General features: G+C 38.7%; 2 protein-coding genes across 4 annotated transcripts in view; both read left to right on the top strand.

Moving 5' to 3' along the window:
- Window positions 1-32,201: 32,201 nt before the first annotated feature.
- On the top strand, window positions 32,202-114,400 carry oprl1 (opiate receptor-like 1). Its single transcript, XM_026368403.1, is given in 7 exon segments — window positions 32,202-32,338; window positions 39,950-40,195; window positions 94,344-94,431; window positions 94,968-95,150; window positions 95,854-95,944; window positions 113,849-114,357; window positions 114,359-114,400. Coding segments are annotated over 6 exon segments (1,122 nt in total). The 5' UTR covers window positions 32,202-32,338; window positions 39,950-39,986.
- A 27,791-nt stretch (window positions 114,401-142,191) lies between these two features.
- The window catches only part of LOC113166838 (Ig-like V-type domain-containing protein FAM187A), a 6,812-nt gene continuing 4,824 nt past the window's right edge, over window positions 142,192-144,179 (top strand). For all 3 annotated transcript variants that reach the window (XM_026367015.1, XM_026367014.1, XM_026367013.1), the window contains exons 1-2: window positions 142,192-142,955; window positions 143,773-144,050. In XM_026367015.1, coding sequence (XP_026222800.1) covers window positions 142,563-142,955; window positions 143,773-144,050 — 671 coding nt within the window. In that variant the 5' untranslated portion in view covers window positions 142,192-142,562. The remainder of the gene's footprint in view (window positions 142,956-143,772; window positions 144,051-144,179) is intronic.

The raw sequence follows: 144,179 nt of genomic DNA, 5'->3' as shown, positions 1-144,179 counted from the left end.
CAGAACTAGGTTGCTAAAACTCTTGAAGGCAAGCGACTCCACCCACTTCTTAGACTAATTTCAAGAAGAACACCAAAACAAAACTAGGTTTTATTTTTTATTAGTTTCTCTCCATTGCCTGGAGTATCTGTAAAATCCAAATATTTAAAATACTACTAAAAAACTCAATTTAAATGTAAAGCACTTAATAATCTATCATATCTTAAAAACCACACAGTTCCTTATTTTCCCAGTAGAACACTTTGCTCTTAGAGTGCAGGTCTACATGTGGTTCCTAGAGTTTCCAAATGTAGAATTGGAGGCAGAGCATTTAGTTATCAAGATGTTGGTAAATTCAGGTGAATTTAACTGGAAGTTGATTCATGGCAACTGGACTTCCTTCTTGTCAGGTTGAAACATTTAGCTAATCATCCAAGTAGCTTCTTCAGTCTGAAGAGGGGGGTTCCAACAAACTATCTTCAGACATGGACTAATGTCCCACTACTTCCATCTAATCCATAGCCTGCATAAACTGTAAAATGACATCTCAAGAAGGAATTCTTATTTCTTATATCTTACACGTACAGCATTCACCATTGCTTCTTTCTTGACTTCAGGATCATCTGTTTCAATTGCGGCATCTACAATATTTGCTGACCACTTTTCTGTCTTCCACAGAAATTTTGGACCCTGAGGTCATCTACAGGCATGAATGGTAAATGGTCCGCACTTATATAGCGCTTTTCTACCTAGCAGGCACTCAAAGCGCTTTACACTGCTTCTCATTCACCCATTCACACGCACAAGCACACACACATTCACACACCGATGGCAGAACTGCTATGCAGCTGACCTGACTCACCGGGGGCAACTAGGGGACAAGGACAAGGACACTTTGGCATGTGACGTGGCAGCCGGGAATCGAACCACCAATCCTATGATTGGCAGTCAACTGCTCTACCTATTGAGCCACAGCCACCCCTACTACCCTATGAAGGAAGTGCCCAATACCCAGTCCTTTGGATGCATCATCGACTAGATTATTCTTTGATTGCTGAGACTGACTGTTTGCCACAAAGGTATAAAAGCATTTGTCCTCATTCTTTATATACTTTAACACAGAAGTGCTGTCCATCAAAAATACTGAGCCTTACAGCTGAAGCTGCACGAACAGCAAGAACAGTGGCAGTTAGTTCTAAGAGAGGGGTGGTGACAGGTTTCAGAGGTGTAACTCTGGCTTTGCCCAGCAGGAATAGGATGGATGTCCCTCTGGCTGTTTTGCATCCCGAGTTGACAGTTCCATATGCTGCTTCATTAGCATCTGAAAAATGATTAAGCTTAGCATGCTTAGGATGTCCAAAGTGCTTCGGTTTAATGCTCTGTCAACCTTGAATGCAGTCAGCATATCCAGGTACCTCAACCACTTTGTCCACTAAAGCATAATGTCCTGAGTTTTGGTCATATCCCATCCGTAGTCTTTCCTGCTTAGTTCTTTCAGCATTATCTTAGCAGGCAGCACAACTGGTGCAACAAAACCAAGAGGATCATACACAGGACTGGATACTTACAACAATCAACGTCTGGTGTAAGACTACTGCTCGAGGTCCATCTTGAACTTGAATCTGGTCTCAACACATCACTGCAATCCAACGGCTCTCTCCACCGAAAGTTTCTCTGTCAAGGTCACACTTGTTTTTCAGGGATTGTTTGCAGCACACTGCAACTGCTGCTTATCCATTTTGTCAGAGTAAAGCCCCCTTTCTGAGAGCCCATGCCATTTAAACAATCCTCCAGGTAAAAGTTCTGCTTGCCATTGTCATGTTTCCCAAATGAAGGAAGGAAATCTCTGTCTTCTCCTTCCACCTTGACTTGATGAAACATTGCTTGTATATCTCTCATGACTGCCACAGGTTCCAGCTTGAATATACAGAGGGATCCAAGCAAAGTGCTAATGAGGTTGGGGTCTTGCAAAAGATGTTGGTTCAAAAACGTTCCCTTGAATGTTGGACAGTCAAACACCACACACAGTTTTCTTCCTTGGGTGATAAACACTATGTTACAAACGAACAGACATGGAACCAAACGGATACGAACAAAAGGATATTTATTAGCAAAAGGGCAGGGGACACAGGGAACTAACGCAAACTACCAAAGTATCAAAAGAAAAAGACCCCAACACTCGGTGGTACAAAGTACAAACAACATACAAAGTGACAACAGAAAACGCTGTGGGAACACAGGCAAAGACATGAACTAGAAACTAACAGACAAAGTAACAACAGAACATACACTGCAAAGGCAGGCAACTCACAAACTCACAAACAGAAACTCACTAATGAAACCAATGTCCACCAAACTGAACTGCAGTCCAGAGTGAAAAGTAATCCAAAAACAACTGAGTGACGAAGACCAACGAACAGACGAGAGTTGAGGAGATCCAAGTAAAGTGTGCAGCATTAAGACATGAGCATGAATGAAGTCAAACCAGCAACAAACTGAGGACTGAGGAGTGCTTATAAACCAGAGGGATGACCAGATGAAATGAGTCAGTAATTAGTCCGGGGAGTTCAGTGGAAAGTGGAGGATGTTCATATATGAGTGAGACAGGAGGGTGAGACAGAACAAAACAAAACCAAACCCGCAGACGGGGCAGAGGGAGGAACTGTAACACACTATGGTGAGGAATATACCATGTCCTGCCAGCATCACTATTGTTGTTGAATGGGTACCTGCTCTGCATAGCCCTGATTGATTACCTCATTTAGACATTCACTGTACTCCTGACGATATTGTTTACTGCTCAGGGACCTCCTCTTTAAGCTAAGTTTGCTTTGTTTATAGATATGACTGCTCTCATGTTTGTTGGCATATCTGGATTATAAATAGTAACTTGTAACTCGCCTTAGGTTTAGGTTTTACAATTAGATTTATCTCTATTAACCAAGCCTACATTCTAATCTAGCCATAGGGGTTGCAAGCCAGTGACTTCTGTGCCGGTCCCAAGCCCGGATAAATAGAGAGGGTTGCGTCAGGAAGGGCATCCGGCGTAAAAATTGCCAAAATAACCATGCGAATCATTCACAAGACTTTCATACCGGATCGGTCGAGGCCCGGGTTAACAACGACCGCCACCGATGCTGTTAACCTACAGGGTGCCGGTGGAAATTTGACTCCTGTTGGTCGAAGAAAGAGGGGAGGCAGAAGGGTTCGTGGTCAGAGAGAGAAGGGAAAAGGCAGGAGCATAGGTTTGAGAATAGGGACTCTTAACGTTGGTACGATGACAGGGAAAGGCAGAGAGCTGGCAGACATGATGGAGAGAAGAAAGGTAGATGTTCTGTGTGTGCAGGAGACAAGGTGGAAGGGCAGCAAGGCACGTAGTATCGGAGGAGGATACAAACTGTTCTACCATGGTGTTGATACGGAGAAACGGGGTAGGAGTGATCTTGAAGGGGGAGTTTGTGAACAATGTTCTAGAGGTGAAAAGAGTCTCAGACAGAGTGATGAGCCTAAAGATAGAAATTGAAGGGGTGATGGTGAATGTAGTCAGTGGGTATGCGCCACAGGTTGGCTGTGAGTTAGAAGAGAAGGAGAGATTCTGGAGTGAGTTTGATGAGGTCATAGAGAGTATCCCCAGAGGAGAGAGAGTTGTTGTTGGAGCAGACTTCAATGGGCATGTTGGTGAGGGCAACAGAGGTGATGAGGAGGTGATGGGCAGGTTTGGTGTGAAGGAAAGGAATCTGGAAGGACAGATGGTGGTGGACTTTGCTAAGAGGATGGAAATGGCTGTAGTCAACACTTACTTCCAGAAGCGAGAGGAACATAGAGTGACATACAGAAGTGGAGGTAGGAGTACGCAGGTGGACTACATCCTATGTAGACGAGGTCATTTGAGAGAGGTTAGTGACTGCAAAGTGGTGGTAGGAGAGAGTGTAGCCAGACAGCACCGCATGGTGGTGTGTAAGATGACTCTAGAGGTCAGGAAGAAGAAAAGAGGGAATTCAGAGAAGAAGACCAAGTGGTGGAAGCTAAAGAATGAAGAAACTTGTGAGGAATTCAGGCAGAAGTTGAGACAGGTTCTGGGTGGTCAGGATGAGCTTCCAGATGACTGGGAAACCACAGCAGAAGTTATCAGGGAAACAGGTAGGAAGGTGCTAGGTGTGTCATCTGGAAAGAGGAAAGAAGGTAAAGACACTTGGTGGTGGAATGAGGAAGTACAGGAATGCGTCCAGAGGAAGAAGTTAGCTAGAACGAAGTGGGATGTAGAAAGGACTGAGGAAAGTAGACAGGAGTACAAGGAAGTGCAGCGTAGAGTGAAGAGGGAGGTGGCAAAGGCCAAACAGAAAGGTTACGATGAGCTGTATGACAGGTTAGACACAAAGGAAGGAGAGAAGGACTTGTACAGGCTAGCCAGACAGAGAGATAGAGATGGGAAGGATGTGCAACAGATAAGGGTGATTAAGGACAGAGATGGAAAGGTGCTAACAACCCAGGAGAGTGCGCAGAAAAGATGGAAGAGTATTTTGAGGAGCTGATGAATGAGGAAAATGACAGGGAAAGAAGGGAGGAAGATGTGGTTGTTGTGGAGCAGGAAATAGAAGAGATTGGAAAGGATGAGGTTAGGAAGGCTCTGAAAAGGATGAAGAGTGGAAAGGCTGTTGGTCCTGATGACATACCTGTGGAGGTGTGGAAGTGCTTAGGAGAGACAGCAGTGGAGTTTTTAACCAGTTTGTTCAATAGGATTCTAGAGAGTGAGAAGATGCCTGAGGAATGGAGGAGAAGTGTTCTGGTTCCGATCTTTAAGAACAAGGGTGGCACGCAGAACTGCAGCAACTATAGAGGAATAAAGTTGATGAGTCACACAATGAAGCTGTGGGAAAGAGTAGTGGAAGCCAGGCTTAGGAAGAAGGTGGAGATTTTTGAGCAGCAGTATGGTTTCATGCCCCGTAAGAGCACCACTGATGCCATTTTTGCTTTGAGAATGTTGATGGAAAAGTACAGAGATGGTCAGAAGGAGCTGCATTGTGTCTTTGTGGATTTAGAGAAGGCGTATGACAGGGTGCCGAGGGAGGAGCTGTGGTACTGTATGAGGTCGTCGGGAGTGGCAGAGAAGTACGTCAGAGTAGTTCAGGACATGTATGAGAGAAGTATGACGGTGGTGAGATGTGCTGTAGGTCAGACAGAGGAGTTCAAGGTGGAGGTGGGACTACACCAAGGATCAGCTTTGAGTCCCTTCTTGTTTGCTATGTTGATTGACAGGTTGACAGATGAGGTCAGACAGGAATCTCCCTGGACAATGATGTTTGCGGATGATATTGTGATTTGCAGTGAGAGTAGAGAGCAGGTGGAGGAACAGCTGGAAAGGTGGAGGTTTGCCCTGGAAAGAAGAGGCATGAAGGTCAGTCGTAGTAAGACAGAATACATGTGTCTGAACGAGAGGGATCAAGGTAGAAGCGTTAGGTTACAGGGGGCTGAGGTGAAGAAGGTGCAGGAGTTTAAGTACTTGGGGTCAACAGTTCAGTGTGATGGAGAGTGTGGAAAAGAGGTGAAGAGGCGAGTGCAGGCAGGTTGGAGCGGGTGGAGGAAAGTGTCAGGAGTGTTGTGTGACAGAAGAGTGTCAGCAAGACTCAAAGGAAAGGTGTACAAGACAGTGGTAAGACCAGCTCTGCTCTATGGGTTAGAGACGGTAGCAGTGAGAAAGAGACAAGAGGCTGAGATGGAGGTAGCAGAGATGAAGATGTTGAGGTTCTCCTTAGGAGTGACCAGGTTAGACAGAATAAGGAACGAGTACATCAGAGGGACGGCTCACGTTGCCTGTGTTAGCGACAAAGTCAGAGAGGCCAGACTGAGATGGTTTGGACATGTTCAGAGGAGGGATAGTGAGTATATTGGTAGAAGGATGTTGGAGATGGAGCTGCCAGGCAGGAGGACAAGAGGACGGCCAAAGAGGAGATATATGGATGTCTTAACAGAGGACATGAGGTTGGCTAGTGTTAGGGTAGAAGATGCCCATGATAGAGTTAGGTGGAGAAGGATGATTCGCTGTGGCGACCCCTGATGGGAAAAGCCAAAAGAGAAGAAGAAGAAGAAGAACCAAGCCTACATTCTCTCCTTCATCTTAACTTAGTGCTGTGAATGCTTAAGCCCAACCATAGAAAATGTTAGTAAAGGTGTTGAAGTCACATATCTGGACATTAAACTACAAGATCAGATCTTTTTGCAGAAAACAGAACAGGATGATGAATGTTGCCTGTGTACATGTTACATTTCCCTCTTCCGGAAGTCTCTGTATTTTTGTTTTTCCTGTTTGTGTTTTCCATCACTTCCAGGGACATGTCTCGGCTGGTTTGAGTGGCAGCAGGTGTGTGTTTTTTAGCAGACGTCTTGTGTTTGTCATTACTGTGTCTTGTATTTAAGTTGGTGTCTGTCCGTCGGTCGTTTGCTAGTCTTTCAACTGTCGTCCTTGTTCGTATCCTGATCCCTCCATTCACCTTTTCCCCGACCTCTGGGTTTTCATCCACATTTTGTGAGTTTGCATACTATTTGTTTGTCAGTGTAGCTTCGCTTAGTCTGTTTGTTCCAGCATTTCGCCATGTTTTCTTTTCTCGTTATCTCCAGCTTCAGCTGTCTTGTTTTGTTTATTAGTCCCAGCATTTGCTGTGGTTTTGTTTATTAGCTCCAGCTTTGGCTGTGATTTAGATTTCCAGTTTGTATTAAGATTACTGTGTTTTTCTTTGGTAGTGAGTATCTAGTTTGCCTTTTGCAGAGTTCATTAGTTGTTGTCCTCCTTTTGAGGTTTTTGTTTGTTTCTTTTGTTTACATTGCATTACGTCTGTTCCATATTTTCTTACGGATTTTGTTAATAAAACTTATTGGGAAATCCCACTCTGTTTGTTGTCTTTCTGCTACTGGGTCCGCTTGTTAGCCTGTTCGTAACAGTACATTATGTTGAAATGTTAAGTATCAGCATATTTGCAACTTGTCATTTACATCATCTATGAGCATATGGTCATCGTGTTTACAAAAAAAATACCTAAGTGCTTCTGCCTTCATGCAGTCAGCATTCAAGGTTGACAGAGGAATGTCCAGGAATGTCCTCCTGCATTCCTGCCTGAAGACCAAACCTGCCCATCACAATCTCATTACCTCTGTTCCCTTCACCATTGAGATCTGCACTAAACACCACTCTCTCACCTCTGGGGATGCTCTGCATCACATCATCTAACTCACTCCAGAATTTCTCCTTTTCTTCTAACTCATATCCTACCTGTTGGGCATAATTACTAACAACATTGAACATCATACCTTTAATTTCCAGCTTCAGAGTGATCACCCTATCGATACCCTTTTCACCTACAGAATATTCCTGACAAACTCCTCTTTCAGAATAACTCCTCAACTTCTTTTCCCATCCACACAATAGTAAAACAACTTGAACCCTCATCCCGAGTTTCTAGCTTTGCTACCTTTACACGTGGTTTACTGGAAACACAGTAAAAAAGTTGTGTTGATGCTTTGCATATTTGGTTTGGCAAATGTTTTGTCAAATGCCCTACCTGACACAACCTTCTGCATTTATCCAGAATTGGAACTGCTACAAGATAACACTGGATTGTGCCCTCTTGTGGTTGCATTCTGTTGCTAACCATAGTTATTTAAAGAATTTTAATAATATATTCAGATATTATTTGTTGCAGACTATTGTCCTAAAGCTGATGTTTGCAATTACTTTTGTAGCCTTGAAGCTTTAATGAATTTGACAGATGGCAACATGCATATTCACACAACATCTTAGCGTTGCAGCAATTGTCATGATTACAACTTTGGAAATAGTTTTGAACCATCTCAGAAGCTTCATTATGTCCATACATTTTAACATAGTCTTCCAAAGTCTTTCAACATTAGTACAAATTCCACATCAATATCAAAATATTTGGTGATACTTACTTTGCTTTTAGTGCTCTGCCAGTAAATGAAAACTTGCTTTCCGGTTATTGCATTTCACCCCATCTGTCAGTAGCTAGGCTTCCACATTTTTCATCACACCAGTGCACATGAAATGACTCATCCAAACGCCCAAACAAATAGATCAGTGTACGTTGTAACCATTTGATTTCACCACTACGTTGAAAGTCATGGAAATGAAAAAATGATTTGTTATTCTTGTTTTTCGTTTCACATACAAAGCAAATACACAAGAAAACAGTTTGAAATCTACTATTGTATAAAAACTATTATATAAGTTCAATATGTGTTTTGTATGTGTGGCAACTAACAACAAGAGAAGACATTTTAGCTTTTTAACTGAAAGCACGAATTAACAGAAAGACAACTTGATTTCAGTTAATTTAGTTGATAAAGTAAAATATGAACTGAATTTATTTAATTTTCCCCAGTTGACCATCCGCTGATGCTGTACTGTACAAATATTCCACCTATACATTGGTTCTTTAAGAAACAACTAGAATAAGAGATTTTAAACTGTTTTCCTGTTATTTGTTTTGTAAGTAAAACAAAAAATGAGAAAATTAGTTTTTCCTTTCGATGTGCAGTTAAAATGTCCATGGTCCCAAATGTGATACTGCACATATTCGTATATGAAAGTTGTCAGACTCATGCTGTGAGTAAATGTTGTGTTAGGACCAGTATGTAACCATACTATGAGGTTTTTATGGTTGTTGCACCAACACATGAAAGATCAGAATTGTTTTGTATTATTTTAGGCCCATTAAATTTAAGATAAGATAGAAAAAAAAAAAAAGATAAATCTTTATTGATCCCACAGTGGGGAAATTCAAAAGTTATGACAACTAACAATAGTTAGGTGCAAAAGAATGAAAATCGAAAGTGTGTAAGAAATGTGCAAAAATTAAACATATTACAAATTTACAATTATTTACAAAAAACAAAAGATATACATTATATGAAGAAAATAAAACAAAACTAAAGATGAGACAGATTAATAATGAACATGTATGTGTACGTGAGTTTGTTAGACTGTTAAGTTGTACAGTTTAACAGCGACGGTTATGAAGGATCTGCAGTACAGTTCCTTGAGGTGTTGTCCATGATGGATGTCAGCTTGGCCAGCATCCTCCTCTCACTCACCTCCTCTACAGAGTCCAGTGGACAGCCCAGAACAGAGCTTGTTCATCCTTTACTGATTCTTGTCTGTGCTGCTTGCACCCCAGCAGACCACAGTGTAGTGGATAGCAGACGCTACCAGAGTCATAAAAAGTCCTTAGCGGGGCCCTGCACACTCCAAAGAACCGTAGTATCTTCAGAAGGTGGAGGCAACTTTGGCCCTGTTACAATTCCCCCCTTTGCCCGTCACGTTGGTTTTGTTTTTGTCACTTGGTCTCACCTCAATCCTCTGTCACTTCCTGTTTGCCCCTATATGGACTTCCTCTCCCTCCTCTCTCCTGGACTTGGATTATGAATTTGTGTGTGTGTCCCCTTTGTTTTATAAGCTTCCCTTAGTCTTTAGTTTGTTGCTGGTTCGTCTCACTACACCCTGCACCTCTCTGGTTTGTTTGTTCGTTTGTCAAAGTTTTTCTCGGACTGTTTCATCAACTCTGTCACACATTTTGTTTGTTCGATCGTTCTTTGGTTGGACTGCATCGTTTGTGTCACCCTGGACTGCACCTGTGTTTGTTGGAACTTGTTTTCGTTTGTATTTCTGCCCGCCATTGCAGTGCCTTTTTGTTGTTACTTTGTATGTTAGTTTTTGTCCGTTTTAGTGCATTGCTTTTCATTGTTATTTAGTATTCATAGTTAGTGTATTAGTTTGTTCTTTGTCGGTGCTTTGACATTTCTTCGTTACTTTGTATGTTTGGCTTATATGTTATGCGTCAGTACAGTGCCTTTTTGTTGTCACTTTGTTCACACCTTGTTTGTTACTTTGTTCTCTCCCGTGTGGGTTTCTTTGTCGTTGCTTTGTTTTTCAGCTTGTTAGAGTTTGTGTTTGTGTTTGTTAGAGCCCCGTCTGGTTGGTTGCTGTCTGCTGTATGTTTTTGGACCAGGTTGTCTTACAAACTAGACTGACAGGGACCAAACAGTTGAGAACAAATAGATATTTTATTAACAAAAAGTTAAGTAACCTGCCTGGGAACTGAGGAGACGGTGACGACGGAACTGGAGCGACAAGAACCAAGACCAACTAACAGAAGCTGCATCGGCTGCTGGGCTAACAGAAGCTGCATCGGCTGCTGGGCTAACAGGAGCTGCATCCGCTGCTCTGCTAACAAGAGCTGCATCCGCTGCTGGGCTAACAGGAGCTGCATCCGCTGCTCTGCTAACAAGAGCTGCATCCGCTGCTCTGCTAACAAGAGCTGCATCCGCTGCTCTGCTAACAAGAGCTGCATCGGCTGCTCTGCTAACAAGAGCTGCATCGGCTGCTCTGCTAACAAGAGCTGCATCGGCTGCTCTGCTAACAAGAGCTGCATCGGCTGCTGGGCTAACAAGAGCTGCATCGGCTGCTGGGCTAACAAGAGCCGGGGACCGGGGAGTACTGGAGGAGAGGAGCAAATGGTGCTGGCTAGGCAGGGCAGTCAAACAAAACCTTTGCTTGAAGAAATTCAGAACAACCATCATACTGAAACTCCGAATACATCATCAAGTATCCCTTCTTCACAAAGGTCTTGATTGCTGCCCTGTACAGCGTCTCAAAACACTGGGGGTCAACTCCTGAGTGCAGCCAACCAACCAAATGCTCCACACTGCAGCACAAGTCCAAATACTCTTCCTACAGAATATCCTCCAGGCCCCCATAGCACACAAAACTAAGACTGTGAGGAAGAGTGAAGCGACCAGTGGCGGAACGTGGTGATTCCATGGTCCCAATTCTGGCTGGTTTGTTCTGTTACAAACTAACAAAAAGACGAGGGGGAACCAGTACAAAAGGACAAACTCACAAATAGGGAAAACAGTCCAAACAAACAAAAAAGAGTCCGAGGGGAACCAACCAACAAACTTGAAGACAATTGCCGGATGAACAAACTAGAGTCATTGAGGGACAACAAACCAGCAATCAACTGAGGACTGAGAGGTGCTTATAAAACAGAGGGATGCAGAGGTGAAATTAATAAGTAATTAGTCCAGTGAGTGGAGAGTGGGGGAAGAGGAAGTCCATATATGGTGTGGCACAAAACAAAACAAAACAAAACCCTCGGACAGGGGCAAAGGGAGAAATGTAACAGGTTGTAATTAAATCATTTTTGTTTGTTAAACTCGTTCGTTTGTTAATTTGTCAAACCGTAACAGGCCCTTCTTGTACAGGGCATTAGTGTTAATTGTTTAGGTGAACACCCAGGTACTTAAAAGTGTCCACTATATCAATGTCTGAGCCCTAGATGCTCACTGGTGTGTGTTGTGATGTCCACATCCAAGTAAATTATCATCTTTGTCTTACTGGTTTTTAAGCATAGGTGGTTGTACTCACACCAGTCTACAAAGTTCATGATGACTGACCTGTACTCCAGCTTGTTCCCCTCAGACACACAGCCAACAATGGCTGAGTTATTGGAGAACTGCTGGAGATGACAACTGCTGGAGTTGTATGTGAAATCCGAGGTGTACAGGGTGAAGAGGAATGGTGAGAGCTCCATCCCCTGAGGGACCCCAGTGCTGCAAACTACCACCTCAGAAATACAGTTGCATAGCCATACATACTGTGGTCTGTTAGTTAGCTTTCCAGCGTCTCTCCCAGGAGTACCAGTCGTATGATGTTGAAGGCGCTGGAGAAGTCAAAAAATATGACCCTCATAGCAGTTCCAGCAGCCTCCAGGTGAGTCAGCACCCAGTGCGGCAGGTAGATGACAGCGTAATTCACCCTAATGTTGGGCCTTTAGGCAAACTGCAGCAGGTCTATCGCAGTGCTCACCACAGAGCGAACGTAGCTGAGGATGAGCCGCTCCGTGGTCCTCATTAGGTGGGAGGTTAAGGCTACTGGTCTGTAGTGGTTTGGCTCCTTAGCGTGCGTTGTCTTTGGAACCAGAACCACACAGGAGGTCCTCCACAGCTCACACGCCGCTGCTGCATCGGCCGATGGAACGATGTACACATTAAACAGGATAACCGGAAAACTTCCTCGGGATGTAATAAGGTTGAATGTCGACGGCGAGAAATTTGATGTTCCTGGTAAAAAGCTGTTCCCTAACAGAGATGTGCGCTGGGTTGCACCATCTCTCATTGATGAACACTGCCAGTCTTCCTCCCTTTATCTTACCACTCTCCCAAGCCCTGTCCAACCAAACGAGTTTAAATACATCCAGGCAACCACAGGGTCCAGTGACGTTTTGTTCAGCCACGTCTCACATGAGGCTACACTCCCTGTACTCCTGCCGAAACCAGGTCAGCACCATAAGCTCGTCCATCTTATTGGAAAGGGAATGGATGTTTCCCATAATGATGGAGGTGGAGATGGTCTGTACCACAGTCTCTTCTCCTGGAGCTTTCATCCTGCTCTGCAGCCTCTCCTTGTCCTTCGTATTTCAGGTGGAACCTCGGGCCGTTCCGCCTAGAGAGGTGCAGGGCCATGCAGAGCTAACAGCTGGTCTCTGGTACAACCTTTGGAGCCAAATGTGAAGCTGAGGGGATCCCCTGTTGCATTGCCAAAAAGATTAAAAAACAAAAAAAAAAAGCAAACCTGTAAGACAGGTCAACAAACAATAGAAAAGAAAAGAAATAGAAGAAGAGAGGGGAGAGCTGCTGTAATTTGCTGCTGCTCTTGCAGCGCCATCTTTTCCAGATATTTGTTAATATTCTTGACTTAGAGGACGATCACATTTCACATTTTATGACAGATTAATGCAGAAAACAATTCAATTTCAAAAGGTTCACATAGCTTTTCTTGCCACTGTAGGCTTACTCTTATTGCTTACATTAATTATATTGTTTCCATCTGCATGCTGACATTTTCTCCATCTGTGCTAGATGAGTAACTCTGAATGGAAGGGTTCCCATTCCATTCTGGTAGTGTTTAACACATATGATGATAATTTTACAAACCCAACTGGTGTAACCTATAAAAAAAGAATGCTACATATGGATTCAGGCCAGCCCTTAATACAAATATAAAATCACTCAGATGTGTCAGCTGGGGAATATTCATTTCCCCATTGAACAATTCAGTCAAAGAATGTCTTATCTTAACTAGAAACAAGAGAAACTTTTTAGAGTTCAGGCCAATGAAATTCAAAAACTAGAGAGAGAGAAGATACTGTAGAGACTAGAAAGAGAAGCTTCCCTACTCAAGCAACCTCCTCTGTAATTACCCATCTGTAGTTCCCCCAAGGTTTGTAATATATTAAACATGGACAGGGACTTGTCCTTTGAGACCAAGTGCACATTTTTGAAGAGATTACTGTTTTAGAAAGTGGATTTAGAAAATGGCCTGAAGCAATATGTGCCTTTCAAAATGGGCAAAACAATATCATCACATTTCTTCCCAAATTCCTTTTCAGACTTCTTCAAGTCAAGTCCTTGACATTTTGTCACTAAGCTGATTCCACTTATCAGATTATATTGATTCCAAATGGTGGTGGTAAATTCTGGTCTTTCGTGAATAGATTTTAGTTTGATCTGTGCACTGCCCCAAAGGTTGACAATGTAATATACTTGGAGAGAGTTTCCAGTCTTCAGTGTCTTCAGTGTTCCACACAGAATGAAGTCACATGAGTGTACTAGAGGGATCATTTTAGTATTCTTCAAGGCAGGCTTCAGAACTCAAGACCACTTACAGGAAGATTAAAATGGGCTATTCAATTATTTCTCCTGATACACTCAGACTCTGCAGCTGTCAGTCTCAATAAAACAGTGGTGAGATAAGGAAAAATAAGGAGATTTAATAATCATTTTGACCTTTCCACAGACTGTCTATTTGGTGCAGTGTTTAAACTTCTTTCTGGGTCGTTGTTAGGTCAAACAAACAAGATTAAATTGGCATGGTTGCAGTCTGGAGGTTATAGAAACAAGCTTTTTGCCTGGGAGCCTGTCACTTCTAATCAGTGGCTGCAACAGACACTCTCATGAATGCTGAATGCAGACACCCCATCCTAGCAAAACTCATATCAGAGTGCCATCCACAAATGCCACCATCACCCCATGTGAAGTACCTGTAGGTATTTATACACACTGTGCAACTGCAATTATTTGTTATTGCCAAGTAGGGGTACACTTTGCTGTCCTGGAATGTTTTGTACTAACTATCGCTAACTGTTATTTAGACAATGGGTCTTACTCCTTATCTTTTTAGCAAAAATAAAAATTAGAATTTTAACCCCTTTAACACATTTTAATTATGTCTGCAAATCGCTGCCAGAGTGCCATTTCAAACCAGAAATATCACTGCCTTTAGACCATATGCATGTAACATTACCAAGTTGCAAGTTGTGAACCTTGCAGGTCATTCCAAGTGCATTTTCAAGTGCATTTTGTTTTGTCCATTCAAGTTGAACTCAATTTCCCCTTGGTGTGGTTGTTGTGTGCAGGTCTGAACTTGACTTAACTTGACTTGACTTGACTTGAACACAAGCTCAGGTTTGGACCAAAAATTGCACTCCAACTTAAGTAAATGTTGCACAAGTTTGCCCTGTAAGTTTAGTTTGACCCCTTACTGTCAGAATAAATAAATAAGACAGATTAATCACATGAACAAACAATTAATTTCCAGTATAATATATAATAATAACCTGGCTACTTGAGGTTGGATAATCATGGAGGTGTAGAGAGTTTGTAGAGTGCTTGCAAATGAAAGGTGAGAATGCTTTACATAATTAAATCTGATTCCATTTAATTCTTTGTTAAATGAAACCAGTGTGGGTAGGTTTGAACTTTTTACAGAGCTTGAATGTGACAATGTGTTTTACGGTAACCTATTGTGAAACTGGATTTCCACCTCTCAATGAAAATGCTTCACTGTATGAAAAGCTGTTAAGTAAATGAAGAATCTGGTATGGTATGAGAATTTGTTTACATACCAATATTACACTTGGTATTTGTTTGTATATATACATTTAATTTAGTTCAATTCAATTCAGTTTTATGTGTATAGCGCTAAATCACAACAGATGTCATCTCAAGGCACTTTACAGCGTTTATGGGTTAAGACCTTAGAAAATATTACTACTATTATTTTTAAGATAAGACCTCATGTGCCTGTGTGGATTCCTTAGAACATCTGAGCATGCTCCTGATGTGTCAGCAGATGGTGTCCTGGGGAATCTCCACCCCGACATGGATCAGGATAACCGATATATAATGTCCAAGAATATGCTCAATTGTATTTAGGTCAGACAAATCTGAAGGCCAATGACCTTAATACCTTTATCATCTAGGAACTGCCTACACATTCTGGCCAACTGATACTGGGCTTTGTCTTGCACCAAGAGGAACCCAGGACCCACTGAGCCAGTGTAAGATCTGACAGTCACTCTGAGGTACCTCACAGCAGTCACAGTACTGCTGGACATGACATGGAGGTCTGTACTGTGCAAGTCAAATGCAGTGATGCAGTGAATGATTTATTTTAGTGTTACAGTGAAAAAACATTTATATCTGTAAACCAGGGAGGGCTCAGTGGCGGCTTTGTGCATGCACTTTCCATTTGCAGTGTAGATGCAGAGTAGTGTGGGTCTCCAATCTGCTCTGACTCTCGCTGCGCAAGACTACTGTGAAAATGACAGCCTGTGAATGCTTTGGGACAGTGGAGTGGCTCACAGCTCACAGGCTAACTGCTTGTTGAGGACAGTGACTGCATTAGTGCTTTCACATCAGAGTCTCTTAAACACCAGAAAAGTCTCAAATAACACCTGAAAAAGTTGCTAGATTTGTTGCTTTGTCACTTAACCACCTAAATAAGCATAGTTAAAGTTAGGGGAAAAGTTATTATTTTCTTAAATATGTGTCATGTGTATCACCTGAGTGGTTACAATAACAGCACCAGACAGTTTTCTTAAATGGGACTGAAAGTTCTGTCTACATGGGATAATATCAAGACCATGGTTGGAATAAAAGAGAAGGATAGTAAGGACGTGGGTCTTAAAGGGTTTTCAGCTGACTTAGAACTGATTGAAGATCTCAATAAATTTTATTCCAGATTTGATGTGCATGTTGTAATGAAAAGGAAGCTGTAAGGAGGTGCAAGTGTTTTGTATATCTGAATGTCATCATTCAAGTCCTGTAAGCTGTCTACAACACAGACAGATTTTTAAAATGGGTGAAAGTAGTACAACCTGGTGATTTTAATACTGTGCTTGGCTAGGATCATGAGTAAATTGTAATGCTGGACTCACAGAGCAAAGACTTACTAGTTACTTGACAGAGCTGATTACACCAGTGTTGATTCACCTCCTTGGAGATGTAATGAGGCTGTGCCCACTCATTTATGTTCCTCGGTTGGATGTGTCAGCACAATTATATTAATGTCATGTAGTTTAAATAATAAGTGAGATTCAAACTTTTTAGAATATGTAATTAATGCTGTGATTTCAACATTATGAACAACTGCAAATGGAGAATATACTTTACAAAACTAAGCAGGAGTGATTGCAAGTGATTGTGAATCAGTTTCGCCTGCTGTGGAGTATTTGAAAAGGGACAACAGGTGCACTGAAGTGGCAAAACTAAGATGCTAACCAAAAACGGAATAGTTTTGCATGTGGTGTCCACATACAAATTATCTCTTATTTACTGCAATTCACCTGAGAATATCAGAATTGGCAGCTTTTCCATTCAGTGCATTTACATGAACTCAGGGTTGCAAGCTTTCTCACGAAACCTGATAAGTGTCATGTAAATGGGAAACCTGGTTACTGTAATTGTGGTTGGGAATTAAAGAAACCTGATTTCCAGAAGTAGATTTCTCCCAGAGAACTAGGATTACTCCTCGATCTAAATGCGTAACCCGGTTTCTAGTTAATGGGCATGTGTATAACAAAGGCTGCAGACACTCACCACTCTACTACTATTAGCTAATAGTAGTAGATCTTTCTCAGCCGAGAGCTACTCGGCCTTGTTTTTAAATTAAGTTTGCCCAAAATTAAAATAAAACTGAAACCTGTCACAATTAAGGAGGGGGACGAGGCAGGAATGAACTGAAACAGGATTTATTATTGATAAGTACAAAAACAAGGGAAACTAAGGGGGGTGTCAACAGACGCTACAAAAACGGGCAGAAACATGAGGACAAGGTAACAACGTAAAACTACCTAGATGGCGGAGAACAAAGTAACAAATCAAAGTACAAACAAAAACCACCGCACGATGGCGGGAAAACACTCACTGCAAAACAGGTAACAAAGTCCAAAAGTTCAGAGGGGGGAGAACGAAATCCAGAGTCCAGGTGGGGAAGCAGACAGGGCTGAGCAGGATGAGCAGGCAGGGAACACAGGCTGGAAACTGGTTGGGGAGCGACGATCTGACAGGGGAAAAAGGACTGAGGAGAGTTTTTGTAGCCAGAGGGGAACACAGGTGAGTCCAATGTTCAGCTGAGTGCTGTGAGCAGAGGGAGAGAAGTGGCTGGTGGGCGGAGTCCAGAGGGAGAGTGAGGGAGGAAAACCAAGGCCGGCCGGGGCCAGGCCGAAGCCATGACAAAACCAATACAAAGTTTCTCTTAGACATCTAAATAACTCACTTTTCATTGTGCATTTCTTAAATTCAGACAGTGTGCCCTGTAAATGGGAGCAGTCTGTGTCTCTCTATCGCAGCGCTGTCAGTCACCTCCCTGACACATTATGGCCTTGTTAAATGTAGAGCTAGAATTACTGCTGTTGGTTGATTCGTCATATTGTAATAGCCTTTTTAAAAGATTTCACAGTTGTTTTTCCTCTGTAACAGAATCTTATTCTGCTTAAGCAACACAAAACCATTTTCTCAAGTGTATATTTTTCTATTTTCTATACATCACCTCTCATTTCTTTAACACATTGATTCTTTGGAGCAACACAACACTCCAGCTTCTCTCTCTCTTCTTTCAAAGTAATCCCATTTAAGGTGCAATAGCTATAAAACACTCTCCTATTGTCCTCTCTTCCTACCTTCCTCTTTCAGTAAAATACTTTTGCTCTCTGATTCTTTCTTCATTACTTCCCATATGAATAGCAGCAGCAATAAAATACTCTCCTTTACTCGCTTGCACTGTCTATGACACATATCTCTCAACCTGTCTTCCACTGCAGCATTGGGTTTTTCTGCTGTAGAATGAGAAACATAATTTGTTTCCTGCATCCTGAACTACAAAACAGAAAAATCCTTTGTTTTCCTTTATCTTTAAAAATCTATTTTCCTGTCAACAGCACTACTGAATGGAATGAGTAGCTATTATTTTTGGTCAGTTCAGAGGATAATAAGAAAGCAAGCCCAGCTCCTTTCTCATTTTCTGCTGACCTTTTGTGTTCTCATCAACTGAGTTACATATAAGTTATAACAGCTCTCCTTTTTTATTCTCCAGTCTAATAGCAAAAACCTTCATACTAAGCTGTTCCATCCATCCTGTTTGTTTCAGGTCTGAACCAAATATATGGGAAGCACTTGGTTGAGGTCATTGCTGCCAAGGGGAGGGTCAACCAGTAACTGGGTCACTATGAGGTTTTTACGGTTGTTCTCAATAAAGACATGAAAGATCAGATTTTGTGTTATTATTTTAGACACATTGCATTTGTTAATCACAAGATCACATTTTATTAATGCTTAAAACAATAAAATTCCACATACTTTTTCTTGCCACTGTACTTGGTGTAGATATGTGGACTCCAGGGATCCGTTTCTAAATGAGGTCACAGCTATGATCTAGATTGTCCTGATCTCTGCCAGTCTGTTCACTATGCATCACAGCCACAACATCTCCTCATTAACATCACTGCAAAATGTAGCAAATCACTTCAGAGGTAGCCACAAATCCACCTGCTACCGTTTTGCCATATGTGTTTGTATGCTCTAATATGGAAATCAGTTAGAATGTTGAGACATCCCAGACAAATTTAGCACAGACGCAGAAGAAACAAGCTGTGTCTCCAGGCTGCAGGCCTTCTGACAATTAGTGTCTTCAATCCACTCTCTGCTTCCTGTCTCCACCTCCATCTTTCACTCCTGTTTCATCTATTTCAGTGCCTTTTCCTGGAGCGTGTACAACCTGCAGACATTATAATCATTTGTCTCTTACACTGTTTCTCTATCTTAATCTCAAATGTTATGACAGTCACCGTTAGCAAGCAAGATCATTGTTCAAAAGAATTGCAGGACTTATCAAGCTCTACACACCCCACTGCATGAGGCTGAAAAATATACCAGATTGCAATAAGGTATTTTACACAAGTTTGTTGCTATGACAGAAGGTGGAGGAATTGACAGGCTCAGGGTGAATAGCCCACTCCAACTATTTTTTTCTCTTCAGAAAACTAGAAATTGTTTCTTGACATATGATAATTTACTGTGAAGTCAAACAGCAAAGCCTCATGTAAAATGTGTCAGAGCAGTCTATAATTACACCATGATCCTATCACAGCAATTTGGGTCATGAAGCTAATATGCAGTATGTTCTAAAGGTAAAATGAGAAAATGTGAGTAGAGTAGGATGTTACCATAAAAGAAGGCAAGGTCACAAAACACTGTGATTTGGAAATGTTTTGGATGAACATCAGTGTGATGTCGGATATAGAGAAAGCTAATTGATTTAAAGCCAGAGGGACGTAATTTGTCTCCTTTAGTATAAAGTCAGAGGAAATCATTAGGAAAACCCCTATCTATAATTTAAATCGTGCAACATACATTTGACCTTGTTGACCATGTCCAAATAGAGACTAAGGACAGATTCTCCCAACCATTCCCAATAATGGTTGGATGAGATTTAAGCACAAAACTAGGCTTGATTTAGTAAATGATTATGATTTACAAATAAGCAACCCTGACTAGCTCCAATGGCTTCTTGTCTTCCTTTAACCAACTTGCAATAAACTTGCACTGAACAGCCAGGTTTTAAACCAGCATAATGTTTGCCTTCTGGTTGTGAAACCATTCACAACCCCGCACCTCCCCCCAACCCGCCAACGCCCACCCCACCCCTTTGTGTTTAATGTTGATTTTCTTTCTCTCTGATGAATAATTTATGCATTGAAGCAGCCATATGTCACTGCTGAGCAATAAGTTAAAAATGGAATCTGGGCTACACCGGGTCCTTAGCCGCAGTGCACTGGCAGCTGAGTGGGCTCATCAAATATGACCCTGCTATCGAAGTCGGTTGTCATTGAGGTGATAGATGGATGTTAGTACAATCAATACACTGCAGCCTGTGGAACTATTTACCATTAGTTTGTAAATACAGTATTACACACTCACTTTCATTTTAGTCTTTGAAAATACTAACTATTAGGCTACAGTCTGTTTTTAAATTATGCCAGGATAACAAATGCTTACTATGAAGTATGACATTCATAAAGTCAGTTCTCCTGACATTTTGCATCTTGTCAACCTGTGGCAGAAAATGTATTCTTGCCTTCTTTTTTCCCATTGTCCTGTCCCTGTCCTGACACTTATCACTCATGTTGATGAGCTGTCAACCAGCCTCCAACTGAAGTTGTTTTAAAACCTCCATGGGTGTAAAGATAGCAGCCAATCTGCCAAAATGTTTTGCTTGAGTCTAAGCTGGCATTGTCATAGTTATCAGCTTCTGTGAGTCAATTAGGATCAGTCATCCTCTGAAGACCATGAATGAAGAAGTACATTTTTTTAAAATCGTATATGATGAGCAGGAGTCGGGATGCAGCGTCAGTAGAACCTCTTAAATCCAGGAACATGTTTTTCAATTGGCTTAGTCTTTTTGACCATGATGTGCTTATAAAAACTTTTTTTTACCTTTTTAACACTGGACTTTTCTTACAGGAATTCTGACCTTAGATACATCAGGTGCAGCTTGGTTTTTCACAAGAACCAGCACTAGTTGAAGGCGGAGGAATGCTTCTTTAATTTTTTTTTGTGCTTTCCTGTAAAAGTAATTTGTTTATACCTCATACCCTGCCAGTAGTTATTCTTGGCCATAGCTACCTTGAGGAGAAATTTGGGGAGCTGCTTTTATGTCAGGAGGAGGTAGGTGTGTATGGATGCAATTAAAACAGGATTTTCCCATTATCAAGAAAGTACTTATTTTGAGCCAAACTATAATTTTTTACTAAACCTAACCCTAACCAAGTTGTTTTTATCTCTCATCAGTTTACACTATGACTATAATATACTAACAATAATGGATATAGCCATGACAATAAAAGCTCAGTATGCCAACTTCCAGAGAGGGCGCTATTTTAACAGATGCTCCTTTAGATCATAAAATATGTGATTATTTAGACTAAAGGACTTTCACAAGTTAGTTGTCAGAAGGAGATTAGGGGGCCTATATATGACAGAAATGGTGTTTGTCTTACATTAAATTAAAAGAACCCAGACTTCTGGAGGAAAACTTTTATTCCTATTAATCATTTCCATTTCAAAACTCCAAGCTTTTTCAACTCAAGCATTATCTTGGTTCAAATTTTTGGCTGCTGTTGTTACATGAAATTAGCTTCCTGGTTGGCTAATACTATATGAAGCGCTTAAATCAACTGGAAATGTGTCTGGCTGAGGGAAATCGGTATACATACTCCACCCAGAAGAGTTTTATTTCTGTCTGCGAAGTGCGCTACCTTCAATCACCTAATAATGTACTCACAGTTTTCCTGTGCATTAGTAAGCCTAGACATGAAATAATTCCTCCTCTTTAGCAAACAAGACAGTCAGTCAGATCTGTCAAGCACGCAGAAAATTCTGAGCAGCAGGTCTGGGTCTGAAAGGTTTCATCTCTCTTTCTCTCAATTTCTTATTCACCTCAATTTAAATTCCACATCTCGAGTCAATTCCTGCAGGCATCACTTCACATCACCTTAACTCAGAGGTATTAAGAAGCAGGAACTCATTCATCCCTGCTGCAATTAGTTCACTTAATTTACCCATGAAATAATGCACGATCCACCTCCAACAGAGGCACTGTTTTTAGCAATGAAGAGTGACCTATAATAGCAGTGGGAATATGAATGAGAGCCTAATTATGCTTTATTTATGGTCTGTATGAATGATAAGGGGTTTGCATTACTCAGAGTAGACATGCGTTGTGTAGATACTGAGCACCATGTACTGTGTTGTACTGTACTATATATACAGGACCTTGTGCATACTACTGGAAATCAGTATGGTAGGTGTGATAAGAAATTAAAATGTACGCATGTACCAAACAAAAATTAAGCACACCTTTTCTTTCACCTTTTCATTTTTACTCTTCTTATATCTTATCTTTGTTTTTGTTTTTTGTTTTTTATTATGAGGAATATGTTGCACTTTATGTCACTGTACATGTGAGAGGCAAAAGGGAAGAAGACTCAAATGTAGACACACACAGGCAGGCAAGACTTTATTTAAATATGGTGGTGAAAACAAAGGCTTACAGGCAAGCAGCCAGACAGTCACGTTCTGGTAACGGGCACAAACAAAATGCAAAACAGATAACAGGCAGGTTGTTGAGTCCACAACACAGGCAGAGTAGAGGACAACAGTAAGAGGAGCAGGTGAGTGTCTATGAGGGAGTAAAATGTTCTGAAGAAATACTAATAATAAGGAATGTGTGCCTGAAAGCAGAGACGTCATGTCAGTAAAAAAAAAAAGTGTTTTTTTATGCATGTGTTTTATTCTCTTTTTAATCTTTATTTGTTCCTTGATTGAGTCTTTTATGATTTTTTGATTTGTAAAGCAAAACACTAGTCCTGGCCACAAATCTGCATCTCTACAAATGTCTTTTCTATTATGGTCTAATGAAGAATTATTTTTGGATCATATTGTGCTGAAAATAATGTCTTTACATTTGTGTTTTCATCTCTAGAGCAAGAGTCTGTAATTATCTCATATGACTGACAAAGACATAAAAACAGAAGCAGCAGGTTCTCACTGCATCTCTGACTTTGCAGTCTGATTTTCACGTCATGCTGTTAAACCATCTGTCTGCACGCTGCCTGCGACAGTCAACTCAGGTTAAACAAATTATCTCACCATGTCTTTCTCTCTCACTACTTTAGCCTTTCTCTGTGGCTATGTTCACATCCCATACTGAGTCAAACTCAGTCAAACATTCCTCTGCCTCTGCACACAGAGCTGGTTTTCTACAAAAGCTGCAAGACCAACTGAACATGGTGAGTATGTTCTTAAATTCAGGAAGAGATCATAAAGACATCAGGATGGTGACCAAGCATGTAAAGCCTTGGATTACAGCTTTTTTGTAATAATGGCACAATATATATTTGTATGTATATGGTAACAAGTTGAAATAAGGGGGTAACAAGCTGGAACAAAAAAATACATGTAGCTACACTTAAATTATTTTCATTTATGGGTTATCTATTCTGTAATGAGGCTAACAGGCACCACTTTAGATTACAGACCACACTTGTTGAACTTAACTCTGTAATTACATGGAACACTGGACGATAATTAAGCAGTAATTAGAAAAACAAATGTAATGTTTTTTTAAACATATTTCTTAGTTTCAATCATGGGAAACCAAAATAAAGTAGCAAGACTTATTGTGTTACATGTTACATTTGTCCTGGATAGAGCTAAAAAGGTGAGGCTGTTTTCCACAGCAGTGTGCTTTCATGGTGAGCAGTACCATTCAGGCAGAATAGGCAGAATACTAAAATGGAGATAACCATGCAGAGTGTGTATGTGTGTGTGTGTGTGTGTGTGTGTGTATGCTTTAAATAGTATTTATAAAATCAAGTTCATCTGTCTATTTAAAGTGATATAATTCCTGGCCTTCCTTATGCATGTTTTAACTGTGGAATAGTAGCAAAGCTGTCTGTTATAGCCACGGGTGCAATAAACTGAAACGCATGGTTGTGCGGTTTGGTTTAGTTGTATTATAGGAGTGGGAAATTTCTTATTAGTTAAGACAGTGTGAGGTCTCTGGTCCCTTATTGCTGTGATGCAGCATCATGGACATCTCTGGATAGCCCTTTTCAACCCACACCCTCAGGCGTAAGGATGTTCCGTGTCTATGTTGATAAGTAACCTGTGGTCATTTGGAAATGAAGTCATCACTCTGTACAGCAACTCTGTAAGCCGTCTTACATTAGTCACCCTGTAGCTAAGAACACCTACAGTTTAAGTTCTGGTAAAAAAAAAAAAAAAAAAATACAAAAAAATACCCTATAAATTCAGTTTAAATACAGCAATCAGCCAACTGTAATGTGAAGTGTCAGAAACTAGAATCTGAACCACAGCTGATGAGTTGGTCAGGCCAGAGGCCATCACCAGCTACTTACAGACTCACCTCACTCTTTGATCTTCACCAGATTGGAAGCGTTAACATAGGGTTAGCACAACTTTCTGCCTCTGGTGGTAGTTCGCATCATCGAGGTGTGGATTCTTGCATTATATTAAGTGTACCAGAAAGATGCATAGGAACCACATTTTTCTTTGTGTATTACTGGCAGACCAAAATGGCATATGACAAAAGGGATTTTTATTAATAATAATAATTACATACAACTATGGTCAGACAGTACATATTGGTGCTACTTTGGTTTCAGTGTCTTGTCTAAGGACACCTTGACAAGTAGCCAGAAGAAACCAGGAACTGAACCACTAACCCTGGGGTTTAATTAAAGTTACTTTCCCCAGACTTTTGCTGGATAAATCCTTCATTAGACAATATACAGGTAAAGTTCCTGTTAAAGCGTGGTTAAGCAAGGTGCTCAGTCATGTAAAAATATAGAACAACATACTAACTAAAGCCTCATAAGCTACGTACGTAGAAAGAGTTCCGTAAAACAAACCCAAAGCAGTGAACCTGGCAAAAACCATCATATCAGCAAAAACACGCTGAACGAGTGTCAACTGAACATAATCACAGTGTGAGTCACGTTACCAATGTGTCTAAAACAAAAATGGAAAATGTTTTATTCAAGGTTTATAAAATGAAATGTGACACATAACATCTTGATTCCTCGAGGGAACAGAAACAATAGACCTGTTACATCATCAGCTTTAATTGAGCTACATGAGTAATCAGCTGGCACACCCAGTGTTTATTGGCTATGCTTCTTTGCATCTGTGCCTCTTTCTAAAGATGGTTTTTAAGTAAAGCCAAAAGCTGGACACAGACACAGTACCATTGTTCTTTTTGGAGCATCTTTACTATATATCCTTATATTCAAGTTTAATTTTAATACATTTAGATTCAGAACATTAAAAAACTCCTGTAATGCTTATATGCATATATTTTTACAGGTGAGCTGACAAATTCAGCTACCAGGAATACACTTCCTGTCTTAAATACAACAATTCCACCTGGACTTTTTGTTTATGTTATACTTTTGTTTTGTTTTTTTTTTTGGTTTTCCATCAAGCAAAAGTATTTGATGGTACCTGGTAGTTTTTCACTTTCCATCTCCATCTGCATTTCATGCAAGAGCAGACAACACCAAAGGTTGACATGAAAACATTTCAGGCTGTCAACACTACTGATTTGTAGTGATGTACTCATGTGTCACTACATTAACCATGTTCGTCTTAATGTCTGACTTATTTCACAAACCCTCATTTTTCTGCAGCCTTTTATCAAGCGGCTTCAGTCTCTTCTGAACTAAACTTGTCTTCTTGCTGCAAAAAAAATCACATACAGAAAAACAAGAACAACATTTCATTACATTCCATTATTTCTGTATATGTCAGGACTTTCATGGCAGTTTCATGAGACATTGCTGTTTATTGCCTGAATACAAAAGGTGAAAGTAGGCTGGTATGGTCTGTGTACCACTAAATGATGCAATGGTTGTATGCATTACTGGAAAAAAGGGGAGAACAGTTCTTTCCCAAAACCCAGATTCACAAACATTCACAGTGGCACATGTACTGATGTTACATCATCAGTGTCATTACTGCTAGTTAACATCAGTGTGGGTTTCCACCAACAGTACTACTTGTAACAGCTGTTACAAGTAGTACTGGCTGGAGGTTTCAGGACGGTGGAGTTGCACAGTTCAGCTAGTCCAGGCCCGCCCACATCCATGTCAAGACCTTTGGGAAATTTCAAATACTTGTCAATACCCGATGTATTGAATCCCAGCAGCATGCATTTTCTAGGTCTAAATTTCCATTATAACACATTACTAGTCAGTGAAAAGGTCAAATAGAGGACAACTATAACCATACAAATTTTAAGACTCAAGTTTGATCAACAAAATGAATGAGATGATTATACACCTACTTTTTATTTGTGTTAAAGCAGAAAGTAAAGCATACTTTTGAACTGACTCTGTTCTTTTTCACTTTATTAGTTTCACTGTGTACAAATCAAGACTTCCTTAACAGGGCTAAAGAAAAGCTCAAACATTTCAATCATGTGAAAAACTGTAATACTGTTAATTGTTTATGTTTGTCTAGGACCTAAGAGCCTGCAGCTCTCCTCTTTGCAATGGTTAGGCAACTGCTGACAGGATTTTCATAATAAAATTATGCTTAACACTAACAAACTAATTTCCTTAGCAAGCACTATTAATTTACCTTATAATGTAACTAACTGACTAATATAACCCTGCTCTAATAAGTTGATACACTAATGGAAGGAAGGTGGGAGGGCATTAAATAGTGATTATTTGTCCCACTAATTTTAAGAGTACTTTTTGGACCTGCAGTGATAAAGTTGTGCAATAAAATGAGCAACACAAAGACAAGACAAATAATAAATGTTTTGAAAAAAACAAGGTTACTGTTACCTGTTGTGTGTGTTGAGCCAGTTCCATGCGGTCTTTATACTTACTATAGTTGCTATAATTAAAATAAAATTAGAACAATTAACAATGTGCTAATAAGCTACTAGTAAATATTTACTCACAGTCAGCTGCAGTTAATTAGCATTCATTCTTTGGTTCATGTGAGTTTTCTCTGCCTGTACAAAAAATGGTTTTGTGGAGCTGGATTTATTGATAAATGCTGTGTCTTGGACACTCAAGGGAAGTGACCCAGGGTCACTTGCATATAAGCTGATGTCATGCTTATACTCTCCACTGCAAAGTATTATAAATCCATTATTCATATTTAGGATGACAATATAAGAGATTCTCATGGGAAAAGTTGGAATAGGATTTGAGCTGAGGTCAGCAAAGGTCTGACTGTGACAGAAATGTGTTTAATGAGTCCTTTGTGGTCTCCATGATCCTACAGCACCATAAATAAACAACTGGAGAACAATAAGGAGAGCAAAAGGTTTTATTTTTTTCTTCCTTGTGACATTATCATGGGGGTTTATGGAGTATATCTCTTCTTTTCCAGCTAATTATTTCATAATTGCAGTATTCAGTTCTGCAGCTATTTGGAGTGACCACATATGTTCAGTGTGTGCTGTATGTGCTAAATAAGTAGAGCGCTGCTCATTTAATTTCCTGGCTTTCATGTAATTTTCTGATCAGAAGAGTTCAATAAGTGTGGTACTGTAGATAAAATGCCTGGTGCGCCATACTTACATTTACAGTAATTAGCTCCCAGTCTGCTTCCACTTCAGTACAGCCTAGAGCTAACATTAGCTGCTGTTCAGTGATTTTAAACCCAAATGGAACATGTGTGTGGACAGTTTTTCACCTGCACATCAGAAATTATCTGCAATTAATACCGTTTCCCCATTACCTCACTGGTGTATGTTTTTTTTTCTGGTTGTCCCTACTTTTTAAAAAATAACATCAGTATTACCCGACTTCTGGGTAAAAGTTGAGGAAATTCAAATGATGTAGCCATTCAGCAAACATGTTAAAGCCAGTATACAGTATGTACAGTTTGTACAGTATACATTATTAACTTAATAACAGAAATTAATCATCATGCCTGTCACACTTTTCACAAAAAAGCCCTCATAAAAGCCCTGCACCCCATGTGCGAACTGGTAGCCTAAAGGTTAGTGTGCATGTCATACAACATCTTTGGTGCAAGTGTTGCCAAGAACACCGACAGTTTAAAGGCACACAAATTTTTGTTTTATATTTCACTCCAGACACCCTAGATGATCTTTATTTTTGCTTTTGTGTTTTTTTTATGCATTTGTGTCACTGTATGTTTGACCCATTATGATCCATTAGTTTATAAATCACTACACATTAGCCATTGTCCAGGTGGAGTAAATGTCTTAAGAATCTTACCTAAATCAATCTTCTCCTTTAGCCCCACATATCAGATAAAATCCTTGCCCTCATGCCCTGACAGCATACATGTTGCCATGGTTACCAAATCATTTTTCTATGACCATATACGAGATTGCTTCCTTGACATTTGCCACTTTTCAAAGATGAATCACAGAAAGAAATTTGTTCATCTTAAAAGCAGAGTTGTGTGGTTTGTCTAAATTGCATGTTCGAAAGATAACATGATGTTTACAGTAGTTAATTAAAACATGCATAATGTTGTAATAAAGTTATGATCTATACTCACAAACAGCATGTTTTTCCCCTGCCTGAATGAATTAATATCATATATATATATATATATATATATATATATATATATATATATATGAATTTCCCAGGGTTTGTGAACTGCATCAAACTTTCTTTCCCAATATCAATCAGTGAAAGAATTCTCTAAGATTTTTTCTAGGAACACTTAACGGCATGCACATACACCCTTTCTAATAACTGGTTAAAGCTGTTAAGAGCTTTGTCAGCCATCTACAGCGCTGCACACACTTGTGTTTCTAACCTGTGCTATTCATTAATGCTCCATCAAGAACAAAGCATTTCTGTGGTAAAGGGCACCGTGTTTTATATTTTTAGACTGAATTGTTCTGAAAAAAACATAAAGCTTCATGTGGTGGAGAAGCTCTTTCCACTTTCTGTGTATTATAATTTATAGTAACCAGGGGAAGTTTACAAAAGTAAACTTTGATTAATTTAACAGTGAAATTCAAACTAGCTTTAAAAGCTGATTTAACCTAAAATGAAGTAATGTTGGTTATCTATATGTTTACTGGACAGTTACATCACCTGTTGTGAATGTCAGATCTCTAAACTCTCCTCTCATTTTGTTTGTCTCAGTCAGAACTTGGTTGTTTTTGTGACCCGGAGGATTCAAATTAATGCATCTGTTGTAAAAAGTGAACCCAGCAGAGAGGCCCCAGGAGTCCTAAGCTTACTGCTTGACCAGGCATCAAACTGTCACAATTACAGCCAGAAAATAACTCACCAACATTAGCAGACACAAAAAGGTTAATTACTTGCAATTTGGCTGATTGGATCAGTTCAGGTTACAGAAACAACATAGGACTCAGTGAAGAACTTAGACAGTGTTTAAACCTCACCTACCCGTTTATTTCTTGTTTCGTTATTTATCTTTTACTTATGAATTAGTGATGTGTTGTACATGTAAACAACAACAATGTAATTATTTTCAACATATTCTGATTTAGTGAGATCCTGAATAGCATGTGCTAAATTGTATGTGCAATCTTGAAAATTGCACATTTGTGGGTAATCTACTAAGAAATTACAGGTGCAAAGAACACTAGGTAGTTTGTTGTAGAGAGTTTGGAGAATGACCATACAGTACATATATTCTCCTTTCTTAAATGCAAGTAATGATTTTAAATAAACTTAAAATGACCCACCGAGAAGCAGCTATCTCCGCACTGACCATCTGCTAAGTTTGAAAAAAGAAGACAAAATGAATTATTCAGGTAGGGACCCAGGGTATTTGGTAACTCTTGGGAAACCAGCATTCGCATAGAAGCCACATTTGGCCTCATTCAGCAGCCCCTGATTGTGCGGAAACACAATAAAACCTCCTTCAGAAGTTTGCAGCAGCAACAGTGACAGTGCTGGAATGACCCAGACACAAGGAAATACTGAGATGATTATGTTTGCATTGATGAGTCTGAGAAGTTTTGACATGACAGTAATACATGGCTCCACCTTGTGATTGGCTCCAAATCAGCCTGTAGCTCACATAACAGCTCTAAATGTTGATCCCAGGACATAGTTTCTTTTTTTATTTATTTTTCATCCTTCAATTCAAATTTATGATATCCAACCATTCCAGGAACATTCTTTAATTTCTTCTTCATGTCTTGATTTCATTTCTTCATTTAGAAAAGCCCGTGCCTTATTTTTGCTTGTATATTAGTCGGGTCTTAGGTGGTGTAATGAGACCTAATTCGGAGGTTGACAAAAGACAGACAAATGATAATTGAATTCAGAGCAGAAACAGTAATTTCTTGTCTCCTTTTCATCCTGAAGCACAGTTTCTACAAAACAATCCACTTCTATTTATTAAAGTGTTTATTACTGTTTATCATCATGATCTGTAATTTCCTTGTGCTCGAGAGGTGATTTCAAACCCGGGGGCCGAGTTCACAGTGTGATTCTGATCACTGCTTACACATGGATTTCACCAACTGTCACTCACATGTTGTAGAAAACTTTACATTTCAAAGAGTTACATACGGTCACTGCAGTTTAGCGTTGACACATTTTACTACTACTGCTAAAAATAAAGTGAGATGAAATGATCTCATGTTGCAAATGGCAGGCTGCAATTTCGGTGAACCAAGCCTCAGGTCACAACTAGATGAATATTCTAATCTTGAAGCAATGGCTATTCAAAGCAAACCAAATAAAACAATGTAAGACATCATCCAGCTGTACCTGTTGATTAACACAACAGACAGAGCAAAACTACGTTTTCACATTGTGACACTAAATCATTGTCAGTTTGAGTTGGCTTTTGGTTTTACACTGAAATATACCCTTTAACGTCAATCTGATAACAGATCTCTGAATGACAAATATATAACAGAAGTCAGTTCCAGTCAGTATTTAGGAGATGCACCTTGGGCAGTTACAGCATTGAAAGCTACTTTGAAAACACATTTGCTAGTCACTAAGTATTTGCACTGGAGGATGTTGAACTAGAATACAGCATACATGTAGCTCCTCCAGGCAGAAATCAACAAGTATGGATGAGGATCATGGCTGAAATTTGGAAAGTTTCTCCATGAATGTCGCCAATATTAGACCACCGAGCAGCACCCACTCCTTTGTGGTGGTGGCTGCCAAGAGGATGGGGCTGGTCAAATTGAATTCCATTACAGTAAAATAAATAAATAAAAAGATTATTTCCTACTATCCGCCATTTCCCATGAATCAATATCATCCATAAATGAAAGGTAAAGAATTCTAAGGAGGATGAAGACTTTATCAAAACGGGTTTGATTCAGTGCAAAAGATTTTCTTTTCAACGCAGGTTTACAAAAGGAAGAAAAGATGCTGTAATATTTCAATATCCTTTCAAGAGAAGCTTGCAAGTCGTATAAGTCATCCTGATGAGTCTAAATAACCGAAATGAACTCCTGCACACTAGTTTCTTTTCTGTTCAGAAATTCTCCAGAAGAACTGGTGAGTGCATCAACTGTATCTTGTCTTTACAAAAAACTGTGTATCAGTTTTGGCAGATAAAGGTACAGTCACACTGTTATTCTGTTGTGCAAATGCTCATTATAATCCCATGAACCTCTAAAGGAAGCCTCAGTGAATATATTGTGTAGCTACAGTGTCAGGTGTATTAACCCATTCATGCAGTATGTTCCTCCCCAGATGTTTCAACTGCAGGTTCTGCTATGTCACCCCTCTGCAAACAGGCAAAACACAGATGGGGCACAATAAATGCCTACATGTGCTGCAAGTAGACACAGTAACACACAGCGTAAACACGCGCACACACACACACACACACACACACACACACACACACACACGTGCAGCGGTTCTCATTCCAGATTCAAATGCGCATACAAGATGGGAGAGGAAGAGAAAAGGGGGGTGTCGGGCCAGCCCTCATCGATCTGTCCGAGAGAGAGAGAGAGGGAGAGAGAGAGAGAGGGAGACGGAGAGAGAGTAGAAAGGAATGGAAGAAAGAAGGCGCAGTGCTTGGCTGCATCTTTATCCAGCACCCCCCTCTCTCTCCTCTCTCTCTCTCTCCTCTCTCTCTCTCTCTCTCTCTCTCTCTCTCTCTGCCCGCCAGCTGATGGTGACTGGAGGTGGAGCGGTTTTTTCCTCTTCTCTCGTCATCCCGGGGAAACCTAGACGGACGGACTGGAGGAGGTTTGGATTTGGATTTTGACACCGGATACTCCTTGATGATGACAGCGGGGGGGATTTAAAGAAAACGAAGCGAAACACACAGACACACACACACACACACAGGTTGGACAGACACCAACACAGCGCGCAGAGAGCGAGAGGAACAACAACTTCCAGCAGCTGTGTCCTGGGAGCGGTGTGCGGGGAGCTCTGGAGCTGATAGCCCCACAAAGGTAGGATGTTGCACTGCCTGCTGCAACAATACTACACGTATTTCCACACACACACACACACACACACACACACACAAACACACACAGCGCATGTCTCTCTGGATCACCTCAGTTGGTTCTATGTGGACCAACGCGTCCGTGGCCGCCTGCAGTGTGTCACAGTGTTTACGTTGAGCTCGCTCAGCTGAAAGGTTGTTGCCATAACATACACGGTATAGATGCTCATGGCGCGTGTGTGTGTGTGTGTGTGTGTGTGTGTGTGTGTGCGTGTGCATTTCACGGTGCGTTTGCGTGTGTTGGGAGTGCGCACGGCGCAGTGAAGTTGTGTCTGTGACTCTTTCTTCATCCTCGATTTCTCGCACTACTTTTTCCCGGTGGGTCGGTTGCTGGAGTGTGTGTGTTTTAATGAGTGACTGCTGCTGGGATACTTGACAAACAGAGGTGGTGAGTAACTAAGTACATTTTACTCATGTACTCTAATCAAGTTTCATTTTGAAGTGCTTCCACTTCATTTGGAGTATTTTGATTATGTTTTTTCACTCTGTTGTAACTTACACTGTCAGATAAATGCAGCAGATTCAATGAGAAAAATAATCACCTAATAAATGGTGATCTATAATTAGGGTACTATGATTGAACTAGTTGTCATTAATATCATATATGAGGTTAAAACCAGCCCCGCCTTCTTATTTCACCCTATGAAGAAAGATATCTCATTTAAAAGTTTGGACTAGATTTGTACATTTACCATAGTTTTCTTAGTGGAGTCTTGAACATGTGCCCTTTACATGTATTTACATTTTAGAGCTTCTGCTTAGTACTTTAACAAGTTCTAGAAGTGGTACTTCTTCTTCTACTGATGCATTTTGTTAGGCAGCGCATACAATCCTACTCTACTAGCATAGTGTCTGTGCACTTCTTCTACCTCCGGTGATAAAACTGTGCATTAAAATAATTTCGGAACAGACTGTAGAACAGGTAACAGTTGATGTTTTGAGAGTCAATAGCATGATTTTCTGTGCAGAAGATTAAAATGGCCGCCACAGTTTGGGCCAAGTTGGAGAGCTAAAAGCAGTTTATTTCAGTTTTAGATTAACAGATTGTAAGTGAATATGCCTATATCAGTCTGAAATGTCTTTGTGGACAAATGATGTGTCTGAAGTACTAAGTACAATTAGGAAATAATATGATGACAATATTGACTTCCGAGTCAATGGAAGTGCAGCCTGTTTTGCTGTCGTGTGAACAGCTTTAAGGGTCATGACGAAGGAGTTGTTTCTGTTTTATCCTGCTTAACCAATTTGATCTAGGAATGGTCAACACGTCTTTGAATTAGTTCAGAATTTTTAAATAGTTATCTGGAAACTTCAATAGTACTGCAGTGCTGTCTGGTTTTATTCAAAATATTGGAGCAGACTTTCTTTACTATAATATAGTTTTGTACCAAACTCCTGAAAACAGAAGTTAGTTTTTATAATAAAAAAAAAAACATCTTAAGCTGCCATATTGGTGAGCATGTGGCCCCCTTCTTTAAGACAACTTGGCTTATTTACACTAAGCTTAAAAGAGGTGGTGTTAATTTTACACAGGTGCAGGCATCCCAGTATTGGCATTGTAAGGTTTAATGTGGCATCCAATGGAAGTATAAGAAGCACATCTTCATCAAAACATTGCTGGTGCTTTTTTTGCACACATTGCTCAACCAAGCCTAATGTAACTGTAAGTGGGGTGGCATCTTGGTGCAGTAAACCAGCCTTGAAAGGACAGGGTAAAAGGGGCTTTAGCCATCTAAAGTCCTGATTAGTAACTCAATGATGTGATTTTAAGTGATAAAGAATAAGCATTAATTTCGAACTAATAATAATAAGGTTAATTTACTTAATTGGTTGAAAACTTTCAACAGCAGATTAAATTCTCCCACTTGTCATGAACCTACATGTTCATATGTTCCATTATTCAGAGTATCTGTAAAACTGTTATGATGGTCTGTAGCTATTCTTTGTTTAACTATCGAGGTGAAGGTTTCCTGCTGCTGTCTCTCAGCACATGAATGCAGTCATGCAGCATAATCTCTGAGTTTTTGTTAAAGATGAAAGCATATTTATGAACACAGCTGTGAGGCTAGAGACATTCCAGTAATGACTAATGAAATATAACTAATCCCACATAAGAAAAGACCAAGAACACAGTAGCAGGTCACAATCATAACATATTTGTTGACAAAGACCACTGAGCAGTCAACTGGTTGGCCAATATACACAACACAACATCGGAGACTTTTACATTGGTAACAGCTCATGATTTGCCTACAGTCACCAGAAGGAAATTCTGGCTCAGTTTTGTGGGTTTGTTTTCATAAAACCAAAAGAGACATCTGTGACATTAGAGATGTCAGTGAACATGTCGCCTCCTCATTAATCTGCACGGAAACAAAAGACCATACAAAGTGTGTTATCCTACTGTATTTTGTCTTGTTGGTGTAATCAAAGAACTTTAAAGGCAAACATGGTGCTTCTTTATTGTTGCTAGATAATCATGGATAAGATAATCTTTCACTGTCCATATGTTTAAAACATATGGAAAACATATAAGGGGGGAACATTTTTGTGTATTATTCTTAGTACAGCCAGAGGTTTTTGACCATTAGAACAAAATGTACAGTTTCAGAGTATTTTGTACTTTTTTCTTTACTCCTAAGAGAAAAGTAAATGCGTGTCTCTGCCAGGTTTGAAGTATGCTGTTATTTTCAAGTGTGGTCCTCTTTTTTTACATTCTGAATAGCAGAAGTAACTAACCAGTGTGACAAGTAGTAATCTGTGCCATGCAGTGTCAGCATCAGTCCACAAAGGAGGTTAGTGCTGTAGTAGAAACAGAATAACATATAAACCAGTGACATACCGTAGAACAAGTTATCAGTGTTTTACACCTATCAGTTCTGTGTTCTACACCAAGACACCAGCGGGGATTGGGTTTTTTTATTTAAATGTATCTATTTGGACAGTTGTGAGCATGCTGTAAGGATGAAAATAAACAGAGACAGCCCTTCCTGCAAAGTTTACCTCATCTGTCTGGACTTAATAATAACTATTTGTATAATTGTTTCCTCTGAGGAGGTGCTTTGAGGCTGCAGGGATCCAGTAGCATAAATGTACTGCTTAGTTTTACTAAACCTAGTCATTGTGTCTCATTGAGGTTTAAAGAACAAACAAACAAACAAAACAACTTAAATCAAAGCTTATAACATTTTATAACATAATTTATTGGTAAAAAACACACACACATACACACAAACACACAAAAACATACAAAAATAATCAATCATGGATCATCTGCAAAAAATGTTGACAGTACAAATATTAAAATTGCTCCAGCATCTTTTTTTATATTCTACAAATTCTTCTACTTTTCACTGACTTCTTAATGAAACCGAAGACTTAACTGATGGAAATATGGTATGTTATGCTTATGTTATGCACAATTATATACATTGTGCTTAAGCTAAAAACACAGTTATAATCTTGGTTTCTTTACTGAACAAACAAATTAAACAATGAACCTTTGGATTTAATAGTTTTTGCTTAAACGTATTCTTAAGAAAAGTCAAATTTACAGATTTGCTTGTCTTTTGTTATTATATCAACAAATTCTTTTTTTCTTCATGAGTTGAAGTCGTTTATATTTAGTAAACATACACACCCTGCAGGTGCTCTTAAAATGACTTGAGACTGCAGGGTCATGTGCACAGGAATCTCATCTCATCTCATCAGAAATTGAAAAGGAGAGGTGATCGTGATGGAGATATTTATAAATCACATTTCATGGCGATGTTCTGCGTTCTATGTGAAAAGTGCTAATGTTGATAATGTTTTGTAAAATATTGGAAATTAATAATTTTAAATATGAATGGTAAACATTTTATTGTGATTTAAATTGTATAATTCTATTAAATGTTGAAATGAACAAAATGCAGTACACAGTTATTTTGCACAAACTTGTCAGCATTTAAACTTTCTATTGTTTTCTAAGGAAAAAATCCAAAATAAACAATTAATGAATTACAGTTGGTGAGTGAGTCCCATTGTCCTGCTGCATTCTCAAACATCTACTGAGCTTTAGCTAGCATACAGCTGCCCAGACATCCCCCCTTGGGATACCTTGACAGCTTTATTCATAGTGCTGCATGTTCTTCCTAAACAATTCAGCAATGTATTCTAATTGTATTTAAACAAAAACTGAAACTTACATAACCTAACATAAGCTGTAGAATTTTTAATAAATCAGCTCCGCTTAATATTTGAGTATTGGTTAAAATCAGACAGTTCACACTGTGGTAGAATAAAGAACAACAGCATGGATGGCTGAGCAGTTTAAGTCAAGCTAGGGAAAGTTCTTGAAAGTCATTCCTGCTCCTTGTTACATTAGCATGAGATAAAAATAATGCACAACATGCATTAATCAGAGGAGACGCATTCATTCAATTACAATAACATAAATAACATCTGAGTTTGGAAACTAATGAAATGCCACAGTGAATCAGTTGCTGCAGCTTGAATCATTATGTCATCATGTTGCATCCTCTTGGATACATTCACATTGCTGTCATTAATAGAAGAAGTATGAAGTGTAGAAGTGTGCACCGACTTTTCAGGGAATTTTCTTGAAGCTTGACACTGTTTAGATTGAAACATAAATTACTTTACTGATCAAACCTTCATTACCTAGAGACAATCACTAGACATAGCAAGTGCAAAACAGTGGCCCACCCAGAGTGGCACTGTAGCCTTACATGGACACACACTCTACATGCTCTATGTTTAACTGCTTATTCATCAAAGCTCTGGCATGCACACTCAATGCTGCAGCTCCAGCAGAGACTGAACTTGGAAAACAAAAGGCATCATCAGAATGAGGGGTTTGTCCGAAGGTAGGAAAAAACAGAAGAGTGGAAGAAGAGCCAACACAGAGGAAAAAAATGATGAGGAGAGAAGAGAGAAGACAGAGAGAGCTATTAGAACACATAAGTAACCCACATGTATAGAGCCTGGCAGTAAACTTGAGCAAAATTGGGAGCACAGAAGAGGGACTTTTGATGTAGGGGATATTCATGAGAGCAAGAGAGAGGGACGGAGCTTGTCTTAGCAGCATTTTGACATGTTGCTGCTGCAGCGACATCTTTACACTGGTTGGCATGTTCTTTTACTATGAACACTAGAACTGAAATAATTCATGTGTTCATGAAAATCAGTGTGTACTGGCCATCCAATTCAGCAATCCAGCAGAACCACATCATCTGCAAAAAGCAATGATGCTGACCTGATGCTGTGAATACCGACAAGCATACATCTTAGATTTGTTCAGGAATTCATACATACATATGACATATACATACATGTGACGTGGTCTCCATTGTCAGAATTGTCAGATGAAGTGTCACTCATTTAGTATGCCGTTGGTATCTCAACCCTTTTATACTGCAGAAAGAATTGATTACATGTATTATTTATTAAGCTGCCATTAAAATCTGGTGTTTCTGCCTTCTCAGCCAACAAAAGGTGATCGAACATCATTGAGTTGCAGATGCCTTGTTTATAATAACTGCACCAAGCCTGCAATTTAATGGCATCACCAAATTGTTGTTTCCTCCCTTCCTCCTTTAGTTCTTGTTTATAGAGGGGGTTGGGGTGGGTGTATGGGGGTTCTCTTCAGCAGATGAATTGAATGTTTAAATGGGTTAACATCAGGTGATGGCCAATCCAAAATCTTCTACTTTTTCCAACTTTTCCTACTTGTCCTATGTTCAGTTGGCATATGTTTAACATATGACATTATCAATAAAGATTAGTGAGCCTGTTTCAGAAGCAGCAATGTAAACCCAAGCCATAAAACTACTGGTTTAGATCATGAACAGATGTTCTCCTTTTAGAGCCTTTCCATCCCTTGGTAGAGGTGTGCCTGGCAAATTCAAACATGGCTTTTCTGATTCTTACTGCTGATGATGGCAGAGTGAGCTTGAATGCTGGAATACCTTTTTCCAGATTGTAGGAGGGTGAAGAGTGTATTCGAGGAGGTTTGTGAGGTGTTCAGCAGACAGAAATGAATGGGCCTTGCCATTCCAGTACTTTGGACTTTTAATGACCCACAGAATCCTGCATGAGATACTACCTAAGGACAGAAAATTCACTGTTCCACTTTAAGGCACATGAGAAAAGTGAAGCAAAAATAGGACTTTACTTTGTTTCGATTGTTGGCAGTAAAAAGGAGAGTAACACACCATTGTCGTTCAAATATATCCACTTTTATTTGATTTGATTGGATTTTGTGCTCTCCTTTAGAATTATTGCTGATAAAACATATAATATACAACCACTGCCTTACTTTCTATTTTCACTGCATTAACATGCAACATTTATTGATGTCATCTCACGCTACTTCTCTCCCTTGTTCTTTAACCTTAGTCTCTCTCTCACACATCTCAGCAGTGTTATATTCCACATGTGACAGTGCTGTAATAGAATATTTGATGTTGTCACTTCATTTCTTCCTATTTTGCTACACTTCTTTTCTGTTTCTGCCATCTTTCAGCTTCTTTTCTCATTTTCTCTGCTCTCTATTCCCTCACACTTTTCTGTCCTGCTTTTCTTTATATATCTGCTCTAGCCAATCTAAATCAAGCCCCTTCCTTCCCTGTTTTGTTCCTTCCACATTCTTTTTCTGCCTTTTAATCCTGTCTCTTTGTGTTTTCCTTGTTCTGTACCTCTCTCATTTCTTTCCTTGATTTTTCCTGCACACTACCTGTTTCCCCGTCCTTTCTGCTTCATGTATCTACCCTTGTTTGCATTAAATATCTCCTTGGGGAAATTGTGGACAGGCTGCCCCCTGGAGACGCTAAGGGTTTAGGGTTCAGTGTCTTGTCCAAGGACTTTTCAACATGTGGCCAGGAATTAGAAGGTAACCAGGAATTAAATCAACAACCCTGGGATTTGTGCCCTAGCAACTAAGCCATGGTCCCTAAAGAGTCAATGTGAAACTGAAAAATGTATTATTTTTGAGAAAGGTGGGACAGCATACATACAGTATATATCTTGGGGATCACCAGATCAAGTTCTTTTGGTCAGTTATAGTATACATGTATACCTACTGCACATTGAAGCTCCTGCTTTACGCAACATTTATATATAGGCTTAAATTATGGATATATTGATATTGTAGGAATGAAATTAAAAATAACTGGAAGAACATCAGTTCTGAAAGAAGTTTTCAGAAACGTTTTCAGAAAAACTTTGACAGTGGTTGCATATCACTGATGCACAAGTCTTCGTACTTCAAAAATACCAACTGGTCACCTTCAAAATGGTGTATCTTTTGATGGAGGCAAAAAAGGAAGAGCTGGTTTCTGCAGCAACATGGTTCATGTACCACCAACTAATAAGCACATTATCAACAGATTAAATCATGCACTGATTTTGGAATTGCTGTTGCTGAACTTTCAGCATGACACAGTGGACAACATGTCAGTATGGGCTAAGTGTTTGCAGTAGCTCTATCAAGATATTACACGTGATGACATTTTAGATATAAAACACTGACTCTGTACAACCACACTCCTTTCAGGTTGCTGTAAAAGGTCCCTGCCCTCACTGGTTCAGAAATGGAGTTCCTGGACGATGTCATGCTTGCAGAGCTTGACCACCTGCAGCTCTACAATGAATCATTCTTCCAGAACAACCTCAGCAATCCCTTCAATGAGACGGACACCTTATTGCCAACGGGGGTGAAGGTCACCATCGTGGTCGTCTACATGATTGTCTGTGTCATCGGCCTGGTGGGAAACTTTCTGGTCATGTATGTCATTATAAGGTAAGAGGAACATGACTTTCTGCAGGAATATAGTGTGTTGGTTTGATGTTTCTAGGATCCTAGACAAATGAGGGTAAGAGTCTTGGAAAAAAAACAACAGAAAGCCTGAATGTAAGTTTTTTTAATGCAAGCCCTAGTAGCTGAGGAACCTATAGCCGAGACACCCACTTCAGTGACAGGAACGTTGATATGACCTGAGCTTTTTAGCTGTTTAAGATGTTGTGAGGATGAAGTTTTATTCCAGTCACACCTCAGTGTCACTACAGCTGCTCTGTCTCCCTCCAGCTGTCAGAGGTTCAGCCACGCCAGTAACGCTCGTTGATACTGATGCTGAATCATTGTTATATGAATAAGTGCAATGATTGCAAGAAAATTATTCGATGAATATCAATGTTTCTTTTTAACCTTTGGCTTTTTAATGTGATTAATTGAATGTTTTACCTGATTAGACACCTAAACCTGAGAATGAACAGTGTGCTAGGGCTAGCAGGCACATGCAACCACATGTGTGTACTCATGCTTAGTTGTGTAGATATTTTTGTGAAAGCTTGGCAGGGAACTGTCTGGTCTTACAGGTCATGTGTGCCATTGTGTGTGCGTGTGCATTCTTTTGTGAATCTGATTGAATCAAGCATAGGTGGACACATGGGTGTGTGTGTTAGTGTATGTGTGCAGTCAAGGTTGGCCCGATGGGCAGCTGCTGTCTGCTCAAGTATATCATGTTGAACCAGTAGACTGTGTGTATGTGTGTGTGTGTGTGTGTGTGTGTGTGTGTGTGTGTGTGAGAGAATGGCTTCGTTGTTGTTGGAATATTTTGCAGAACAGTTCCTCTGTATTGAAGCTCAAGATTTTTTTTTCCACAAAGACGTCATATGAAACAGGCTGTGTAGCACGTTATTGACAGCTTTGTCTTTGCGTCTTCTTTTCAAATATGGATATGTGTTATGGAAGCGATACATTTTTCTCTATACTGCCTGTTAAATACATTACTATATAGCTCTAAAATCTTGTCTTTGTTCCATTATTTATAGACTTAACTGTACATAATGCATCATTTTTAACCATGTGACCTGCTCTGCTTTAGTGCAAATTCAACTTTTTGAACCTTTTGTGTCCTTAAATGGCTTTGTACTGATAGATTAAGCCCCTGAGTCTGAGAAACTCATGCATGTCCATGTTTATAATACTGGATTTCTCAGACAATCAATTCCATGAATTCATCTGCTTTCACTGAACTTAGACTGCAATTTAACTTCCACTTTCATGAAATAGTCTTCACTGAGTATACTATAAACAGTGTTTAAGTAAAGCAGGAGGCTCATGTTAATGTTGTACTGGAGAGTTGAAATGAAAAGGAAATAATTACATGTTGGAAATTTTAGCTTGTGTGTGTGTGTGTGTGTGTGTGTGTGTGTGTGTGTTACATTGTCTACATTGTCTCCATGTTTCCATTACTACCTCTATTTTAGGTAATTACTATCATTGTTAAATGCCTGTTCTCACTCCGATCTCTATATCTAGTTTCGTACACACAGTTTTAGGTACAGAAGTCTCTTTCTCTCTCTCTCTCTCTCTCTCTCTCTCTCCACACACACACAAACACACACACAAGGAGTTACTCTGTCCATCTTCCTGTCTTGGAAATTACTCCTACACATACTCACATAAATGTACTGTACATATACGCCTTTGGCACCACACAAACATACATATTTACATGCCCACACACACAGAGGTGTTGAATTACCACTGTAGTTACTTCGCCCTCTCACTCAGTTACCCCTCAGCAAAGATGGCCGCCCTGGACAACTTGTCCTCATCATGGGTATTAGAAGCATTTTACTGTGTCAGGTTAGATAAAGGGGCTGTTGCATAAGATGGCAAATTACAACACAGGCCTGCCACCAGATGAGGCAGAGTGCTCTGCAAAGTGCAGGTCTCTGGCCTCATTAGCCTCTAATCCCCCAGCAAAGATTCAGCAGTTAATTTTTGTGATTGTATTGGATACTTTTACTCATGCACACTGCCCTAGAGGTTTACTGAGGCCAACAATAAGTTTTACGTTGAGAAAGAGGAGGGCAAAGAACAAGACAAAATGTTGTTGTTGCTGTTGGAGACATACATGTGCTTGAACAGCCGAAGGTTGGTGGTCAGGAGGTTAATGGAGTGAAATGAAAGGTCTTAAGTACTGAGGGTTTTCAGAAAAAGGATAAAATAAATCTGTAGCAAGGTGAATGAGGTGCAGACTGTCTACTCACTGTGTTGGAATTATATTTTTAAAAGATAATTTTTAAATAAATATATGTATTTTAAAAAGAATATCAGTCACTTTGAGTAGGCATTCAAACCTCAACGTTTATCAGTTCATTTGGGGAAGGGAAAGTTCAGTGAGGGAAGGGAGTTTGATGATGCTCACCAGATTGGAAACTGTTAAAAAGAGTTTCTAAAAAGTTTGGAGTAACAGTTGACTTTCAGGCAGGTTGTGTACAAGAGAGAATGGAGAACATTCAACACCATGGTTATTGGGATCCTATATTTTGTTTTTTAGTTGATTACACTTCAAGTTGTTTCTTTGCAGAAATTTCTATATGGTCCCCTAACCCATGCAACATTAGATACATTTCATAAAAAATAAAACAAACAAAAACACGTTTTGCTTTGATTACTGCATGCATTCGTTTTGGCATCATTCCCATAAGCTCATGTAATGTCGACATTTATTTATATCCATAGTTGCATTCATTTCTCAATAGGGTTAAGGTCTGAACTGTGGGCCGTAGTGGCCAAACCATGTGTGAAAATTATGTTGTCTATATCTATGTCTCCTGCTCCCTGAAGCACTCTTTCACAATTTGAGTTCAATGAATCCTGACATTGCCATCTACATTCAGATAGTCATCTAACTAAAATTGTGTTGCTAACTTCAGTAACTATCCAATAAAAGCCTATTAGCTATTTGTTTAGTAAAATGTTTAGGCTCAGTTGATTATATCAACAGAGACTTGTACATTGTTCACTACTTTATTAAGTTAGTTGTTAAATGGGCTTTTGGGCAAATGGCTACTCTCGACAAATTAGTGCCACCTTTTAGCAAAAATCTGGTTCAGTGGTGTGTTTTTTGGGCACTTCTACTTCAAGTTGGACTTTCCTAAAAACAAAACACAGTGGACTTTCAACCTTTGCCTAGTCTTGCTGCCTTGACCAATACCTTTTTCTAAATCTAACCATTTAACCTTATTGCCTAACCCTAATTGCCATTTTCTTAAGGTTCATTTTCTGGCTAATATTGACAGCTCCCTGTCACATTTTATCTTTATCTCCAATCAGATGCTCTTGTCTACTTCTCTCAGTGGGGCTACAAAAGTATAGGCAAATCCGACAGCAGCTTCCCACTATTTACTGACACTGGTTGCCGCTGACTTTTGCAGCAACAAATTAAACTGGTTGTTAGGTGATGTGACATCAGTTTCAACAGTCAAAATCAACTCCCACTTAAATAAATTACTCATATACATCCATTTATTATTCTATTCATGTCCTCTTAAGGGAGTGCTGGAGCCTATCTCTGCTGTCAGTGGGCAAGATGCAGGATACACCCTGGACAGGCCGCTAGTCTATCACAACAAGTTTACTTATTTCAATAAATCAACAAATCAAGTTATATTTCCAAATCAAAACTTTCATTATTAGGAACAAGGACATATTAATGAGAAGTATTGATATCCTTCATCCATTTTTCATGTGTAGATGTAAAACATGTCTTTAAAGTGGTCTAAAAAGGTCTTAAAGTCTTCCAATTTGACTTGTTGAAACCTGCAGAAATATTTTGAAACATTGCACAAATAAGCTGTTACACAATATGGGCAATACAGAAGATACCAACTTCCATCAACTAAGACTGAACCAAGCTGAAGTAATTCAGTTTAATGTATACCATCTAATACAGTATAAGGACATGCTAACTGCCTACATTATGTATGCATGGTGAACAGGTTCATTATCCTGGTTGTCAGAGCACACTAAATAGCTTAGGATAATCTCATTGCAGGTCATCAGCCGAGTGCTTTGAATTTAAAGATGGTTAATTATCCCAAAGACTAAAAGAATGGTACTTGGTAATAAGAAGAGGGATAATGGGTAATGACATATACTCATATCTTATCCTGGCAGGATGTAGCAAGTAATAATGGGCTGCCTGACCAGCCCACCCTATTCATATAATAAAGTTGTGACATTTTGGTTGGGGTTTTTAAGATATACTTAAAGCTTAGAAAAGTCTGAATCATTATTTTTCAGCAAATTGGAAGTATTGACATTTAACCTACACAAACACATGCCCACACATGCACATTTACCAGATTTTCTTGAATGTAAAAGGCAAACTTGAACAACCCCATCACATTCCCTAGTTTTCTACTGTTTACAGTGGTAACGTACTAAAAGGTCCAGAAGTTTGACTCCCAGTTACTCCTGGTCACATGTTTAGGTGTCCTTGGACAAGAAACTGAAACTCTGTGGTGGTGCCGTTATCTATGTCTGGCAGGTGTTCTACAACAATTTCCCCAAGGGGGTTAATAAACCATCTCATTATTAAAACGTTCTAGTGGAATTTTATCTTTTTTTTTTTGTCTTCAATACTGCAGTGCCATTGCTTAGAGATTACTCACTCTTTATGTTAACAAAAGCAAACACAGACTGCAGTCTTAAAGTACTGTAAAATTTCTGGTGAAGCTACCTCACACTGAGGAGAGACACAGAGAAAAAAAGACAAGTGTGTGTGTGTGTGTGTGTGTGTTTGTGTGTTTGTGTGTGTAATGGAAGGAGGTAGGGACAGTGGGAGGTCAGTATAGTGAGACAGAAGAAAAAACCAAGATGACAAAGACTCAGACGAACACTGGATTTGTGCAGTGGGTGGTTTGCTTGGTTATTATGTTGCAAACAGAGAGAGATCGAAATGACCCCAAGGATTATGTCAACTGGACATGTTCCTGTTAAAGGAAGGAACAAAATTAGAGCAAGACAGACAATACATCAATACAAGAGGCAGCAGACTACAGATTAAACATATCATACAATATGTTACAAATGGGGTTTTTAGAAGATCCAAAAATGCACAAATGAATAAGAAAGGAGTTTATTGAAAAAAGATGATAATGGGATTGTACAGGAACCGGGCAGGGAAAACAGGGGACCGAAGGCTCATGGCAGGGAACAAAGTAACAAAAGAACATGGCTAGAATAGAACAGGCACAAAACATACAAAGTAATGACCAAACTAGAAATGTGACAGAGCACAAAGTAACGAACAAAAGCATGGAGACAAACTGGCAAAAGTAATAACAGAAAACGCTACCAAAATGGGAGGCAACACACATACGAGGAGGAGGCACAAAGTCCAGGTTCAAACAAAGTCCAACAAACATGAAACAAGTCCAAGCACAAGGCAACAAACAAGACACAAACTAAGAGGTTAATGGCTGGAGAGCAGTACAAACACTGACTAAATGGAGGGAGAGCGAGCCGATGCATAGGGAAAACAGATGTTATCAAGGTGAGTGGGCAGAGGGAAGATGCAGGTGGAGCTGAGTGGAGTGACAGACACAGACAGAGGGCACAGGACATGAACCAAAGAAGGGCATTGCAAGTGGCTGGGAAACCGAGAGACAGGAGTGTGGGTAGGTGAGTATGAGTGAGAGACAGACAGAGAGGGTAAGGACAAGAAAACAAACCAAGAGGAGCAGGATTGTAACACAATACGCAGCAAATCTGAGATCAAATGAAAGTGAACCGAGTATATTGGCTTCATTGATTGAAGCACCTTCATTAATCCTTGACCCTTGATGAAAACAGGAGATAGGACGGAAACCCTAGAGACTAGACACCGGTTGTGGTGCTGGTGGTGGTGGAAATGAGCTAGGGAGAGGTTAATGAAAACCTTTTGACATTGAGAGTCCTGCACAAGGTTTGGTAACCCACACGTAACCCACAAAAGTTCTATAAACAGCAAACAGGAAAGAATAATATAAAGGCACAGTTAAGGAAAACTAAACTAATAATCTGTAATAAATTAATAATGTAATAATGAGTAAGGAATTGAATCCAGCTGACTAACAGGAACTGGACGATATGTGGACTAGTTATCTTAGCCTGCCTTTGCATTAAGTCATTGAGCAAACCCTTCTTACAACTACATCCAACCTGGAAATATTTAACTGATAACAGGTCCTTGTCTAACGTTACATCCAGCATCCTTGCTAACCACTTCCTTGCAACTCACTAGGTAATAAAATGCCCAATTAAGTTATTCATTCAAAACAAAAGCTTCAGCTCAACATAATCCAGCCAGTGCATTACATTCCTCAGAAAAAACTCTGCCACATTTGCAGTTTAGTTGCATATGAATGTCATTTTTTGGAGACAAGCTTTGAAAACTATACACTGGGGCTGAGCCATATATCAAATCAATTTGATTTTGGTTGTTGTCTGTCTTGGAAAGTCACTAAATTGAGATTAGTTCTTCCTCTGCTCTCAGTTTGCTAATCAAAAATTCACACAAATGATTGAAAAACATGCTAGAAAAGGCCTCTGGAAGAAGATGAGTTCAAATCAGGGAAATCATCCACCATCAACCTCATTTGAACAGAGCACCTGTTTGTAACAAATCCACAACTACAGGGATAAATAGACCCACACTGATTTGTCTAATTGGGACTGGAGCATTACATTATTTTAAAAGCTGTGTGGATGTGTCCCCCATCTTTTACACTGCAGTGGATGATGAACTACTTCAGGGCTGAACAGGCTGCAGAAATAATAACAGCAGCCCATAACTCTCAAGATACATTTGTGTTGTGCATACTGACAGACTAAAAACATCTGAAACCCTCAATTAAACGTTTAAACATTTATTACTTTCTAGCTCACGCATACCACATTGTCAGCAGCCCTTTTGCATGTTATCTCCATTAGTTTCCTCTCTTTCTTTTAGTGTATCCTATATATCCTCTCAAAACCAGAGGATCCTGCTTACTGTAAAAGTAGATGAACATTGTCCACTGGCTGCAGCAGTGCTTTGATGTTACAGTTCAAACTGGGTCATTCCCTTAAAGAAGTCCTTTTTTATGGGAATATCTGTCATAAACAAAAACACGTAGTCATACAAATTTCTATCAGGGAGGCACTACTCAAGTAGAGTTTAATCAGATTAAATATATCTCACAATCAAGCACAAATCTTTTTCTATGTTAAACAAACAATATTTAATCTCCTATGCAGTAGAATTCTGGACAGTGTATATATAGTGTATGTTGGGTATGTAGTTGCCTACCAACAGCGGTCCAAGAGAGGGAAAGCCATACACATGTGACAGGGCAATTGATGCCCAAGGCTGATCAATGCGTGTGGGGAGCGAAGGTTACTAATCTAATCTGATCTCACAGAAGAGTAACTGTAACACAAATTGCTGAATAATGTAATTCACGCCATGATCAGCAGGTATCAGAACCCATAATCAAGAAATGAACGCTATGTGTGGCTGAGATCTGTGCATGTAACTGGTGGGAGAGTATCAAATAAACTCAGTAGCATAGTGGTTTCAGAAAAAAAACAAAAAACTACCCACAGCTATATACTGTACCTGCTATTCACTGTATGTCACATAAACAAGTGTGTGAACAATGGCGCCAGTGGCACAATACCATCTATATGTTGGTAATCAATAAATATTCTTGAACTTAAAGGATGGGCTGCTGACATATGGGTGCCAGATTCATAAATCCATGTTTTAACACATCTGATCTGTTTGGTGACAGAGAGGGACCTAAATGATATGGGCAGGTTGTTCTAATGTTGTGGCTGATTGGTATAAAGTACACATACTCACACACACTGGAGGGAGTTTGCTCTAAACTCTCAACGTTAGGTTTACTTAGTGATAGAGGAAAGACAAAAAGTTCAGTTTGATTACTGGAGCAGGGCTGGACTGGATCCATTATCATTTAAATGCCAGAGCTAGTGAGAGATGGAAAGCTAAAGTAGCAGACAGAGGCTGTTCAATATACCTATTCTCTGTAAACAAAAAAAACGATAAAGGCGCAGGGGAAAAGGCGTCCAGAGGCATTAACTGAGTTTGTGTCTGTCTGGAAACTCTTTTTCAGTTTTCCCAGACATGTTATAGCACTTTCCCTGACGTCGCTTAAGCGTAGTGTATTTTCAGCTCTCAGCGCTGTCAGAAAACAGCAGAGAAGAGAAGTGTTAACTTTCTGCAGCAGAGCACCACAACGCAGGCGTGTTTTTAGCTCATAGCAAGAACAGGAGCCTCGAGCAGGGATTCCTACAAGCATCTGTTCAGCGCTACAGGCCCACAACAATAAAGAAGGTGAACCCGAGGGAGAGAGAAACCTCATGCTGAATTCAGGACAGAACACAGTGGATGGCAGGCTGAAGCTGTCTTTTTATCGCCAGGGAAAAAGTGATGCTGGGAGGGATTTTTGTAAAGGAAAAAGGGTTCTGTTTCCATAACAACAGACGGATCCATGTTGTGCATTTTTGGACAACACCGGCCCTTAGCATCAGATTTGAGACATCAAAATTGCATTGTTCCTTAGAGCGTAAAACATCCGGAAAAAAAGTGCTGCTGTAACTGGGCCAGGCCTGGGAACAAACAGGCCCAGGAAGTGTACAGCATCTCTCAGGTGAATGTGTCTGCTGGCAAGAACACAGCGCAACACATAATAAAAGTCTGCTTCAGTTCACGTCCAGCTGAATAGCTGGAATCAAAAATTACAGAAGGTTGATCACAACAGCAAAGCATTTTTAAAAGCTAAAGGATAAACTTCTGTCAGTCACAAAAATACATCTCACTCTATAATAAACTGTGGCAGATGGGAGACCCACTCAGCTCCAGCATGAGTCCACTGAAAAGATAAGATCTGTGGACCAATTTCAACTATTTTCACACATTTCACATTTTTTCCACAAATATAGATGCACCCCAATTTAATGTCATCTCTGTAATATTTTTGTTATTGCTATAATTTATGAATATGTTTTTTTATTATTTTTCTATTATATTTCACTCATTACACTGTGAGTATTTGTATTTATTTACTGTTACAATGTATTTATTCATTGATTCACTTGTCTTCCAACATTCATTTGGACTGATATATTTAAAAATCTTCAAATACTTTCACAGCAGAAATTTCAATATGTGATTAATTTAATTAATCAGGAAGCATCTCTTTAGTAAGATTATCTGCATAGAGGGGTGGCAATGGCGCAATGTTAGAGTGGTAACCCATCAGACGAAGTAGTGTAGTAGAGCATCCTGCCACACTGTAACTATACTCTAACTAATCACACTTTAATCACACTATTGTACTGTCAACCCTTAAGATATGTAAAAAGCTAAAATAAAAAAATATTGAAATTGGAATTGTCCCATGTCAGATCCTAAATATTTCCAATTCTGACGCCTTAAAAACCTTGGACTTCTTAAAAAACGAATTTCCATGACTTCTCAAACATGTGCATGCTTGACTCTTTTGTTAATATATTGGTTTGCCTTTAAAGTACAGTTCTGGAGGAGTGTTTTGACACGTATCTGGTGCTTTTACAATAAAAATGACGAGCAAAGTGTTGATGGCTGCGCTCTGAATGACTCATTTTTTGTGTAGCCCCTCGGCAGTTTTAAGAAAATTACATGTTGAGATTTTTTTTTTTTGATTTAGTGGGAGTGATTACTGAATACACATCAGGGGATGTTGGGTGTCAAACAGGGACATCTTTTAAAAAGTCTGTCATTAATGGTTTGTGTAAATTATATGAACAAAACTGGAAGACAACAAAACAATACAGAACAAACTTTGGAGGTGATACAGCTCAGCTGATCCAACAAAGCGAGAATCTTCAAAGGGGATGAGAGGAGGAATGAAGGATGAAGCAGAGTTTGGAATGAATCCACTAAGCTAGAACAGATATACTGTTTAAATGTGTGTGACCATATTTATCTTGCTCACCTCCCTACAACATTAAAATGACCATACTTTTGGTTACAAAGTGAGGGCTTAGTTTGAATAGACCATCTGCTGCAGATCAGAGCTGGCATTTGAAGTGAAGTATTGGTACCATGAGTCTGATTAGTTTGTGACTGGGCAAGAAGGTGCAAGATGTCCTTAGGGCCCACTTATCTGAATCTCCAATGGTAAACTGGCTGCTAGACTTGGACATATTATGTATTTATTGTGAAGAGGAATCCACTCTGAGATAGAAAAAAATAATTGGAAGCACAATTATTATTTATATTATAATGGTCTGTATTTACATAACAGGTCTTATTTTGGGGCCAGCCTTTATTTTCCTTTTGGGGAGATTGAATTAGAATTTTAGTGGACTATGAATAGCACACTCAGGATTTCAAATTGAAGTGATAATAGAAAATCAGTTACTACTATCAGTTCCTATAGTGTGTTCTATCGTCACTAACCACCATTGCGTTACATTATTTGTGTTTGTCTCTGTATCCTTGGGAGACATCTATTTCACAAGAAAAATAAAAAGGTATATATGTGTGTGTGTGTGTGAAGGTGTAGGTCAAGCTCAGGGGCGATAGTTACAGTTTTTTGTGAGAGTATAGATGGAAGCAGATGGGAACAGAGGCGGACATAAAGAGAGGTCAGTAAACAGAGTAGGAGGCACAGAGATAATGAGAGAGAAATAAAGGGCAAAGAGAAAGAGATATGAAATGAAAGATTATGAAGGAGGACGAGAGAGAAGGCATCCAATGTCACTTTATCTGATGCACTCATTTTTCATCTGCTCCACAGTTCCTTTTACTGAGTGTGCATTTGTGTATATTAAGTCATTATCAGTATTCATTCATTCTTGTTTTTCCTTCATCTGTCAACATTTGGAGAATAATGCACCTGGACAAGCATGTAACACAAACTGTGGTATCACTACATCATTTAATATTAGAAATATGGCTGATGCGCTTATTCACTTTCTGGCCACCAGGTAGATGAGCAGCCTGATATTAGTCTGATGATGTCAGAGTAACTGTAAACAAACAGTATAGTGCATTTTACTTGATGATGACCATATGTTTTCAATCTAATAATTGCAATTTGAATTATTTTCCATACTGTTACATTGTAGATTTTATACTTTGCAACAAAGCACAGAAGTAGAAGTAAAATGGCAATACTCATGTAAAGTAGAAATACCTCAAATTGTACTTTACTTACAGTGCTCTAGTAAATATAATTAGTTACCCTTCACCACTGTGAAGTGTGAAACAGTCCCAGAAGACATGTTTTGTCATTCAATGCCACAACCTGATTCCTACATTATCCCACAATTCAACTAAACGTGATTCATTCAACAGTACAGTTTAGTGTGGGTTACTGTTTTCCAATAACAGCTAATGTAGTTTCAGGCCACTGGCTTCAAGCAGCGATGCAGAGCAGGCTACACAGGTGCGTCAAGATCAATCCATTCTAACATAGATTGTGACACAAGCATCTCACAGAACTATTCTATTCTAGGACTATTAGCCAAGCTGTCTCCACAGTGAGCATGTCAGCTCGCTTGTCAGTGACGCTACATGCATGGAAATGTGACTTAAAGAATTTTATACTTCATGTGGGCGGCTTTTGAGCTCCAAGTACTTCCAAACTTAGGTTGCCTACATTTTGTACTGTTTTTGTACGGTCTCCTGTGTAGACAGCACTGAAGCTGTTACTATTCCTCTACTACTGCACTGCTCATTTGCTGGACCTATAAGCAGTTTGCAGATATTCCAGCAGCTGCTACATCAGCTTGATTGTAATGTTGGAAATTGATTGTTGCCCATAACACCTTTGCCCTGGGAATTTAGACTACTGTTTATGATGCACCTAATTTCAGGAAAATATTGCTATATAGATTGATATAGTCACTCTTTGTTTTATTAATCTGAACCACTATCAACAAATAACCAAAAAGAAGTTTAATAATGAGACAACTTCAAGGTTTCTATAACATGTCCAAAGACAGCTTGACCTCAATGTAGCCAGAAGAACCTTGGAGTCGAACCATTTATGTTAAGCCAAAATGGAAGCCATTTGCAATTAGGTGATTGCTGTTTAGTTGTAGAGAAATGTAATTCTTAGGAGACAAGGTTGCACATATGCAGTATTTATATATACAGACACTTTTATCCAAAGCAACTTACAAGGCAAAGGCTGCATAAGCCTGTCATACCACAGTCTCTTACATGGAAGGCATACACTATCCAGCCGCACTGGAGTAGCTTATACTATAATACTACAGGCACAGAAGGCCTTCACAGAGGCTCCAGATGTCAGGAAGAGAGTGGGCATCAGTCATTACCATCAGCTAGCTTTATCATTCAGCTGATTTATTTAGAACTCATCAATATTCTGTCCTCTTTGTATTATTATTATTAATATTATTTATTTATTTATTGGTTGAAAGGACTGCTGGCTAGAATACTGTATGTCTCTGTGGTAGAGATACGTTAAAAAAAAGAAAGCTGTAAAGCTGTAAGGTCATCTGTAGTATATGTGGAACCTTGAGAGACATCAAAGCCGCAGAGAACGACTGAAAGGGAGGTCATCTTCTCATATCTGCTAGTCCTTGAACCTGTATAACCCCTGAACATTCTACAGATGGGTTGATAATGTGTGTCTATTTCGTCCCTGTGCTCATCTCTAAAACCTCTCACTGTGAACTCCACATACACATCACATCAAAACCATAATATAGAAATGACTGTGTATTCTTGTTTATGGCTCTTAACCTGTTGTTGTGTCCTTGTTGCCTTTGTGTGTGTGTGTGTGTGTGTGTGTGTGTGTGTGTAATAACTGTGCCTTCCTCCTTTCTAATGACCATGGTAAATTATGAGGCCATTTACTCTGCACTTCAAATGAATCCCTCATATTTCATGCATGTGTCTGTAATAGGCACCAAATTTAGCAAGACTCCTGTGTCTTTGTAACACAGACACACACTCTTATTTGCATATTCCGTACACACTTCAAGGTTCTCCCTGTGGCTTCTATTCTGCTTTAATCTTATTGTCTCTGTTATTCATTTTTAATTTCACTTCACTGTATTGGCATTAAAAATGGAACAGCCTTATCAAGGTATCTGCACTGTACCAATTGTAAAAACTGGGATCTTTTAGTGATTATTGCTCACATTTTATACATTGCTGCACATGTCAGCATTTGTTTCCTGTTATCGTAATGTTTTTTTGTTTTTTTAACCTGAACCTAAAAACAGAGATAAATATGAAAATGATCATATGAATCAGTGTAATCCTGCAGATATAGAAAAGATGCTTAATTTGTTTTAGGGGAATTGTTAGGTTAAGTTAGGGTAACAGTTTCACCCTTTGAGGTAAAGAAGGCTAAGCTAGGTTAAGCATCTTACAGTCCGGATTCACAGATTTAGAAGTGCTAAACAAAATAACAAATACCCATCTCAAGCATGTCTTCTGAAAAAATAAAACGTCACATTTGATACAATATCTGAGAAATCTTCTTGTTGTAAGAGGAGCGAGAACTGTCTGTACCGTCTCTGAATGGAGGTAGATCTTCTGTAGTGTGAGGCGTTCAGGGACAGTACAGAGAGCAGGTCATCTGCATTTTCAAAGCCGTCAACAAAAATCTGTGGATGCTTGATCCAAAGAATGGATTTTGAGAATGGTGACCTATAGCCACATAGCATAATTAGGCTGGCTTCTATCCAATGGACAGTGGCTCATGGAATAAGCAGAAACACACTGACACAGCAGGCCCTGAATGTTTATTAAAATATGTTGTTAATATATTTGCTGTGTACCTGAAGTATTAATAAAAAAAAAAGAAAGCGGCTCGCTGTGTTTTCAGTCTCACATCCCTGCTAGTATTGTTTCAGATATGACTCAAGCTCACAAGCTCACCTCTAAAAAAAAACGTGACGCCTGACAGTAGTACTATGCACTTACTGATGACGGCTGTTTTGCAAAGTGGCATTCCAGCCCTGCAGGCTTCTTAAAAAGCTTTTATAGCACTAGAGGTTTAGGCGCACTCTAGATAACTTCAAGGTTGTGCTGTGATAAAGAACATTGCCCAGCTCAGGTTGACGGCTGCCATGTGGCTGCCAAAACCCAAATCCTGTTTCTTCCTCAGAAACGGTGTGAAGTCGTCACCTGTCACATGCACCAGGATGTGTTGATTGTAGTCTCTTCATAAAGGACTGACAGCTAGGCTGGCCGCATCCATAGTTCACAGGTGCTGCAGCATAACGTAGCATCACCGAGACTTAGTTTTAATCCAGTCTTGATATGCTGTAGTTTTTTACTCACCTGACTTTTATTTTCCAGTGTGTTTGGTCCAGATTCTCTGACTTGGTGTTTTTCATGTGTGAATGTTTTTACAGGCTACATCAATAAGATGCAGAAACCTGTGTGTTGCCTAAATCTTAAACTAAAGGTAAACAGTTCAGGAAACAGTTGCAGCTGCCTGTTCACTTATAACTGTGAACATATGCTAATAACTGAATGTATTATTGTTTTAATCAACATCCTTGGCAGCTGGCCAGTAAAAATAGTGATTTTTTGAGCATGAGTATGAGGGTGTAGGGGATTAAATTAGGATTTTTCACCCAGTGCCAGCAGAAATTAGGACCTTTAATCCTTCAGGTGCAAACACAAGCTTGCATTGCAGAATGGAACAACTCTGATAATTTCCCCAAGTTGTTTTGCACCACAGTATTTTTGTAGATGCTTAGAGAGAGTCCCTGCAGACATTTAAAGCTTCGCCAAATCTGCTTGCAGTCACGCCGGCGGCGCACCCAGACCCCAATCCTGTTAGTTCCACTGCCCCTGAGTTTTAACTCTGATAAAGACTGATAGATGGTCAGTCTCTTTCATGCTCCCACTTCTTTCCCCGTAAAGCCGGCCTGAGCCTGAAATCTGTAACCCTCAACGGACATTTAGAAGATATTTCCTTGTGAATCATCTGGAAGACGGGGAGATGTTTGAACAGAGCCTCATAAGACACATGGCTCCACTTGAAGTCTGCTTTTAACTCAGTGATCATTCACAATTTACCTGCTCTTCCTGATTCCAATTTTTTTCAGATAAGCTAATGAATATAAGCTGAAAACAAGACCCTTTTTAATCAAAGTGTTTGTGCTTCCCCGCACTTAATTTTTGCCATTTAAATATTGGGCTGTCAGTCACTGATTACAGATTCCAAAATGAAACCGACACCATCTGCAGAAAAACACATGATGAAGATGACAGTTTGTCAACATCTGTGCTGTCCCCGTGAGAAAACCATTCCAAGCCACATTAAAGTATCACACATTGTCACTCTGAACATCTTTGCATCCTGACAGCATTTCTGTGTGCTTTACAGTTTATGGCTTTGTGAGACTGTGGACATTTTTAGTCTTCTTCCCTTACATCAAAAACTTGTAATAAAGGGTTATTTAAGAGTACGTTAAGAGTACACAGAACATTAAGAGTATTTACCACCTATGTTACCAAGTTAAATTAACATGTTCTGATCCCACAGCATCACATAATGATTCTTCCCACTTGGTATTTTAATACTGACGCTAAAGTACCAAAGACAACTTGGTTAGAAACTTGAAGGTTAGGTTATGTTCAGTCATGAAATAAGTACTGACTAAAATGGTCTTGTTACAACACCCAATGTCACACAATCAATCCCTGTACGTCTTACATTGATGCTTCCCTTGGCATCCCAATACTGACACACAAGGGTACCTTTAAAGTCAGTATTGAGATGCAGTGGGAAGCATTATTATACACTGTGGGATCAGAATGTGCTCAAATTAACATGAATCCATGCATGGATTTTGGCATCTGAAGACTGGAGTGAGCAATCTGAGCTAGTGACACACACTCAGCTTGGCCCAGCTTGACACACTAAGCTGGGCCAAGAGTGAGCATCTGTTGCTCTCGAATTTTGCTGTTTCCCGGACTGCTGCCTCTCGTCTGATTGGCAGTTCATCATAACAAATCACAGCACAGAGAAGGCAAGTGATGAAGGCAAGCGACCAATGAGGTCAAGGGCATACATGGAAGACTAATTTTTCATCTTCATCTCATCATAAGTTTCCAATACAATAATTTTTTCACAGCAACATTGTCATCTGGAATGAAAGGTTGCTTTTCAATTACAGATTAGGGAACTGGGGTATAACGGACTACTACTGCCACTAGGGTTGTTTAAATTAAAGGAACTGTTGGCTATGTGAAAATGCCAGGGCCTCCTAAGTCTCGAAGGGCTTTTCATAGACTTGTTTCGGTATTGAAATGTTACATCTGCTGGCCTTCAGAGTGGGAGTAGTCAATGAGGAGGTGTGACAAGAAGTACAGGCATTGTCTATAGTTATGTTATTTTGCCTTTTTGGGAAATGTCTCTCTGTCTCCTTTTGTGTTTTTCCGGGATATTTAAGAGACATACGTATGTTGTAGAATGAAATTTAGTCAACATCTACATCTGTCTACATCTTAGTAAAGGGAAAAGTCATTTGCCAAAATTGTCTGAATCACTTTAGATTTTTCTTTCCTTCATGTTTTGATTCTGTTCTTGAACAGTCTCTGGCTGATTTAACAATACAGTAGAATGAGATTGGGGTCATTATCTAAAGCTGTGTTAAAGTGGATTTTAACAAACTATTTTTGGACTGTAGATTTTGCTGAAAAAGTTACACACAATATGTCCATGTTAGGGTGTGTGGACACACCAGAATTTCTTTTGTCTCAAAACAAATGTCACATCTTCTCAATGTGTTCTTCTTGATGCTCTGCTGATTTTTCAGCTGCATAAACAACACTTAAGCACAAATGTTTTGCTGTGTTGAGGCAGATGGTTTTAAAGATCCAGACACTGCTTAGGCCCTTTACTTTGTCTAAATACATTTGTGGTTTTTCCCTGGTGCAGGTCTGAGACAGAATGGGAATACAGATAAAATACCAACAGGAAATTGCTTTAATTTGAAGAAAATGGAACACAATAACAAAACTGTATATTTTTCATTTTTTGTGTTGTGTTTGTGTGTGTTTGTGTGTGTGTGTGTGTGTGTGTGTGTGTGTGTGTTGGGGAATATGTACTGTACAGCACTTATCATTTCTTTTTCACATAGCTCATTGGACTGATTGGCCAGTTATGAGTTGGAGATGTGACATACTGGAGTAATGAGATGAAAAGGAAAATCAAATGGACCTCAGAATCTATTTTTATGCTTTAAACTTAATGATATACTTTACTGATCCCCTTTTTATTTAAATTTAGGTTTTTGGCACCACTACAGGGTTCTGGTGTCTTGTCCAGGGACACCTCAACAAGTAGCAAGGAGGAATGGGGAATCAAACCACTAACTCTAGAGTTTGTAGGCAACTGCTCTACCACCTGAGCTACTGCCCATCTTTGCTGGCCTCTCTTTAATTTTTTTGCACTGCCGGTGTCCGTAGGACCAAACCTGGCCTTTTTGTGCGAGCAGGAATAAATGTTGTGATCTAAGAATTAGCCAAGAGTGCACCAGATGGTGATTTCCCTAAAGACACGAATGTTCCTTTTGCAAAGTGCACTCAGTCCGTGTCAAACTGTGAAGACATGTCTCTAATGTTCAGACAAGTTGGAGTGATAAGTACCAATGTAATGCTGTTGGATTTCACACTTTGCCTCCACATATTCAATTGTGTGACAACTTTTTTTTTTTAATACAGTTAGCAGCAACAAGCTGTGTGGAGGCAGAATTAGCCCCTACTGAATCCCCACATAGATACTGATACCTGAAAATCTGTCCAGACTGTTGTAAACATCTCCTCCTGTAGAAGTTGTAAAATGAGAGGCTCATAATATTTCAGAGTTTATATATTCAAAAGGTTAGAGGACGTCACCCATATGCTTGGTTCTGAAAGAAAGATCCAAGTCCCAGCTCTGGCTCAAATTCTGCTGATTAGAAGAACCAATTCTTGTAAAACTAGTCGACTAAATAAACTCACAGATAGGTTGTCTTATTCTTACATTACTTCTGATGTTGCTGCTTTTTTCCACCATGAATGTGGTTCTTTCAGGGGCAAGAAATGGAAGGTTTTAGACTGGCCAAGTCAATCTCCAGACTTAAACCCTATAGAGCATTTTACCTGCTTAAGAGGAGACTGTAGGGAGTAACAAAACAAACAACACCTGAATTAGGCTGCAGCGAAAGCCTGGAAAACATCACAAAGGAGAATGCAAAAATGTGGTGATGTTACAGTAGGCTTGAAGCAGTTACAGAGCCAGTTTAAACAACATGCATGTCTTGCAGCACAGTTTTTGGTTGATCACAACATCATAGAAATATCAACAGTTTTTTCCTACATTATAAAGGAGCTGTGTTATCAAAATATATAATGTGCTGTTCTAGCATTCATTTGATGCATAATAAGTGCAACCCACTAAATGGACTTTTTAATGAGATGAAGAGCAAGAAAGTACTATTAATTAGAGCCTTACACGATAGAAGATACTTTTGTTTGACTTGTAGTTCACTTGCTGAACTGTAATTGGTGTAGGTGCTAATGGACACATGGACAAGTAGGAAAAAAAAGTGAATCATTTCTTATATGGACCAGATACATGAGGACAATGGTTAATGGGTACTTGAATGAAATCGATCAGGTCATGATGATGAGGAATCTTTAAATACATGCTTGTAAATTGATGCAGTATATCAGTTCCTGCAAAATGTCTTTCAGTGCAGATGTGGTTTCAAAAATATGTTTGGTCATTTGGTTACTAATCTGTCTTTAAATCTGGTTTCTGTATGATTTCTGATTCGTTCATTTGCTTCAGAACAGATTATGGGACACAAAGTAGGAAGATGTCAGAATTTGGCGTGTTTCATCTAGTTTCTACATATGGCAGAGCAACATGTGGTTTGGCAGAAATGCATAATTTCTCCAGACTGGCAATGAATTGTACCTAGCTAGGAGCCCAGTTCCTCAAAGATATGCACATGCATGTGCTATGCCATACACTCATGCACGTTCACACACACACAGCCTTAGCGGGGTTAACAGCGTGTGCAAGCATCCCTGCTCTGGGCCTTTGTGAGCCATTTCCCCTAATGAGGGCCGCAGATGGTGAAACAGAGCCAGACCATTTGCCATCATCATAGCTAATTTGTGCTCCGCCCGGCCTGAACATAGCACCACTTCTACCCTGATCGCACCTTTTACTGGCAGGTCTTTGGACTTTCTCCTGATTCTTAACAATGGCGAGCCAGACAGATTTTTGATCAGGGAGCATTTCATTTCCATTACAGTAAGCAGCGACATGGGGGTTTGATCATTAATGAGTAAAAGGAAATGAATGTGGAAATACGGTGGTGATTTGTGCTGTTTTGATGAGTACGGCTGATGTTAGTGAGACCATCTTGCAAGTCAGTGTGATGTCAGCAAAACAGTAATCACATGGCCTGCTGAGGTGTCCTTTAGGCAGAGATGGAAATACATCTGCTGTTAGTACTGTAATGAAGAGATTTTTTGTGTACTTTGTTAGTTTGAATGTTTTTAGTTAGTTCATTAGTGGCTGGTTAGTGTAGTGGTAAGATCACTGCCTTCCATGTGGGAGACTTGGCTTTGAATCCCCGCTGTCCTTACGCAAAACCTTCTTACGCTTACCCTGCCTATGCTTGCAAGTTGCTTTGGATAGAAGCGTCTGCTAAAAGTAAGTGTTTTTTAAAACCAAACCTGCTGCCAGTCTGTTGGAGACATATTCCACCTCTCTCATTGTGTTGGAGTCTGCTGCATATTAATACTCCCTGATGCCCTCAAATGTAATACAATATATCAACAAATCTGATCAGTCTGTCAGTCAACTCTATAGTGGAGTGTTCAGGGACCATACTGAGTGTAGATCATCTACGTTTTAAAAGGTTCCAATCCCAGTCCATAGCGTGAGGAATTAGATGACAATATTTGAACTAACAACTTCTTTAGATGATGTCATCTGGCTCTAAACATCTCACGGAGTCTAATTTCTATTTCAATGTACCGGAATTCATTACAATTGCAATAGTTTTTGGTTCGACTGCATGCCATTAAGAAGTGGATGAACAAACACACACAAAACTGCAGTCTGCCAGCATTTTTATCCTGAAGGACACAACAACAAAATAAGAGACTTGAGGTGAGAGAAATCAAAGTGAGTAAGCAGGAGAAAGACAACAAGGTTAATCGAATGAGAGGGTCTTCAAAAACTGGATCTGAGTTGAGAAGAGGGAGGAGAGGGAGACGGGTGAATTTGCGACCATCAGCTTAATTGGGCACTTGTTAGTATAAGCAGGTGAGCTAAAGAGGGAGCTGAGTGGCCCGACACACACACAACAGCATGTCCTTTGCTGTCTGACAGTGAAAAACGAAAAGAAATGAACAGAAACAGAGGGAGGATTTCACTAAACACAGAATTACACAGCAGATTAAAAAATGAGAATGGTGCTAATTAAAATACATCAAGGAGAAAGTTTATGAGACAGGGTGTGCTTAGAAAACAGGGAGATAAAGATGGTGGTGGAAGCTGTTGGATAGAGGTAGTGGAGCTTTATTTTAATAGATGGATGATAGCTAGTGAAGTTTAATACTGCAGCAAACACAGACTTGAGCAGTATGATTGTCAGGAACCTAAGAGAAGAGCAACTGTTGTGTGGTTTACCATGCTTCACATTATATTGCTGTGCAGTTCAATGAACAAACAGCTCACAGTGCCTGCCCTTAATTGTTTCATTACTCCCCTAATAAAATGAAAAGCTAACAACAACATGCATAAAATGCAGTCAAATCAATAAAGTCAGGAACAACAGTCTAAAGTAAGCACCACAGAGTCTAGGTGCTGTCAGAAACTAGTGTTTGTATTGCAGGAGGCAGTAGGTGCTCTGTTTGCATTTACAGCATTTAAATCCAGCTCTGCCGTGCTATAAAGAGAGCAAACAGGAAACAGTCAGGCTGATATCAGTGGGGTAAAATTTTGCTGTCTCATGCTTCTAGTCTACATGCTCAGTTGAAAGCCCTGCTTTTCCACTCCATCAAGTTTCACATCAACATTCATTGTAGAAAGATACAGTAACTAATGATCCACAACAGAGCTGTATTTTTATGAGGACAATGGATCTAACTGGATGACCCAAACAGTTATTGAGCTGCACTGGGTTTATTACTTTAAAATAAGTGATTGTTGTAAAAAAAAAAAAAAAGCAGAAATAATTACAAATGAGCATAGTATTTGACTATTTCTCCTGCACTGCTTCATCACTGGCTGTGGGGCTTGTCCTTTCTAATTAGATGTATGTAATTTGTCCAACTTATGATATTTCACATCTTTTAGCATTCTGTTGTATATTGCAGCTTTATTAGATATGAGTGCATGTGTATTTTGGTTGCAGTTACTGTGAATAGCCAGTAGAAAGAACTGGCAGTAGGCCTCGATGCATGCGTCTTTTGGTAGGTGTTACAAAACAGCACACAGTCACAGTGGTAGACTTACAGGGGTTTGCTGGTGTGTCCTGCTTGAGTTGTACTTATGTATGACTTCTGGCTGGTGATTGACTTTTTGGCTGAATGAATGAAACTAACCCTAACTTAACTACATCTCCTTCTAAAATGTGCAGACTAGAAGAGAACCAACATATTTGTATAGCACAAAAAACAGCATAATGTATTCTTTTCATATTTTAACCAGAATCATCATGTTTAGCTTTATCTGCTTTCTATTTTCACTGCAGCCTAACTGTGTGTTGCTGTAGGCTGGTCCACAGGGGTTTCTATAGTGTCAGAGAGTGTGTTTGGCTGCCTAGTTGATGCAGTGTGTCCTGCACCACTGGCACTAGTCGGATTCCAGTCGGTGGCTTTTTAACCAGATCGATCTGTCAGACAGATACTCTGGCTGTTCGGCTCAGCCCAGATGAAGGCGGTCTACGTAACAGTCCAGGTTGTTTTTATTAGCAGGATATCGAGCTCTCATAAAAAAGTCATGATTAATTATGCACACAGTCTGGTCAATCTGTTAGAGTAGTTGTTAAAGGGTTGAATCCCCTTAGGGTTACATTAACAATAATAGGGAGTGGCAAAACAAAATATGATATGTATGTTATTTCTAAGATCATTGTAGACATGAAGAAGAGGAAGCAGATGCAAGGAAGTGAATAGAGCCTCTGCTGAATGCTGGGTCTAATCAAGGAGAGTAAAGCTGGGAGAAAAAAAGAAGATGTAAGAAAAAATCATAGGAGGGAAAAATGAAGGAGGAGGGAGAAAAGCAAGATAATGCTTTTTAAGACCTTTCCGAAGCCATTTGGACAGCAAAAAGAAAAATGATTTCACCTTGAACAGAATGAAACAGGACACAATCAGTCTTGGTTTGCAGGAGGTGGTTAGTTTTTAAAGTAGAAAAGAAGAAATCATGAAGTTTCTCCACAGAATATAAAGAACACAGGAGGGTGGGAGATGCAGGAAATATTGTACGAGAAAACAGCAATTGAATGTTTGAAATTGTTCAGTTTGTGGATTGACAGTGATGAACGACAGAAATGTAACAATTAAGGAAAAGGTTAGAGAGGAGGATAAGAGGAAATGAATCAAAAGAGGAAGCAGAAAGACAAAGTGAGGTGAGAGAGCAGAAAGAGAGATTAAATTTGAGGAGACAGGAGGCAGAGGGGGAGAAACATCAGGGGAGAGCGAGAGAGAGAGAGGAAGGAAGGACAACACCACTAAGATCAAGATGTGAGAGAGGTGTGAGTGGTGAAAAATGGAGAAGAGTGAGGTGCATCCCCTCAGGAAGGTGAGGAGATGATTCACAGAGAGGATTTTGTCTGCAACTGGATTTTGTTGGAGAGGATGAAATATTAGGTGATTGAGTAGCTGAGAGACCAAGAGACAGACTTTCAGAGAGCGGACAGCAGAGGCCAAACTGAGACCATGTACACCAGATAAAACAACAGTGCTGCTCATTTGTTCAGATGCTTACATGGATCAGTAACAGAGTTTTTTTCTAACAAGCAGTCTATATGGGTATTTTTCTTCTCAGTCAATGGTTTTCAAACTCTAGATTTTTTACATTTGACAACAACATTATTAATAAGGGCTCCAAGGGGAAAGAAGTACGAGCAGTCAGACAAACCACCAGGCACCATCTAAACCGCCTTATTGTAAGGTAAACCTAACTCAGTCCAGAATAATTTGTCATTACAAACTGTGTATGTACAATTACTGCTCATTTTGTAAACTGTAGTTGAGGATTGAAAGAAAATGAACAAAGAAAGAATTGTTAATCTTTCTATTGCTAGTTTGTGTCAACCCTTGGGTGGGACTCATTCCCAGATTCAGGAGGTGAATACAAAGTAATTATAACTGATGTCACAGTCACCTTTAAAAAGAGCCAAGTTGTAATAAACACAAATCTCCCCTAAAAGGTACAAGCGAAGACAAATCCTCCAATCTAATCTAACTGCCCATAAAAGTAGCTTGTTGCTACCTTTTTTAAATGACCCAAAAGACCATTTGGTGAAATAGTGCCCCTATGACAGCAGGCATCTATTAAAATTGCACCATAATGGTGGATGGAACATGGTTACATATTGGGACTCATTATGGTTAGTTATTTAACCATGGTTAGTCATTTAACCATAATGCACTCCATATTCTACCTTTTAATTCTCAAGATGGGTCAAGTCTCCCACATTCATTTTCAATACTATTTTAACCACAATATGAAGCTCTAATATAAAGTAAATGTAGAGTGGAAAAGTCTAACCGATCTTAAGTATTTCTATTATACATTATATTATAATATACAGCAAGACTAATCAGACATAAGAATTCAATAAAGGTTTTTTTTCTTTCTCTCAGCAGCTTAAATACAACAGGTTCACACCTAGTAAGTTTAAAACGTGAGGTCAAGGTAAGCTAATGATTTTAAAGATAAATGTTTTAATCTCAGCGTAGACTAATTTGCAGAATGACATATGTGAATGAATAATATTCTGAGGTGAAATGTACAATAAAAACATAGTTATGATGCACTCAAACTGTGACCTTGTGGGGAGTGATAAACAATTAAAATAATCAAATTGATAAATTAAGTTTCCTGTTATATTTCACTGATTTATTTCATAGTTCATTTTTTACCCTGGTTTTTTGTGTTTAACATTGATCAGAGGAATTCATGAAATAATGTGTGATAAAACGCATTCAGATTCAAACATACTTTTGTCATTTGTCATTTAGGTATTAGGACTTGACTGTATTTCCAACTTTGCAATCTTTGTGCAATCTTATTGCATTCAGAATTAAAAAATCCACATAAATGAGGACACCGTTCTTCTGCAGCAGCTAACTCTAATTGCTTCACAGTAGAAGAAAAATAAACTTCCAGTTGAGTTGACTTCATAGGAAATGTGGTTTTATTTAAGATAAAACCACTGACTACCAATTATCTTTATTGCTCTACTGTATAGTCTTATTTGGATAAATTGTACAAACTGACATAGCTAATGTCTGATTGGTTACATAATTTATCACGAATTGAAACAATACAAAAACCTAGAGAGTTTTGAGGCAATTTTCACCTCTCAGATGATTCTGATTAGCAGCAGATAACCGGGACACAGGTTATTGGTTTCTCCCTCTCCTGATACAGATCGTAATTAGATGGGCTTTGAATTTATCCATTGAGACAAGGAGCACTATGAAACCCTATCCAAACTAATTTCACACATGATTACACCCATGGCCTCAGAACAATAGTGCGACGATAGGTATGACGATGACTTACTGGAGATGTGGACTCAAACAGGAGATAGTCGAGGATAGTGCAGTTTGATTTGCACGCTCAAGTGATTTCTTGAAATATTTGCACAAAAGCAGCTGGTCAGCTTGTTGCACAAAACAAACAGAAAAGTATAATCATCTGCTAAGCTTTTGTCTCTTACACAGCCCTCAGCTCACATCCAGCCAAACCAGTGGATATATGGCAAATGAGGAGAATAATGATTGAAACATAGGCTTGCTCTGCGTGAGTTTTGGGTTAGAGTTCATCTTAATGAAAGACATATATGCTGTTAAAGACATATATAAAGGGATAAATACACTTTTTACATTTCTCAGACTAATAGAACTACTACAACTATGAAGTCGGTCTTGGCCTCGGCTCGATAGTCCAGGAATGGAACAAGTCTGCCTGCGATTAACTAACTGGACTCCACATTAACTTAAAGACATTAACTATTATACTGGACTGCCTGCTGCCTACATAGCATGTAATCACCCATATGAGGATGGGTTCCCTATTGAGTCTGGTTCCTCTCAAGGTTTCTTCCTGTTGCCTTCTCAGGGAGTTTTTCCTTGCCACCGTCGCCCTCGGCTTGCTCATCAGGGACAATCTCATTTTATGATTCATACACATACACTGTTCATGTACTGTTCTTTGGTTGTGTAAAGCTGCTTTGTGACAATGTCAATTGTAAAAAGCGCTCTACAAATAAAATTGAATTGAATTAATAGAAAGAGGATAGTGTAAGTTCTCTATCCCTAAAAGTATTACTAGAAAATACCAGTTCTACTCCAGGTCTAAAATCACATGCTCTTCCGATAAAATAAAATGCAAATCAATGAAAGGGAGTTAACTAAAACTTGTTCAAATCTCCAAAAAGTAATTCAAAAATATTTTCAAACTGTAATATTGCATAAACTAATAGCCTGTAGAGGGACATGTTCCACTTTGTCGTCTATGTCAAACATGATGAATATCTTCTACCCTAGAGACTAACTGCTTCACTGACGCAAAGCCTTCAGCTGTGGTATGCAGTTAGCAATCTGATTCTAGTGTCATATGTAATTCTTCCCTCTCATATGTCACAGCCTTATGTAACAAATCCAAGACACCTATTATACCACATGTCATTTTCCCAGTCTAAATCTTCAGTGGGTAAATTATCACAAATTACTTCTGAACTTGTTTGACTCATCTGACTTGGTAAATCAACCCATGCAGCGTCAAATTACTGCATGAGTATTATACCAAGCAGGGCATTTTAACTGGTGCTGTCATGAATTAATGCATAAGTAAATAAAATGACTACCATCAAACTCTAGTGAATGTTTCCGAATAAACATTTTGAACTTTTGCTGTCTTTTTCCCAAAGGTCTACATCACAGAGAAGAAACTTTTCAGAAACCTTAAAGCTACAGTATGTTTTTTTTTTTTTTTATTTAGCATCTTCTGATGTAATGTAATTTGAAAATTACTAATACCTATACTAAGACTTTAGGCACTAAGGGTTTGGGGTTCAATGGCTTGAGGCCAGGTGTTGGAGGGAAACCGAACCACCAACTATAGGGTTCATAGTTGGCGGTGACTGCCCTACCAACTGAACCATTGTTGTGCCCATCTTTAAAGTAATTCTAACCATGTGTACATTATCAAAAGGATTGTGAGACCCACACACACAACAATTACAAAAGGTTCAGTGCAGTGGTACCTGACATTATGGTTACCTAGTGAGCAAATTTAGTAATAGCCTGTGTGCCGATAATGATATGACCTAATCATATGATAAACCCAATGATTGGGAAAAAATAAATGAATTGTGAAAGTACACAGAATACTTGTAATGGTTACATCATAGTGATATGGAGACAGTGGAGGAAACATTTAATCCAAAGCCCACTGCTTTAAATGTTTTTCCAAGTGTGGAAACAGCCATTCATGAGCACGTCTGAGTCACTCCATAATATTTAAAATGTGGGTGGCATTTCAAAGGGAGTCATACATCCAACACAGACAATATCTGCTGTTATTGCTGAACACAGGCTTACATAAGGTCATTTACAATAAACATAAGAACAATGTCAGCTCAGTAAAAAGGGCCTTCTAAATGTCTGAAAGGGTTTTTCTGAAGAAAAGGTATCAAGCTGAAAAGAGTGTAAAGCTGAGAAAACAATAGAAGACAAAATGATGGATTGCAGGGAAGAGGAGAAGCTAGAGAGAAAGAGCTGAAAGAGATTAGAGTTATGAATCACAGAAAATATTGGAGAAAGAATTGAGAAATGGTAAAAGGAATAAGCCCTGTAAGGTTAAAGAAAGAGAGAAAATTAAAGATATTCCTTTCAGTAGCTCAAATCTAAAGAGATTTTAATGAAATACATTTCTGGCCTTTCTAAACAAAACCCAGCAGTTCTTGGATGTTTTGGTGATTAGCCTGGGAGGAAGGCAATCTTCTCTACACGTAACATACAATCTAAATATCACTCTACTCTAATACGGAACTATCACTGTGTTATAACCAAGTTCAGAGTCGTCTCTAACCAACAATCTGTGGCTATGCAGGCACTGACTACAAAGAACACCTCAATCAACATATTTTACTAAAATTAATGTTTATTAGTGACAGATGTTTTCTCTTTTATCCAGTAAATGCTCTTGCTGAAAATGAGAGAATGCTAGATGATTTAAATTTGATTGACTTTTTTTTTTTATAGCTAATACCTTTTCAGGATACTTATTATCTGCATTCTCTGGAATGGAATTCCAGTCCATATTTAATGCCCAGGTTAAGAGCTTTGTCAAGTCCTTTATTGTCTAATAAGATGCCACTTTGAGCTAGTTGCTTGGAGACATCAATTGAGTACAATAATATCTCAGGTGTGTCAATATAGCAACATAAAAAGAAAGTGAAGTATTTTCAATTCCCTGGTTTTCTGCATGAGTAAAATGTGATTTGATCTTCACCACAGTCACAAATATCAACAAACATGTTGGATCATTCATCCTCAAAGAACTGTTTCATCTTAGCCATATTCTTAGGACAGACGATGTGAACAGCTCTCTGAATATAATTTCATCTCTATTTGGTCAAGGTGTGGGCTTTGATTGGGCCACCCAAAAGGTGGGTTTGGTGTCCCTGAAGCAATTCCATAGAAGATTTGTGAAGTTTGACTTTTAGGGTCATTGTCCTGTTGCATCATCCAGCTTCTTATCAGTTTCATCTTGCAGACATCCAGCCTACAATTCTGTGGGATATCTTGATAGACCTGGGAATTAATTTTCTTCTCCACAATGACAAGCAGACCAGCTCCAAAGGCAGGAAGGAAGCCCCAAATCATGATGCTCCCTCTAACATACTTCAGTGTTGGGATGATGTTTTCATGTTGGTACATTGTTTTCTTTTAATGCCATACATAGTGCTGCATGATCCTCCCAGACAATTGTTCACCAGACACTTTCCCAGTAGTGTTGTAGAGTGTCAAGGTGATCAAATTTTAGGTATACTGCAGTATTTTGTTTGGAGTTCAACCTGCCCATGACCTGCTATAAATACCATGACTGTTAAACAACTTTTGATTGTCGGTCTTATGAGATCTTTTTTTTTTTTGTGAGGTATGGCTCACATCAGTGGACGGGGGTTTTACAAAAATATGATTTTCATATAGTAGAGTAAACAGAGTACCTCTATTTTTAGGAACTCAATAATATTGACAACATGGAAAAGTGACATTATTGTAAGTATAACCTTGATTTTTAATATTTAGATAAAAATCCAATCTTTCTGAAGTCTGGAGTCCATGGACATCATCAAGTATACAAGCTAGCAGTCACATCATCAATAAAGACCAGTGAGCCAGTTCCATTGACAGCCATAAATGCCCATGCCATGACACTGCCTCCACCATCATGTTTAACACATGATGTGGATGGATGAGCACGTTCAGCCAGTGACCGATTGATATCAAGTGCTCCACAGAGCACCACAGGAGCTCCGTTCCGCCTGTAGCAATCAAACTTTACAGCAATAGGTGGTGGTTGGACATGCAGGACTTTCCCACAGGAGACTGAAGCTTGAGCCCAGTATGAGATCCTTTCAGTTAACTTTGCCCTGAACAATTTGTACCTCTTTGTATCAGTTATCTTTGTGCTTCAACTCAACCAAACTATGATTTCTCCATAACTAAAACTGAGCATTTGTCATGATGACAGATCTGTGCAGTTGACATTTTTCCTATAGCGTCAAATAGTGATGCCGAAGGGTAACTTTGTGCCACTATTTGATGGTGAGGGACGTGTTATTAGAATGTGTTGAAGGCAACACCACAGTCAGTCCTAAAGAAAAGCATCAAATGTTTCATCTATGCTTCCTGGGTAAACACAGCAGGCTACTGTACCTAACCACTTTAGTTGTTATGACACATCTGGTATGTGCTATGGGTATCAACTGACAAATGTGACACTGCTTAATAATATACAGCAACACGGCTGCAATGTGGTTTACAGAAGTCACTTTGAGACTTCATTTAAAAAGGGGAAATGTTTGCAGTTGTTTTGACAATGTTCTACATTTGAGTGTATTATGCAAGATGAAAGTGTAATAAAGCAGACTAGCAGGTATCAAGTCAATTATGTAATTTCCACTGTGATCTAACAAGCTCAGAAAATAATCCTTCAGCACTCAGTAAAAGACTAATTAACTAAATTGCTAAGACAAGTATTTGTAGCATAACTGCTTTTGACTTTATTTTTCCTTATTTAATAGAAAAGAAAAGAAGCAGATTTGCTCAGCTGAAGCAGAAATAAATCACAATTGAGCAGCTAGAGCTAAAGGAAGACGAGAGGTGAGGTGAGTGGGTGCTTTATGAACTACAGATTGCATCCTGTAGTACAAAGATCACACTTGTTCCCCTGCAGCTTGCAGGTCTTCAGTAACACACTTGATGAGCTCACTAGGCACTTTACCTACTCGTGGCTGTCAAAAGCCTCAGCTGTACTGTCCACAGGAGTTGAAAGGTTTCCTGATAATGCACAACATTTGCCAGGAGACAGCAGTCAACAATCACGAGGCCAGCACTGTGCTGCTTTTGGCAAAGCATCAAGTGTCTGCAATGAAAAGACTGTCAAATGAGGAGACTCTGCTAACTGAGCACACTCAGCGCTTCCTCACGCCGCACTCAGATTTATAGAAAAATCATTCATTATTTACAGGCTGCCGCTGTATGCATTACTGCACCACTATGAGGCAGGGAGATGATGCACGACTCTGTGTGTGTATGTGCAGCTGCTGACAGCGGCAGAAACTGTGGCAGAATGGCAGGTGAGGCTCTAATGAACATATCATCTCATGGTGCAGTCTTCCCCTCTCTGTGATCGCCTCAAATCTCAGTTTGTGACTCAGTTTTAAAGATAATGAGGGCAGCGTTGCATTTCTGTATGCATGGTGGTGTCAGCATGTGTGCAGAGACCAGAGGGAGAGAAGGTCACTATTAAGCCATTTAGAGGCCTTTATGAGGCCTTTCAGTTTCTATGGATCAAATTATAATCTGTCTTGTAGCCTGGAGTGTTTATGCTTTCATCACATGGTGTACCAAGAACAGTTTTTTTTTTCCTTTTCTTTTTTGACGCAAGATGATGAGTGTAAACAGTGAATCTCAGGAAAAAGGGACACAGTGCTGTTTGCCAGCAGTATAGAGCTCAAGAACAAACAACAGCTGTACAAGTAATTTTCTCATTTTATTTGGATCTGTTCATGTGTACAATAGATTCTTTTTGTCCTACATTTTTGTTTAGATGTTGTAGATGATATAAATAGAACAGTTTTATGCCTATTTCACTGTATTATTATTTTTAATATAAGCCATTGTTTAACCACTTAAACCTGTAATAAGTAGTAGCTCTAGCAGTGGTAGTAGTAATAATAACAATAATAATAATAATAATCAATTTGACCATTGAATGTTAATGTGATATCATTATCAAAATTGACCCTTCTGGGAGCTCCAGTGTGGCTTTTTCCATGGGTCTGAAGCTATCCCATGAGGAAAAATCCACATCTAGAATGTTACTTTGATTCTTTCTCTGACACATCTGTTCAATCAATCAATGTTGATTAGTAAAAGCAAAACTTCATGATGTGTTCGCTCTAATACATAGTAAGACTTAATCAGTTCATTTAGACGTTCACACGTATCCATATCCACAAACTTATACAAGTCCCCCAAAAAGGTCGTCCATGAAAGACATATGCAAGAGATGACAGGATGATAGGAATGTTAATGGGCAACTGCAAAACTACAGCTGAAATTGCTCGCCAGTACAGTCCTGAACAGGGTAAGGATCATACAGCGTCTCGATTTTTAATAACATTTGGAATAAAAGCCCACTCTGCAGTGACCAAACCTCTCATTAGCAGAAAAAATCAAAAGGCTACACTAACCTTTGCTGTGGAGCATGTTGTGTGGACAGAGGAGAATTGGTCCAAAGTTCACGCTAGTGATGAAATTGATGAAAGCAATTTTAATGGATTTGGATCCTATGGAAAACACTATGTTCATTGTCAAACTGGGGAAACATTGAACCTTGACAACAAAGTTATGGCCAAGAAACCCACAACATATTACTGTGGAAGAGAATGGAATAACAGTGGACTGAAATCACTCCAAAGAAGTGTGACAGACTAGTGATCTCCTCTGGGTGCAGGTGTGCTGAAGTCATTCAAGGGAAGAGCCTGTACACTTTCTACTTCCTACTTTCCACTTGATGTTCCTTAAACATTTTTCTCTGTGCTACAGTCATTGCTGTTCTCTAATTTTGATCACTGTGTTTTTTGCAAAAGAAAGGTTTTTTTGCACAAGTGCTTTGATGAACATGAATAAAATCTCCTTACCAATGCCAACATTTTGAGTTTACTGTACATCTCAGCAGAAACAGACATTACCTCCACATGCATGCTGAATTAAAGCAGCAACAAAATTGTATGTTCTGTAACAGCAATTTACAAGAAGTCATCTACAGTAGCAAGAAAAGTATTTGAACCTTTAGTATTTCATGGTCTTCTGAATTAATTTGGAAAAAGTATGTGAACCCTGACATTTATTACAGTTTGACACCCCCCACCCCCTTTGGCAGCAATAACCTCAACCAGGTGCTTTCTGTAGCTGTGGATCAGACCTGCACATTGTTTAGGGGGAATTTCAGCTGATTTTTGTTGGCCGAACTGCTTTAACTCTGTCCTATTCTTTGGACATCTTGTGTGTGGCTCCCTTAAAGTTGTCCAATAGCATCTCTTTTGGGTTGAGGTCTGGGCTCTGACTTGGCCACTCCAAAAGTTTTTCTATAGCCTATTGTGTGTTTTAGATCATTGTACTGTTGCATCACCCAACATCTACAGAGTTTCAATTGATACACAGACATTCTCACATTATTCTGAAGAATATTTTTGATACATTTGGTAATTCATCTTACCCCCCATCACTGCAAGCTGGCCAGGCCCAGGTACAGCAAAGCAGGCCCAAATCATGATGTTTCCTCCACCATACTTTACAGTTGCGATGATGCTTTCATGATGATATGCAGTGTCCTTTTTATGCCAAATGTAGTGCTGTGTGTTCTTTCTAAATAGTTTGTTTATATTTTGTCAGTCCACAAAACATTTTGGCAGCACTGCTGTGGAGTGTCGATGTGCTCTTTGGCAAAGAGCAAAAAGCATAGGGCAGTGTTCTTTTTAGTATGTAGCGGTTTCCTTTGTGATATTCCTCCATAGATGCCCTACTTGTTCCATATTTTTTACGTACTGTAGAAATGTTTGGTCACTCGGGGTTGCTTCCTTACTTCATTATTGAGTGTTTGTTGACATTTTGACTGGCTGCCCACGTTTTGGTAGTGAATTCACAGCCTCAAAGTGTCTCCATTTGTAGATTGTTTGCCTAACTGTAGACTGGTGAATTTCTATCGTCTTTGAGTTTCCAGCTTAATGTAACTCAACAATTCTTGATGTGGATCCTCTGAATGGTCCTTTTCGCGAGGCATGGCTCACATAAGCATATTTTCTTGTGTGGAGCAAACTCAAAAAGTTTGTGTTTTTTGTCAGTTGAAGTAGCTGTAGTCCATACCTTGAACTATTTTTCTTAACTTATGGTAACAGCTGACTCCAATTAGCCTTTTGAGGTGGTAGATGAAGGACAAATCACATCTTTTGACAAATTAATGCACAAAATATGAAATTCCAAAAGGTTCACATATTTTTCTTACCACTGTATCTGAGCCAGGGATGCATCAGTTAGCCAAGAAAAGAACATAAGCAGGTATCATGAGTGCAGTGTCTTGGAGATTAAGGTCAAGAATGCCCTGACTTTGACACTTCACTAAACCATAAGTACCTGGCAACAAATATTACAACAAAACTTGTTCCACTAGAAGACTTATCACTTATTACACCACAGTGAAGAGTTTAGTGAAAACTAATCCTGCCATGCAGTTCTCCACTATAAATTGGGCATTATGTTCTAGTCAGTCATCAGTGTTAAAATGAGGAATGAATATCCACATCCGCAGCAGAAGCACCCATAGAAGGGCAAACAGCAGATCTTTGTGGAGCAGGATATTGGTTGTTCATCATGGATAACATATTAACAATTAAGGTCATGTTCTGATTTGTTCAAGCAGCATGTTTGAATGATTATACATAACGCTAAACTGGAAGAGACCGACTGGAATGTAAGCAGCAGAACAGGATGGTCACCTACTTTGTGTTGGCCCCAACTGGTGCTGTGTGTTTATTCAAAGTTTATTTTCAGTTATAATTGTGGCTTCCAATTATTATGAAAACAAGGTCTTTGAGAAAAAATGTTCATTGTGGCGCATTACATTACACAATGACGCTGTCATTTTGTTGTATGGTGTAAATCCAGCACACTTCATTCCTTTACAGGGATGCAAATTCTCACCAGGGTTTCCATATGGTTCATCTGCCATCATTGTTTTGAAAACAATTGTGTTTTCTGTGTGTACATTTAGAGTCATGCCAGCCTTACAGAGTTAACGCCACAATAAAAGTAAACCTTCAAAAATTCTGTCTAAAGAGAGCTACAGAGTCTCATGAATGACATGTATTTCAACAATAACCAAATACAGGCAGCTCAGAGAGTAAAGCAGATGCTAAAGAGAAAGCCATGTCTCACATCTGGAAACAACAAACTCTAAAGACCTGACTGCAGAGGAGTCATTTCCCAGTTTGCCTTTTTCCTACTTTAGTCAAAACTAATCAAAACGTGTCATTAGGTATAGGTATAAATTAGTGGTAAGTCCCATTATAAAACAGTGAGATGTGATCTAAGCTTAGATTAAATCACAGCCTACACTGTGACACTAAATGCATCACCATAAGCCATGTATATTATATTTTCCAATCTTCCAAGACAGTTTATCTCTTTACACTTGAAAAAATGCATTTTCCCACAAAGTGGAAAGTAGAAATCAGAGGACAGTAACAGAGGATGTGAGTTATATTGTTCCCAGTGGGCTTTGCAATGGGTTATTAAACTGCTGATCATGTTTTCTGCTCCACAACATGCCTAGAATATTTTCACATAAAGCCATTTAGACTATATTGTGTTCACATTTAGGCTTCACATCTGAGCAGTGCACAAATTCTTTATTAAAATAGCTTTGGCCTTTGTAAGAATGATATTTGGAAAAAAATGAAAATGTTTCGACTGTTGATGCTTTCGTTTAGCAAAAGGTTTCTGAAAGGCAACATCTCATCTCTTCAGTACATACCTTCACCCTTCAGTTTTCCTGACTATCGTTGCACTGATCCAAAAAGGTATTAGTGAAACTCTGACGAGAGAAACCTACTCAGTACTGCATTTCTAGAGCTTTTGTCCTTTGCAGACAAAAGCATTATGTTTCTCCAGGCTGCATGTATAGGTGAATATGCACAAGTGATTGCTTGGAGAAGTTTCAGCTTTGTAGGACATTTGCTTTTTTTTATATTTTCTTTGCACCTAGTTCCTGCCAGAACTGGAATAAGCCACTTTACATGCTTGACATGCAGGTCCCCCTGAGCATCTCTTGAGTCTCTCCTACTTAACTCATAAGAACGCACTGTGACACAGGTGTCACCAACACTTTTTATTTATTTATTTGTTATTTAAGCCATGTCCTGTCCAGCAGTGCAGCATGCGACATGAAATACTTGATTTAAGAAATGTGTTTCTCTATGGTGCATTTGTTTTGTCTTATATCCAACATAATTTTCCTTTCAGTAAAAATGGGCATGGGTTCTTATGGGTTAATGTTACACGTTGCACCCTTGTCTAAAGAATCTAAAGCTGTTTTCATATTTTCACTTAGGGCTATGTCTGGAAGATGAGTTCTGGACATTGTGTGGAGTTGTGCGTTCACACTTGCAGCAGACAGAAGGCGAAAGTTGGGGTGACATGTATTCTTAATTGGAGAAATGGTCTTTTTGACTTTGGCGTAGGAGAGTGGTCGCTGTGTAGCGCGTGCAGAAGTACATCACACAAAAAGTACACTATGGACATCAATTGTGTTTGTATACAGCGCATCAGTAAAGCCAATTACATGTTTAGAAATGATATGTAATCTATATAACTTAGGTTTTCTGAAATGTAAGAAGTGTGATCCAACAACAGAAAGCTCTTTTTAAAGTCTTTTAGTTTCAGATGGAAATGCCCACTCGCTCACTGTGAATGCTGCAGTCTGTTAACTGATGAATGCACATATGGGCTCATATGGACATTACACAGACTTTGTACTGGGAGCTTGCAGGATAAAGTCTGGGTAATGTCATTGTCAATGACACCAAATGAAAGTACTGCATATTAATATAGATACAGTAAATGTATGTTGATTTTCTTTTAGTCTGGTTATCAACACCTTTAATTTGTTCAGAAATTTAAATAATTCTGGTGCTGTCATTGAGAAAACAAATGAGCAATCAGAGCTTATCTGGTAGAGTTAAGAATGCTAATGTCACCTTTTCTACCTAACTGGCTGCAAACCATAAAAGGCGCTTCTTATTTATTTATTTAATAATTTAATAATTTAATTAATTTAATTAATTTAATATTTATTTAGAAGATAGGCCCTATTACATTTAAAAACTTAAGCATAACACACAATTACATTAAAAACATTAAAAAACATTTACATTTAGTCATTTAGCAGACGCTTTCATTCAAAGTGACTTACAAGTGAGGTATAAGGCAAGCAAAATATCTAAGCCAAGGAGAACAACTTCAGAGTAAAGTAAAGTAAAAAGTGTTCTAGGAAGAACTGTTGCTTATTAATGAGGTTTATTCAAGATTCATGATTTAAAAAACTTTATTAATAACAGAGGGAAATTGTTTTGCCTCTTTACAACAAAAAGAAAGTGAACCACCACCAGGAAAGATCCAAACCAACATAAATACAGAATAACATCAATAGAGAGAACTCAATATATATATACAGAATAAGTGAGATTAATAAAAATGGTTTAATAATTATAGTCCAGGGTGGAATGACAGCAATTATAAGACATCAATTGTCAGTTCCCCCACCCCTTACAGAGGGGAGAGGAATTGTACAGATTGATGGCCACAGGAAGAAAGGACCTCCTGTGGTGCTCTGTGGAGCATTTAATGTCTCTGGCTGAACGTGCTCCTCTGTCCAGTCAGCACACTTTGCAGTGGGTGGGAGGGAGTGCCCAGGATAGAAAGGACTTTGGACTTCTGTTTAAGTTATGGAAGAGTTCTGTTTTTGAGCAGGTTTTGAAAATTGGGAGTAACACTGCTGAACGTGCAGAGGTGGCTGGTTCACAGCTCATGTGGAACCACTGAGCTGTGTTGAGGGGACTAAAAGACGTCGTTCATTGGCAGAGCGCAGTGGGCAGGAGGAACTGTAGACCCGGATGAGGAATTTCCGGTAAGCAGGTGCTGTTAAGTTGATCGCTCTGTAGGCAGGGGTCAGGGCTTTGAACCTAATGTGGGCAGCTACAGTAAGTCAGTGCAGAGATCTGAAGAGTGGTGTAACGTGTCCTTTCTGGCTGATCAAAAATTTTACGTTTGCTGCATTTTGGATCATCTGGGGGTTTGATGGTGCACCTGGTAACCCCATGAGTAAGACACTGTCAGTTTCAATGTATTGAAAATATATTTTCAATTTTATATTTTTTTTGCAATGTATTCAAAATATATTTTCAATTTTATATATTTTCATTGTATTAAAAATATATGTGCTACATTTATGGTACATATTGCTCATTTTGACATGTCTTGCTGCACACTGAGCTCCTTCTTCAGCCTGGATTCAGCTCCATCCACATCACTAATACATTGCAGGCCGATACATATAGATTTAGGACCCCGAAGCTCGAGAACCAGGGCCAATGTGCCATTAGCCTTTCATAACAGTATGTGCCAGTAACCTGCTAAATGTGGGGATGAAGACCAGGATTATGTCCCATTCTTTTAAAGAAAAGTTACAAAAACTTTTGCAGGTCCACCCTCTTCATTAAATTAACAAAATTTTTTTGAAATACTACAGGAGGTTTAAAAAGGACACTGCAATGATGCCAAGTAGCCAAGGAAACTTCATGAAAACGTGTAAAAGGAAAATTTAGGATGACAGTGAAGTGACGTCTGTTGTCAGGCCAGTCTATGATGTTTTGCACCAAAGAGACAAGAAAAGAAAAAAATCCAAAGCTGCCAAGTCTGGTCCTGTTATTCTTCGATGTTTCACCTACTGCTTTGAGGAAAAAACGTCCCATCTGTGTCCTTACACAACATCAAACATTTCAGTGCAGCCAATGCCAAACTTCCACATCTCAGTGAGCGAGGATGAGAGCAAGCTCCTCTCCTCACAGCTGTCCCTGGTGGATTTAAATGATAATATTAAAACCCATGCTTTGTGCAGCTGTGACTCCCTCTTGAGCAATATTCATTTTGGAACGCAAAATGAGCCACTCAAAATAAAATACATCTTGGAACAGTCTGATTATGCATACTGGTGGTTTAAAGTTAAAAGATAACGGTAATTCCACTTCGAGAATCTAGAAACATGAGGTTTAAATATTGAACTTGAGCAACTTGTCACAGCCAGTGTAGAAGCATCTTAAGCTGCAAATCCAGGTATTAAGAACAATTTCAATTTCTTTATGTTTGATTTATTTCATACAATTGTATATTAAGAATGTACAGTATTATGTTTGTAAAGTAAGAGTGAGGTGGTTGTGGTTGGGGTGGTTGTAAAATTCACATGACAGAGAAACTATAGACTTTAGTTTGACTCCAGACTCCTGCATATGGTTGGATTTAGGTAACAAAGGCACTTTGGTTAAAGTTTGTTGTCATAGCTCCCTGGCTGTATTTAAATGTATGCTTGGCAAACTGCTTTTGCACAGCAGTGACCATTGAGTGTCGTTTTCAGTGACCCTCACTTAAATGAACACATTCTTTTGTAGCTTTTATATTTTAAAGTGAGATTTTAAGAAGTCAATAGAAAGTGTTTACCCCATTTTTAAATATCAAGCATCTGTGTTATTTTTCTAGTGAAGAAAAAGGCTCCTTGAGAGACATGAGTCTCATCTCTCTCCCTCTTGTCTTATTTATTTCTCCGCGTTAGCTAACAGCATCAGGGGAAATTACTTTCTACTGCTGTTTTTTCAAGCATGTACTAGATGAAAAAGATATCATTCACACAGAGATGTTGATATTTGGTGTGTGTGTGTGAGATAAGGCCAGAAATACAGAGAAAGTCAGTATGAGGGTCAGTAGGAGGGGGAAATATAACCAAAGATTGCACCATGGATGATTACTAGGAGGTTGCAGTTGGATTTTTTTTCTCAATGTTTTTCAACTGCAAATTTATATGTTCAGTACCAATGTATTTGGGACATAATTTAGTTGCCTACGTGATTGAATAATTTGAACTTTGAATACAGCAGTTAGATGCTGAAGATGCTGGCAAGGATGACAACAAGGACAGCATCGTTTTTCCCCTTTTCAGGGGGTAATACACAGCCATGCAAAGCAAAAACTGAGTTTTTTATGAAAAACAATGATGAATTATTCAGACTTAAGTGCTGTCATAGGGACAGTAAAACTGCATATCCAAAGAAAACTATCTACAATCCAACCACATTTACATTGCTCAACATTGTAATAAGACAAACAAACTATGCTCTAAATGCGTAATGGGCATTTCACCATCATGTTTCACACAGTGTTTCAAAATGAGAATCTTATAACTGTCCTGACAGTGACAGCATGTCGGTTCTGTTGAAGACAAGGAGAGAACAGTGGACAAATGACTGGAGCTGAAGGCTGTTATTACATCAGCAACAGTCTATTTAGATAAAAGAGGAGAAGGAGGATAAAGTGCATCAAAAAAGGTGATTAGAATTGCTTGTGTGAAAACAAAGCACAATGCTTAGGATATTTTTTTAGTAACCCTCAGACTATTAACAAGCCACATGCTGGTCTTGTGCTATAGCACATGTTATGCTGTATCATAGAAAAGAAGAAGAAAACAACGCCACAAAGGCGACATATAAAAAAAAAAAAACATCCTGGTGCATTTTGAAAATTCAATTCAATTCAGTTTTATTTGTATAGCGCCAATTTACAACAGAAGTTATCTCAAGGCACTTTACAGTGTAAGGTTTAAGACCTTACAGAGAATATTTATACAAAAAATTATAGAGAAAACCCAACAATCCCATTTGAGCAAGTTTTAGGCAACAGTAGAGAGGAAAAACTCCCTTTAGAGGAAGAAACCTCCAGCAGAACCAGGCTCATAGTGGGCAGCCATCTGCCTCGACCGGTTGGGGTGAGTGGAAAGAGAAGAGAGAAAAGAACAGCAGGCAATAAAGACAACAACAAGCATCAAGAAACATTGGGCAGATGAACTGGATTCTGGAGATGTACAGCTCCAGGCCGAGGATACCTGCAGAAAAGTACAGAGAGAGGGAGACAGACAGGAGGAGACACAACTACAGGAGAGAGAAGACACAAAGTTAATGACATGCAATGGTGGCATTTACATAGATACCGGAGAAAGGAGAGAGGAGAGGAGCTCAGTTCATCAGTAGAGGTCCCCCAGCAGACTAAGCTATATCAGCATAACTAAGAGATGGTTCAGAGTCACCTGATCCATCTCTAACTATAAGCTTTATAAAAAAGGAAAGTTTTAAGTCTAGTCTTAAATGTGGAGAGGGTGTCTGCCTCCCGAACCTGAACTGGGAGCTGGTTCCACAGGAGAGGGGCTTGGTAGCTAAAGGCTCTGCCTCCCATTCTACATTTAGAAACTCTAGGAACCACAAGTAAACCTGCAGTCTGAGAACATAGAGTTCTGCTTGGAAGATATGGAACTATGAGGTCTTTAAGATAAGATGGAGCCTGATTATTAAGTGATTTATAAGTGAGGAGAAGAATTTTAAATTCAATTCTGGATTTTACAGGGAGCCAATGGAGAGAAGCTAACGTAGGAGAAATATGATCTCTCTTGCTAATTCCAGTCAGAACTCTGGCTGCAGCATTTTGGATTAACTGGAGGTTTTTTAATGAGTTATTGGGACAAACTATTAATAAGGAATTACAATAGTCCAGTCTGGAAGTAACAAATGCATGGACTAGTTTTTCAGCATCACTTTGGGACAGGATGCTCTTAATTTTAACAATGTTTCTCAGGTAAAGGCAGTTCTAGAGATTTCTTTGATGTATGAAGTGAAGGAGATAAAATAAATAAAAATAAAATATCACCTGTTGACGTTTCTTTTTATGATTCTGATACAACCTTACTGAAATCGTTCAATCACAGATTAAAAACAAAACAACAGTTAATGTAATACAAGATTAGCTTTAGTCAATGTGATCATTTACACTTTTATCCAAAGTGTGGAGGGCAGTAATCTTACCACTACACTATACTGCCATTGTCAGTGGGATTTTTGGAGTGTTAAAGTTTAGGTTTAGTTCATATCTTGTCTTTACAAATAAAGGCTAGAAGTATATTAGATTTTTGAGAAAAACACATGCTGCTATGATTGTGCTATAAACAGTTTTGGACATTTGAGCATGCTCATAAAAAATAGTGGAGAAAAGACAGAAATTAAAAACAAAGTATTTATATCACATAAGTATTTTCCAGACTTGGATAAGATGGAACAATAGATGTATCACTAAAAATATGATGTGGCAGAGCAGTGTCAAATGAGTGGCTGCTTTACTTTTCAGGCACATTGGTGCACAGCTCCTGCAAACAGTCAGATTTTCTGTCTGCACTTGGATGTCCATAGAGATTTCATCCAGACCCTAATGGACTGGAGAGGTTATGAAATAACTCACCTCCAAAAGTATTGGATCAGTGAAGCCAGTTCTTTTTTTTTTATGTGAAAACATTTGAGTTTGACATTAAAAGATGAATATGAGACAAAAGATCAACATTCAGCTTTTATTTTCAAGTGTTTACATTCGGATCTGACTTAGGAATCATGAGCAGATTCTTTATTTCTCCAAACTTTAGCTTTTCTCTCACTTTGGGTAAAGGTCCATCTTTGTCTTGTCAGTCTATAAAACTTTGTCCCAGAATTTTTGAGGCTCATTTCTGTACTTTTTTGGTAGATTCCAGCCTGGCCTGACTAATGAGTGGTTTGAATCTTTTGGTGTCGTCTGTACTTTTGTTCATGAAGTCTTCTGCAAACAGTAGCAGTAGTAACAGTCTTCTGCCCTGTGGAGGTTGTTGCTGATGTCACTAACAGTTGTTTTAGTGTTTTCCTTTATAGCTCTCACAATGTTTCTGTCATCAACTGCTGTTGTCTTCCTGAGTCTACCTGTTTGACATCTGTTAGTACACCAGTGGTTTCTTTCTTCTTCCAAATGGATGTACTGTCTATGGACAACGTTTGTGCAAATCAGATTGATTTTCCATATTCTCTCAGCTTCATAACTGCTTGTTTTTCACTCATAGACAGCTCTCTGGTTTTCATGTTGGATACACCTCTTAACTATAAGTACAGTCTGAACAGATAAAACCCAAAACTGAAACAGAGTGTAGATATTCAGTGCAATTTATTGTTTGAATAATCAATGTAATAAAAAAAAAAAAAAAACCCTGTCAGTCACATGTTCCAATACTTTTGGAGGGGAGTGTACATCACTGAAACCGACACTGGGGACACGTAGCACACAAGTATAAACAGGCTCTAATCAGTGTTTTCTTAGTGTTATGTGATTGTTTCCTGAATAAATTTAGTACACATAATAACTTTAGACAGAACAATCAGGACACAGGTACATTTATGATGGCTGTTTTCCCCAGTTTTCTATGATTGTTAAAAAATCTAATGTAGTATTATTTTATGAGCCTCTGACTTCCTGCAGTTTTTTTTTTTGCAGTTCTATTTGCATTAATACAAAAAAAAACAACAACAACAACAATACAGAGTTGTCAGAATAATCGATTCAATCCTGAATATGAATGTTCATGATGTTTTGATGTCGGTGTTAGTGTGGGTGCCTCAGACAGCTGGAGTTCATTCAAGTGAGCTCTCAGTGAAGTTTGTGTGTGTTTGTAGTGTCCACTCGTCAGGACTACTCAGTCGTCTTTTCTTCCAGATTGAATTCTGATTAGCTTAATGAAGTGGGGTTTTGATTCTATGCCGGAGTAAAAAGCATCTGTTTGAAGTGTGTGTGTGTGTGTGTGTGTGTGTGTGTGTGTGTGTGTGTGTGTGTGTGTGTGTGTGTGTGTGTGTGTGACCTGTGGGACAGCAGTGAATGGGATGGATGAGAGTGAACTGGGGAAACTCTTTACTCACTGAATAACTTCACCTTATTGGCCATTAAAAGTGACATCTGGATAGTTTACAGCCAGTTAAACTCTTTAAAAATGAGGCTCATTGGGACCAAAGTGGAAGTTTAATGGAAGGCTGCATCTTTAGTTATATATTCAAGAGTAATTGGGAAAATTAAGCATTATCATGGGGTTTTAATGCTATCATTTCTACAATTATGTTGATTGTTATTGCTGATATTTTATCCAAGCATGATAGATTTAGAAAGTTCATGACCACAGAATCAATTAGGACACTGCATCAGTACAGCACAGTGTACTCTTTTCTTGTTCTTTTTATAATCCATTAAAACACACCTTAAAACAGCCTTCTGTTCTCTGATTATGATTTGTGGCCCTGTGAGTTATTCTACATCAGTTACAGTTACAATTGAAAAAATAATTACTAAGAAAATCGAAAAACAAAAGATCAGATGTGCAGAATAAACAACTATGTATTTAAAAGCTGCGATTTGTCTTTCTTTGTTTGAAAGTGGCTCTCTAGCAATGTGACACAAAAAGGGGTCACTGTAATGGTCATGGTGAGTTCAACAGCTGCACAATGTGACTCTGGAAGACTATATGACTATATGTTTTGCTTATGGTGTACTTTACAGCCTTGATGAACATGTCCACCACCCCCACGCAAATTGGATTTTAGTTTTTCTATTAATGTTATAAACAGTCCCTCCATTTATTTATTTTGCTTGTCCCCACAGGTAAAACCTTTGACAAAAGGTGCATGTAGTTTTGGTGACCATGTGTACAACAATGCTTTTGGCTAAGCAATAACAAGCCACTTCCTTATGTGTTTATGTTAAACACATACAGTACAATACATGCCAAAGCTAATCAGCCATTGAGCATCAGCCTACATGTTTCCATAATCCCTGGCAGTACATGCTTTAATCCCCTTTCAGCTTTAAAGAGATAATCATACATTCATTGAATTGCTTTCAAAGATGCTAAAAGACCTTAAAGAATACAGCTGATGATGTCACCAGAGGAGGGCTGTCATAATACCTCTGTGCCAGTGTCTACACAGCAGCTGGTGTGTGTGAATTGTTTGACTTATTCTGTGGCAGGACATGGATAAATAGGTCTTTATGAGACTGTGTTATTAAAGCACAACGGAAGAGAGTGTGTGTTATATAAAGACACAAAGGAGAAAGAAGGGGACCTATTCCTATTGGGTTGTTTATCCAGCAGATTTGGTAGAACTGTAGGGCTCTGCTCTCCAGTGATGCTCTGCTGAATGGGGAGACAACACCTGGTACTTCTACAGTGTCCTTAAATGTTCAGGTTGTCAACAGTTAAACAGTTAAACATACAACAGAAAACCAGAATCCCTCAGTGTTGTCTGCAATTTCAAGTGCCAGCAGGTCAGTTTTGAAATTAAACTTGTGAATAACCAATGTCTCAATTGTGCTCAGTGGCAATGGGACTTGATTGATGATGATGGTTCTCCTCACCTTCGAAAGGCTTTTGAATAGTTCTAATTGAATGCTTGATCATCCTTTTTAGGCCCTAAGGGTTGTTGACAGTACCTGTGAGTTGTTGGTCCACACAACTATCATGTGTGTCCTTAGGATTAGTGAGTCGAAATGTAAAACTGCCTTATCCTCTATCCTCTTTTTAGGTTTGATAGGTAGAGGGTAGATGGCTTTCATTGCTCTGCTTCAAACCATCAGTCAGGACTTAAAGATTTCACTAAATTGAAATGCCTGGGACTCCCAACACTCAGTTGGAACTGATGGAGGCTTTAAACTGGGGAATGAAATGTTTTCTTCAAAACTTCAAGTAAGCTCAGTTGCCACTAAATAGCACCTTGCGTGTTTAGTTAATTGTGCGTTATTAGTCAGTAGTGTCTCCTAAAATTACTTCTCTATATTACAAAACATTATTACATTTTAGAAAAAAAAAGAAATAAGTTGATTTCCATTTATATTAATTATGAGTTCATCCTCCATATGCTAGTATAAATCAGATATAGTTGCATTTCTTACAAAAAGTGTATTTGTGGTTGCAGTTTAGTTAAAAAGAAACATCTTTTTTTAGGAGACAGGGTTACATTGTTAAAATGTTGTCCACTTTGTTTTTAATATATGATAAATGCAAATGAATAATACATTTAATGACTCTACACCATGGTCTCTTATGTAGTACACCTTTGTATGAGTTTTATAATAAAGGTTGTTACAAAAAATTGATGCGTAGCAGCACAAGTGGAATGTCAAGAGTTTACTAAACTTTGCCTTTGTATTTATACCATACCCCTTTATTCAGAGTGCCATACACAGCTGTGAGTGTGACTCCACAAGGAGTGGGAGAGTGGAGGAGTCATAATTATTACTGCTGTTAGACCGCTTGTCACTTGCATAGAAACAGTTGTTTCAAGTACTTTCTGTCATTGCTTACTGTCATTGCCGGGCAGTTTTAAACACAGTTATTTTCCCATTTCTTTCCAGTATTTGAGGTTGGTTTCTTTGAAGCATGACAGTGACTAAAGCACTGTAATTCTGCCCATGCCAAACACTGAAAAAGTAGTTTAATAGAGGCATGATGGAAGTCAAGGTGAAACTCTCAACAGACGAGGTGGCCTAACTCATAGTCTATCACAGACTTACAGTATAATGCAGCTCATTCCTCACTGCTCATGCTTTTCACATTTTGGTTCAGATGGTCCTAATGACAAATATAAAAGCCAGGCAGAATAATAACTCACAGGTGACCATCAAAAGTTAACAAATTAATGTATCCACACAGTTTACAGGCCTTCAGATGAAAGGTGAAATATCTCTTAAAACAGCACCTCCTCTCCTGACCTGGACTAAGTGGGACCTGGTTGAGTGAGAATCTTAATGATTTTTAAGATGAAATTTAGAAGTATTTTGATAAATTCTTGTGCCCTACTATGACTAAGCCAAACAAACTGAACCGAAGGGTTCAATGTACCCGAGTTCAAACAAACGACTCTAAACCTTTACAGCTGGCTGTTCTATATGTTGCTATCATACCAAGCAGCCATAATTTGTTCTGCAACTTTCATGTGTAATTTTGAAAAGTAGGCTGGTTAATCAGCGGTCACAGCAATGATGGTGATTTTATTCATGCACTAAAAAGCATTTACCTGCAGCATAAAAGTCTAGAAGTGTATTTCAAGTTTTACTTCAAAATAACTGCTACTCACTTAATTAACTTTGTAGGTGAACATTTGTTTTTAGATCAACAAGCCTCTCAGCAGTAAAGAGTCAGAGACCTGCACTCTTTGTGCATTATGCTAGAGGGTACACTGCATGAAGCATACTGTGCAGTAAGAGAACAAAGAAGCTACATATAGGAGATATTTTGTCTTATTCCAACACAGACTGATTTTTGTGCAAGTCAGGCTCAAATAACACTGTTTAAAAATTACATTCCTATGCAAATAAATAACAAGTGCAAATGTTTTTTGTTGCTGTTGTTTTTATATGTAATCAGATAATTATGATGTTGTGAGGCAACATATTGTTTTAAATGGATGAAGTGCTACATTTATTAAGGGAAAGCAAGATGCAAGTAGATGGTTGAAATGGAAGAAGGGTGTTTAATGTTCAGGACGAACAAACGGCAGACAGTCCACAGAGTTTTGAATTTCAGATCAGGTACAGCTGTAAAAAGCTTGTGTGTCACCTAATCTGGTCTAATGTATTTTACTATTTTTGCCACTTTGCTATATTAAACACACACAAGAAGAATTTATTTCCCTGTGTTATAGATCATTTACATAAGCTGTATGTTGCACTGTCGTATCAAAACAGGTGCCTATAGGCCATAGTGTGAGTACATCAAGGATATGTGCACTCACACACATATCTGTGCCAGTGTGTGACAGCTCGATCAAGCCGACACAGTGCAGACCGGCAGCGTGTGAATAATTCAAAGTGATTATTAATATTTGAGACTGAACAGCTTGGTGGATGAAAGAGTCATCAGATAGACTCCTTTCATCGTCCTTCCTCCTCCCTCGGTTAATGAAGAGAAGACAAGTAAGAAGTAATACACACGGAAAGATGCAAAGAAAGGAAGAAGCAGAGCGTGATTGAGGAAGCAGAAGAAAGAAAAGTAGCTTGCGGCTGAGTCGCAATGTAACATCACATACTGCTCTTATTATGGCTTAAATCAAAAATGTTATCATAATGTTTATTATCCTATCCAAACATTTAGTTGGTTTAGGAGTTAGTGTTAGATTCTTTTTTTTGTTAGATTCTTTTTTTGTTTGTTTGTTTTTCCAGTAGCACTGTGGACTGCCATGATACTGAGCAAGACACCATGTAGACATTTTATTTTGTTTGTCCATTTTTCCCATTTTCATGAACGTGATGTCTCAGGAACATCTTGAGGGAATTTCTTTAGCACAAACATCCATTTGGAGTCAAGGATGAACTGATTAGATTTTAGTGCTCAGTGGTCACTCTGACCTTTTGTTGTTACCTTCACCATCAATGCAATATCTCAAGAAGGCCTAGAGGGAACTGCCTCACATCTGACACAAATGTTCACTTGGAAATATGGTTGAACTGAGAATGATCTAGTCTAAACAGTCATCCATGTGAACTGCAACTGGACTGACTGGTGGAGGCATACAACCATGAGGTGGTAAATATTGTGATTAGTTGATCCTGTGACTAACAAAATCCTACAAATGTCACTATGCAGTAGGTGAAAATGCTACTTGAAGTGAGTCACAGACTCATCTGTGTGTGTGTGTGTGTGTGTGTGTGTGTGTGATAATGATGTTTTTGACACTCAGCTTGTGATACTTATTCTTGTAGATCTGTGAGTTTAATCTATCTCCTGTGATAAAATCCTGTGGAATCATTGGATGAATTGCAGAATATTGACCTTACAGACCTCAATTATACACAATGCAAAGGTATATTTAGCATATTTCATTATCAGATGCAAAGGTGTTTGCTGAAAGGTTAAGAATGAAAATCTATTAGTCTATTAATCTATTAGTTTTATTATTTACTAGATCATGGTCACATTGTGCAAATAAGGGCAAAGGTGAAGATAAAAAAGAAAGGTTAACATAAATTTTATAAATTAAGTAAAAGATTAAAGTGAGAAAAGAGTGAAAACAAACAGAGAGCTCTGGGTATGAGGCAACAAGAGGTGCAGAAATACAAGAAGAAATTGAATTATTTGTTAAAACTCAAAAACTCTAAAATATGAATTCATTGATGTTAGCAAAAAGAAACTTCTCAGTGTGAAAGAAGCAGACAAAGAAAGTTTAATGTTTTAATATCCATAACTTTGTCAATAGGTGATGTCTTGACTGTACAGCAGAGCTGTAGAATAATAAGATTCATATTTGTCATATTGGAAACATGTCCATTTCCCTCTTTGGTCTGTTTGGCTGGATGTTATCTGTCTCAGGTGGCACCATAAGACATAATGTGCCTGAAAATGTGATTTCTGTCTCCTTTGTTAGCAGCCTAACAGTGGAATTTAATAAAAGTGCAGGAAACTAGTCAAAATGTGGAAATGAGTGTGCAGAGTCACAGGCAGTAGCTTCTGCTTAGAAAGAAAGCTAAATGAAATCAGCACTTAGGGTCATATTGAACAATTCTCTTTATGTGTGTGTTCTTGAAATGAATGGAACAACTGACAAGAGACAAGAGTAGAGAAGAGAAAAGTTGAACTAAGTTTTGACTCGTCTGACTTGTGTCAGAGTCCTTTGTGTGAGTGGATGTTTGTGCCAGATAATAATTGTAATGATTTCTTCCAGGCATTCCTGAGATATTACAACATAGAACGATGAGGTCACAGCAACTTTGACCTTTTTATCAGTTAATTTCTTCCAAGCATTGCTGCAATATCACAAAACTAGGACAGACACGAGATGTTTGATGTTTCAAAGTTTCTGATCACTTTCACCTTTTTACCAATAATGCATTTATGTATAATAATAATAATCATCATCATCATAATCATCATGACTTCGAATGGAATCTGTCCACACTATCTTCACCTAACTCTGTTTTTTTTAAAAAACAGCATTTACAATAATTTTCTTTGAGGAGTAAGTTTCGGGCAGAACCTAACTCCTGCTTAGAAAACACCAATAGACAGTGGTTTTCAGAGCAGGACATACTTCCAGTAGAAGACAAAGCATGCAATGCAATTGCCCTTTTAAATTGCCAACCTTTCCTACAGTTTGTTTAAGAGGATCCCACAAGTTGAACTTTGTGTGTGGTGACAGGACTGGGAGGTTTAGTCAGTATGCTGGTGTTAGCTGACAGATTGAATTTTGCTCTGGGGATAATGCTGGCTTTAGCATTTTTCTGAGGACATTTAAAGTGACAGAAAACACAGAGAGAGAGAGAGAGAGAGAGAGAGAGGCATAAAGCAGTATACCCTCTTTAATGGATGGCTAAATATTTCATGCTTATTTTGGAGATTGTGGAATTCCTTAAGTGCAGCAAATCCTAACAGGACAGAATCTGTGCGTCAGCTGCCTTTTAGGAATATAATTGGGATGTGTTAAGGGGAGGAAACATCGGTACCGTGTCGTCAGCCTACGAGCTGATTCCAGAGAAAAGCTTGGGTCTTGTGTCAGTTTCGCTGGTGAAACCCAGATGAATTTCATTATTTTTGTATGAAATGTTATTGTTCTGTGTCCACACATGAGTGTTTCCTTGATCCTTGAGTGTTTTTGCACTGAATTACTGAAAATAGAAATTTTTTAACATATATTTTATACACAAACATTAATTGAATTCAAATAACATTATATAATGTCACATAAACATTTCTGTTTAACACTATGCACATTTCTAATTATTCCCAATTAAATGAGAATAATGTTAAAAATATTGCTAATAATCCTAAGTCAAGGTCAGCCCATTGTTTTTCTCTAATTTTTAAAGTAACTAGTTTTCAAAAATAACGATGATACCTAAGTACAATTTTGGCTTCAAGTAACACAATGCACGATACACTTCATGGAAAATAATAATGTTTTGATTGAGTCACACCATCAAACAGCTTGTTCCAGTCGCAAAGACTGAAAATGCTTCTTTTCCAGGCATACCATTTTCAGGGGGTTAAGTAAAAAGAAAGGTGCTCCTTCCAGCTGCTCCTGCCCAAAAGTAAGTTATAAAAGTCACGTTTGCACTTGTAATATAAGGTTCTGTAAGAGGACTGTATGGGAACATCTCTGTTAAAATTAATCTGCACTGTATGTTACTGACTGTACAGTAGCATCTCTTCCCTTAGAACTCACCTCTCTGTCCATGTTACCCTCTTTATTTTTCTCTCTGCTGCTGCTGCTGCTGCTGCCAGGAGCCTTGAGCTCATAATTATAATACAATTATACTTTCAGTGAATGACAGAGAGCGGGGAAAGAAAGGAAGAAAGAGAAAATGAGACAGTGAAATGAACAGGGCTGACTATTGAAAGATGGTTTGAATAGAGATAGAGAACAAACGAGAGGTTGTTTTTGAGCCTGTGAAACAGAAGGCCAGCAGATGAGGCATGCCAAAACAGAAGACAAGATGTTCTGGACAAGAGGGAAAGACAGAGAAAGTGTGTTTAGTATGGTAGATTCAGTCCCTAAGCAAAGAAGGGGAGGATAGCTGAACAGCCATGACATATTCTCTCTGAAGACTCTCAGCCATCGGTAAGCAGAGAGCGGAGAGGGAGGAGAGGAATGCAAGAGAAAGTTAGAGGAGGAGGTGGACAAGAAGGCAAAGGGGAAAAAAAGCAGAATGACTAGAGGAGATGAGGCAAAATATAGATGGATTGGGGAAGGAATAAAGAAGAGGGAAAATGAGATGGAAGGAAGGAGGAAAAGAGTGATGTAGGTGGAAAGGGAGTGGGTTAGAAGAGAGGGAACAATAGGATGCCAGATGGACACAGGCTGAAATGAGCTAATCAAAATGTGTGGGAAGAATGACTTAAAGGGATGGTAAGGTGGATGGAGAGAAAGAAAAGAAGGAAATAAGCTAAGATATAAGGACAATTTTGAACGGAGGATGTGATGGAGAACGAAGAGAAACATGGGAGAAAGGGGCGGAAACAATGAGTAATCCTTAAAAAGTTCAGTGATCAAAACATTTTCATATTGCATGTGAATGTTTTTTAAGATATACAGTTTTACATTGTTTCATTTTACTTCAAGAAACATTGGGTGAAATTTGTTTATGGTAATTTCTTCAAACCATATGCTCAAGCTTCTCCCATAATTCAATAGGGTTGGGGATCCAGTGATTGTCCTGGTAACTCTATAATAGACAGAACTAAATAGTTTGGAGCATGTAGGACGAAATTGACTGCAAAAAAGCATTCACATGGTATGGCATGATTGTGAAATGGAGTAGCAGACTTTATTCTTCAAGATTCCTTTAATCCTGTACAAATATTTCACTGTACAACCATCAAAGCAGCTCCAGACCATAACATTGTTTCCATCATGCTTGATGCTTCAGTTTGACGTCTCCAGCAGTCTTTACCTTCAAACTGTCTGTATTTTTTTTTTTCTAGTCTTCTTCTGTCCAGTGCCTGTGTTCTGTTGCTCATCTTATTTAGCCAGTCTGATATATGGCTTTTCTTTTGCAACTCTGCCTAGATGGCCAGCGTCCCAGAGCCAACTCACTGTTCACTGTTGATGTTGCTGGTCTTTTATGGACAATGTTGAATGAAGCTGCCAGTAAACGAGTAGTGAAGCATCTGTATCTCAAATTAGATGCTCTAATGTACTTGTCCTCTAGCTCAGTTGTGCATTGACCCCGACTTCTCATTCTATTCTTGTTACTAAAGAAAGTAATAAACAGTGTTAAATGAGATCCTCCGATCTTTGGTGAGTTCTTGCATTTCCCAGAACAAGAACATTTTCACAACTTTCAGCAGAAAGTTCTAAGATAATAGCAAAAAGATCCTGGAAACTGTAATTTAAATAAAAAGGAAAAACCTACTCACTCGTGCCTAGTCGCTGATTATCATAGATTTGTTGAACATAGTATCAAGGACAGTTTCCTGAAGAATCTCAGCTCCCTGATGTAACAAAATGAATTATCTGTTTGCAGATTACTAAAGATTTACTCTGATAAGTTACCCAGAGAGTGAACCTCTTTTATGCAAGCTGATATTCAGAGTGACTTGAAAACAATGAAAGTCAATATAAATGTACTGTAGTAAATACTGTCCTTTGCTATCGTAATCGGAGATTACTAGCATTTGTTATTATCATTTGTTAAATTTAATTCCCAGAATAAAGTGCAATGAAAGTCTGTAAAATCGTTTTAAATTCCACTTTTTAAAAGTCAGAAAGAGCTGAGGGCGTGGAGACAGATAACAAGTGAAGAGGAGGAAAGATACAGAGAACTAGAAGTGAGAGGAAGGTAATGAGAGGGATGAAAGGATAGAAGACTGAAAGAAAGATGTTAAGATGCAAAGGAATATACGAGGGAAAGATCTAAAAAAGGGGGGTGTTGAGTATGGTGAATGATGTCTAAAATGTGAGATATTGAGAAGAGCGAGGCAGAGAAGAGATGTAAAGAAAGGAAGAAGGGAATGTGTTGAAGAAAAAAGGGAGAGTATGAAAGAGCCTTTGGCCAAACTGAATGAAGGGGTACAGGAGGAGGAGACTAACTCTTTGATGAACTTGACTATGCTTCTCTGACTATTTATCTTACTCAGGGGATGAATACTGACATTTTCACAATTTCACCTCAGACACTTACAGGTCAATAATGTATAAAACACAGTCTGATGTTTTTGAGCCACAATAGTATGCCTTTACTTTCTGCCTTCAAACTGTACAGTAAGAAAAAAAATGTTATGGACTACTGAGATGAAATAAAAATAAGAGAAACCCTCAGGGCAAACCACACACTGGACCATGAGACCTCACCAGTCTGGGAGACATTAGAGTTAAAGCTGCAGACACAGAACAACCATTCAGAGCAGCAACACAAACCACAAGGTCAAGATCAAGTTGCTGCTGTGCCCAAACCTGACCGAGACCACATCAGCACAGGGAAAGGACAGATCGTGATAAAACAGAAGCCACAGAAGCCCAACAGAGGGGGGTCATAACATTTCCAAAATGTTAACCCCACATGTATTATACCTCAAAATCTTATTGGCTGATCATACACTTTGCTAAGAAGATGCCTAGTTCCCAGAGGATGCACCTTTTTTATTTTATTGATTCCATTACCTCCCTTCCTTTCCTTTCCTTTTTATTTAACTTGTGCAGCAATCTGGGCTAGTTGGGGTGAGTGAAAAGAGGAGAGAGAAAAGCACAGCAGGCAACAAAAGAACAAGAAGAAGATTAAAGAGGACAGATTGGTGGAGAGAAGAGTGTCAGGGAGATGAACAAGAGGAAGGAGAGGGAGACCAAGAGCAGTGATCTCCAATGAGATAAGGGCCACAATTACTGACCATGTGGTGAATCATGGACTCTCTTTGAAAGAGGCTGGTTAAAGCTTCTTTTGAGACGTGTATGATGTGTTTTGTTGGTGAAGCTTTTGGGGGTGAGACCAACTGTTTAGCTAAAATGCATTTTTGTAATGCTGACTGAAGAGTTCTGAAAATATAGTTTTAGTATTGACCAATGCTTGTCAGCAATTTAAAAATACTGTATTATCAGATGTCTCCAAGAGCAATTAAGATTTAAAAGTAAAAAAAACTCACTCCACATTATTTTATATTTTTATGTCTCATGCTTTATATAAAATACAAAAAACATTTTCAAAGTACATTATGTTTTCAGAGAATTGACAATTGGGAGTTGATCAGAATGTGTGTATATGTAAATGTTTCCATGTTTTGCATCTTAGTGTAGTATGTTAGCATTTAGCATGTTAACTTAGCAGAACTGCATAGCACAAATGGATTAATTATATTTTTTTAACCCAATGAAAATATAATTTCAATTCAGCGTCTGAGTATGTACATAGCTACATGTACAGTATATACTCACCAAAATGTTGCAGCAATCCAATCCACTGCACTGTTGCATTCCACTGATTCTAAATACAAACCTAATATTTAGGTCAAAATAACTACTTACACTCATTTGAGTACCATAAGCTGCATTTGTTATTAAGAAAGAAACATCAGTGGTTATCTTGTACCAGTGTGGAAACAGATGTATCCACATCTGTAGATAAACAAAATGGTAGTAAACCATATTTTAAAAGTCTGCCAGTCCTCACCCCTATTACTGCACCATGCATTGGATAATAGCATCAACCACCTCTTATTGCAACCTACAGCCTAGCAGCAGCACCTTAAAATTACATTCTAACAATACAGTGTACCTGCAGCCACATCAAGCATTACTGCATCGCACACTGCAGACTAGGTTAAACTCCATATTAGCTGCAGACACTTGATTCAGGCCTAAAGGTGCATGTGCTTGTGTGTGTTTTCGACCACTTAAATAAGCGATTTTCCCATTTGATTGAATTTGTGTGTCTCTGTGTTTCCTCTCTCCACAGATACACTAAAATGAAAACAGCCACTAACATCTACATCTTCAACTTGGCTCTGGCAGACTCTTTGTTCCTGGCTACTTTACCTTTCCAGGTAAGAATTTATCCACATACGAGAAGATTTTTTTTGTTTACATCTGTTATTTCTACTGTACCTCAACATTTTTCAAATATGGGGATGGCTTGTAAAAAACAGACAGCACACCTAATGTCACTTCCAAATGCAGTTCCTGTTCAAGATCACCCAAAAAACATCGCCAAACCACCTAAGAACTGTGTGCACTGTCTAACATAGAGTGCTTTCAAGGATTCCAGGGGTCTAGATAATTTTGAAAAACAATATTCATGTTAATTAAACTAAAGAGAAAGTACAAATTCATTACACATGTGTAGTTGATGCAATAAAGAAACAATACTGAAAAACTGTAAATCCAGTTTCCTAGGCAGTGAACATAAAGCACTTTATCAGTCACTGGTTGGTGTAACAGATTTGCGCTTCACTGCACCGATGTGTTTCCACTTCATTGAATAAATTACGGGTGCTAAGTCACTCTTCACAGGAGATGGAGTTCTCTGTTTTGCCTCCAGCTGTACTTCTATGTTTATCTTTTGATTTCTGGATGGTTCCAGGGCACTGATGTGTTTTTAGGCTTCTGGCCATTCGGGAACGCTCTGTGCAAGGCGGTGGTGTCTATCGACTACTACAACATGTTCACCAGCACCTTCACCCTAACAGTGATGAGTATGGACAGATATGTGGCTGTCTGCCACCCTGTCAAAGCACTGGATATGAGGACCCCTCACAAGGCTAAGGTAAAAGCTTTTCATTTCAAGCCGATATACTCACCTTTTCTAAACCGTCATGCCCCCTTTGCTCCGCCTGAAACGGCAGCTGACATCAGATCAGATGTCAACAGTCGCTTGAACTCACTTCAGGCATTGCTGTTATAAGGCGAGTCAGGTCCAAATCCTTTAAACAGACTTTGTGTGCTGTTGTTGTGTAGAAAAACTGAAACAAAGACATGGTTCTTTTACATCAAGAGGATCACACACACTGGCAGTCTCTTTTACCAGTGTTTTTAATGTTCAGCTAAATCAAAGTGTCAGAGCTTGCGTGGATTGTAGCCTCATTGTAGAATAAGTTAGTGTGTTTGCATCTGCAAGAGAAATGAATTGGTTTTAAGACTGCAGAAAGGTAAATTATAAATAAACATTATGTTATGTAATAAAATAACTGATCATCTGTTAGCAAAACAGAGGTAATGGTATTGCACTTCCCTACAAGACCCCCAAGTATGGGGTCTGTTTAGATTGCTGTGCGCTGTAGATGCTGCTGTAAATTGTATAAAAAATATTTCTCCTATTACCTCAACTTTGACAAAGAAAGTGTGGAATGAAATATATCATAACTTTGGTTAGTTTTGATCATTTTATTCATTGTTTGTGAGTTAAATGCTGATTGTGTCTTACAAAACTAAAAGCAAAATAATTCACCATTGTGTTATCATGTCTTTAGGTTGTGAATATTTGCGTGTGGGTGTTGGCTTCAGCCTTTGGCATCCCAGCCATGGTCATGGGAAATGTGGAAGAGGAAAAAGAGCATAACAGTAAGTACACACGCACACACTCACACACACACACACACACACACACACGCACACACACACACACACACACACACACACACGCAAGTCTTTTTATTTTTGGTTTATAATATTTCACCCACTCTTTACTCTTTACTCTCACTCTTTTTAAGTTTAGAGATATTTTAGCCTACAATCATGAGCTAAAGCTTTGGCACTAATTTTATGCAGAATACCTCAAGTTGTGTCAACTTCGAGCTCTAATAATGCAAGAATGTATCCCCATCAGTCAGGAATGAACAGAGAGCATTGAGTGTATTGCAACAGTCATACGAAATGTTGGCTCTTCGCTTAAATTCCATTAAATTACAAATAAACATTTTGTAAAGCTGCAAAATTTGGAACTCAAAATTTGTGTCATTGTCAAAACTTTTTGACCAAGACTTGCTTAACCTTTGTTGCACAAGAAGTATGTTTGCGCTCTACTCACAAAAATAAAATAAAGTTCCGATCCAGGGACACTGAATTTGTAATAGAGCATCACTCTACTTTTGCAAGTATTATGAATATCACACAGTGTGAATTTGAATTCCTGATTAATATGCAACATTAAATATGCAACAGCTGCTGAAAACTGTGGGTGTAAAAAAAATAGCTTCAAGGTATATTTCAAAAGATTGCTTGTGGAAGTCTGATGCAAGACAACCCAGTTGTTGTCCTAGTTTTTAAGCTTTTATTACACAGCATCTGACATGGGCTCAATATGCTTAGCTGTCCAATGCTCCCTTTCCCTTTCAGCAAGTGCAAAAAGAAAAACAATGTATCATTGTTTAAAGCTGAATTTTAAGCAGTCATTTTATGTGATCCATGTGCTTTGATTGAGCAATGACGGTTAAAAGTTGAATTTTTCTAAATCAAATAACATAATAAAAAGTGACATCATTAAAAATATGCATGACTGAGATTAACTGATTTAGGAAAACACTAATTAATTCAGCCAGCTGGATCCAGTCAGTTCAAAATAATAAATTAGAGCTATTCACTTTCATAAGAAACAATTTAGAACCATAACATGTTAAACCTGACTCTACAGTTGTGCTAAAAGTTGACATAACACAATTTCTCATTCTAAGGAGATAATACATTGGACAAAACATTTAGGTTTGACTTATTTTACATTTAGTCATTAAGCAGATGCTTTTATCCAAAGTGATTTACAAATGAGATACAGAGTAAGCGTAAGGAGGTCTTGCATATGGACCCCTTCTAGAAGTAGGCCACAGATGTCCAACATGGAGAGCATCGATCTTACCACTACACTATCCAGCCACGTTATGTAATCATGGTTTCCTTCATGTTGTGTGACTACAGTATCTAGATTCCTATGAAATTTTCAGCCCCATCTGAGTCTGAGATAATAGAGAAATCATCAAATTGTTAATGTTATGTGTGGTTTTAAACTTGTAGTTATGAATAAATACACATAATTATATAGTGACCAAACTGCATTTGGTAATGCGACATCAGACTTTTCTGCCCACAATGATCTCTTTGCACCTAACAGAAATTATATTACATATTAGAGAGCATGACACATTATTTTATTATATCAATTTCAATTTAATTTAGTTATATAGCATCAAATCACAAAACGCAACACAAATCATCTCAGGACACTTTAAATTGTAAAGTTAAGAGCTTATAGAATTATATAGGAAACACAACAAATCCCCCCTTAGCAGCAGGAGGCAACAGTGGAGATGACAAACTCCCTTTCAAGAAGAAACCTCCATGTGCTTAAAAGATAAAATATTAATAATAATTAATAATGACACTATCACTTTCCCTGCTTAACAGTATTTTTAATGTTGCTTATTCAGTTCCATTCATACAAACCACACAAGGATCTTTAGAGAGCATGACTTGAAGTTTAATAATTGAATCTAGCCTGGCTTTAGTGCTCCCTTCAGGATACACGCTGAACTCTATCTCGTCTAATTACATGTCCATCAATCACGTGTTCAAGCTCTCCATGCAGGTTCACCTCCTCCAGGCTGCTGATTCTCCACAGCATGAGCAGTTTGATCAACCAGTAATTAATTCCAAATGTTCACATACTTTTTTACTATGAGGACCTTAAATTGAGATGACTTTTGTTGTGATTCGGTGCTATGTAAATAAAGTGAAATGAATTGAATTCTGATTTGATTGAGCTTTGAACAAAGTATGTTAGCATATGGAAAATGTGCTGTAAAACTATAGTAGTAGTGTTTTGCAGGGGACTGTCTCTGACTGAGTACGGAGTCTCACTGAATCACTGAATGCATTTTGTGTGATAGCAATGAAAAGTGATTCACAGTTTGCTCCACATAGAGATTTCTGTTTTGCTGACTGTGTGAAGAGTTTTGACACAGTCAAGAAACATCACAGATTGTATCTGTATGGAGACAGAAAAGATGCTTTCTGACTGATATGTGGGCACTATAATCACGAGCGGTGAGTATCTGCAGCCTTTGTCCTGCACATCTGCTCTCGTAAAAAAGCTTTCACCTTTCACGTGAAAGAGGTGAAACGCAGCCAAGAAAATTATGGAAGTACAGTCACCGCTAAAAAGCATCTTTCCGATAGTGGGTATACACTTAGTGAAGAGAAGGTGCCTTACACTTTTGATGGTTATCAAGGCAAAATAGAGTATATAGTAATGTCTCCCAGTGTATTGGGTTCCAAACATTATGTATAAATTGTAGCTTTTCTCATATCTGAATAAGGCCACAAAGAGGAGAGCTGAGGCAGGTAATGTTAAGCAGTTCTGTATATTAAAAGAGATACATCTATATGTGAAGATCTGCAAAGCTGGTGGAGCTACCTGCTGGAATCTCCCCCAATTTAGAATTTTTCAAAAGTGTGTTTTAAAAGTTTGACTCTATCACATCTCCCTCGCTGTCTTTTCATCTCAGTCTATTTGATGCCTGATAACACCTGATGGATTACAGCAGCTTCCTTCTCGTTCTGAAATAGACTCGTTTCATTTCTCTTCTTATAGCTGCTTATCAGTTTCTGCTGAGTGGCCCCAGCTGGGTCCTTCTTTATACACTGTGTGTGAGGATGTGCGTGTGTATTTGGTGCCACAAATCATCTTGCTCAGGCATTCACATATTTCAGTAAAGGACACACACACACACACACACACACACACACACAGATTTATAGTGTAATATTAATGGAAAGGTCCTGCAGTGGAACTGATTCTGCTCTACATATATTAAGCGGTGTGCGTGTGTGTTTCGCATTTGCCTTATAGGGCTGTGTGAGAGGTTGTGTGTGCAAGTGTGATATGATTGTGTTGGCAGCCTTGGATAACTTGACAAACTTGCCGGTGCAGTTTGCAGCTCACAGATGGCAGCTCTCCGCCTAAAAGGGCCAAAAAATTCTGCTTATTATCTCTGGTAACAGGTGCACAAAGATTTTCATATGACCTTAAAGGGAAGATACTGGACACTTATACTCCCACAAAGCATAAAATGACCAAAATATGCCATCAGGAGGTAAACAAATGTTAATCAGTGCTAGGAGTTTCTTCAACAGCTACAGATTTATGGGTAGTAAAACTTCTTTTGTTTAGTTCTTTTTTCATGCAGTTTAAAAATCCTGTCTGCTTGTAGCTCACTAATTTTTGTTATGACAGAGTGACTTTATGTTTATGACTTGTTTAGCTCATGCTAGAAAGGAGAGAACACGTTTAATGTTGTAATTCCTATTACTGTTGTAATTCCAAAGACATCAAAATATAGTCTGTTGTTTTAAACCAAGTGGTTGATATTTAAAATAGAATAGTTTCATTTTAATTTTGCTATAGTGCAGTACTGTATATCTGTTTATAGCAAAATGTTGAAATGTTGAAAAGTTGAAAAATATTACATTATACATTTTTTACATTTGGTTTGTTTGTTTTTCAAACCGAGGAATTGAAATATCGTTCCTGTACAAACAGACAAACTGCAACAGGCTGTCTGTGGGAGTCTACAGGCAAATCATAGAGCCAATCAGTGATGACATTTCTTGATATACAAAGAGAGAAATGGGTTTAATAAAATAAAATCAGCGCTGAAGTCAGTGTGATGTGGGGATAATTGTATGAGCTTCATTAATAACTAAACTGAGTGTGCATTTAAGTGAGCTCAGCTCTTCTTTGTATTGAATTGTAATCTGTTTAGCAGGCTTGGATACATTTTGGCACCAAGATATAGATATATACATTTTTGTCACTAGGAGTACAGAAATGTTAGAGGTAGAGGCATAAAGGTCTTAAAATATACTAAGCTACAGGGATCACAGCTCCATATATGAAGGCAAGTGTCCCTCATATACCACCTTTTGTGTAGCACCTATTTCTGATGGTTAAATGGTCAAAAATGCTGACGTCATCTGTGCAAAAAAAACAACTTGATTAGGCTTAGGCACAAAGAGAGAAAAAGTGTCAATTTATGGGGCTTAAAATAGCTGCTTGCTTAACTTTACATGATGTTTGTCAATGACAAACATGATGCTTGTAATGAGTCACACTGATCATGTTATTAGTTACGCTAACAGTGTAGAACAGATAGTTGTTGTGTCCTGTGGGAAAGTGCTGTGTTGTAATGTAATGTCGACTTATTCTTTCTAATTACTAACCTAATGAAAATAATGACCCAGTAAGTACCCAGTGATGTTTTGGAGCAATGGAGATTCAATAGAGGAGGGTTCTTATGAGTGGGACCTTGATTCAGCGATGCTTGAACGTGAAGGCAAACAAATTCAGGTGTATTGCCGCACAAAGCGGACACAAAGGCAATCCAGACAAAATACCAAAGTGGTAAAACATCCTCTCAGTTTGAATACCTGGAGTCTAGACAACATTGATTTCAAGTAACTGCAGATAAAATGGCATAACTGAAGAAGTTGAAGACTGCCAGAGCACAGAGAGGGAATGGAACAGCTGTACTTAGAAAAGAACATGTTTGTTAATGCTGAACAAAAAGACAGTCACTGACTGAAAAAGCCATACGCACAGCCAGACATGTGCCTACACTAGTGCAGTTATTAACAGGACAATTGTGCAGTTATATCAAGTAATATGTTGTAGCTAGCAGGGGAACAGGAGGTCTTAGTGGTTAGATATTGATCCAGCCTCAGCTTGCAGCTACAGCCTAATCCTATAAGCATTGTTATTAGTCTACTCTACAGCAGAGCTGGATCGGAGTTTTCTCTGCTCTTCGCTAGAGCTGCCTTTTCTGTTTATCTCTGGTTTGTTCACATTTACATTTACTTATCTGGATATTTCTTTCGTTTTCTCTTCTCCCAGTTTTTCTTTCTTTCTTTCTTCATTCTCTCTTTCTCTTGATTCATTTCTGATTTATTCAGTTTTTACATGATTCTTGTCTCTTTTTCAATTTCCATCACCTCATTCTCATTTTCTTTATTTCATGTTCTTTTCTTCACCGTTTTACATCTCATTATTTTTTTTTTCATTACTACAAAGTACATGTCCATTGATTTCATTCACACGTTTTTCTCATTTGTTTCATTTCCTTCCACATTTTCTTCATTCTCTTTTGTAACATCTCAGGTTCATCCTTTTAACTCATTCTCAACTCAGTGATTCTTATGTATTTCTTGTTAGCTTTATTTCAGTTATGTCATTCACATTTCCTGTTGTTTCAGTTTGTTCTAGTCATTTCCATTTCCCTTTCTATTTGTGTTTCATTTCATCTACATTTCTCCTATTTCATTCATCTTGCTCATCTCATATTCTCATTTCTTAAAATCTTAATTTTCATTTCATTACATTTTTTCTCAAGCATTTTTTTACATATTGTTTTCATCTAATTTATTTATTTACATCATCTCTTTGCCTCTTCTCTTTGCCTTCTGGCTGCTTCTGTCTCTACTTGAACCTTCATCTCAAATCGTTTTTGTGTCTATCATCTTCATCCCTGTATTGCCTCCATGCATTTGCTTTATGTGTGATTACATTTGTTGGCCCTGTCCCATAGCTTTTTTTTTATCTGTGTTCTCGTGTGACCAAAATGGCATTCAGGGATACTTTTATTCTTCTCCTCTCCTCTTCCTGTCTCCTCTAAAACAGGGAGGGGAGAGAGTGGCGTCATAGCTTGACAGCTGCAGGGAAAGTCACGCACGCCGCTCTCAGTAATTGGGGTCAAAAGCCTTGCCCAAGGACACAGTGGCAGGAAGGAGGCTATAATCAGCAGCCACCCTGCTGTCACTAATAGATGCTCTGACTAATTCATCCAGAAGAGTAGGAAATGTGTTAAAGTATATTTCCTGGCAGCTTGCTTGTGCTGCTAGAGAGATTTGTGTAATGCTGCAGTACAACACAGAGGCTACACTGTAAAAACAGGCAGCTTTGATAAATGTATTTTCTTACATGTGAAGGATTTTGGATTTTTACCCTGTAAAAAATTTAAGACCAAAACAAACAAAATCATGTTCCTCACTCACTTATAACAATTAATCAGCATGTACACCATCTAAAATTTCAAACTAGTATTTGTTATTTGGTTAGTGTTAACTGTGAAAATATAGACACAGTGCAAAGACACTGCACTTAGAAAAGTCTGGTCAGCTGGCGTTATGAGCTGGGTTGCCAAGAAAAAGCTCTCCTAAGGCTGGAGAGGCATAACATTCCCTTCCATAAATGTAGACTATTTGATTTAGAGCCACTGAAGCTCAGGTGATGGTGTAGAGACTTCATATGGGGCTAACTGAGTATTTTACATTGAAATGGGAACAATTTGACACAAATGTGTTTTTTCAATGTAGTGCACTTAAAACAACTATTTTTTAAGACCAAATGTGAAAAAGAGTAGCTTAATGACACTTCTATGAAGTATAATGAAATTACATTCATTACAGATTTAGACAATAACTTGCAGGTTATTTGTTAATCACATTTTAGCTGTTTAGACATGACACAATATAAAACAAAATATAAAACCAGTGGAGATTTTTAGATACTATAAGCAAAAGTACCTAAATTCATTCAAGGCATTCTGACTGTTAAAAGACAGTCAGGCCATTAAATTTGAAAATGAAATGAGAATAGGTCGTTTGGAAAGTAATAGACATTAAAAGATTAACAGCAGAACACACTTCGCTTAAAATAGTTCATATCTTTAAAGTACTTTATAAGAGCTGTTAGCAATGTTTCATTTTTATTGCAGGCTTCTGAGTATGACTTAAAAACCTCTCCCATGTCCATTAGGAGAACCTCATCAGTTGCCTGTCGTCATCAGTCATGATCTGAGCACATTCACTGGTAATCTAACAGTGCTATCGTGGATTGATATTTCATTTCAGCATTCCCTTGTGGTGCTCAAGGAAAAAAAAAAGAAACAAGATTATAAGGCTTTAATCTGTGTGTGCTGCATAAAGGTGTAACACAGAGTTAGATGTGGGTGTTGGCTGGGTTGAAAGTTGTCTTTCTACAGACCAACCTCATAATTCACTCACCCACAGCAGCGCCCATGTTTGTGTAGCAGGTGTATTAATGTGTTTTATATTTCACCAAGTATCCATCCACTGTGTCTGGACAATGGTATTTGATTCTCCATGTATGTATTATTATGTGCACAGTATATGTGATTTTTATTTTGAGGAATTTTTTATTTTATTTCTATCATAGAGCCTTGATGAGAGGAAATAAATCTAACAGTTGGCAAGACAGCAGTTGTGCTGTTTTCACATATTCACAACACCACGCAGGTTATTTTTCGGCCCACAGACGAAGTGTAAGTGCAGGCCGGCTACATTTGCATATTAACAGAAAGCAGCTCTATAGTAAAATGTCATCTGGGCTATAAAGCTTACCAATGCATTATGTGATCCAGGAGTGATCAGAGCCAGTGTGCAGTGAGGAGACCTAAGAAAAGCATAACCATTAGCATTCCTTATGCTACAGTGTTTTCAGAAATCCACCTGTCAGAACCAGCAGTTTGAATCTCTGAAGTCACTGACACAAGACATTGTTAAAATCATGGAGGAAGCTTATGTGAATAGAATATGCAAATGTGGTTGTGCATGTAACAACATGATCCTTTAGTCCTTTAGTCTTTTAGTCCATGATCCTGCTTGTTGTATTAAAGCTTTTGCATTTTTGTTTTATTGCCTGCATGTGACTGGGCTTGTTACGGATTTGATCTCTTTGCTAATTCTTTTCCTGAGTTGTCATGTCTGCTCTGTGATCTAGTGTGTGGATCTCTGGGGCTGTATTTATTTATGTTGTACTTTTACTTTCAGGAAGGAGCAGGACTACTTGTGACCTCACTCTTTTATGATGCTCAGATCTGAAAACCACAAAACAGCCTTTTTCTGACAGCTCAGCTTATTTAGACAATAACAGTGAAATCAACACCAGATTTCTAGAGAAGTCTTTATGTTTATCGGCAAGACATAAGTAACAGAAGATATTGTAACAAAACAAAAAGCTTTACTTGAAGGTTTTATTTTAATTATTACAATAGGTTGGCATGACATTAATTTGTCTTCACTCTCAACACTTTGATCAAAAGTTGCAGTGTCCTCCCTGAACCTCAACTTGTGTTGGGGTTCAGCGTCTGTGACAGCCCTAAATTAGTTGCATCTTCCCTGTCATTGAAAACATGAAATTCTGTGTACACAACTTTGTTCTTCTTCTTTATGGACCAGTTGCATCTCTCTCTTTGAATGCCATCACCTGGCATTTCTTACAGTAACCAGTTAGGACACCTCTAGAGCTCTTCTATATTTTGGCAGGGAGAGGGGTGATTTCGTACTACTTTACTCATGGCACTGCCTACATTTTGCTGCTGTTGTCCATTCAAGTAAGTATCAGTGCTATCCTGTGGTTCTGCATTTGAATTTTACGCCTCCTAAAACCATGACAACAGCGGTTGGTACAGCTTTTAGGACTTTTAAAACTAAATAGCAATCATAGCAAATGTGACAGCACAGTATACTCTGTTACAGACAACAGTCAAATCAGTAAACAAAGCCATCAGGGTTTAGGCAAATTCTACATCTGTGTTCTGTTGTTTTAGCAAATCTGATCCTTTTGTTCTGCAGCTAACCAGATATGATAAGAGCAGATTATTAGTTGTGCATTTAGTTTATTTGCAGTAATAAAACAGAGAAGAGCAATTTTGCAAAAAAAGTGATAATTTATGATGAAAGAAAACTGTAGCAAAAGAGATGATAACGTAATAGAGTAGGAGTACTCCCAACACACTCAGGCCCCTGGAAGTCATACACTCGCCTTTATATTTTGCCTGAAGTAATACTGTGAGATGAGCTGTAAACATAAAAATGTCATATAAAAACATACACACATGCACACACTAACAGAGCCACATTTACCACAGCCTACGTGCCATCATGAAGCTGCTGCAGTTAAAACCCTAATTAATGACGTTTAGCCATTTCACTTTGTGCACACGAGCTCCGTGACAGAAGGAAGCAGAGTGAACCATGAAGGCTGACGGAGACTTGAGGCATAATGTATTCATAATGTCCACAAGAGACAGACATCAACCATCTTTGTGGATGGTTATTATAACCATGACGACAAACATTCAGTACCATGACAACAACATTCTGATAAGCCAATTACTGGTAAGGGCGCTAATTCATGAGTCATACCACAGGGTAGAGACATTTCTGGTTAGGTTGAAGCTCTGGTTGGAAAGTACATTTAGCAACAATCACCATGTTAAAACTGGAACCCAGACACTTGAAATTTGTTTTACTTTAGTTACAATAACTACTAGGTATGAAGTCATACAGTGGTCTATATGAGCTGATACTCTGGAGGCAGGAAGCATGAAAAAAATATCTTAAATGTGTCTGTTTGAAACACTTGCTTAACTGTAAAGTAAACGTACTAAGAATCTCTGAGTTGGAAGAGAAGCAGGTTCATTGAGCTAGATCTGGAGCCGTAAGGTTTCAGTGCAAAAGTGAGTAAACTCAGCTCAGCTACTGTCAGTCATTTATCAACCGGGAGTTAAAGAAGCTGATCCAGACACAGCTGGAGGCCACTTTATATGTGGCATATGTCAGCTAACCCTAATCCAAACATCCACATACAAACCCACATTAAGGTTGTCTCTTCTGTCTCTGTCTGTGTTGTTTTTGTTTCGCTGTATTTTTGACACCGCAATTATTCATTTTGGTTTATCAGAATTCTGTTGTCATGGTATTGGGCATTTAAATCAGCCACCTCTGCTCTAAACCTAAACTATAATATGTCCTTTTCTTTTTGTTAAAGCATGAAAATGGGGAGAGAAAATACAAAATATGAAATTTAATTAACAAACCTGGCATGTTTTTAAAGCTCATAATTCTCCTCAGATGTTCAGATAATTAGCCATATGTTAACTGTGTAGTGATTGAAATGGCAAATCCAAAAGATTGGACCAAACTAAACTGACATCATATTTGGCACATATCTCCTAATGACTGACAGAATTTTCCTCTGCAACAACAGATCTAATGTAATATCTCAAAATGGAAACAGTTCATTAGTACAGATACTGTTCAGGTATTCATGATTTCCAGAGGAGGAATCCTAATGAGTTTGTTGATCCTTTTAAAAGAAACATTAAATTCTTTTTGCTTTTTAGTAGATTTTGTAGCTTCATACTTGATGCTATTTGTAATCTTCAGGATGACCTGAAGGGGCATGGTGTAGCAGAGTATAACAGAGCAGGGAGAAGGAGGGCCAGCCAGAGGACAGTGGACCGATTTCAAGTCTCATGCTGTCACAAGCTTGAAAAAGTTACATATTGTGGCTTTAACTTTTCAGTCATTGACATCATCTAAAAAAAAAAAAAAAAATATTTTATTTATTTATAAATTCTTTAGTAAATGACCAAATACTAAACTGATAACCACAGTAAACATTACTTAAAGATTCAATTTATTATTTACATTTTGAGCTTTCTACTAATCTGGTATTGAACTAAAATATTAAACAAAGCCCCATACTTTTTGTCAACTTAACAAATTATTGTCATTAAGATGCCAAAGAAAGAGGTAACGTTCACACGTTCCCTGACCTCAAACATTGTCTGTCAAATTACTCAATATTCTCTAAATACGATTATCTAAATATGTGCACAGATAAATGGGCCTTGTACCATTTGGAATAAGCCTTAATTATGTTTTTTCTTTTTCCTTTCCCTTCAACGGAGGTGTTTGCGTTGCTGATCCCCAGTGCTGAGTTGTGCTTTAAAGGTTGATGAAAGTGTGATCAACAAAGCAAAGTAATGACACATTACATCATGTAATTTCACATATCATTTCTTTATCAGTGGCCCATGCAAATAAAGACATCAATATCTGAGCTGACATTAATGAACCATGGTGAAGGTAATTATACATGACTGCAGTAGTGGAATTGGAATTCATTCTATTGTGTTTTCATTGAGTAGGGCTTGTTTCTTGTCAGAAGATTGAGTTGTTTTATGGTGGTAAAATATCAAAAGCAGCATTGACTCTCAGGACTGAGCAGCTACTACGATGGCTGTTCAACGGAGGTAACAAAACAGCTTTCACGTGTGGTTGATGTGCAGTCTTGTTTTCCGAAACCACCCTAGAAAAAAAGCCAGCTGGTAAAAGCAAAAACCAATCAACACATGTATGTAACAATTCTTTTTTCTGGAAACAAATAAATGAATAGAAAATTATTGGGACGAGGAAGGACCTAGTGAGTAAAGAGGGACTCATAATAAGGGTGGAGAATAAAAATGAAAGATTAACATTGAGGGACCGTGTGAAGAAAAACCAAGAAGGAAATGAGCAGATAGAAGGAAGTGATTAGAGTGGAAGTACAGGGGAGAGATACATGGTTGTCCAAAACAGAGGTTTGGTTTGGCTTAAATAAAGCATTCCCTTACTATTACTTGACAATAACACAATATGTCACATATCATCCCCACGATTGATCGTGACATTGGACTCCAAGTCCAGTTTCCTGCAGGAAAGTCCTGTTCTTCGTTGATCCACCTACCCCCATTCATCCCAGGCCTAATGTTTTCTTTGAGACTTTGTGCCTCTAAATATTATGTGACCATGTCATATATATTAGAGCCATCAGACATTGCCCAGCTATAATTAATCTCTGTTGGTTGTTTTAAGTTGCAGGTACCTTTGCTGTCTGATCTGACAGCAGGACAGGCTCAGCAAGAGACAAAACAATGGGGTTCGGCAGAGGAATTTTCAAACTAAGAAGGAAAATCTGAACCAGGGTTGAAAAAAATAGGACAAATCAAGTGAAAAAAGGTGAAGCAGGCAGCAAAAATTAGAGAACAGAATATATAGATGATCCAAGAGAAAAGGAGGGGAGAAATGAGAGGAAGGCAAAATGCAATCGAGGGGAGAGAAGTGATAAATGAGAAGCAGAGCAAGTGGAAAATCAGCTGTGAAATGGAAACCAAGATGGGACATTTATCTCTGGTTTTATATGAAAGAAAGAAGGGAAGTTTGAGTGAAACGGACTCAACTGATAGTACGAAGAGGCAGAAAAAATAATATTAAAGTGTTAAAAAACACAAGCAAAATGTAGAGTTGTCATCGATTCATCAGTCACTTTTTCAAGTCATCAGTTTGTTGGGACGAGGACTACATTTGTCTTTTAAATAAACAGACATTTAGGTTCTACAGAGTTCTTTTATATTATATTTATTTACAGTAAGTGCTTTAAGAGGCAGGTTCTTCTCACACTGCTTCCTCTAAGCTGCGCGATCACTTCTCTCTGCAGCTATTTTTTTGTCCTGTCACAGTGAAACTCTGAGCAACTTATTTGTGTGTCAATCACATTCCTTATGAGTCATTTAATAAGTTGTGGTCCTCTGGACTGGTTTATTTATTTATTTTAATATTTATTGCAGCTCTGGCAACTCTTGTTGTTTAGATGAAACTCAGGTGGCAAGAGGTAACTGGAAACATCATCAAGACAGTAGCTATTGGTGACAGATACTGCTGAGCCAAATTAGGGTTGTACTTTACTAATTTTTAACAGCCAATCTATTCATATAATACTTAAAGAAAACTGGAGTTGTGATTTAAACACTGCTATTATCTATTATCACAGCCTCTTCCAACATAAGCATGTTAACTCATTTACTCTTCATCAACGAATTTAATGTTATTGTAAATACTTATTTTTTACATTGGGGAGGCTGAAAATAGAATAGTGAATTGTTGGAGACAAGAGGAAGTAAAAGTCATCCTCTGACATTTCAAAAGGTGAGATATTGCAAAACAGTCATTGAGTGATTGCTGCTAACAGCTAGTGAGAGATTGCAGCTTGACCTTTTCTCATGCAACGTTCAGAGCTGCAGAAAAGCTTTAATGGAGCAGCAACAAATCCTGTCTCTGAGATTTCCACCTATCAGACAGCAGCTCCTCAGAGAGTTGAGAGTTGAAGAATTTCATGTCTTCTGTCATAATAATGAGGAGTGCACATAGTGAACATATTGATGTGTGTGTGTGTGTGTGTGTTTACGTGGCAGAATGTGTGTGCATGATTGCAGCAAGCAGTTGGGGTAAATGATTTAAATTGCCATTGATCAAAAGACAGCATCTCAGAGGACTCCATCAAGTGGCTACTTCCTGTCAAAACATAATAATCCCAGGGAACGTGTTTGTGTACTCACAGTATGTGTGGATATGTGTGGATTCAAATCTGTGAAGCATTAACAAATATTATTTACAGAGTGGTGATTAAACATTATGTTGTCATAAACAGTATAAGACAGATTATCACACCTATTTTATGTTTTTACTATTTGGATATTTCTACAGTGTACCTAGGTAAATTATAGAGACATCCAGAGTTCCTCTAATGTTTGTAAGTCTAATGTAATTAATATCTAACTAATCAGTCAAATGTTTGTTGGATTTAATGCAGTTATGATTATATGTATGACACACCTATAAATAAGTAGTCTGCTATTGGACTAGGGTGGGCAGTTTGAAATGTTGAAACAGGTTCAGTTTAGTTTCTGGTGTGTCCATAAATGTTCATATAGGCTGCTTTTTGGGAGTTGAAGCTGTCATTGCAGTCTTAACTAGAATCACATAGAGCTCGGGACAGAATTACTTGTAAACTGCTACATGACTGTTTGGATGCAAACAATCCCAGTATTTCTACTGTAGTCATCTTTTACTTTCCATGGGTTTCATGGTCAAATAGTGCACATTACACAAAAAGAGTCGTTTTGCGGCCTTTGAAACTGTGCTGACTCTACTTCACACCCATCCCCAGTGACACTTTGTGATTAGCTCTAGACCCTGCCCCAATAGTGACCTTTTGATTGCCAGTGGGCTATTGATTTTCACATCCAATAGTTGTCTCTTTTCCCACACAGGTTTATGTTTGTGTCATCAAAGTACTTCTAATACACAGGTGAACATGCACCTGATGTAAACAAAAATGCAAGTCTTGCATGAGGAATACACAAGACTTGGGTTCTGCTAATTTTAGGAAATTGCTGTAAATAAACTGTAAACAGAAACATATTTTATGTAACGGCTGAGTCTAATTCAAAATGTTTAGTCTAACTATGTTCATGATGGTGAGACATGTGCTCTTGGCTTGCCTCTCTCATGATTTTAGTAATTTTGTGTCATTTCTGACTTCAGGGATCTTAGTTATTTATTATTTAAATGGCAATTTTACACCACTGGAAGTACGATAATGCTAAGAGTCAGTGAATTTTCTCAGTCGCCCAGATAAGGTTAAGAGCAACATTGTATAACATTAATTGTGTGATGGTTATAATGAGGCTGTATAACAATTGGTTATGATCTCTGCAGCACTACGTCAGCAAAACAGACTTGAGCATTTCATGCCCAGAGCTAGACACTTCCTCTGTCCTGGCCTACATTACCTTTTGCACAGATAATGTTCTCATCATAAAACTATTTAAGGTCTATCTAACCAGAAGCAGCAAAACTTTAAAGCTACTGTTTAGTTACTGGACTGAACTAAGTAGAATATCCAATATTAAAAGACCAGGTTGTGGTTTGATACAGAAAAACGCTTGTGTGTTTATATATGCAGCTGTTTGGGAGTTTAAGCTGTTGCTGGAGTCTGAATTTTAAAATCTTCTTGGTGCTTCATTTTCAACAGTTTCTCCCTCGGGTAGCAGAGAGGCATCCACAGCAGGTTTCATAATGCATATAAACTTCATAACTCTGTCAAACAGGTGGTTATTATTCTTGTCCTTTTACACAGCCTTTTACTGTGTTTTTGATCAATGGCAAAGTGTGGCTGTAATAGAGCCATGGCAGCAGCTTTTATTTATACTGGAGCCGCCCACACACTATAAATTCTGTGCGCTCATGGCCCTGCAACAAACAGTGGATAAAAATGGAATAATAGATCACCTTTTTTCTTTCAGCAGTTCCTATTCTCATTTGTTTCATCTGGCTTTATCTCAACTGTTTGTGCAGTTTATGTTGCACTGTGTGTGCTTGTACGTGTGTGTGTGTGTGTGTGTGTGTGTGAATATGCTGCCTTATCTTTCTATCGGTGCAAAGTTTCTGGATTTCCTTCAAAACAAAAACACTACATTTATCTTTCTTTGTAGCCATAACCACTAAGAGACACTTGTTTAGTTTGGTGGTGGTAAGGTAACATAAGAATACCACTTGGTTTTATAGCTTTATATTTCACAGATACCAATATAAATATATATTATATATATAAAGTGGGGGATTTAAGGTAGAAAATATTTATTTTATATTCAATATATTCATATCTTATGTTCCCTCATGCTTTTTAAATACAGGGGAGAACAGGCAATCATTTATTTGAAGTGTTGTTTTTGAGGGATTGGGAAATTGCATAAATTCAATAAAACACTTATTAGAGTGTTTTCTTTCGTTCTCAACAAGAATGAAGGAAGAAGAAGAAGGAAAGGTGTTCAAGATGGTGGTGAGACCAGCAATGCTGTACAGCTTAGAGAGAGTGGCATTGAAGTAAAGACAGGAGGCAGTGCTGGTTATATCCTCCGTTAACTAGCTGTATCCATCTCAAGTTACAGTGGTACTTGCTGCTCAGCAGCCACAGTTGAGGGTGAACCCACTCAGTCTGTGTCCAGAGCCAGCTGGGGTCTACTGCATGATACGGGCTATACTCTCAGAATAGATTGTTATGGACCAGAGAAAACACAAATGTTTTGCAAGGGAACGCAAAAGCTTTAACTTTATGGTAGTAGCCAATAAAAAATGTCATGTAAGTATCTCTACAAGACAAAGTGAAGCATTTAAAGATGATGTGATGTTGTTTCTCTGCATGTTATATGCTCTATAATACACAGATCCATTTATTTTGCCATATAAACATACTCAATCTTATTAAAGGTTAAATCACTAAATCACTTCTTTAGGCTCTTTCTCTTTTTGTACTTTTGTACTCATTAGCTAATCATGACAGGCTCATCAGTAAACATCACTCTTCTCATTGGGTCGAGCTGAAGAGGTTCAGTGTTTGTTAATTAGTCATTTTTTTCATTACTTTCTGAACATTAAGAGACTTTCCCTCCAGAGTCCAACAGTTACATTTTATTATTATTTTTAAATTTCTTATATATGTTAGTCTCTTAGATTTGTAAAATTGACTCTATAATTATGGTCATCATTCATTCTCTTTTTTAATGTCACCTCTGTAGGTTGAGACACATTTACCTCCATGTCATCTTACTTCCTCTCTGTTCGCTCTTACACTAACCCAACTGTTATTGTGCATAAATGCAATCAAAGAAACAGGCTCATGGTGGGCGGCTATCTGCCTCAACCGGTTGGGGTGAGTGGAAAGAGGAGAGAGAAAAGAACAGCAGGCATCAAAGACAACAACAAGCATCAAGAAAATTGGGCAAGTCAACTGGATTCTGGAGATGTACAGCTCCAGGCCGAGGATACCTGCAGAAAAGTACAGAGAGAGGGAGACAGAGAGGAGGAAACACAACTAAAAGAGAGAGAAGACACAAAGTTAATGACATGCAATGGTGGTATTTACATTGATACAGGAGAATCCTGTTTATCAGTAGAGGTCCCCCAGCAGACTAACCTATATCAGCATAACTAAGAGATGGTTCAGAGTCACCTGATCCATCTCTAACTATAAGCTTTATAAAAAAGGAAAGTTTTAAGTCTAGTCTTAAATGTATAGAGGGTGTCTGCCTCCAGAACCTGAACTGGGAGCTGGTTCCAAAGGGAAGGAGCTTGGTAGCTAAAGGCTCTGCCTCCCATTCTACATTTGGAACCACAAGTAAACCTGCAGTCTGAGAACGGAGAGTTCTGCTTGGAAGACATGGAACTATGAGGTCTTTAAGATAAGATGGAGCCTGATTATTAAGTGATTTATAAGTGAGGAGAAGAATTTTTATTTCTTTTTGTCGTCACAGCAGACGTTTTTGCTCATGTCCCGTATTTGCAAGCCAAAATATTGTATATGTACAAACACATGACACCATCATCAAGATGTGATAGACGTGAAACCTTCTTGCATAGTGAAGAACTCACTGAAGAAAAGCCATAACGTTCTTTAAAACCTACTCTACTGTTCAACCAGTCAGACACCATTACAGGAAATTCAGTTCAAATTCATGTATTTAGTCTTATATAAAAGTTCTATAACCAACAGCGTTGTTTTATAGTGTCATTAAACCTTTCCGTCTCACTTTAAGACATTTCTGAATGTCTTTAAATGGTATTATTTATTGATAATCTGTTGGCTTATCACATCTTGTGTTAACACACTAGTGTGCCACTGTGCTGGGGCTGTATTTTACTAGTTCAGCCTCCTCTTACATATTTAGAACCACATATTGTATCTTGTATGTCATTTATTTTTTCTTCTGTGCTTCTCCCCATCTTTTCTTCATTTAGGTGTTGAGTGCATTGTGGTTTTACCTGAACCAAGGAGTCACTGGGAACCTGTTTTTGGCACTTGTGTCTTCCTCTTCTCTTTCCTCATCCCTGTGGCTATTATCAGCATCTGCTACAGCCTGATGGTTAAGCGCCTGCGCAGCGTTCGCATCCTGTCCGGCTCCAAAGAAAAAGACCGCAACCTGCGACGTATCACCAGAATGGTCCTGGTTGTGGTGGCAGCATTCGTTGTCTGTTGGACACCCGTCCAGATCATGGTCCTGGCTCAGTCTCTAGGTTTCAATTTGAGTAGCTTGTTCACCCTGATCCTCGTGCACTTCTGTATTGCACTGGGCTATGTCAACAGTAGCTTGAATCCTGTGCTATATGCCTTCCTGGATGAGAACTTCAAGCGCTGTTTCCGCGAGTGCTGCCATCCATCCCCATTCCGCCTTGACACCCAGCAGTCAGGCAGGATGAGGAGCATTGCCAGGGAGGTGGCAGCAGCCTACAGCTGCAGGGCTGGAGATTGTGGGGGGCCAGGGGGAGGGACTCCTAATCCAGCATGACTAGGCGTGGAGCTCCCTTTGGTGGGGGTAGACCCACCACAGAGGGGAGAGACACAGGGAAGCAGGAGTTCCAACACAGAACTGACTCTGATTACAGCGCTCTAGCGGCACGAGCCCTCCCGCCCTCCAACTAGAAGACTGGCCTGGGGCGGGGGGGAGGGAGATGAAGAGGACGGGGATGAAAGGAAAAGAATTTAGGAATAAGGGCAGAGATTATAAACACAGACCCATAGGTTGTTTATATGGCTGGAAGAAAATTAGATACATTGTATGGGGAAGATGGCAGATGTGGATAGGTGCCAAATATGGAAAAAGTTCAACTCACCATGGATCCTGGGTTTTGGAATGGCTATATTTTGGAATAGATCCACAGACTTTAGGGAAGCTTCACGATTTACTAAGTGATCCAGCTGTCTTGCAGTGGATGTCCAGACAGAAATGTGTTATTTGTATTTTTTGGCACTTCAGAAACAACTGCCTTACTAACATATGGGATCTGCCCGCTAAGGCTGATTGCCAGTTGCTGCATTTGTAGAAAGTATGTAAATTAAAGGGGATTAACTGAAGGAGCTGCAGACACCAAATCTCTGAAATCACCATGCACTACTATGGGGCTTGTTGAAAGGGAATAAAAAATGCACCACCAGATAGCATAGAATGTCACTATCTGGTGGTATGTTCTACAGCCTCAAGACTTTCCGAGGTCAGGTTTTCTGGAAGTGTGACATGAAAAACACTATCCGTGCAGTTGATCATCAGTTGATGTTTCAACCTAAAGAAATTTCTGTCACCAGTGCTGGGAGGCAGTAGATACGGAAGGGTCCTGTGAAACATAGGCCTACACAGTAGAATTGTGCTGCTGCACCCTTACATACAAAGGATTCACAAAGTGTATTGTGATATTTGCGGCTGGACAAAGTTGCCTACTCTTGGACAGTATTCTGTATCTGTATCTGTGGACCCAGAGTGAATCACATGAATGTTACTTCTCATTTGGAACAACCGCAGAGATTGTAACCCAAAAGAAAACACTCAACAAGCAAATCAGCATTTGGGAAATGTCCTTAGGGGTATTAACCTTTTTCTTCTTTCTATGTTTTAGAACATAAAATGACTGACAGTGCCTGTTTGTTGTGGGTCCACAAATGAATTTTCAATAATCCTGTAATCAAGGGTGGCTGTATCATTTGCAGCAAGGATTTCAAAGGTTTGTCATAAACAAACTTGAACTTTGACATGGGCAAAAACACTGCATTTCAAGCACTAAGGGAACATATGATGCCTTATAAAATATCTGTTGATAAAAACATAAGACAAGTAGTCAATAATTAGTTGTTGCTTGGAAAAACAATACTCATATATTGAAACATGGCTACCACGCTTATTTACAACACAGCTGTGATTATACTACTATACACCAGAACAAAACTGTTCAGTTTAAAAGTAAATTCAGAACAGCACAACTGGAAATGCTGCATCTCATCAGGGTTATAGCTGGCCATTTGAGCCTACACGTACCGATTTCTGGTTCGGAGTCAGTACTTAATTTTTAATTACCTCTACGCATTTAGAAAGCTAAAGAACCAGCTCTCAGCCAGTATAACTGGTTCCAAAGTGGCAATTATTCTAGAAACAAGAACTGCTTATGTTAGAAGCCAGGAGTAGAATGATCATTTCTACTTAGACTTACATTCAGCGTTAACAAGCTGTACAGGAGCCCTCTAGTCTTTGGTTAAAGTAAACTAATAAAAGTTTTGCTCGCTGAACCAACTTCTAACCAGCACTAGCCCACAACTAGCACCTACTTTGTTGTGTATAAAAAGGCTTAACAGTTAGTTGCTGTATTGTAATTAGTTTTCAAGAAACTTGAATTGTAGGACACATATTAAAGAAAGTTCCCAAATTCATTCGAAAATTCTGATGTAGTCCTCATTAATCAACCATAATGCTCAACAAGGAATTCCTCTTGAAAATGGCCAGTTGACTAGCAATTTTGGTTCTGATGTGATTCTGTTTTGAGTCTAAACTGTTTACGATTAATTGTAGGGATATTTTTAGTTTAACATCTACTGCTAAATGGCAGGTTAAAAATCTATTTTAGTCAAGCCACAATTTGTAATATTGACAAGATGCTTGCTTGCAGCTAATGGTTCAGCTGCCATAAAACTCAATAATGAATTATCTGGTGAAAAGAAAAGTGAACATGAAGCAGTATAATCTCAGATGTTTTGAAAATGGCATGTCTGGCTGTAGTGTTTCTCCCAGCTCTTTAACTGATAAGCTTCAGGGTCAGTGTTGGGTTTCGAGGTGTTGCTGGTAAATTTTGAGGGGGGGGACATAAACATTGGGTGGGTTGGTAGTGGGTGTTAACAATGGAGTAATTTTAACTCCCAGCACCACAGTGGCAAAGCAGGAGGAAGGGGTCACAATGCTCTGACCTCACTCCAAGGGACAAAGGGGCTCTCTCTCTCTACGTAGTGTCTTAAGGTGGATCACAAACCTGAAACAGAAATCACACATGGTATTCTCATAGTCCTGGACAGTTGTGGAATTCAGTTTAAATGTCTTTTTTTTTTTTTAATCATCCATTCATGATCAATCAAATTATTTTTAAAGCATTTTCTGTGTAGTCTGTAGTTTGCAGTGAAAAGTTACCCACACAAAATAAAATGAAAATGCTATTTAAAACTTTAATTCCAAGTCCCATATTTCTGCTCTTGCAGTTTTAGTGAGACAGTTCATAGTTAAACCATCCAGGCTTTAAGATATAGCACGTGGATTCTGTTTAAGGATTGGTATCCCCTTTGTTTTAAGATATGTGTCTTGTTTTTACCTTAGTGTTAAGCTCTGCTACTTAAAAATAGCAAGTTCATTCAATTTACTGTCACAGTTTGATGTTAACTGTATTTTCTCTGTCTCTCTCTATCTCTCTCTGTATCTCTCTCTCTCTCTTTAAATGGATTATTATCAGTTTATGGACTGACTATTTCTGCATCTCAACTTTGCAGCAAATGAAGTGGCAAGATAAATATGTATGTGAACCTTTTGCATTAATTTGTCATAAAATTCTTTCTGATCTTCATCTAAGTCAAGAGTATTAACAAATATAACGTGCCTGACATAATAACACAAAATAAACTCTGATCTTTCATGTCTTAATTGAGAATAACTATAAAAACCTCATAGTGCTAGTGAAATTAGAATGTGAACCCTTGGAATAATACCTATATATATTTCAGGTGTTAGCATACCTGGAAGAAAATTATTTTTAGGGTGTGGACTAGAGCTACTTTGACTGACAAAAAACACGTACAAGAAAAACGCACTTATGTGAGCCAAGCCTTACCAAAAGAAGCTTTCAGAAGATCTACGATTAAAAATTGTTGATTTACATAAAGCTGGAAAGCATTACAAAGGGATTTTAAAGACTTTGGAAAGACTCCACCTCACTATTAAGAAGTGGGCAACCAGTCAAAATGACCCAGCAAACACTCATCAATGAGGTAAAGAAACAACCCTGAGTGACAACCAAAGATTTGAAGGCATCATTGGAACTGGTTAACATCTGTGGTGATGGGTCTAAAGTAGGCAGAACATCCAACAAGCAGGTTGTCTATAGCAGGACACCACAAAGGAAGCTGCTGCTTACTGAAAAGAGCATTCCTGCATGCCTGAAATTTGCCAAAGAGCACAAGGGGGTTATTCATTTCAAGGGTTCACATACTATGAGTTTTTTTATGGTTGTTCTTAATAAAGGATTTTTGTTGGGTTATATTTCTGGCACATTATATTTGTTAACACTTGACTTAGATATAGATGAGATCAGATTTTATGATATATTAATGCAGAATTAAAATTCCAAAGGATTCACATATTTTATCTTGCCACTGTATCGTTAAAGCTACAATATGCAACTTTTGGGAATCAAGAGCTGTAGCATGCAATTGAAAATCAAACCTCCCAGGATGGCAAACAACGATGCTGCGTCAAAAGCTATGGAATCTCATACAAATGAGTACAAGGGACCCTTTTGACTTCAGCATGTAACTCGGTCAAAGAAGTTTAGAAGTGAATCTCTTCCTGTGAAAGGTTACATACTGTAGCTTTTATTTGTGATTGTTGTAATTTTTTTTTTGTTTTTGTGTTTTTGTTGGTTTGTTTGAGAATGAACTATGAACTTACATTGCCTTAAATATCAAGTGAAGTCCATTACTGAAACTCGCTCTCTGGCTGGATAAAACATGTTCTAGTTTTTACTGGTGCTTCGCTGTTAGTTTAGTTTAGTTCTGACTTGTATTCATAAAGCGTTCAAGAACAGGAGTCTTCAGGTTAGATAATAAGTCAATTTTGAGCAAGCAGTTTCTAAAAAAAAATAGCAGTTTTTAGCCTTAAAAAGGGTGTAAATACTTTATAATACCTATCAATTGCTGAAATATGTAATTAGGAGAGTAGATACTTCCTCCCTTCCTTCTAATCCCTTAAACCTGGTATAAATAGATTCATGAATTATTTATTTTTTATTTATACAACACATGATTTCACGTGTTTAAAAAAAACTATTGATAAAGTTGTCAATGCCTACTGACGTGTCAGCTAAAACTATACATCTAGATACACTGTTCAAACTATGATCAGAACTATTTTATGCTCAAAGGCCTAAATCAGTACACAGATTATAATAAAATTCTTGCATCCATAGTGACAGCATGTTCTACAGTTACCAACTGTCATATGTCACTGAAAAATAAGACCATACAATGTGTTCAACTAACTACAGAGACTGTGAAAAATTAGATTGTTATTTCAGAACAGCTTACGTGTATCTGTCATAGAGGGCCATACTAACCTAATGGCCAACTCTGTGGTGTCATCCCCTGTTTCGAACATTATTGTGGAAAACAAAGTGATTTCAAATACATCTTCAGGGAGCACACCTTTAATCTTTTGTTAATTTAAACCCAACACTTTCAACAGCAGCAACCACATGACTTTATAAGAGCCAGTTGTCATTAGTTTAGGTTCAAGGTGGCTGGGGAATCACAATCTCCAGCTCTGAATGTCACATGCTAAAATTATTACATCCTACCAGCAGTATTGAGTATCGATTTTAGTTTACCATGCAGGTCACATAACGAATGAAACTCCACCATAACTGCATGAGTGCAAGTTATGAAATCAACGTTCCCTTCCATTGTGTTAATGTGTCAGATGTTTGTTCTGGCATCACAGGTGGACTGAAGGAGCAGGGGATTGAACAACCGACCATGTGATTAGTGGACAAGTTACTCTGCCTCCACCTCTACAGCTGCTGACATGGGGCTGTTTACATCATTAATGGGGACACCTAAAAAGGAGCATTCAACACTGTAAACATTGTTCTAAATCAGTTCTAAAGGTAACACAGCTACAGATAACCACTGCTACAATAATAATTGAGTTTCTGGTGGAACCAGTCTAATTTTGTATTAAACTCACCGTGTAAGCTTGATAATTTAGAAGACAATTTGTAGTCTGCTAGGCCTCCAAATTGCGCATTATTTTCTTACATTGAGATTTACTGCGTATTAAATTAATGGTTTGGGTTTTTGAAGCTGGTCTTCTTGCAGTATTAACACCCATCCACGTATGTGACAGTATGTACATAGCTTTGTTGGCCTTTACATGCCAGGATCTCACATTGAATGGTAAAACATACACGTATGAACCAGAATACAGAGATGAGGAATGAGAAAGAATTATCCCCCATCTATCTTGTAGATAATGCGATGCTTCAAAGCTGAGGCAAAAAATGTCACTGTTACCCTACAGCCTAGCTGAGCTGCTAATGGTAATGCAGTGCAATGCAATGCATGAAGTGGGTGAAGTTTGAGAATGTACAGTATATATACAGTGGATGACAATATTGTATTGAGACCAGCCTCAAAAAATCTTAACCATTCCTTTAATACTTATAAATTATCCAACAGTGCCTAAAAATCTCCAGATTTCATTTTTGGCTCACTCTTTTAACTCACTCAAATGAAGCGATAGTTACATCATAAAACATTAATCATGTAATTTAGTGTTTTAGATTTTAACACTGTAGAAGTCTGATTACAACAGTATGTTTTTGGCGTATCTCTATTATACTTGTTGATCAGGTCTGTGTGGTCTGTTCTGAGCTAGTTTTATGAATACTGGTCATCTTCTGTTCAACCTAGCAGACTTTGTGTAGGAAAAATGGCCGGAGCATCAAGGACACTGGCTTCGACACCTTTTATCTTTTTGAAGACTGTGCTAGAACGCAGCTGTAAGACTCTTCGTGCTTAACTGTCACTGTTTAAACCGAAGACACAATGATCTTTTGTATTAATGTTTAGTGTTTTTTGTAGCACAACACTACACAAAGAGAACTCCAAAATGGCAAAAATGTTCTGTTTAACAGTGCAGAGTGAGCGTAGTCATATTGTCTGTAAGCTCTGTATTGACATTCTGTTTAAATATTTTACTTATGTAAAAATTTAAAACCTGGTTCTTATCATCGTTTAATGTCTGACCTCTTTCTCTTGTTATTCTTGGTGTATAAATAGGAACTATTTCTCGCCACCCGTAATGGTAGGGCCTATGAATTATTACCTCCGTGTATCTGAACGCTGGGAGATTCCTTTCATTTGTTTACATATTACAGACCACATGAATGTCAAGTGAAAAACCTGATAAAAATCCAAATGTAGGAGGAAAAAAACATACAATGTTGATGTTGTTATTACTATACCTGTTATCAAAAGATTTGAAAAAAAAAAAAAAACTGTGTTGCATTAGTGTTTCTTTTGCCGTGCGGGAGACTGTCTATATATCTATGTATTACTCGTGGACTGCATTTTGCTCACTGCCCGAGTCATGAAATGAAACAGTTCTTAGAACTTGGAATATAATTTAAAGTTTCTGTCCCAGCTCCATCTCTGAAGCCCTGCCTCGCCTCACCTTCTCTCAGCCGCATATCCGGTCACACAGTATGGCTGTGATCACAAAAATGTAAAGTGGTTTCTACACTTCTTATCTCACTCTGGGGGTTGGGGCTAGGTGGGAGCATTGACCAATTGCCTAAAATGTAAATATATCTATTGAAATACGTCCATCACTTACTGTTTATAGAGGGATTTGAAAGTTGGTTCTAAATGGGGTCAGGTGATAGAGCTGTTTGTATCACATGACTCTGGCTGTAGCTACATAAACTTGTTCCTGTTCTGCAGATGTAAGACTGAACTACCATGCTCGCTGGCTTGTTGTCAATGCATAGAGACTTTTTGCTGAAGCTTGAATTTTAAATTGTATATTTTTCTCTGCATATGAAATGAATAAATAAATCATGGCCATGTATGACCCAGCTTTCACTGTTTGTCTGATGCACTTTAAATAGGTCAAATAGGCTCACCTAGACTACAGTTAACATTCAATATTTATATACAAAAATGTCACCATTGATTATGACGTATTGAAATAAAATATTAAATCGCAAATTCCTCTTTTGCTGTGAAAAAAATGTGTTTGTTAGTTTAGGAAAAGTATGCTAAATTCTGAAAAAACGTGTAGATCATGGTGAGCAGCAAGGATTGGATCTCTGAGAATAAAAACTTTCAATGGACCATTCAGGGACTGGTTTCTACAAAACCAGGAGAAGTAAAACGAGGACTGGAGTACACTAACACACTCCGTGTGTGTCTACATGTGTCTACATCATAGAGTCATATGTATGTAGATTTTGTATAATGTGGGCAGTTTACCCAAAATAAAATAAAGAATGGAACCTTTTGATTTTAGTAGTGAATGACATTTTCATGTTGCAAGACCACAAAGACAAAATGTCGGCTTGGCGCACAAAGCATCTGATGAACTAATGATCAAACTTCTGTAAGGTTCCCGAGGTGCCTCCCGCAGGATGAACACTTAAGGCCCTCAGACAGATGCATATATGTAAGTGACTGGAAATGAAACCAGCAGTACTTGTGTGGTGCTGAAATATTACTGTATTGTAGTACTGTACTGTATTTACCTCTAAAATCTGGTACATTACATCTGGCAACACATCTACTGTTAGAGAAACCCCCCTATGTTGACATGTTACTGACATAAGCATCATATTTAAGTGCTTTCAACTGTGCTTTTATGTCTTTTTGTCCCTCAGCTGTATGGATTTAAATAAACTTGGATTCTGTCTCCTGTCCTGCCCTTTTATGACATAACTACTCAGCTTTGTTCTTTTTTAACTTTGCTCTACCTGTCATCCAAACCTTTTGCCCCCATACTCTCCTCTTCTTACACATTTTTCTATTATGTTCTTTTATTGGTTTTACATGCCACTTCTCCCCATCTAAGAGCTTCTGTCTTTTTTTACCTATTAATCACATGACAAACCCTTTCGATGCACTCTTGGCTCCTCTCTAGTCCTCTTTTACCTCACACTTCTCTTTTCATCAACCCGTACCTGCATCTAGTGCATGCTTTCATCCAAAGTGCCAGCTTCAAGCTTATAACCCAAGTAGTGTATATATAATACTACCTACCATTTGGTGTGTATCCAGACTTCCTCAAACATTCACAGGTTTTCACTTTTAGTGCTCTAGATGTTAATAGTAGGAGGCTCTGGACCAGTTCTGTGAGTGCTGAACATTCATTTTTTTATGTTGTATTTGTTGAGCTTCCATATTGGGAACAGATTTGACTTGGGGCTCGTGTTTATTCAATGCATTAAAGGACTGATTCAGTCTGTAACCTGTCTTAATATAATAATGAGGTACTTACGTTATATGGATGTGAAAATAGGTCTTGGTCCCTCCAACTCATTCTTTTTGTTACACTGTATCAAGTTTAATCTGGAATGCAATTAGACTGTAAGTCATCAGGGTCAGTATGCACAATTTCAGTTGAGACTCAAGTTAAAAAATCTCTTACTGTGTTTCTCCTGGGCTGAGGTGGAGAGATGCAGTATTTGCTACTGGGTTTTTATTGGCATTACAGTGTGAATCAGAAACACGGTATATGTTTAAAACAGATCACACAGGTGAAGAACATAGAATAGGTGGAAATTATTTTGTTTCTATAACCTCAAGAAATACAAACATGCACAGGTGAGTCCTAAGTTTGAATCTGATCTATCAAGAATAAACCAGACTGGTTTGATGATACAAGGTACAAAGCTGCAGCAACTCTGAGACTCTAAACACAATCCCAGTGATTTTTCCAGCTATTGAATCTGAAAAGTACAAATTTACTTCCAATTTAACCATTTCTGCATACTCATGAAATGTCCTCTGATCTCCACCAAACCCATGATCTTTCATGTCTCTATTGAATCCATTAAACATACAAAGTTTGAAAAAGTAATGGCAACCTTTGGAAGCAATAAAGAGGATTTTGTGTAGTAGATTTTATTTGATATTAGGATCATTGTCCTGCAGCATGCACCAACATCTTCTGAGCGTCAGCTTGCAAACAGCCATTCTGACATTATCTTGTTGGACACCTTGAAAATTTTGAGAATTTCTTTCCCCCTCCATGATCGCAAACTGTCCAGGCTCTGGCACCCAATAGCGTCATTCTGTTGGGTGCTTTGGTTCATTGTCCTGTTGCATCACCCAACTTCAACTGACATACATACATTCTCATATTATTCTCAAGAATGTTTGATACACGCCCTGACGCAGGAAAACAAACCCAAATCATGATGTTTCCTCCACCATACTTTACAGTTGGGATGATGTTTTCATGATGATATGCTGTGCCCTTTTACGCCAGATGTAGTGCTGTAATTTCAAGTTCACATACTTTTTCCAGTAGCACTGTGATGTTCTTATGGTTGTTCCCAATAAAGACATGAAATATCATATCATAAACATTATTATTTAAGGCACGTTATATTTGTTAATACTTGACTTAGATGAAGATCAGATTAAATTTTTTGACAAATTAATGTAGAAAACTATAAATTCAATGGTTGAGCTATGACTCTATCCTGGTCAATTCTGTGTTGGTATCAGATCATAACAAATTTTGTTGTCACAGCATTTTGTGATAAGGTAAAAATAATAATGTGAAAATACACTGCCTAGTTAAAAAAAAGTCACCAAGTAGAGTTCACTCACTGCAAATTCCATTGCATACTTACTGCAGTGATATTTGTTTGAGCTGACTACCTGTATGTACTGAATGATCAGGTTTTTCCATCAATGGATAATTTCTTTGTGATAGACTGGCAACCTATCCAGGGTGTACTGCACCTCTTGCCCAGTTAAAGCTAGGACAGGCTCCAGCACCCCTGTGACCCTATAATAGGAAAAGCATTTAACATGATGGATGAATGGATGGATGAATTAATGGATGAGGGGTGGGTGGATGGATTTTTTGTTCCCTGATAACACAAGCAAATTTCAAAATGACCAAATTCCAGGATTCAGCAAAAAAGAGTGCTTCAGGGAACATGAGATATGTTCTCGCATGGATTGGCCACCACAGAGTTCAGGCATTAACCCCACTAAGAATATCTGGGATGTGCTAAAGAACACTTGATGCAGTGGCTTGATCACATAACCAATTAAAGATCTTGGCAAGATTTAATGCAAATCTGAAAATAAATTGTATTCGCTTATCAAAACAATGCCATGGAGAATGTGTGCTGTAATCAAATCAAAAGACTGTTCAAGACACACTTGGACACACGCAATGCGCTACAGTACTCTGGTCTACTTGGTCAATAAGTCTAATCTTCACTCTAATCTACAGCTGTAGCAGAACTGCTCAGAGCTGGGTATGACAGGTGTGTCAGAGCTTGTTGAAAGCAGCCCCGGCTGGCAGTGACAAGACTGAGACTGAACCAAAACAATGAGCTAATTGGCTAAAGAGTCCTTCGATCAATAGAAATAAAAATGGTATTGATTGATAGCGCTCAAAATCTACACTCTGTAATGACATTAAATAGCATGAAGCACACTCTCAGCATCAGTAATATACATTGAACCTTACAGAGCGCATTCACTTGTTATAAATCCTCTCTCTCACACACACACACACACACACAGACAGGAGTGCTCCCCTGAGGGCCAATGTGACCATTACAGTCAGAAATGCCTCTCATCCATCTGCTTATACAATAGAAAGAGAAGATTTCCATAGCAACTTACGGACCTTTGACCCCCACAGGGGGGTTGTGAACAATGTGACTAATGTATGAGAGGGAATGTTGCCAAATTGATCCGTGTGGTGATTTGGAGCTGCTGCAGAGTCAGCAGGTAAATTTGCCACACCTATAGTTGTAGTGCCTTGAGTGACTTCTTCACCTGTGGATGCAACGAACAGTTGTGAAGCAGTAAATGAAATTGCAGATTGCCTTTTATTTGTGTTTATTTGTGTTAAAGTTTTTGTGTTGCATCTTGCCTTGTGGGATTTTCAGAAAGCCAGATTTGACTTGATTTGACCTGTTGGTGATAAATTAACTGACAGTGTTGGTGAAAAGCTAAAGGGACTTCATTATGAAACCTACAAATGTATACAAATGCATTGCATGCTGCAGAAGGCAACGATAAAACACGAACCAAAACACACAAAATAAATAAGCTTGACATAAATTTGCGTCATAGATGTACAAGGACAAGGCCACTCACAGCTGATTCAGTGCTTCGCTGACTAAAGATTAAGTTGCTATGACTCAATGAGATCACAAAATAAAGGTAGAATCTGTGAAACTGTGTTATAACTAAGGCACTGTGAGATGTTCAGTGCGCCAAAGTATCAGCATTGTGGACAGAAGCATGTTTTTAATAACATCTCCACAGACTCCAACCCTGATTTTATTAGAGTCATCTTGCACAGTGTGACATGTAATGAACTCTGATTGTCACCCCACAGTTCACAGAATGTAGAGAGATTGTATAGAGCTGACAGAAGTTATATAAGGTTATATAAGATGAAGACATGCGAGCAGGATGAGACTGATGACTTCAGTTAGCCCAGAGATTATTTGAAGTGATACCTGGTAGCACAGTGCTGTGTTAAGTGCCTGCTCTGGAAGCATCAAGGACAGCACTTGTGACACAGGCTAAAGTGAGTTTCAAAGGGCAGATATCCAGAACGTCAGGCCTGTTTTGTGTCACAACCTTCAGTTTACACTTTCTGAAACAGAAGCCAAGTATGAACGTAACATTTCATCCACGTATGACAGAGGATAAAGCAGTTGTATTAACAGACAATGCAGAGCAGAGTTGCTCATAATCAGCAGCTCTGTGGTCTCCATTGTAAATTATTCGGTCAGGACCCTGATTTTACGACCTCAGAAGGAGGCTGATGCACGACGGAAGGAATCGAAACACACACACACACAAATGATGAGACATGATAAAACAACAGAACCTTATGATACAATCACGCAACTGTGATATACGACCTTATACGCTGCGACACAACCTTATGGTGCAACATTACTACGTGCTTCAACTTCACAACATAATACAACCTCACTATCCGACTTTACAAAATGATGTGTTGTCATCAAATAAACAACTTTATGATACAATAAGAATTCGCAGTATGTTGATGCTACTTTTGGATGTGATACAACTTTCCAGTCCAACTTAATGATATAATAAAAATTACGATATGACTTCACAGTGTGATCCAATGTTATTGTAAGTTGACTCTGAAATTTTGTGTTGTGGGACACTTAAACACATTCAAAACCATTGCTGCTACCGATCCTCATTTTAAGTATTCAGCTCTTCTCCAGCACCACACTACACGACTCCTTTAAATACACTGCAGTTTAACAGAATGGTTGACTTGGAAAAACAGAAAAACAAGCTCACTGCTGGCTCCAGCAGATGTTAGCCTGCGTCACTGTATGTTCTTTCAAAGACATTCTACATGAGGTATCCATGAATAATTGGCATCAATCATAGCACATAGCGAGTAAAGATCTGGTTTAATATCTACATTATGTGTTGTGACTAGAGGCAGCTGACAATCAGGAACAAGGTCTAAAATAACTTCCTGTGTTTTTGTGTTAGTGGGAAAATGTTTTGATGCACCAACACATAATTAGACATTCAGTGAATGTGATCCTAAACGCATATCTAGGTCAAAACGCATCCGTCCTGTAAATAAACTAATCGAATGAGGATGCACAGAGCAAAGGCACAACATAAAGCTATAAAAAGAAATCAGGAAAGAGAAGGAAGAAATGTTAATTTACATAAGCACGTACAAAACAGTGAAAGTTCAAATAACATAACAGAGCTGAGAGCACAGATAGAAATACTGAACTTGTTGTTGTGCCCATCTTGTCACATGACCCTGGCTCTGTTTGATAACGATAATGGGAAAGTCAAGTTGACACCATGAGGCAATTATAGAAATACAATTACACTCAAATCATTTCCAGGTAGGGGAGGAGGGAAGAGATATTTGCATATAGATGCTAGTGATGGAAATCCCAGCTGTGCCCACAAAAAGATTTCATTAAACTGCCATGCAGTCACATGCATAAATCCAATTCTCATGTGTATTAGTAACTAATTAGTAACAATACAGGTCTAGAAATAGAAGCAGCTACAGTATGACTGCTAAACAATAATAAACAGTGGGGGGGTGGGAGGGGGAGGCAGACAGATGAAGAGAAAGATAGACAGAACTGCTCAGTTAATGCGTTGCTTGATTCATTACAGCCTGCAGCACTATCGGTCTGTTACTGTTCACATTTTTTCAATTCAGCATTATTTGTCTAGGGAAATTCACATTTCACATATTACCAAATTTACACAGCAACATGGAGAAAGAACCTTTAATGCATCCTAATTAAGTAGGCCTAACACTTGCATCCATCAAATCTTGTAACTTTTGGAAATAATTTTAAAATCTCTCTCAACCGTTTCTATTCAAAGCATATACTGTGTAAAGGTTCCCACCCTTGTCCCCATTTGTAGAATTTTTGCTTTGAGGTTAAGACACTTGATGCATATGTTGTAAACTAACAAACTAGGCAAGAGGTTGACTAAAAAAGGATTTCATTTCAACCTGGTCCAAAAACAGGGGAATCGAGGAGCCAACTAAACAAGTGAAACAAATGAACACTACAGAAACAAGCAGTGAAAACAATGTAACAACTATAAGGAACCTGAAATGCTGTGCGGAGCAAGGTAACAAACAAAGTAAGAACAAACAAAGACAACAAAAACCTACTTCATTAACGTAGGTGAATAAACCGACTAACTAGACATAAAAAGTACCAACAAAAATCAAAGCTCTAATGCAGACAAAAATACAAACTTAACAGATTGACAAGAAATAGAAAGTAGCAAACAAATATCACTGCAAAAGGCAGGCAACCAATAAACGAACAGAAAGAAAACAAAGTCAAAAGTAATCCAACTGACGAACAAACAAACGTGAAGTGCAATCCAAGGTAAAGTCCAGGGTGTTGAGGCGTGTAAACCAAGTGTAGAGTGATACAACCAACAGACGTGTGATGAAGTGAAATGACAAACCAAATGAATCCATAATCAGTGAGCAGGAGAGTGGAGGGAGAGGAAGTCCAAGTACGGGCAAACAGGAAGTGGCTGGAGTGGGAGTGAGACCAGGTGAAACAAAACAAAAACAAAACCAAAGCAGGATGTTAAAGCATTTACTATTTCATGTTGTTTATCAGGCAAAGCGAGTCATTAGTCAACTGATGCTGCCTTTGTTTTCATTGCTGACATCGATATGTACAATGTATAACTATGTTATAACTACTGTTAAATGAACTGACGGTGGAGAGAGACAGAGGTGAGGGAGTCATCACCATAATGCTGTGTTTTATAATTTCGCTCTCCCTCGTGTTCTCTCTCTTACGTGCAGACTCTTGTGTGTTATTTCACACCGAGTTACAGCTCAGGGCAGAGTATTGTTACCTGACAGGCAGCAAGTGAGGAAGCATGTGTGGAAACTGCTCTACAGAGTGCTGGAATTTCATGAATTGGTTACTGTGACAGGGAGGTCACAGCGGAGGGACGTAGGCTTAGGCTGTCTCACAATTACAGCTCTTACAATCTTGTTGGGCATAGCTACGATATGCTTTTAGTTACAAATTGATGCTATAAACAAAAAAAGTTTAACATTTTCAAACATGAAATAGGAAAATGTTCCTGCAAAAAGAGCACTTATCAAGTCAGAGGGCAAAAGTTCAGGTGCTTGAGCACCACCTGAGGTCTATGTATCTGTGTACTCTTCAACAAGAGTGGACTCAGGGTAAACTACAGTTATATATAGAGAAGGTCCTAAGTAAAGGCCTATTGTAAGAAACATATTTTTTTTTTTTTTATTGTATCATCCAAAATTACTTCAAATGTAAAATCACTTACTATTCATCATATCTGATGCTTTGTATGTCATGAGAATTGACTTGAGAGGATGTTTAAATTTGTATTTGTAATCACTGTTGTGCCCATGCTGTGTGCATTAATGCACCCACATACAGGACCTTTGTGGATGCTGGCTTTTGAACTCTGCCGATGACAAGCCAGATGGTCCCTCTCCTCTTGAACCTGGAGAACGTCCATGAGTTTTTGATTTCATTTGTCTGCATTTGTTGCATTAAGCCAGTTTCCTCACAGCTATTCTGTGCCAGAAAAACTGTAATCAATATCTAATCGATATCTTATCATGTCTGGTGTGTAGGTGGGTGCAGGGATTCATGTTCCAGGATGATGGAGAATCACTGTGCTAAAGAAAAATAAGGTTTTTTTTTTTAAAGCATCTCTTCCTTATTTTGGACCTGCCAGTGCATCTGTGTGTCTCCAGGAACTTTTAACAACATTACTGTTTTCACAGAACCCTGTCATGACTTCATATCGCTGCTTTATCCTCTGAACAGCTACACAGTGTTCAGCAGTTTTTCACTACTCTAGAACACAAGTCTACTACTTGTGAACTTGTGTCCTCCCAGAAGCATGGCAGGAGATGATGTGTTTGAAAGTAGAAAGTCAAAGGGCTTTGTGTGGTACACAATCACAGAAGAAACCACTGGAAGAACAAAGGCTGAAAGCTGAAACAGCTCTTGGCATCAACTCAAGACTGCAATGTTCATTCAGTGTGCAGGTGGAAAAAATAACAAGTTGGCTAAGCGTCCCAGTAATTTGTTGTCCAACTAAAGGTTTCCAAAGCAACTGCGACGCTTCGAGTCTGTAGAACTCCCATAATGAGATAAACCCCATTCTTCAAGAACAGCTTCCCTCATTCGGTGTGAACTGTTGAGTGGGTTACTCAGCCCAGTAATAGCCCTACCTCACCATGAGGCCACAAGGCACAACAAGCTAATTCACTATTTTTGAAATGTGACAAGCCTTAATTCAATTCAATTCAATTCAATTTTATTTGTATAGCACCAATATACAACAGAAGTTATCTCAAGGCACTTTACAGTGTAAGGTTGAAGACCTTACAGAAAATATTTATACAAAAAATTATAGAGAAAACCCAACAATCCCATTTGAGCAAGCTTTAGCCAACAGTGGAGAGGAAAAACTCCCTTTAGAGGAAGAAACCTCCAGCAGAACCAGGCTCATAGTGGGCGGCCATCTGCCTCGACCGGTTGGGGTGAGTGGAAAGAGAAGAGAGAAAAGAACAGCAGGCAATAAAGACATGTAGGTACAGTGGCAAGACAAAGTATGCGAACCTTTTGGAATGTGATGGTTCTCTGTTTTAAGTAGTCATAAAATGTGATGAATGTGTGAAATACAATGTGCGTAAAGTAATAACACAAAAAAATGGTTCTTATTATTGTTCATTTACACAAGGCTGGAAAGGGTTACAAAGGGACTTTAGAAAGTCACTTGATCCAAAGCATTAGTATTAATAATAATGGTAGTGAAACAAAGGCTTACACTCTACTCTATTTACACATGTTCCCATTGTGCTTGTGAGATTATACAGTGTCACACCAGTGAACAACCGTAGCACTGGTAAGGAATTATATTTAATTCATCAAACAGTTGTAGCCAATTAGAAATCTGTCTAGTCAATGATGCACTAGGGTTGAAGAAGCAACATAACCAGATAACTATATATATACTGTATATATATATATATATATATATTATATATATATATATATCCAGGATTCCAGCATTACTTATTTCATCATGAAACTGTTAAGTGATGTTTAAACTGGTCCACCTGGACTGTATAAACTGGCTGCGGTCAGTCTAAATAAACATCTTTTTGCCAGAGCATTCTCAAAAACATCAGAAAAAAAAGAATCTCATTTCACCAATACAATATTGCTATTTGTTAAAGTGTGTTGGATGAGTTGGACGAAATGATCAAATGAACATATGAAAAGCACGTAGCTAAGTTTCATGCAGGTTATTTGCATTAATTCAACAGTTTGACCTCTTCATTTGTGCTTCCACCTGTACAGTGTAGTTGGCTCCCGTATTTATACCAAGGTGTTTGTGCGAGTCACTCTAGTACACAACAAACTTTAATACTGTTTAATACTTACTTCAAACTTTCTTCCTGTACATGTTTAGTTTGGTTGTGATCTAGTGGCAGTGACAGCCACAGCAGACCATCAGATTTAGAAATCTTGTTTACCAAGTGGTACTCCTCAAACAAAATCAAGTAAAATAGACCAACTGAACTACAAACCTCACTGTCTTCAGGCCTTGAAATCCCTAGAGACAGGCTTCACAGGACCAATTGGAAAATGTTGAGTGTGGGAAATGAATGAGTAACACCTCCTCCTCCTTCTTCAACAGCTCCTCTTCAGTGCCCTTTGATCAAAGCAGCTCCACTGCCAACTACTCGAGTACAGCAGCTCTGTGCCAACAGTGGAGGGCTCTGTTTGGACCTGGGCAGTGTGCATGAAGCCTGTTGGGTGTGAATATGAAGGAGGATGTTGTTGAAAAGAGCTTGTGTCCTCGGTTTACTTTTTGTTAACTGAGGCAGGCTAAAAACAAAAACCATGTTTAACATGACAGCAGCAAATTGGTTGGATTCAACTCTGGTGCCTAACAGCAACAACTGAATTTCAACTGTGCATCTTTCTGTGTAGGGTCAATTTTTTCAGCATACTTTACCATTTACCATTTTCTTTTTGCACTGACCTGCTGTAGCAATTGAATTTCCCCAATGTGGGATCAATAAAGAATATCTTATCATATTTTCCCAGTCCAAACTAATGCCTCTCTGGGCTACTGGAAAGTCCCAGTTTTATATGTGTGTGTGGATGGTGAGAGTTGTTTCAACACCCAAAATAACTGTGTTTAAAGCTTTACAAAATCATGTTCATACCATGCAACAGTGACTTCACTTTGGAAACATTTCATACTCTATACAGGAGCATCTCTGTTGCAGTAATTGTCTGTGAAATCCAGTATGAACAGTATTGTCTGCATTGTGTCATTATGGTGGAGAGGTCTTGGAACTTACCAACTAGGCCTTGTGTATGAATGAGACTTAACAAACAGTCCACACAACAACCTAGAAATTTTGGTTTCTAATTTGTATTTGTATTATAAAGTGAAACCTTTCCCAATCAAATTGCTAGCCCTGGCTTCTCATAATAACGCTTGGTCTGACTAAAGTGGCCAGACCAAGGGTTAAGTGGCAGTCCATAAAAATAGAAGTTGAAACAAATGAAGCTGTCTCCCTAATTTTAGAGAAACTGTACAATGGCAATTTTAACCACATTCACTATGTATTGATGAAAGCTTACATGGGTTTGGTGATTATCCTAGTAGGCATCATAAAAATTAGACATAAAGTTAACAGAGAGCTTTATTTCTTTGTTATGTAGTAAATGGGAATGCAGCCCCAGTCTTAAATTAGGAAAGTGTCACAAAAGTGAGTGGTGCTGTACACACTTGTAATAATTTCTCTTGTATAGTCCAGTGAGTGGGCTGCCTCAGTTGTACCTGTCACAAAAAACATTTTGGTATTTGTAGCATCTGGAAGCCATCCCTTTTGTGAGTAGTACAGTCATGGTCTGTGTCTTTGTCTGGTATATATTTCGTCCCTGACGAAAGATGGCCAAGTAGATCCATAACAGTGATAAGTAATAAAAGCAAGACAGTAAAAAGAAAAAAACATCAAATCTCCTTTCATACAAGGCAGCACACATTCTGCATATAGTCGCAATTGATAGGAGAATGAAATTGTACTTGAGGGTGATTTTCATATTGCACAGGTAAAGTGTTGCACTTGGTGATGACATTGATATCACTGCTAATATTGCATAAAAGTCATAAGAGCAATTGTAGAATTTGAATGGATAGACAAGTGTATCAGTAGAGGTCCCCCAGCAGATTAACCTATATCAGCATAACTAAGAGCTGGTCTTAAGCTAAACTATAAGCTTTATAAAAAAGGAAAGTTTGAAGCCTAGTCTTAAATGTACAGATGGGCTTGATAGCTAAAGGCTCTGCCTCTTATTCTACATTTAGAAACTCAAAGAACCACAAGTAAACCTTCACTCTGACAGTCAAGTGTTCTGCTGGGGATGTTATTGAAGCTTGTTGCTGTTCAGTCCTGTTTGCCTTCTGTAGCAATAGGTGGCACCAGTCACTAGGTTTCTGTCAAATGTCTTGCCGTTAATATTGCATTTAAGCTATTCATATTGGAAATGTGAATGCAGAATCTCTGGCATTGTCCCCATCAATGAGAGATGCATTGGGTGAAATCCTACAAATAGCAACCAATTTGAAAGACCCTTGATTTATGCTAACTCACACTACACACTTTAATTGGCCACTTAGACAAAACCTGAGCCTTTTCTGCTCACAATGTACTGATATAACTGCAATTAGGAGCTTACACTAAAGTATGAAGTGAATGTCAGTCATCTGGGTATAACGTGGTCTATGAATTTGGCAAAATAGTTTGGTTGTACTGCAGCTTTAATTTGAAGGAGGATATTGTCGTGTGCACAGGGCACAGAATGGTGCAGACTAGGAACATAAATGTAGGAAAGGGAAGTGGAAAATGGTCGTGAATGAGTAAAATGAATTTGATGCTTCAGTGAATGTTGTGATTTCATGGATGAGATGACAGGAGGAGAAGAAAAAAGTTGGGTTATAAAAGAGAAAAGCAAGGGAAAGAGCTGATAAAATAGGGGGCCAGAAGGTTCTTTGTGTTAGAAAGCCCAAATGTTTCAGTGCCTGACACTGGAAGACAATTTCTATCAAGCAGAATTAACACAGAACGATTTGAAACTATAAAGTTAGTGTAAAATGTAAAAAGGTTTTGCTGTGTTTAAGTAAATGTGCTTACACTAGGTAAAAACCTACAAAGCAGACCAGAGAAGGTATCCCACTGTGCAACAAATGTATGTTTTCATTTCCTGAAAACACTCCACGTAACACCAGGATGTAAATGGCATCTGATGATTTACACATATGTGAGCTACAGCTTACTGAACCAGGTTATAGAGAGCTCAGGCTAAGTTCAAATATTGTTTAGATTAAATGTAGTATGGAGGTTGCAACACACTTCAACTTATTCAAATGGACATATAAGATAGATACAATAAAAGTATCATGTAAAATTCAAAGCTCACCAAGGCAGGTGGAAGCCTTTCCTTGTAGCCTGTTGCCATGGCAAAATGGAAAGATAGAATAGACTGCTGCTCTTGTATAAAAAAACAATCTATCACAGAAAGTCTACGAAGAACACTTCTTTATGACAGCTTTCCATAAACCTGGTTTGAAATATGCAGTTTTCTAGGAGTAGCTGTGCACAATCCAGTGAGCTACCACACCAAACTGGGCTGAATCTCTTCAGTAGCTGTGACAACATTGATCAGCATGATCTACCGATGTGGTTGAGCCTGAAGCAGCTAACATAGTGTTGGATTGCCATAAAATGTGACAACAGAAGTGTTGATTTTTGTAAAGCATAGCTATAGTACACAGACAAAGAAAGCCTAGTGTCATCTGCTACCTCGTTCAGATGTTGTGCAGGTTTGATTAGATGTGGAGGACGAAAAAGAAGAAGAAGAACAGGCGGTAGAAAAAGCAAGGCCACGCAATAGATGGATGCATACATGGACATCAATCAAAAGGCTAGATGGTGTTTAAATAGAGCCTAAGATTTCTAAGAGGTGACACAAGAGAGCTGGGTTGTGGGATCAGGGTGAGCTAGTTAAACGTAACTAGCTACAATAGAGGAATAAAAGATGGACACATAGAGAGTTTTGGGATACACTATGGTGGATGATAAATTATATTTAGATTAATGCTGCTAATGGACAGAAGAATAAAGAAAATGAATCATAAAAGATCAAATAAAGGAGAAGAAGGAGAGTAGGTATTTGGAGGAAACAGTGGTAGACTTTCTATATGTCATATTTGTCCTCCACTGTTAGTCATGAGAAATGTTTTCTCTTATGTCCAGTATGTCTTTCTATCTGTGTGAGTCTCATTTTATTGCACATTGAAAATGAGAACATTTTCTCCAGGCCTGGTTTCTGTTTGGGGGTTAGGTTTGTGTTAAAAATGAGGAGTCGGGTACTATGGGATGAATTATGGTACAGATTGTGCTCAAGGAGAGTTGAAGGGGAGGCATGGAGGGAGGTAAATTAGGCTAAAATATCATGTGAGGTGAAAATATAGAGAAAAAAGTTAGTTTGATTTGACCACAAATAAACAGTTGCAACAGCAGTTGGAGTGAAAAGGCTCATCAGAACTATAGAACTACTTCAAAACCCATACTGCCTGATTGCTGCAATTTGCCTCAAACATCTCCGCCTCCACCTCATAATGCAGATCTGAATACATGAACACATGACTTTGTTTCCCAGTGATATAATTATGTTTGATGTCCATTAGCAATGGACTATAAATACAAAAACATCTATAAATCTGTTTACAAGTCACAGTCAAAAAAAAAAAAATCTACAACAAAAATGTTACTTATAGCTCCAGAACTTGTGGTGAATCATTAGGTTTTATGTTTTCTTCACTGTGGTTAACTGATCTGATCTGTCTTTGGATGGTCATGTATAAAGCAGTCCTTCTGCTTTTTCCCTCTGTTGAGTCAGCAGTGTGTTTTTGGTTATTTGGTATGATGAAGCTCCTCACTATTAGTTTTGATACATTTCTTTCTTTTTCTTTCCACCTCTTCCTCTTTTTTTATCTCCATTGGCTCCCTGTAAAATCCAGAATTGAATTTAAAATTCTTCTCCTCACTTATAAATCCCTTAATAATCAGGCTCCATCTTATCTTAAAGAACTCATAGTTCCATATCTTCCAAGGAGAACTCTCCGTTCTCACGCTGCAGGTTTACTTGTGGTTCCTAGAGTTTCCAAATGTAGAATGGGAGGCAGAGCCTTTAGCTACCAAGCCCCTCTCCTGTGGAACCAGCTCCCAGTTCAGGTTCTGGAGGCAGACACCCTCTCTACATTTAAGACTAGACTAAAACTTTTTTATAAATCTTATAGTTCGAGATGAATCAGGTGACTCTGAACTATCTCTTAGTTATGCTGATATAGCTTAGTCTGCTGGGGGACCTCTACTGATAAACTGAGCTCCTCTTCTCTCTCCTTTCTCCTGTATCAATGTAAATGCCACCATTGCATGTCATTAACTTTGTGTCTTCTCTCTATTTTAGTTGTGTTTCCTCCTCTCTGTCTCCCTCTCTCTGTACTTTTCTGCAGGTATCCTCGGCCTGGAGCTGTTATCTCCAGAATCCAGTTCATCTGCCCAATGTTCTTGATGCTTGTTGTTGTCTTTATTGCCTGATGTTCTTTTCTCTCTTCTCTTTCCACTCACCCCAACCGGTCGAGGCAGATGGCCGCCCACTATGAGCCTGGTTCTGCTGGAGGTTTCTTCCTCTAAAGGGAGTTCTTCCTCTCCACTGTTGCCAAAAGTTTGCTCAAATGGGATTGTTGGGTTTTCTATATAATTTTTTATACAACTATACTCTGTAAGGTCTTAAACCTTAAACAATATAAAGTGACTTGAGATGACTTCTGTTGTGATTTGGCACTATACAAATAAAATTGAATTGAATTTAATTAATCTTTTTACTGCTATCCTATATTAAATTTCAGTAATATTACTAAGACAGATTTGTGTGTCTGTTCCAGCAGCAGTCATGTAGTCCAAACCATGATATCACCTTCACCTTCACCAGGCTTGTAGTTGAGATGTAGTTGTAGGGTTTTGGATCATTAGTAGATGGTCTTTTACACTTTCCATAACAGCCACATTACACCAGTCTTAGCTTCCCTTCATCAGTTTCCTATTAAAGTCAGATCAAATTTTAAGGTGCTTTTGATGACATATAAAATCCTAAATGTAAGTTCTCAGTGATATCCGACCTTACGTCAAGTAAACGGTTTTCACACTCTGAATGCAGGTTCTTGTCTGTTCCCAGAATGAAAAAGAATTCACCTGGCTTCCTAACATGCCCCTTCCTCTGGAATAACCTCCCTGTTGACATCAAACAGTCTCACTCTATATTTACAGTGTTCTCCATGCAGTCCTGTCAACAAGATTATGTTTGTTTTTTTTTTCTAAAATTTACTGCATTCTCTTGTTTCTCTGTTTTTCTTCCAAGCATGAACTGTGTGCCTCTCTCTCCACCTTTATCTGTCCCTCTCTGTCCCTCATTTTTTCCCAGTTTTCATCATGCATGGAGGTTGTATGTTCCAGCTTCTAATGGCTGACAACACCACAAAGTTGCTTGAGCATATTCTTATACTTTCATACTGTTTGCCTGTTGTTTGCTCTTTTCTGTCTTCTTCTACTTCTCTCTGATTTTGATCTACCCTAACTAGTCAGGCAGGTGGCCACTCAACCTAAGCCTGGTTCTGATGCCTGTATCTTCCATTGAAGATTTCACTGTAATGCTTGCTCAGTGAGAATTGCTGGGTTTCAGGCTTCAGTAAGGCTCTGACCTAATACATGAAGTAACTTGAGATGAGTCTGATGTGACTTGGTGTTATAATAATAAACCTGATCTAAATTTGGCTCAATGAAGCAGAAACCAACTGATGAAAATAATGGATAAGTACCATGTATTTGTGTTGAATATTTTCCCATCATTTACCATTTATGTTTTACCTGTTTTTTTTATCATTTTTGTAATAAAATCCCAGTGCCAGGTGCAAATCAGACCTGTAGGATGTCGGCACTGTAATTTTATTTGTCGTTGTGCAACTGAGGCAATTTATTGAAAGAGGAAACTGACAGTTGTAAAAATATAAAAAATAACGATGCTGATTACCAAATAAAGGAGGTGATTGTGAAAAACAGCTTGGGTTTAATGGCCCTTATCATATGATTTTGTTTTCTACAATGAGTTTGGCTTTTAGAAAGAACACATTTCCATTTTGGTAATGGAAACCAGAGAGGTGTTATCAGAAGTGTCTCCCCCTAGGAAGGCAGGAAGGTTATTCTGCTGCGCTGACATCTTCTGAATTGTTCTGGTAAAATCAGCCCTGAAACTACTGTACCCAGTGTTTACACAAACCCAAATGCAGAGAGGAACAGTGCAGTCATCTCTCATTAAATGCCTTCAGCTGGCTAGCTTACATCATGAGTTGTGTTTGTGTCTCCAGGCAGTGAAGTTAGTCAGCAAGCATGTTCACTCATTGTACTGGAGGCCTGATGACGCACAGACCTGCAGCTCAGCGGGGAGTTGCACTCATTTATTTCTTTCCACTTTATATGTTACGACAACAACTGCCTGCAGCAGAGTTGTGGAGAGCGAGGTGTGAGGTGAGCTACTCTTCATACACTTAATCCTGCAAACTCTTTAGTGGATTAGGAGCTGTAGCTCTGCACCACAATGTTGCACTGGCTTTCTCCTAAGGCTCACTATCCTTTCAGATGATGCAGTGCTTAAGTGTTGTTGTGACTAGTGTATGATGGTTTATCAGCAGATCCTTTCTTCCTCCACACCTCTGCCCTTTACATCACCTTGGTAGCTACTAACCTTGGTCTCATCTGTCTGTAAAACTTGTTCTAGAACTTTTGTGACTTACCTCTTTTTTTTGCAAATTCCAACCTGATGCTGCAATTGGTGGTATAATTTGTGTATTTCTGCTCTCCTCACAGCTCTCACAGCACTTTTGTTGTCAGCTGTTGTTGTTTTCCTTGTCTGACTTGGATGGTATCACCCAAAAGAATTGGGAAATCCAAGATAAATGAAAAAGCCGGGCTTGACATGGACTGAACACCACATCCTAGCTTAATGCGTTGCACATTTGCAGATCTGCAATGAGAAGGTACAGCAAAGTCAAGCCGAATGTAGAAAATTGGGAAAGGTTCGCATGTACGGCATTCGTAAAAAGACCACATGTATAAATCACAGAATTTGTGATTAAAAATGGAAAAGACTGGTGCAGCATACATCTTACCAACTGTGAAAAAGCGTCATATGGAGAAATGTGAGGAGGTGAAACATACATGTATAAAGGAAATACATTCACTGTACTTTATCAAAGGACCTTGTAGACTTAATGCAGGAGTAGTCCAGAAATGATTAATAACCAGTGTTCCGCTGAAACTGTTATAATTAGGCCCTACAGCAGCTTAATTTAACCTGCTTTCATGCAACCAACCAAGTCAAGAATAAATTCAGCTAGGATAACTGGGAACTTCCAGCATAATCCCTCTGACCTGTGTATGTCGCTCGGTACACAGACAGACAGCGACAGTACAGTTTAATGTTAAGGTCATGATTAGAGATTTTAAAAAAATTAAGCAATTTTTATAATAAATAGGATCAACCAGGATCGGGATACAATTTAAAGAACAGATATTAGTAGTAAAAGTAAAAACCAAGTTACATAAATTATAAATTGAAAAACACAAAACATTTCAAGTCAGTGTTCAGTGCTTGTCCAGACAAAACTCAAAGGATCAGTGCTGCAACAACTTCTAACTAACTTATAAAGCATAATACACTAGTCTCCCGACAATGAGCTGGTTTGAAACTGTGTAACATACTTAACCCTGTAGTAGACTGGTGACCTGTCTCTTCCCCACTGCTGGGATAGGCTGCAGCGCCCTTGAGACCCCTAACAGGAAAAGTGGCTGAGCTAATGGATGAACGAAACAATGATTCATTGATTATTGAATTTACATTTACATTTAGTTATTTGTCAAACACCTTATTCCCGAGGCAACTTACAAGTGAGGTACAAAGTAAGCAAAATATCCAAGGAGAAAAACTTTAAAGCAAAGTGTTCTGGGAAGAGCTGCTTCAGTTACATGGGTTATATGTGCAAGTTTTTTGTCGTTTTTTTAAGGTTTTAAGTGAGGAGAAAGGTTTTGAAGAGTTTTGTTTTCAGCATGTAATTGAAAATTGTGAGCGAGGCAGCTGCGAGTGCAGAGATGGGTAAGTTGTTCCACCATCATGGAACCGCTGAGCTGAAAAGTTTTGTTTGGGATGTTTTGAGGTGAGGTGAGAGGACCACAAGATATCATTTGCTTGCAGAGTGCAGTGAGTGAGACGGATTGTAGACCAGGGTGAGGGAGCTCAGGTAGACTGGTGTTGTTGAGTTGACCACCTTGTAGGTAAGCGTCAGGGCTTTGAACCTGATGTGGGCAGCTACAGGAAGCTAGTGCAGAGATTTGAAAAGTGGAAACATGTCCTTCTTGGCTCATCAAAAATTAGATGTGCTGCTTCATTTTGGATCATCTGGCAGGGTTTGATGGTGCATGCTGGTAAAAACGTAAGACATGGCAGTAGTCAAGCAGAGATATGACCAGAGCCTGCACAGTGAGTTGGGTAGTGTCTCATTTTTCTGATGCTGAAAGGGGCAAATCTGCATGCCCTTGAGACAGAGGAGATATGGTGGGTAAAGTTCAGTTGATTATTAATGATCATCCCCAGGTTTCTGGTAGACTTAGTGTGGTCAGTCACTGTGGTCAATCAGTGATTATTGCTCATTGACATCCCTAGATGTGACCAAACATTCTGGTATCCCGGATCTCATATTTCTAGCTCCCTATTGTGAGAGTTTAGGTTTAATGGACCTGACTGAAAGGCCAGAGACAAGTAATAGAAAAAAGGAGTTTATTATCATTTATTTATGGAAAAGCAGGAAACTGACTAGCAAACAAAGTATCAACAGAACACAGCAGAGCTGAACACAAAAACAAAGTGACAACAGAAAACAACCTGAAGCAAGGCATGGCGCAAAGTGACAACTATAACTAGAAATACAAAAACAGAAGGAAACCAAAGGCACGGTAAGACCGAGAAAAGTAACAGAAAAACAGCCAGAAAATACGGCAAGGCAAGGAGATATAAAGCAACAACACGAGAGGGTGAGGGCAAGGTCTAGAGTATACAAGCGGAGCAAGGCTGAACAATCTGGCAACGTGGTGAGGAGTTAGGGGAGCTAAAAAAAGGACAGGGGAGAGCTGGTGAAATCAATGAGGGGAGGGGTAATTAAATAAAGATGGAGACAACAAGATGCTGCTCAAAATCTGAGTGGTTATCAATGAGCAATGTGTGTCTCCAGTAACACAATATCGCCTGCAGAGTATAAATTGTTTTTTTTTTCACATCCATCTGAATGAATGTTTCCTCCACAGGATTTTGAGTGACTCCTATTTTGATGTGAAAGCATCTCAAACCAAATTAATATTATTATTTTTATTAAATAATAATCTGTTATGTATTGTCTGTGTGTTCTGAACTAGCACGTGTTGCAAGTTTATCTAAAAGAAATCAGCCTTAAACATAAGCCTCATCATCATCATCATCATCATCATCATCATCATCATCATCCAGCAAAACCAGGTTAGAGGGAAAAACCTCCGCAGAGAGCTACATCTTTTCAGCAGGTCCAAACAACAGCTGCACCTGAAGCTTCACATTTCTAATTGTAATAAAGGTTGATATATGGCTGTGATATGCTGTAAAGCGAAGGAGCTGTGTGGGTTACAATTTTATTTTAGAGGTGTGTCAGGAAAAGAATTAGTTTTAATCCCAAACACCCTGTACAGACTGTGTGTTAGGGTTCATTTATACTCCTGTAACAAAGTTAGGTCCTAAATATCTTTTGTAATGCAATATCTTGGGCCTGTACTTCAGCAGCATTGTTACTATAGCAACCAGAGGCCAATTCTAACCGAAGTTGGTCTACATTAGACTGAAACAGCAGCACATGACAAAGTGCTCCTCTCTTATTTGAAAGGAAGGAATGAACCAGTCACCAAAGACGTATTATAATTCAAACACAAATGAGATTGCTGGTTTAAGACTGGGTCATGTTTGTGTTGACAACAAGGGGTCAGGTTCCTGTGGGCTCATCAGATTCCATCATAGCTGTTGTGTTTTGAAAATAATCTTAATGAATGTCATTCTTCAGAAGATGTCATTGTGTAAAACCATTTCACTGATCATGATGCCTTTTAAATTCTCCTCTTCCTTCATCTTCCTCCTTCTGTGCCCTGACGTGTGGAGTTACGAGGCTCCTGAGGATAAGCAGGATATGTTTGCTGCAAGAGCCTGTCCTGCCTTCCTGACCTTCACCAACGCGGCCTACCTGGCTGGAGCCACTGTGGAGCTGCCCTGCCGCTGCAAACCACAACAGGTAGCTAACAAACAGCAGCTACTTCAAATACTTTACATTATTCCCTGCTCATTCCATCCCCCCCAACTCCTGCACGCTGTCAGGTTAACATGGTTGGTGATTTCTATCACTCCACATAATAATACAATATTTGATATTATCATACTATTACAGGATTAAGCCATCACACAAGATCGGCTGATAGATCAGCACACTGAAGGTTTGCATGGAAGTATCCTGGCTTCTTTTCTTCTTCTTCCCCTCTCCTGATGGCCATAACTAAAACATTATTTTAACGTGATTTAATGTTATCAAAATGTTATTTCCAGAACAACATCCATATTCTTGCCGTAGATCAACCATCAGTTAGTATAATTAACACTAGCAATCACTAAAACCCATATAGAACAGAGGGGTCTATACTGCCTGTGTCCCAGTCCTGTTCTTCAATGTATCAGCACCAATGGAACTCTTCTCATCCAATCAAAGTGCTTGGTTGAAACTATTGTACAATAATGAACTGAACTGTGCTAATTGCTAAACATGAACCCAGTTGACATTGTGATATTTCAACATTTGACAGTATCTGCTGCTGCTGAGTCAGCATAAAAGTAGGACTGCAAATTAATTAAATTGAACTAGTTATAACAGACGACTGTAGTAAGACTATATGGAAGTGAGTTGAGCTCAATGGTGCACATGCATGTCTGTCCGGACTGTGGAAGAAAACTGCAGTACTTATATACAGTATATTATATATATATCAATATAAATAATACTATATCAACTGAACCACATTATGAACCACCAATTCGATTTTTGTCATTTTGTGTTGCAGTTTCAGTCAGTTGTATGGTTCTTTAAGAAACATCTGGACAGCTCAGAGGAGACTAGAGTTTTGACTGATCACCATGGAAACAAGCTGCTGGACACAAGTCAGATCCCTCACAGTGGCGACCTGCGGAGTCGATTCTCCATCCGTCTCTTTAGTCTGCTGATCTTCAGGGCGGGCCCTGGTGACTCTGGCATCTACATCTGCGGTTCTGCTCATAAAGACTTCTTCTATGGTTATGACCTGGACATCCAGCAGGCATACACGCTCAATCTCGCTCCAAGGTGAACAGAAAGGCTCAAAGTCAATGTGACTTTATAGGAAATGTTATATTAGAACTGTCACATTTTCGACCTAATGATAATAATTATGTTACTATACAACTGTACCACTGCCCACTATGGGAACCGTAA

This window comes from Anabas testudineus, chromosome 7, assembly GCF_900324465.2.
Source record: "Anabas testudineus chromosome 7, fAnaTes1.2, whole genome shotgun sequence".
Taxonomy (NCBI): Eukaryota; Metazoa; Chordata; class Actinopteri; order Anabantiformes; family Anabantidae; genus Anabas; species Anabas testudineus.
Note: the sequence above shows the minus strand (reverse complement) of the source record. Positions and strands in the feature narration are given on the sequence as shown.